General features: G+C 38.3%; 1 protein-coding gene and 1 pseudogene across 4 annotated transcripts; both read right to left on the reverse strand.

The window, feature by feature from the left end:
- Positions 1–307: 307 nt before the first annotated feature.
- Positions 308–91,162, reverse strand: LEPR (leptin receptor). Of its 4 annotated transcripts, XM_037043183.1 has the most exons (20): positions 91,003–91,161; positions 90,620–90,664; positions 63,975–64,034; positions 59,708–60,022; positions 57,176–57,299; positions 38,445–38,653; positions 34,678–34,823; positions 29,349–29,493; positions 26,015–26,305; positions 25,739–25,856; positions 24,636–24,835; positions 22,020–22,168; positions 21,019–21,178; positions 20,820–20,902; positions 16,503–16,719; positions 14,630–14,812; positions 13,144–13,239; positions 11,467–11,572; positions 10,486–10,561; positions 1,870–3,985 (listed from the first exon to the last, which is right to left on the reverse strand). In XM_037043183.1, exons 3-20 carry the CDS (start codon positions 64,012–64,014, stop codon positions 3,968–3,970), a joined length of 2,676 nt encoding a protein of 891 aa, XP_036899078.1. In that variant the 5' UTR covers positions 64,015–64,034; positions 90,620–90,664; positions 91,003–91,161; the 3' UTR covers positions 1,870–3,967. The 4 variants fall into 4 exon arrangements, with proteins under 4 accessions (XP_036899097.1, XP_036899078.1, XP_036899071.1 ...); XM_037043202.1 differs by lacking the exons at positions 1,870–3,985; positions 90,620–90,664 and adding an exon at positions 308–1,114 and having other exon boundaries at positions 91,003–91,162; XM_037043176.1 differs by lacking the exon at positions 90,620–90,664.
- Positions 72,738–74,819, reverse strand: LOC118984970 (coiled-coil domain-containing protein 62-like; annotated as a pseudogene).
- Positions 91,163–142,533: the final 51,371 nt, after the last annotated feature.

A 142,533-nucleotide genomic window follows, 5' to 3' on the forward strand; every position in this document is an offset into this window, starting at 1 on the left:
ACTCAGGTCTAATATTAGCAAAAGATATTTGCTGGGCTTATTTTTAGCTACAGACAAGCCATTGGAGACCTTTCCACTGTAGCTTGTTAAAAGAACCAATAGAAAAGTCAGTCTCCATTGCTAGGCTCATGCAAGTTTCCCACGGTTTTTGTCTATATATGACTGAGTGGGGACAAACAGGTATCATTCATCTTGGAAGGATCACTTTCAAATTTGACTGACAATTTTTTTCTTTCCCCTATCCACAACTCTAGTGGAACATATAACACTTTATATATGTATGATTCATTGTGACATAATCTGAGATGTTTCTTGATTGAAATTAAACAGTTAGGTCACACATCTTGTTTTCCATTATTTTCTGAGTGTGAGCAGAACAAGTCTGAAATTGAGGCATGTAAGATACAAAAGTCTTCTGACCAGAAGTTCCTAAGTTGAAATTATTTTCTACAAGGTGTGAGCAACTGTCCTGGAGGATTCTGATGTCAGTGAATAAACAGTGGGCTGGGAACGGACACAACACCCTTGACTCATCAGTCAAAAACGCAGTACTCTCTTTTTTAATTGAGGTGACCCCTAAATAATAGACAGATTGTTCATCATTATTTTCTTCAGAGAAATTTTCCTCAGGGTTCAAAAGTTTATCCAATCCTTCTGAGAACGTGAGGTGCGGTGAAATTATATTGGGATGCTCATCTGATAACATTAAAAATGCCTGTGTTTCTATATCCCATGAGAAAGAATCCTTTGCTAGAGAATTATCGCTAGAGAAACATTTGCTGCCTGAGCTATTTTTAAGCCCTTGCTCGTCATCAGTTGCACTTGACTTAGAGTTGCTGAGCAGGGTGGCATATTTAACGGAGGGTGGTCTCCCGCTTTCATCCTCACAGCTTATCCTGGTGCCCTCAGCCTCAGACAAGCCAGCACTGGTGCACTGGCCATTCACACAGACAGAACCCTTTCCAAGATCCGGAGTTGTTGGTGCCTTCTCATCTTTATTTTTCCATGATGTATCAACACTGATATCTTCTGAAATGGTTTCGGGCTCCAAAAGAAGAGGACCAAATGTCACTGATTCTGTATGCTTGATAAAAAGATGCTCAAATGTTTCTGGCTAAAAGAAAAGACATATTTTAATGTTCAATTGTATTACTTTTTTTTTTTTTGCTTTTTCCTCACTGACATGCTTGCAGAAATGGAAGTGTGAAAAGTTAATGCTAAAGGACATAAGTCAACCCCAAATTAACTAGTTTGGGACTGACACAGATATATCAAAAATCATAAAGGAAAAGCAGTAGATAATGCTTAAAAGTAGAATGAGACAGATTTAGGTCTGAGTCCTATTTCTGTGGCCATGGACGAGGACATTAATCTCTCTGCCTTTCATTTCAGTTTCCTCATCTGTACAAACGTGTTCAATGCTTATTTCATGATACTGTGGAGAGGACTAAGATAAATAGTGTCCAAAAGTGCTTAGCTTTCAATAAACACTGATTTTTGTAATTAGAAGGTGCTGTGTTCTGAAGAATTCCTAATATTCAATAGCAAATTTGATCTCCACAAACTAAAAATTTAAACCTCAACTAAAAGTAAATTGAAATAAAATCAAATGAGCAAAAAACTTATCTGGCATGACATAAGATATGATATGAAGGTAAAATATTTGTGACTACTAAGAACTTATCTGCCTGACGTCATAGTGAGAATTTTTTGAAGACTATCAGAAAATAAGAACTAAGAATACCTATATGTTGAAAACAAAGAAGGTGAAAAAGATGATCACAGACTTTTAAATTACTATTCCTTAAAATAACTTCATATAAAAATACATACTATGGGACATGTGAAATGAAGACAAAGACACAAAAGCAAATGCATATCAGTTTTTATCAGAATGGTGGTTATAGCACAAGAAAAAAATACTCCCAAGCATCTACATATCAAGAATATGTGTGCAAAAGCGCAACTCATACACTGTGAGCACACTGAAAAACATAAATGCAAAGTAAAGAATACTGTACACACATCACATTGAAAAATTAACACAACTAAATGAGTCCTACAGAAAATGTGTTCAATTTATATATCATACACATAATTGGAGGTTTAAATAGTACAATTTTGAAACTAATAAAGTGAATTCAGATTTATTGCCTGAATTCAAAATGGCAAATCTATGCTGTATAAATATGTAACTGATTTAGTATAGTTTTGAACTCCTAAATGGATTGGTGATTATAACCATAAAAGAATAAATATACCAAACACTAAATATAATAATAATGGAATAGATTTCTACAGACATTAAAACACTGCAGGACAAATACCATGTTAGCATAACCTTTTCTGTTATACAAACATAACGTATGAAGAGAAACTGTTTCTGATCCTATTTTCTGACAGAAATTTATAATTAGATTCATGGTTTCCTTCAAATATTTGCTTGCTTGTTTTGTTTTTTCTTACGGTTACTGCTATATATGTAGTGAATTTCTTAAAGTTTAAATTAACTTAGAAATTAAGATCATCAAATAAGAGAATTATTGTCAGTGTGTAAACAAGATATAGAGGCAGCCCACAGCATGCAGTCAAACTCAGATGACATGTTTGGCATATTTCACGCTCTCTAAAACTTCACAACTGGTAACTAATTATTGACACCAAATATTTTACATGGTATCAAATACATTCATTTCAGATGATAGATTCCACTAATAATTAATTAGAAATCACATACCCATGTATTATTGAGCAATATTTTATGAGTGGGTCATAAGCCTTTATTAAAAGTATCATCAATAAAAATAACTTAAATTACTATATTTATCTAGTTTTTTGAGTTTAGAACAGTCTGGGAACATACTAAATATGTGTACAGGTATAGGAAATAAATCTATTTAATGTCAATGAAGGGGAAAAAGAACACAGTTCTCCTGATATTTTGTTATTTTTTTACATTCAAATAAAATTATGAATAAAATCTAAGTGCAAGTGATCCATGTGTCATCTAAATTTGAATTATTTTTTTGGTTCATCAAACAAAAACCTTGGTTTATTCTGAATGTGAGCAAAATAGCAGTTAGTATGCTAAGTTCATAAAAATAGCAGGTGGTCTTTTTCAAGGAGAAAAGTCCTGTTCTCACCATGAAATATTTGTAAAAGCTCCAAAAAGTCTCCTTTTCTGCATCACTACACTGCCTGCCAGAAGCCTTGAGAGGTTCGGTATAAACAAGTTAAAGTCAGGCAAAAATTTCACAAGGAGGCTGAAGTGGGAGCTCCTGTGTTTTCTGGCCAATCTGACCTAGATACGTCGGGTCATCTTGATATGAACTGTAACTTCCATTGGCCTGTGACCAGCACCAACGGTAACTTCTGGCTTTCTTTGAAATGAGATGGAAATTAGCACTTGAACTATTTTCGAGACTATAGAAAATGGAAGTTCCCAGACTGACCACACTGAAGTGTCTAGAAAAGAATATAAATGAAAAATTGGGGCCATAAAAGTATAAACTAAACACTTTTACTGCATTCTGTAATTAGAGTCAGTGTATTTGCAAAGCTCTGTGTCAGAAGCTGCTGTTTTCCCCTACGTACAGCATTGTTTACCCCATACGCAATGATATCTAATGGATATATAGTCACAGCAACACTTAAAATTTTTCAATGTTTTATGACTAAATGATAAATCCAAAGCCATATATCATGAATACTGGTTTTTAAACTTTAGATGACCTAAAAAGTAATTATACATCCAAAGTGAATTGGACTCAGACCTTTATCTTGGCCCCAAATTTACCCAACTCTTTTTAGTTTTAAATAACATAATCCATCATATTTTAATTCTAAATCAACATAATCCATCATATTTTAGTTCTCCCCTTCTTCAAAGCGTAAGAATCTTCTAATACTCTATAGAATGTTGGGAAGTTGGTGCATTTGGTTCATCTGTAGTGATCATGATTAGACTTCAAAGAATGTCCGTACTCTGTTTAGATAAAATAAAACAAAATAAGAAAAGAAAAATAAAAAATTACTCATAAAAGAAAAGATAAAAGATTTCAAAACATTTTTCTGTCAGGCATGGGTTCTGGACTGTAACTTCTTGTATTTTCTTACAGTACTACATCTTTTTAGAAAAGGGTAAAATTTTAAACTAAGGTAGCTTCTCCCACTTTCTTAATGTGTGCCTTAATATAACTCTCTGAAGACAGTTTCCCAGCAACTGTAGAGGAATAACATAATAAATAAGAGAGAGAAAAACAAAGAGCTGGAGAAATAAGAAGAGTGTGGGAAACAATAGCAATATCAGATAGTTTGGAACAAGAAAAGTAAAAGAATAAAGCAGTGAAAAGAAAAATGAAAAATTAAGAGAAAGAAGGGCTGAAATAGTGAAAAACAGAATCACAGAGTCATTACAATTATTTCTTTAAACTACAAAAAAGATCTAAGAAATCACCTGGTATAACTATTCAACTACATATATTGCTATATGCAACTTTTCAATTAAATACATAGGTATGTACAACTATTCAACTGTATATGCAGCTATGTACATCTATCCAACTATATGTAACTACTTCAAATATACAACAACATATATACCTCTACACAACTATTCAACCATATATACAGATATATACTACTATTCCACTGAATATATGGCAGCCTTCTACAACTATTTGATTCTATATATAGGTATTCAACTATATATATACAGCTATTCAACTTAATATACAGCAGCTATATACAACTATTCAACTGCACATAAAACTATACACAACTATTCTTGTCCCCCAATGAAAAAAAGAGAGAAAAATTATCTGGTCCATGTCTTCCCTTTCTTAGACAAAATAATTGAGTCTTAAAGTTACACAGCTAATTAGAGCAGAGTGAGGACCCTAAATTACTTTTCTTTGCAGTCCAACAATCTTTTTATAGAACAGTGGAAGATGAAAAGATATCCCAAACACAAATAGTCAGAAGGCCATATTTTTTGTTTTGCTTTTTCTATTTGCTGTGATAGATATGAGCTAATTAATTCATACTCTCTTCTGGTTCCTTATAACCTAAGGGCATATGCATAAACAGTAAGAAGAACATGAAAATAAACAAAACTGAAGTCATATTTTAGGGAACAGGAATATACACTTCTAAGTAATTTGCACTTCTCAACAGAACTTCTAAATTGCACCCGCTTTCCCACACTTCTGCAAAGCCACGCTAGCAGTGTCAGGATACTCTGCCTCAGAGTGTGAGGATGGCTCTTCCACAGGCTGATGAGTTTCTTCTTTGGAGGCCTAGAGCAGGCTGAGGAATCTAAAACAGTCTTCAAATCAAAAGGAAAAGCCCATTTTGTTTTAATCTAACACTCCGAAAGGTTGTTAAGTAGAGTATACTCTTACGAAAATTGACATAAATGTAGACAAAAAATGAGCAGGGTTAGATTTAAAAATACTGATGATTTGGAATTAGAGAAAGAAAATCATAGATTAGGCAAAAATGCTAAAGAAAAGGATAAAAATTGCTTAAAGTTTTGAAACACTGAAATTTGAATTAGAAGAAAAGCAAGGTTGAGTCACTACAATACGTTTTCCTACAATACAATTCAACCTTTGTCTAACATTCTTATTTTTACTTTATTTTAAAAATTTTATTGAATTTATTGAGGTGACATTTGTTAATAAAATTATATAGGTTTTGGCTGTGCAATTTTATAATACATCTGTATTGTATTTTGTGTTTTAAGATCCTGATTTCTAAAATAGTAAGAAAAATTATGTAGAGAAGTAATCTCATTCAAGAAGGAAGATTGGGCATATGTGTTTCTCTCTCATCTCTGTAAAGACTCTGTTAGAATAAAAAATACATGAACAAATTGAATAACCACAACAAAGTAGATAATATGAGAATGCTAAGAGGGAATGAGATTCTGAATTATTTTTTTAAATGGAAAACTTCTGAATGAGTGTAGACCAAAGATGATGAGCAAAGGAAGCCCCAGACCCAGATGTCTCCAGAGTAGGCTATAGCTGAAGAGAAAGCCAATTTGCCAGGTTGAATGCAGTGGAGATGATGGGTGAGGAACGGATAGGTGAAAACACAAGAAGAGGTAAGAGCTGAGGCAGAAAGTAAACTCTGCACATGGAATGGGGCTCTTCTTCTCCTCCTCTGCTGCACATGGACGAACCTTCATATTAGAATTACCCTCCACACTCAACTTGGAGATTTTCTTTTAAAAAGTAATTAAGGGAAACCTAACCCTGCATCTAAAAGAACTGGAGGAACAAAAACAAAGCTCAGAGCAAGTAGAAGGAAGGAAATAATCAAGATCAGAGCAGAATTAAATAACTTAAGACTAAATTCAAAAAAATCAATGAGTCCAAGGAGCTGATTCTTTGAAAAGATCATCAAAATTGACAAACCTCTAACCAGAATCATCAAAAAAAAAAGAGGAACCAAAAAAATAAAATCAGAAATGAAAGAGGAAAAGTAACATCTGATACCACAGAAATACAAAGGATTGTGAGAAATTACTATGAATAACAATATACCAAGAAATTGGACAACCTGGGCAAAATGGATACATTTTTGAAACATACAATCTTCCAAAACTGAATCAAAAAGAAGCAGAAAACCTGAGTAGACCTATAACAATCAGAGAACTTGGATCAGTAATCAAAAAACTCCCGACACATAAAAGCCCTAGACCAGATAGCTTCACAGACAAATTTTGCCAAACACTCAAAGAACTAACACCAATCCTTATCAAACTATCCCAGAAAAATTCTAGAAGAAGGAAGACTTCCAAATTGCTTTTAAGAGCCTGGTATTATCCTAATTCCAAAACCAGGTAAAGACACAACAAAGAAAGAAAGTTACAGATCAATATCTCTGATGGATGTAGATGCTAAAATACTCAACAAAATACTGGCAACAGCATCCAACAACACGTTAAAAAGATCATATACCATGATCAAGTGGGATCAATTTCAGAAATACAAGGATGGTACAATATCCACAAATCAATAAACATAATATATTAGATAAACAAAATGAGGGACGAAAATCACATGATCATATCAATAGATGCTGAAAAGCATTTGCTAAAACCCAGCACACATTTATGATAAAAACACTCAGCAAAATGGAAATAGAGGGAGCATTCTTCAACATAATAAAGGCCATATGTGACAGAACTATAGCCCACGTCGTACTCAATGTGCAAAAATTTAAAGTGTTTCCCTTAAGATCAGGAATAAGACAAGGGTGATCTCTTCCACCTCTCTTATTCAACATAGTATTGGAAGTCCTAGCCATAGCAATTAGACAAGAAGAATAAATAAAAGCATCCACATTGGAAAGGAGGAAGTAAACTGCCATTGTTTGCAAAAAACATGATAGTAGTGTACACAGAAAATTTTATAGACTCCAGCAAAAAACTACTATATTTTAGCTTGGGCACCTAGTGGACAGCTACAGACCATGTTCGAGCACTATCTCCCTGGCCCTGCCCAGCTGATCCTTCATGGAGGGTAGAGGTTGGTGGTTAGTGATCACAGCCAATCCTTTCAGCTGACAGGCCTGGGTAAATCCCTCCCAGTGACCTGCCAATGGCAATTAAGGCTCAGCTACAAGAGGAGGGTATACTCAGCCCACACAAAGGGTGCACCTTGAGTACCCAGCTCAAATGATAGGGGAGGCTGTGCCAATGGACCCTACAGGACACCTACTATATTAGGCCACACTACCAAGATAGGAAGTCATAGCAGCTCTACCTAATACACAGAAAAAAAACACAGGGAAGATGCCAAAATGAGGAGACAAAGAAACATGGCCCAAATTAAAGAACAGATCACAACTCCAGAAAAAGAGCTAAACGAAATGGAGATAAGCAATCTATCAGACGCACAGTTCAAAACACTGGTTATAAGGATGCTCAAGGAACTCAGTGAAAATTTCAACAGCATAAAAAAGATCCAGTCAGAAATGAAGGATAGACTAACTGAAATGAATAACTTACAGGGAAACAACAGTAGAGTGGAGGAAGCCGAGAATCAAATCAATAATGCGAAATAAAAATAAGCAAAAATCAACCAAAAAAAAGAAAAGGAATCCAAAAAAACTGAGGATAGTATAAGCAGCCTCTGTGACTACTTCAAGAGCTCCAATACTCACATCATAGGAGTACAATAAATTTTTTTAAATACCATATATTTGAATCATAAGATGTACCTAGATTTTAGAGAAGGAAAATAAAAAAAATTTTGAAGCAAAAAATGTGGTAAAATATTTATAACATAAATAACATAATATTTCACCAATGTAAATGTAAAGCTACATTCATACTATAAGACACACCCCCACTTTCCTCCCAAATTTGGGGGAATGTGCATCTCATAGTCCAAAAAAATATGGTTCTCAACCTAATTATTGAATTTGTAAAGTAGCAGGATACAAAGACAATATTCAGAAATCAATAACACTTTTGTATATCAACAATGAACTATCAGCAAGATAAAAAATTTAAAAATCCCATTTACCATAGCAACAGCAAAAAAATTAACTACCTAGGAATAAATCTAACCAAGGAGGTAAAAGACCTATACTCAGGAAACTATAGAACTGAAGAAACTATATAGTTTCCTGAAGAACAGAAAACTATAGACACTGAAGAAAGAAATGGAGGAAGATACAAATAAATGGAAGCGCATGATGTGTTCCTGGATTGGAAGAATTAACATCATTAAAATGTCCATACTACACAAAGCAATCTACAGATTCAACAAAATTCCTATCAAGATTTCAATGACATTTCACAGAATTAGAACAAATGTTTCAAAAATTTATATGGAACCACGAAAGGCCCCGCATAGCAACAGTGATCCCAACACAGAAGAACAAAGCTGGAGGAATCATGCTGCCTAATAGCAAACTATACTATAAGACCATAGTAGCCAAATCAGTATAACAGTGGCATAAAAATAGACACATAAATAATGGAACAGAATAGAGCGCTCAGAAATAAACCCACAACTCCACAGTCAATCACTATACAACAGAGGAAGTGAGCACATACGATGGGCTAAAGAGGGTTTATTCAATAGACGGTGTTGGGAAAAATAAAAACTAGTGTAGAAAAATAAAACTAGACCACCTTCTTACACCATACACAAGAATAGATTCAAAATGTACTAAACACTAAATATTAGACCTGAAACCATAAAAACCCTCAAAGAAAACACAGGCAGTAAAATCTCAGACATTGCTTGCAGCAATATTTTTTCCTGATGTAGCTCCTAAGGCAAGGGAAACAAAAGAAAGCATAAACACATGGGACTACATCGGATTTGAAAGATTCTTCACAGCAAAGGAAATCATCAACAAAATAAAAAGACAAGGCACAGAATAGGAGAACATATTTGCCAGTAAATTTGATAAGGGGCTAATATCCAAAATTTATAAAGAACTTACAAAACTCAACACCAGAAAAACAAACAAAAAGAAAACAACACAAAACAAAACAATTTAAAAAATGGGCAAAGGACCTGAATAGACACTTCTCCAAAAAGAACATACAAATGGCTAATAGACATATGAAAAGATGCTCAGCGTCACTAATCATCAAAGAAATGCAAATTAAAACCATAATGAAATAATCATTTTCCTTGAGGAAATCACCTCACAGCTGTCAGAATGGCTACTATCAATAAAGCAACAAACACACAGGCTGGGAAGGATGTAGAGAAAAGGGAACCTTTTTGCACCGTTGGGAGTGCAGACTGGTGCAACCACTGTGGAAAGCAGTTGAGGAGACCTCAAAAAATTAAAAATGGATCTTCCTTATGACCTAGCTACCCCACTTCTGGGAATATATTTGAAGAAACCCAAAACACTAATCAAAAGAACAAAAGCACTCCTATGTGTATGGTAGCATTATATACAATCACCAAGATGTGGAAGCAGCCCAAGTGTCCATCAGTAGATGAATGAATAAAACTATGACACATTTACACAATGGAACACTGTCATGTGTAAAAATGAAAATTTTACCCTTTGAAACAGCATGGATAGACCTGGAGAACATTATGCTAAGTGAAATATGCCAGTCAGAGAAAGATAAATACCGTATGATTTCACTCGTGTGTGGAATCTAATGAACAAACTGAACTAACAAGCAAAATAGAGACAGACTCACAGATAGAGATCAGCCTGACAGCTATGGGGTTGGGGGAGGTTAGGAGGTGGAGAAATTGAGCAAAAAGGAAAAAGGACTCAGGGGCACAGACAACAGTGTGGTGATTGTGGTAGGAAGGGGGCATAAGGCAGATAAATGGCAGTGGAAAAAATACAATAAAAAATTTTAAATATATAAAGTGAATAAAATAAGAACTTTTAAACCCTAAAAATGTTTAAAACTCTAGAAAGCATATGACATCTAAAATGCAATCTTGTATATTTTGGGGTTAAGAAAATAGAAAAAGGAACCTTTTGAAAATTAAGTCCTTGTGCCCAGGAACAATTCTTGGGGTTTGGAACATCTGCCCAAAACAGTTTTTTCATTCTACAAAGGATAAAGAAAGCAGTAGAATTTTTAAAAAGACATTCATATTGAAAATGTTAACAGTTAATGAATGCATAAACTAGAAACTAATCCCCCAGAGCTATGCCTCAATAGAGTTAGATTCATTTTCACATGCTATCACATGAAGATTCCCACCAATGACCTGTCTAGACCAAAGTTAATATTCAGTATATTAATAAAAACAGCCAACACATATTAGAAATCGTGTACCATGCAATTTACATAGGTTTTTCTCAGAGAAAATAAAATATTAAAAATGGTCATCAAGTGAGTTTCAGAAACAATTCTACTTGATATGGTCCCATTAGCTCAGTTAACTGAAAGATAAATTCTGAGTTTAAAATTTACTCTCTCTCATTTTTGTTTTTGTTTTTTTCCCAGAAGACAAAGGTTTCTGTAGAGATGCCTTCTGTGAAATAAACTCATTGGCCTAGACCTCTCAGCACAGAGTAATGCAGTGCCCAGAGCCACAAGAAATTCAAGGCCATTTGCCAAACCAGACTGACTAGATCCATCAGTGCTGACTTTTAAAAAGCAGAATGTTTACTGATTATTTGAGAACTGACTGCTCCAGGTACATTTTCGCCACTAAAAGCCCTCAACCCACATTCACAACCCAGAAGCCACTTTTGCCATCTCCAAAAACATACAACCCAGGATTTCCTATTACAGGCTTATTTCCTGAGTGTATTTACACAGAAAATTAATTTCTTCCATGAGGTTTATGTTGTGCTGGCAAAACAGAATTTAGCTACTGAAAACAGGCTTTTTCTTTTTATGCCATCTTAATTGTACAAAAAGGGTATTTAGAATGTAATACTTCTGATTTGTATTTTAAATCAAGGTTTAAATATGCTGAAGATTCTTAACACCAACTACAGTACCTCTGATGTAATATTAGCAATGTTCCAAGCAACAAGGTTAAAGATGAAATAATTATTGGCACAATTACATATACACCTGTATAATTTCGGAGTTTTTCAATATCACCTGAAAGAGAAATGCAATTCACATAATTCAGAAGCTTGAGGAAAAAATATCTTCCTGTATCAAAAATTATAATATGTTCCCCGATTTCATCATAAATCTATATTACCTCTAAAATATAAAAATAAAAAGGAAGATAAAAATATAGTTATGATCATATCAATAATTATTACTGTATCCAGAATTATAATAATTTAGGAAAATACTTTTTTCAAAATGATTTGTCAATTCTCTCCATCTGACTGATCCCTTTCAGCTAATATGAGTCCGCGTGCCATTTAGTTGTTACAATTACTAGGCATCTGCTTCTAAAGAGGCCAGCCTACAATACCTGCCAATCTCTAGCTTGTTCACTCCAGACACATTGACCCCCTTGCTGTTTCTTGAATTACCAAGCATGCTCATTCATCTGTACGAAGCACTCCTTTGTACTCGCTATCCCTTTGCTGAAATGCTCTTCCCCTTTGTATCTGCAGGACTTTACTCAAATATGATTTGCACGAAGAAAAGACCCATTTGGGCCATTCTAACTACAACGCCACATTTTAAGACTACCCCTTCATGGCACATACTTCATACTTCTATCTGACCTTATACCCCACATGATTTGTTTATTGCCTGTCACTCCCATTAAACTACTGGAGGGGAGGCTCCATGGGGCAGAGAATGATGCTCACTGTTCAACCCCAGTACTTAGAAGAGTGCTCTATCTATATTTGTTAAATAATACATAAACGAATCTTCACAATTATTTGAATCCTAAAACCAGGTAAACTGTTTCTCCCTTGAAACTTCATTATTGGTGTGCTTGCATTTGAGGACAATTTGAAATACTGTGGATATGCCAAATATGGTAAGATGAACCAGAAAATATGAAAGGCCCAGTCTATGATAATCTCTCCAAAGGAAAAATATTTTCTTTAGAAGAGGAAAAATATTTTCTTTATAAGACTGATTAAAATGTAGGGACTCACAAATATAGGGTCTGGCACAAATAATTCCCCTTTTTATTACAAAATCTTGTGTTACAAAATCATAAGCATGTAATTCTGTAATATAACAACATCACCCACAAGCACACCATATGACATTTTAGGTGAAATGTTCAAATTAAAACTATAAATCATTACACCCATAATATTACCCTACCAACCATACTCGAGCAGGCGTTACTTCTGCCACACTCTGTCTATGTCCCCAAATGTATTTGGAGGGAAAGGTGCATTTATACACATTATATAAATATGCACATAAAATTAATATACTTCTAATCAGTCTTTATGAAGATATACTTTATTGTATAGCTGTGTATTCCCTTCATTTTGTTTATGTCAACTTTTTACCCTATTTGAGACTGAAAATTTTATTTACCAATGCAAGAATTCAAAGCTATGCCCGGCTACCCCCTTTCTTACTACCACACGGAGCCACATGCCCTGACCACACACACCCGTGACACATGAGACTCTGGCTCTTCCACTGTTCCACCAGAAAGGGAATAACCGGATGGCAACGTTACTGCTAAGCAGGAAACCACCCATTTGTTACAAAGAAACTAAAAGTCAAAGTTTTACCTTGGGTAAAACTATTAATTATCTTCGGTTTCCCCACTCCTTCCATAAATACTGGGTAAAGACTGAATTGATACTTCTCAATGGGGATGAAATGATCTGAGGAGAAAAGAAATTAAAGGGTCATTCTGACTGAATTCATGTAAATGAGTGAAATCTATGTAAAACAATTTTAAGTGATCCTCCTGTATGTCCAGACACAGAAATTAGCTGTTATTTATGGATTTTAGGTGGTAATTAAGGGAGTTTCAAAAACAAACTAAGCATTCCAAATTCTCCTAGTAATGGCAATAATTTTACAAATAATACTTTAAAAATGTTACGTAGAGATAGGAGACAGCGACTTTTCAAAGGCACGTTCCAGTGACAGCTCCTCTGTTCAAGTTCGGAGCATGAGTTTTTTGTTTCCCTGTCCAGGGCAGTTCGCTCTTCCTCCTCTCCTGTATCTCCAAAGTAAGCACCATTCCCTTTACATAGGAATTTCCCTTACTTAGTTTCCCCATCCAGGGCAGCTGCAAGACTAAAGTCTTATGAAATCCTAAACAGGAAAGATGGGGGTGGGAACGAGGAATCCCCTTGTAATGTCCAGGATTCTAGCATCATGGAGGGTGACCATCTATCTCCGCAGGAAAGCTCAAAAATGAATCTATCAAGTGTTACTAATATGCAAGAACATTGCTTTATAAGAGATAAATCTCTTTGAAGCCTAAATTCCCCACAGTTTATAGAAAAGCACAGAGAGTAACCACCTGGACAACAGTGCTAATTAAATAAACTTAGTTCTCTGTCAACAATCTGTCTCTTTTTACCCTAGTGCTAATTCTAGGCCTTGGAAATAAAATAAAAGTAGGAGTCTTCGGGATGATATTACATAATAAGGTCATGGCAATCCCTAGTTTCCCTTTACTGAAACCTAACTCAGAGTTAGAGATGCTGTGTTGTGCATCACCCCCTGAGGCAAGAGGTCTACTTTCGGGGGTTTGTGCTGGTCTGTGTCACCGGGGCCTAGGTTCTCAGACCTTCGGCACAGCACCCCCCTCACTGACAGTGAAATGATAAGCTGGTGCGTGATCCATGATCTGGTAGGACAGGTGAGCCGCAGGTACCAAAATCCATTACAAACTGGTTTAGAGAAAAAGGTAAAGCTGAAAGCAACAAAAATAGTTCTCAAATAAATAAACTGTTTAAGTAGATTTTGGAATAAAATGTAAGACAGTCACTGAAAATAATGGTTAAAGGCAAAACACGTTTCTGATATATCAAAGGGACGAATCAGAAGAAAGTGGTAGATGACAGGGTATTATGACAACTGTGTAAAATACACGACAAAGGATCAAATGAGATAGAATTAAATGTTTATGGTAAGGTGGCACATTACACGCATATTTTTAAAGTTTCATTTAATTAACTGGCTCTGTTAAATGAATTAGTAATGTATAGTATCATACTAATCTGTTAAGAGAAACTTATTAAAGCACAGTAAACTTACCATGGATATAATACCTCTTAACAGATGAAGGGATCCTATGCCATTTAATTTCACCATCTTCATTAAGAATCTTCCACTCAAGAATAAAATACATCAGATTGTAATCACTAACTGATAGCATCCAGGAAATAATCACACAACTGCTGTTTAAAGGATAAGCATTGAGTGACTGCACGATATTTACTGAGGGAAAAAGAAAGAAATTTATTTTTTAAATAAAAATTAATGAAAATCTCCTAATACCTTTGAAGAATATATAACCTACTAGAAAAGGGGAGGAAGTAGAGATGGCAGACATTTATACAAGTAAATATAATACATGGCAATTGTTTTCGTGTTACAAGGGTCACAGAAGCAGAGAGACGTGGGGGTCTACGCTATGCGGGAGAAACAAGATGCTACCTAAAGCCTAAAAAAGGGCTCCTTGGAGACAGTCAAAGTTGTTCTCCACTGGAATGCTGCACAGGCCTAGTAGTTATCCTTACATACTCCCTCTGAACTCTTCTCTCCCTCTGACGTAGCATGCTTTCAGAGCACACACCTGATCGTTTTAACACCCTCTCTGTGCACAGAGTCCAGTGGATTTCCACATATGAGGATAAAATTCCTGCCAGGTCTACAAGGCCCCAGGCCCCACGCCTCAGCCTGCCTCTTGCCCTTTGAGGATGTTCTGCCATGGGGCACCCTGGTCCTATCTTCAAGTCCCCTCCTCTGCCCTGAGGACTTTTGTTCAGGCTGCTCCTGTCCCAGGAGCCAATGCTCTTCCCCCTTCTCTGGGGAAGTTCAATTCCTGTGACAATACTTCCTCAAGAAAGCTCTCACCCTCCACACCAGATCAGGTTCCGTTTTCTTTCCTTTTATACAATTACATGGCTTTCCTGGGAACGCCTTCTCCGTCTGTAAATAAGCAGTCATGTGCATGATTCTTTGATTAATGTCCATTTCACCTACTGGACTCTACAAATGCTCTGAGACCATTATACTCTTTCTCACATTGGAATTCCCACCACCTAGCACAGTACAGGATTCAATAAATGTTTCTAGAACATAGTGATTGAAAATACCTTTAGTAGAATCATGTGCAAATGCAACAGAGCTTAAAAGAAGTTTATACTATATGTACAAAGGTAACCATAATATAAAGCCTGATATAAAATACCTTCAGAAAGGCAGAATGCACTCTGAGAGTTAGAACAGGATAGGACATATGTGATTAAAGTAAAAAGCAAAGGTTTCATGGAGGAGATTGGCAAAGGTGCAGAAATTTGAGTTTTCTCTTAAAAGTGTATATTTTGAATATATAATACAGATTAGAAACTCTTATTGAAAGTGGTTCTCAATTCTCTTATTAGTCAAATACATCAAAATTAACTAGAGAGGGGTCATCACTCATATTAAATGAATTCAGGTTAATTTTCAAGTCTGAGCAATTGCTTGCATCTATATAATATGTCATACTAATACCTATATATGTAATCCATATAAACATGTACATATACTTATTTTTATATATTTATACATATGTATGCATATACATGTATGTGCATATATATACTTATATATATGGAGAGAGAAATTGAGATTGATTTACCTATGACCCCCATTGATCCAAAAGTATTAGATTTATTAGAATATTCTCACTATAATATTGCTTTAACCATGTGCTACCACATGAAAATCCCAGGACCATATTATGTAATGAGAGTACAACTCAGTTTGTTGTTTTTCAGACAAAGAAGAAATAAAGGTAAAAGAGAGACTTTCAGGTTCACAGAATCACAGGCTTTTTGGAAGACCATTTAGAATAGGAGGAGCCTGCAAAGATTAAATATATAAAAGGGCACAGGTTTACTACCTCATACTTTTTTCTTACCTTTGCTGATAGGCTGTGAGAATGTTAAATTAAAATTTGCAAAAGAGGCACCAATCGAATTTAAAGCCAGAACTGTAATGGTATGTGTTTGCTCTGTCCACTGGAAAGTGAATTTGGTATGATTTCCCACATCTTCTGACCATGTTCCATTGAGGGAAGTATTATGTTTTACCACATATCTCCTCACGCTGCACAATGAGTCGTGTTTCATCAGGGGCTAGAATAAACATAAAAATGGATTAGCTTAACGAGTACAGTGCTTTTTACACCAACTGAGCTCAGGGAGCTCTAATTCTAAGTTCCCATTGCGAGGCCGGGGTCTGATCAGAGGCAGCACTGCCTATTTCCAGGCTGAAGTTCGGGGAGGTAGGGTAGGGAAGGGTCTGCCTCTGACCACAGGCTCAGTGAGTGTCACGTGGGTATGGAGCAGAGGAAAGTTATTTTCCCCCTCCTGGGTTTTTTTCTTAACACACAGAGAACAAATCATTGGAAGATAATGAAGTATGGATACAAACAGGAAGCTTTCCTACCAAAAAGTTTCACTCTGATTCTAAAGAACAGTTGACCAAAAGTTGAGAATTTCCTCATCTAAAAAGGAAAAAAAAAATAACCCTTTGGTTCTATAAAAAAAGGAAAGTTGAAAAATGTTAATCATCACCTATAATAATCCCAGTAAAATGAGTAATTTGTCACTCATTTTCCCTTCCCCTGATTTGCTGCCACTTCAAGTAACAGAGGCTGTGCATGACACCCCAGAATTTCAGTCCTACGGTTTAAAAAAAAATCATACCAGGTCACTGACAATTCCAGTGTCAAATATATATTCAGCCCAATTCTATTCTTCCATTCTACAGAATACACCAGTTCACCCATCACCTTCACCTGTGTCAGGTAAGAGTAAGAGCTGCCAATCCTTTGGAAACCTATAGAAAGCTTGACTATACAACAGACTAGACTAGTGGTGCTCAATCCCTCTTTTTTCCTCTTGTTATTGACATTCCTGTAAGTCAGAAATAGCAGAAGGAAAAAAATACAGAAGCACATACACTTCTATCCCTGCAGGACTTGAGTAATCTGGGTAAACGGGGAAGGAGGTTTTTGCTACCACTGCAAGAATAAAATGTCTAAAAAGTCATGCAAACTTCTCACTTTGTTTTTAAAAATCTATGCCAGGCTGTCAAGGATGGGGAGAGGACTGGATTAAAGAAGGTGAAAGGATGAGCCAAAGAACAAATACATATCGAATATGTATAATCCATGGACACAGACAACAGTGTGGTGACAGCCAGAGGGAAGGGCGAGCGGGAGCTGGGAGGAGCGGGCAAAGGGGTGAAAAGGGGGATATCTGCAATAGTGTCAACAATAGAAATAAAGAAAAATTCTGTGTCAGTTTTCATATACACACATTCGCTTTTGTAACCATCGATTAAAAATGAGATACACGTCCTTACTTTGTGGTACAACAAAGGGCCTCACGGCTCATCTTGTGTATTTCCTACCCTAGTCCCAAATCAGACATTTTTCAAGGAACCTTAGTTCCTTTTATTGGAGAACAAATATGGGTTTGCTCCCTGCTACTGGAGTGCTGTTACTTCAAGGCCCTCGCAGCTTACAAATCAAGGAATACATGTGTATACACTAACTCCTGTATTCTGCACATCTACAAATATTTCTAAATGAATCCATCTGTAGCCATATTAAGCTAAACAGGAATTCACACTGATGTTTCCAACTCTAATCCCTTGCCACATTGGATCATTCTGGTTTTCTGCCCCTAGCTTCTCTATAACCAGTCCAACAGACACACCTGGGTCCCACCATCCACATCCATTTCCTTAACTGTTCAATTCCAGTCTGCATGTATAGTGAGTGGTACACGAATTGTTAACCCATTGGCCCATGATAATTAATTTTATCACCTAGAACTCAGTGCATAGTACCATTTCTTTTGGTTTTACTTTTAAGACTCTATTCATTTACATTGTTAATTAGGCCTGCACCTCTTTCTCCCACCTCTTTCAGTGAGGATTTTCATAGACTTGTCACAGAGTTAGATTTATTTGTCCCAGCCTGGACTCCATCCATCCGGGAATCCTCCAACCCCCTAAGTGATTTATGTTTAATTTGCCTATGTTAAGGTTTGCTCTTTGTGCTATAAAGTTCTATGGGTTTTGACAAATGCATATGTATTCACCATGTTAGGAACCCACCATGGCACGTACAGAATAGTTTCACCACCATAAAAAATCCCTTGTGCTTAACCTCTTCAAACTTTTCCTTATCAGCCAAACCCCTAGAAATCACTGATTTTTCTATCATCTCTACAGTGAAGCCTTTTCCAGAATATCATGTCTTTGGAATCACTGTGTAGCCCTTTCAGATGGGTTTCTGCCACTAAGCTACATGCATTTAAGATCCATCCATGTCTTTTTGCAGCTTTATAGCAATGTCTCTTTGTCACTGAATAACATTCCATTGTATGGAAGTACCATAGTTTGTTTATTCACTTGTCTCTAGAAGAATATCTTGGTTGTTTCCAGATTTTGGTGATTATGATAAAACTACTGTGAACATGTATGTGAAATTTTTTATGCAAACGCAAGTTTTCAAATCAGTCGGGTAAATACTGAATAAGTGCAATGCTGGATCATATGGTATGACTATGTTTAACTTTGTAAGAAACTACCGAACTATCTTCCAAAGTAACTGTACCATTTTGCAGTCCCACCAGCATTAAAACTTCTTGTTGCTTTGCATTCTTGCCAGCAATTTATTGTCAGTTTTTTGAATTATAATCATTCTAAGAAGTGTGCAGTGGTACCTCGTTGTTCTTTTAATTTGTAATTCCCTAATGACAGACAATGTTTGCTGAGGACTACATGTTTGTCTCCCCAAAGTTTTGACACAAAAAAAAATCCATTCACTTGGAATAAATATAGGTGGGAGAGAGAATGCTTTGAAAATTGTTAGGCTAAATATCCATTGTTTATGGAAATACCCATTGCTTATATGTCACCATGCAAAAAGAATTATCTCTTATTTTGGATGTCTTTGAAGCAGATGGGGAAGGCCAAATTTATTTTGTTTAGGATTAAATATAAGTAGAATTTTTGAACTTGAAGGAACAAGAGATATCTGTTGGGAACTGCCCTGCCTGGTTTCAGAAGCTGTAACCCTGCATGGCTAAGGCTGAGTGAGCGACCATCAGACCATAAGCCACTAAGGACACAAAGCTTATCTCCCTGGCAGGGGTGCCACCTCGGCCCCTTTTACTTCATCCATAACTGGCCCCCAATGCTTGATCGGTTAGCCAATGACTGATAAGATTCCCTAAGGGGGGAACAATCTAAGACAGGCATGATCACGTGGAGGCCCCAAGGAAGGACTTGGGGGGCTACAGCAAAAGGGGGTGATGGACCCCTGTCCCTTGACTATGACATAACCTGAGTCCTCATTCTGTCTCCTAATCTCTTGGCTGCCCGACTTAAGCCTGAGACAATGCCTTAAGCCTGAAACAATGCTGGTGGTGGGTACTGCCCTGTGCTGGAAAGGGCGGGTCCCCTAAGGCAATCAGGCCTAAGAAAGAATATGTAAAATCCTGTGAAACCTGCTTTGTTTAGCATACTCTCAATTAAATAAGGGTCCAAGCAAGAAGTGAGTTTGTTCCTCAAAGTTTTATAGCTCTTTAGCTATCTGACCCTAACTCAAAATAGGCCTTCAGAGTTCTTTCTTATTTATTGTTTGATCCTTATTGCCTGACAATGATTAATGAGCTTTACCTGTATTCCTGTGCAAAACGAACCCAATAAAAGCCCATTGAGGAAGAGGCTCTTGGCCCTTCTCCTATGAGAGATTGGCCACCTGGTTCCTCCCCAAGCAGATCATGTCTTGGTAGACTTATTCTCATCCATGGTAGATTGGGGTGGGGGGCTTGAGGGTGGAGCACCCCCCCACAGATATCATCTAATGCAATCCTACGTTTATACTAATTAGGCTAAAAAGTCTAGGTGACTTTGCCAAAATAATAGTGACATAACTATAGTAAGTTGAGCCAAGAATAGAATTAAAGTCACTGAACTCTGCGCTGGTACACTCTCCACCAAGGATCTTAGCTCTCTGTGATCACCTCTCAGAATAAAAACGAAATATGGGAATGCAGAGTATAAAAATGACAGGAGTATGAACAATGAAGAACAACATAAAAAAGCAGAAGTTGAACAATGAAGAATAACATAAAAAGCAGAAATTGAACCATGAAGAATAGCATAAAAAAGCAGAAATTGAACAATGAAGAGTAACATAAAAAAGCTGCAATACTTTCCAAAGTAAAGTGACATTTCTCTCTTTTTTAGTGATGTCTTCATTAATTATTCTCCAAATTTCAGGTCCTCTGATAGGAACTGCAAAACAACAAGGAGCCCAAGTTGTACATGTGTTCTCGGAAGGAATATTTTTCAGTCGTATTTGAAACACACACTCAATGCATTTTTAAGACACCATCAAAATCTCTACAGACCTTTGATGTCCGTGACAACTGTGTAGGCTGGAGCACTCCAGTCACTCCAATATCCCAGTCCATCCAGCCTCTTACAGCGCACCTGAGCAGTGTAGACTGCACACAGGTCTGGCACTGGGAGACTGGCGGATTTTGAGTTTGCATCATACACCTCATGCATCTGCAACATAAGTCAAAGCATCAGATTGATCATTGCTAACACGTAGGTAGCTAAAGGACTCTGTAGTGCATTTTATTTTAAACCTTAACACTCTCCCAAACTTAAGAGGGAACTGACTTCATGTCTTCTGGCTTAGAAATGCTCATATGCCTTGAATCATGAGCTCCTTTGATCTAAGGATTGTCTTAGTTATCTTGTTGTTTCCTTCTAGTAACCAGATTTGGACTGGTTCACTTGCTCTTAGGAATTTTAACCTAGTACTTAATCAGGACTGCCTCACAGAGAACCTCTGATACTCAGTTTCCTCAAGAAGCAGGTAAATGGCCACAACTATGAGTATGATTCTGATTTTGATGAAAGCAGCTTCTTCCAAAATGTATTCCATTGAACACATGTGTACTAAAGAGTATTATTAGATGTTAGAGGAAAAAGGGTTTCTTGGTGAAATGAGTTTGAGAAACATAGCAGGAAATAAAGTCACGAATGTTTCTTTCATGCAGGGCCTCTTCCAACCTTGAATAAACTATGACTCTACAGTAGGGACATACAGTGATGCAGGGTTTCCGAAACTTACTTAGCCATGCAAGTTTTTCTTAAGGAATATTTTATAGAACAAATGTTCTATAAAAACTCACTTTGGGAAATAATAGATTGGAGGAAACTTTACTCCTTTAAAGGCTTAAATTTATACCACTCTAATAAAATAGCTACAGAATAGAGAGGACATACTAAATAAATAAATCTTATTCCAGCAAAATAATTTCATGCAATAAAATTCTTTAAAATGATAAGAAATAACATTTAGTAAAGTAAGCTAAAGAAATTTCTAGATAAAAGTTACCTTCCATTGTATTTCTTTTCCATTTAAACCATAACGAATCTGAAATTGAAGAGTGTTCTCTGGGAAAATTGGCTTTTTCCAAGATATTTTCAATAATCCAGTTTTTACAGTAATTTCTGCTTTCACATCAGATGGAGGCAGTGGTTTCACTGGAAATTTTTTAAAAGTATGTATAACAGTTATAATCTTTAAAAAACATTACTATGATGTTATAATCTCCATACCTTATATCAGCAATTTTCAACCTTTTTCATCTCATGGCACATATAAACTAATTGCTAAAACTTTGTAGCACACCAAAAATCACATTATTTTTTGCCAATCTGACAAAAATAGGTATAATTTGATTCATTCACACCCAACGGCTATTGTTGAGTTGGCTGTTGTCATTTTTTTTGTTGTTTGACAATCTAAGGGAAAAGAGGTCCATGCTCCTGACTAAATAGTCAGCTGTTGCCTGTTTTACAAATTCTTATGGCACACCGGTTGAAAATCGCTGCCTTATATTTATAAAGCAGTATCTCTTTTTGAAAAATTTCACATTCCTTACCTCATTTGATGGCCTACAACTTTATGTAATAAATAAGAAAAGGATTATTTTGCAAATAGAAAGGCTATCCATGTCACTCTGCAACTTTATAGTAAAACTGGGTTAGAAACTGAGCCTTTGGCTCTGCATGCAGAAGATACCAGACTGAACACATGATAACACCAGTAGCAAACTGTTCCATGTAGAGCTTTAATTCAAGCCAAACAAAAACAAAAACAAAAACATGTACTATATCCATTTCCACATGTGTGACTTTCATACTCTTCTCCTACTATCTACTATTAACTATTTATGGGTCAAGGTCAGAGGTAGTCTTGTAGAGTGAAGACTTTGTTCTCTAAAATCTAAGAGAAACAGGCTTTTAAGAGGTGGAAATGGAGAGACTAGATTATATATGACTAGAATAGGAAGAACTTTTTTTAAAAAATAGAAAACGACAACATACAAACTTAATGTATTTGAGAACCAAAAGTCCCACGCCAACACACAACAGAGTGAGTCCCTGGAGCATCGCACTTCATTGACAAAAATACTATAAATCGTCAATGGCCAAAACAACTAAACTCTGCCATCAGTACACAGCTTCTCTTGCTTGTTCAATTCTTTATATACCAAGAAGGCATTCTTCACCAACTTGTAAAATGACATATATTTCACCTCTTAAAGAGATCATTTCTCCTCAGGAAAGGAAGCACAGAATGAATGTGTGAGAGACCCAAAGACATTAAATCTGTAATTGTACTTGACTGAATCAAATGGAGATCATACAGATATATTTCATGAATACCCAGCTTACAGAAAAGATGCTTGGAAGTACAATAGTTAATGTGATCTCCACAATACTCACACTGAGAAGTATGAGGACGTGGCTACATTTACTGGGTGACAAAACAGCCACAGAGCCCTTATCTGGCTAGCCCAAGTTTATAAAGCTAGTAATAAGTAGAGCCGGCATTTGGACCCCAAAGTGTAATCTCCACATTGTCTTCTAGTACTAAGTAGGCACCATAAGCCCAGTTTAAACTCCTCATTTAAGTACTGAAAAGAGTAACATCCAAGCTACTCAAGTACAGAACTGAGTCCATGTGGCGCTTATTACATACTACATGTGACGGTGCCTCTGTGCATGTTTGTGGAATGGGGAGGTAGAGGGTTCTCTGCTATCCTAGGGTATTTAGGACTAAGTAGGTACTGCCCATGGTAAAATCACTTAACATGGAACCAAACTAAATTGAGTGTATGTGTGTTGACTAATTGGGACACCTATGTTGAAAAAGAAATCTAAACATTAGGTGTGTTTCTTATATTTAACAAAACGCAGGTTTTAATTCTGATATGTACTAATTATTTGAAAGCACAGTAAATCAAATAGTAATTTTTGGCATGATTTCCCAACAAAATAGTATATAGCACTAACATACATTGTTTCACCTCTGCTGCACAATCACCAAATGGGCTTTTTCTCAAAGATTCCATGGTAATACCAGAGGGATATATCAATTTTTCCCAGGACTCTCTTAATTCTTTGAAATCAAAATGTCTTTTTAAAAGAGTATTTAAAAGTTCATGATGGATGTCATCATTCCTTGTCTGTTTTTTTCTTTTTCACTTGCCTTTCGCTATGTTGAATCATGCTCCCTGAATGGCCTCATAAATTAAATCCTTAGGTTATTACTATTCAGATTACAAAAACCATCAGGATACCTGTTAAATTTTGAGATTTAAAAACATCAAATGTTTCCATAAGTACCTGGGCAGGGGGTGGGGTAGAAATACAAACTAGTGCCCTATTTAGGATATTGTTAAATTTCATTCCCAGTGACCAATATAGTTCCACAAATAGTACGCTGAAATTATTCCTACTGCTAAAAAACTGTGCTATATACAATTTAAAATAAAATCAAAATGGTAAAACTTTCTAAGGTTGATTGTCTTCTCATCCACTGTGAATAGAAAAAAATTTAAATCTAATATGATCAGAATATGGTAATATAACAATCACCCTCAGTCAACCTAAATCCTAATCTTCTAATGAACATAAAGACAGACAACAAAGTGTCACATACCCACGGACTCAGGAACAACACACGTTGGAGGAGAGTCAAGGGAACCCAACGAGTGATTGACCCTTATCCACATCGTGTAGCCGGACAACAAAAAGATGGGCTGAAATACGCACTCGTAAAAGCCGTCTCCCTGCATGTGGCAGTCCTTCGCTTCAGAGGTGGGATGAATAGTTGGAACATCAGGACAGTAAAGGCCTTTCCTTGAAAGATATGAAAACAGTCCATTAATATACAACACTGATGAAAGCAGCAAGACATTCGAGAATTCTGCTTCGTTGTTTAAAAGGTACAGTTTTTTCTACATCAGAAAAGAGACGTTCTTCCGAACAGGTACTTTTGAATCCCCAACTGCATCATAATGTTGTCTATCCATAAAAGCAGACAGTAACCCTTATTAAACATTTCATCATGCACTAAGTGGGAATGCAAATGAAATTCAGTGGCATTGCTCTAACCAGGAGATAATGACCTAATCAGAGACAGAACCCATAACACTTTGAAATCTTAACTAATATTATACTTATCTAATACAACTTTAAGATCAAAAGTAGTAATGAGCATCTCTAAGATGGGAAGGAAAATAAATTTCTTATGCTTTCAATACAGATTAAATTCTATGACAAACTAAAAACATAGTTGATAGTAAATTACAGCATTACAGTGTCCTAATATTTTCTAGCTCAAATCAATAAATTTTTTTAAATAACAATTCTTGATTTGTACATGAAACATGTAGTCAAATATATCATTCATCTTCTCAGAGAAGAAAATCAAGAAAATATTGTCTTATAACCCCACTGAGGTGTGGTGTAGATGAGTCCTTATCTATACAAAGCATACAAAAGCATTTCAAAGCATTTTGAATGCTCAAAACATACAAAGCATTTCTCCTCTTCCTTGAAATACCCCTTCTGCCATTTTTTTTGCTCTTAATATAACATTACAATGGCTAAAGTAGCAGTTACTGTTCCCTGATTAAGTATATTCTACCCTCCTCTTTCAAGAAGGAAATCTACACAAACACTGCAGTAGCAATATTTCTACAGGAAATTTTTATCTCACCATATCCACAGAAAAATAAAAATAGCAAAAATAATACATACCTACGATACCTCAACTGCAAAGTACTCCCCACGAGTGACTGGATTGCATTGGCTGACCATCTGCAGGTCATTTTAGTTAAGTACCCATCGGTTTCACATAATATATTGATATTGACATCTATTTAAAACAGACAAAAATATTCATGTGTAGCAAAAACACCAAAAACATTGAATGAAATTAAAATTTCCTCAGATATTTCTTCAACGGGACTGCACTACAGGGTCCAGAAGATAAATGCATCTTGCAGAACAAAGTGAAGACCTCGGGCTGCTTACCGAGCACATACAGCTCAGCGTAGCGATGGTGGCACTCCTGCTCGCTGCAGCAGTACACTGCGTCGTAGGTGAACTTGCCTCGAGGTCTGGTGGCATTCAGATTGGGAAGGGTAACTTTGCTAACATGGTCATCCACTACGTCATACTGGCTTTCAGGAATTTTCTCAGCTAGATTCATCCACCAAACAACCTCTTTTGAGGAAAGGACCTTGTTTCCATTTTTGTAGAGGCAGTGGAAGGAAACATTAGACCCAACACTTGTCAGAATTTTGGGTGGAAAGTATAAGACATCTGTAACAAGGGAAGAAAGGTAGCAAGTCAGACAACAGAAAAACATCATGCGAACAATTAACATTGTAAGAAGGATTCACAAAGCCTTCAGGATTACACTGCCAAAAATAAAATGAGTGTACCAAAGGACTGCATAAATGTAACTACCTGTTGGTGTACAGTTACCTAGCATCCTAAGCACGCCCATTCACAAATACTTGGCCTTCCACAAATATCATCAGTATTTCCTAAACAAAGAGACATTTTTATTGTAAAATGTCTTTGAGACTAATGGTCACTTACTAAGTGATAAGTAGAAAATTAATGAAAGTGAAATATAGGCTAATTCCACAATGACACATCTTCCAGATTTTGCTTTAAGAATCAATGAATCTTTGATGTTGCAACATCATGGATGGAACTGGAAAGCATTATGCTGAGTGAAATAAGCCAGGTGTTGAAGGACAAATACTATATGATCTCAGCTTTAACAGGAAGCTAAACAACAAAACAAACAAGCAAGCAAAATATAACCAAAGACACTGAAATAGAGAACAGGCTGACAGTGACCGGGGGGGGATGGGNCGAATATGCGCCCGCGGTCAGTCTGCCCCGCACCCCAACTGGTTCCCGTCTGCCTGCGCGCCTGGGTCGGGGGCCCTGTCCTGCCCGACCCTGCTCGCTGCTGGCTCTGCCCCTCTTACCGTCCCCGTTGAACGGTTAGATGTAGTCGGACTTCCGTATAATTCAATTTTCTGTCCTTTGGTTGTGTCTTTGTTTCTCCAAACCTTTGTTGTATTCAAACTTGGTTGTGGGAGAAGGCACAGTGTTTCCACCTATGCCTCCATCTTGGCGGAAGTCCCCCAAATATTATTTTTAATGCTATACACTATTCCATACTTCTTTTTCAGTTCCTTATTGTTGGAAACATAAGTTTGTCTACATTTTTTAATTAGAGATAAAATAAAATTCAACAACTGTAACACAGGGAGAAATTATTTCTGCCAGAGTGATTACAAAATCAGTATGTTTTGGTTGTACAAATTAATTTGGTTGTACCATTTTCTGCTGATCGAATATAAATATCTGTTTTCTTACATAACATCTGGATTAGCTTCAAAAACAAAACTGAAAACATTTAATTGGTTATTAACTTTTCTATAATACCGTGCTGAACTCCAATGTCTTTATATTTACAATCCGTGTAAGACATTGGCATTTTGTACATCTACAGTTAAACATAAACAAGGAAAAACTCAATAGCACGGAGTGACTGGAACGAGGACAGTCCATTAGAGTCAGCAGTGAGCGCAGGGGGGCGTTCCAGCCTCTCTGGTGCATGACTGAACGCACACAAGTACCTAGCACTGACCTGAGAGATGGTTGACCTGCCTCCTGTGTGCTGAACCTTATTGCTGAACTGCTGCACGGCTTTCCAATAATCCATTTGCAAAAGAGTATGGGTGAACTTTGAAAAATTAAGCTGAATCTTTTCATTTTAAAGGTAACAAAAACTCAAATTTTTCATTTCAGAATCAAATGCATACAATTAAGACTTAATTGAGAAATAAGATTAAAGTCAAAGTATTTTGGCATTATTAAATGCTAAAATATTAGCCTAAAATAAAAAAAACCAACTTACTAAAAACTTCCTAATTTGTAAAATTTACATTAAACAAATATACTGAAATTGATGAGGTAAATGTTGACTATTTAATTTTTAATTTAAATTTTAATTTAATTTTAATTTAAATTTTTAATTTAAATTTTTAATGTTGACTATTTAATTTATAACATATAAATATGCATTTTATTTTCCCATAAGATACTATATAATATTTAATTTGTAAAAATAGAAAACAATAATAATTTTCTTTTCATGGCCAAGTAGCAATACCTTGGCAGCATCTACACTAATGAATTTTATTAAAAGAGGAAATTCTACTGATAATTATTAGTGAATTACTCAAAAGAATATATTCCAGAACAGTTAAAAGCTATTTTATAATGTGCTTACTTAAAATAAAAATTGATTTTTTAATCCTTAGAGCAGATTACCTCATTTTTTATGGGGAAAATATATCCCCTAACCTATTATAAGATGGCCATGTGAAATGTAGAGATTATCCATTACCTATCCTCTTCCTTGGTATCAACCAGAATGCCCTTAATAAAGGCATCACAAGAGCTCAGCACGTCTAAAGTTCATCAGAATCAGCACATCAGAATCTCAGTGCAGCATAACCTCAGTGCAATATCCCTGGACTCCGTGAATTCTGGCAAGGTCCTAGATTTTCCTCTAGAAGTCCAAGACTTCTCCTCAGCTATAGCATAAGAACTTAGCCAACTCATTTTCTGAGCATCAGTAATTCCCTGATGAGGAGTAGGTAAGTCTTCATTTACTGTGGCAGCTGTAAAGGTGCTGACAGTCAGCCTTCTGTTTGCTATGGCAGCCATATAGCAGGTAACCTCTGCCTAAATAAATAAATAAATAAATCCAAAGTATTTGGGAATGATGAATCGGGTATGCTAATCCATTCTAAATAAATAAAACTACTTCTAAGGCTCCTGGGCCTCCATGTAAAAGAAGTCGTGAACAAGCTAATAGTTTCAGTTTTTATGATGTTAAATATAACTTTAAAAATATGAAAACTCTCAAAATCAAGCATCCGAAGTGAAAATATTATTTTAGTACATAATTTGTAATATTCAAATAAAATTTTAATATTTGAAGTTTTCATCAAATAAATATATCTGATTCAAAATGTAAGTTATGGAAGCATAAATATAAGTGGTATTCTGAATTTGGGAATTTGAAACTTCTATATTAACTCTATCTTTTTGAATAAGAAAGCAATTCAACAAGATATTAGTCTGGATGCACATAAACCTGGGAGCTCTTACACAAGTTCACTAGCAAATTAACTTTTTGAAATTTAAGTAAAAAATGTATATTGTGTTCCTTTCTTGTTTTAGCAACTCAAAGATAAAGAGTCTTATAATATGCCAAAAACAACTTCAAAAATCATATTTCTTTTTTAGAAGGTTACATTACAAAACCTACCTTGTGTGGTAAAAATAAGAGGGGTGCTCCAGTCACTCCAGATTCCTGGGCCATCCAGTCTCTTGCTCCTCACCTGAACCTCATATGAAGACCCAGGAAGCACACCATCCGTTAGCAGGGATGGAGCTGAGACAATCTCATAGGCCTGTTAAATATTATTTGAAAATACCAGAGCATCAATTCAATACGAACCCTTTACCAAATTGACCACAAGCAAGTCTCAACAAATTTGTAAGTATTAAAATCTTACAGAGTAGTTAATAGCCACAATGGAATTAAACATAAATCAATAACCAAATAACAAAGGTTGGCACATTAGACAATAAAATTTTACATAGCCAGTGAGTCCAAGAAGAAAATCACCTTGACAATAATAAATATTTTTAACTGGATAATAATGAATACTGACTTTTCAAATTTTGAGATATATGAGGTCTGTCCAGAGTTATCCAACCATGTAATATAAAAAACAGAGACATGTATTGAAGAAGATACTAGATATAAGAAACATTGTGCATAGGACAATGACAACTCAGTCCCCTTCAACACTGTACATAGGACAATGACAACTCAGTCCCCTTCAAAGTAGGCACCTTGCAACCTCACACAATTCTCCCAATTGCCATCAGACCACCCCATCAGAATCTCAGACACCCCATTCCTGAATCTCAATGACAGTCTGAACTCTCTTCCCTTTCAAAGGTGATTTAGTTTTGAGAAAAAAATAGAAGTCACAGGGCTCCAAATCTGGGCTGTAGGGGGTTGAGTACCTAGGTGATTTGATGTTTTGCCAAAAACTCTGCAGAAGATGAGATGTATAAGTGGGTGCATTGTCATGATGAAGCTGCCAATCACCAGTTGCCCACTGTTGCAGCCTTCTGAATCATCTGAATAGTCTCCATGGAGGAATGTTCAAGCTTAATGCAAAATCTGATGCAGATTCATTGCTCTACTCCTGCAGTCATTCTGAACGTGTTGGCCACACAGTACATGTCCTCACTCAGTGAGGTCTACCATCCCCACTGACTAGTACAGTGAAGTCCTCATTGTTCACACATGCACATTCCCGTCCACTCCTTGACTGCCAGGTTACATCAATGTGGGACACACTGTTCTCTTTAGATTAAAAATGGATGGACTTTTTCTGGATAGACCTCATATAGCTCATGTCAGTGGAAAGTGTCAAGCTGCTGCTGACAACTGCAACAAAGTACATGATAGAAAACTGTGAACAGAAAGCTACAAACTTTCCTAGTGGAAAGCAGCACAGAAGAAGGACATGAATGATTCTTAAGAGCCTGAGCCTGATGGCAAAGTACAGTGAATCAAAATATAGTTTACAAGGCCCTGGCTGGTGTAGCTCAGTGGATTGAGCTCGGGCCTGTGAATCACACACAAAATACAGTTTACAAAGTAGAGGTAGACTATTTAAGAGACCTCACTCTGCATTACAAAAACACCAGCAAAGAACTGCTTAGCAAATAATTTTTTAATTTAATATGTGTATTGATTTTAGAAAGAGAAGAAGGGAGAGAGAGAAAGAGAGAAACATCAATGTGAGGAAGAAACATCAATTGGTTTCCTCCCATATGCACCCCAACCAGGATCAAAGCCTGGGTATGTGCCCTGAGCAGGCATCGAACCCCCAATATTTTGGTGTATGAGACAATGCTCCAACCAATTCAACCACACAAGCCAGGGCTCTAATAATATTCTTCAAAACTACTGAACTCTCCTGCCACTTAGACTCTGGGGCACCGCAGAATGAAAATGGTGAAAAGCATTAGGAACCCATTCTGGGGTCTCCAATATTTTGGCATCTCTGGGTCACACTGGAAGAAGAGCTGTCTTGGGCCACACAGTAAATACATTGTGACATATAATCACAAAAAAAATCTCATAATGTTTTAAGTAAATTTACGATTTTGTGTTGGGCCACATTCATAGCCATCCTGGGATGCATGCAGCCCTGGGGCCACAGGTTGGATACTCCTGCAATAATATCAGATCACTTGCAATATTTAAAATCCTATTTTCTCCATTTTACAGACCAGAAAACTGACTCCCAGAGAATCCTTAATTCTGTTTTTTCATACAACACTAAGGATTCCCATCCTGTTCTTTATGAAAATAAAGAATTAAAAAGTTAGCCCAGGTCTACAAAATAAAAAAAAATTAAAAAACAGGTGTTTGCCTCTAAGTTACATAACAATTAGTTTCACAAAGTGCTAAAGTCCTTGCATGGCCCATGAGGTTCCTTACAACCTCCTCTTTCTCTTCCCCTACCCCTCTTTGATTTTATTGCAGAGCAATTGAGGGATTGATGGGTTTTTATTGAGGTAACATTGGTTAATAACATTGTATGGTGTTGAAGTTTCCAGGCAAGATGGAGGTGTAGATAGCTACATTTCACATCCTTGCATAATCAAATGAAGGATAAATATTGCTTGGATACATGCAGAGTTCTATTTGCTATGTATATGTATTTGTTCTGTTTGTAAAAATTCACTGATCTTATGATTTGTGTACTTTAGTTATTATTCTTCCATGAAAATTTCCAAAAAAATTTAATAACAGATTTATGGCAATTAAAAAAAGGATAACAATGAATTAAAAAAAACAGAACTGCCAAAAAACTCAACTGTATGGAAGTCCAATAACCAAAGAGTTAAAGAGGAAACATTTATCCAGACTGGCAGGAGGGGTGGAGATGGGAAGCTGGGGCAGCAAGTAAGCAGCTGGCAGATGGCAACAGGCGAGGCAACAATTGGTGAACCAGAAAATCCCACACTCGCATGCAGATAACCCAGGAGGGACAAATGGGGAGTGGGACAGACCACACAACCCAGGGTTCCAGTGCAGGAAACTAAAGCTTCAAAACCTCAGGCTGTAAAAACCTATGAAGGTTGAGGTGGTGGGAGAAACTTCCAGGCTCTTAGGAGAGTATTGGAGGGGTCCATGGGATCCTAGAACATACACAAACCTGCCCGCCCGGGAATCAGCACCTGAAAGGGCACAATCCACTTGTGGGAAGTGGATTTCTATCACTTCCCAGTGATAGAAAGTGGGGCGAGAGCCAAGCAACCAGCATTGTTCCTTTAAAAAATAATGGGGGAGGAAATAGACATTCAAGTCCAGGGAGCTCAGAGAGTCTCAAAGAAATTGGATCCAAGAAGAAACGCATCAAGACACATCATAAGTAAATTACCCATGATTAAAGATAAGGAGAGAATCTTAAAAGCAGTGAAAGAAAAGGAGAGAGTTGCCTAAAAAGGAGTGTCCAGGAGACTATCAGCTGATTCTCAAAAGAAACCTCACAGGCAAGAAGGGGCTGGGAAGATGTATGCAAAGTCATGAAAAGCAAGGTCCTACAACTTAGATTACTCTATCCTGCAAAGCTATCATTTAGAATGGAAGGGCAGATAAAGTGCTTCCCAAATAAGGTAAAGTTAAAGGAGTTCATTATCACCAAACCCTTGTTATATGACATGTTAAAGGGACTTATCTAAGAAAAAGAAGATCAAAACTATGAAGGGTAAAATGACAAACTCACAAATATCAGAAACTGAATCTAAAATAAAACCCAAGCAAACTAGATCAGGAACAGAATCACAGAAATGGAGATCACATGGAGGATTATCAGCAGGGTGATGGTGGGGGAAGCATGGGGGGAAAAAAGATACAGGGAATAAGAAGCATAAATGGTAGCCACAAAATGGACAGGGCAAGGTTAAGAATAGTATAGGAAATGGAGAAGCCTAAGAGCTTATATGTATGACTCATGGACATGAATTAATGGGGGGGAATGACTGGGGGGTGGGTTCAGGACAGAGTGGGTAAAGGGAAAAGAAAAATTAGGACTACTGTAATAGCATAATCAATAATGTATACTTTAAAAATTGTTGGTGTTGGGAAAACTGGACAGCCACATACAACAGAAGGAAGCTATATCACTATCCCCTACACCTCTTTGATTTGCACTACTTCTCTTACCCTCACTCACTGCCCTGGCCACCAGTCTGTCATCCATCTGAGAGCCTCTGGATGGCTTTTTTCTCTATTTGGAATCCAATTCCCCCAGATATACACATCACCATCTCCTTGAAATCCTTGTTCAAATGTCACCTTCTCAATGAGATTTTTTGCTATCTCTATTTAATANTAGTATAGGAAATGGAGAAGCCTAAGAGCTTATATGTATGACTCATGGACATGAATTAATGGGGGGGGAGTGACTGGGGGGTGGGTTCAGGACAGAGTGGGTAAAGGGAAAAGAAAAATTAGGACTACTGTAATAGCATAATCAATAATGTGTACTTTAAGAATTGTTGGTGTTGGGAAAACTGGACAGCCACATACAACAGAAGGAAGCTATATCACTATCCCCTACACCTCTTTGATTCGCACTACTTCTCTTACCCTCACTCACTGCCCTGGCCACCAGTCTGTCATCCATCTGAGAGCCTCTGGATGGCTTTTTTCTCTATTTGGAATCCAATTCCCCCAGATATACACATCACCATCTCCTTGAAATCCTTGTTCAAATGTCACCTTCTCAATGAGATTTTTTGCTATCTCTATTTAATATCCACCATCTTTCACCAGCACTCCCGAACTCTTATTCTGGTCTACTATCCCAATGTAACCTGAGGCAAGCAGAACCATTCTTGATATCTAGCAGGTGCTCAATAAATACTTACTGAAAGAATGAAAAAAGGATTTGATGCAATTGACAGTAAAAATGCATGCATTGCACTGCACGTAATCAAGTAATATGGAGCAATTTTTTAAAAAGGATTAAATGTAAAATTGGAAATCAAAGGTTGTAGGTGAAAAAATTATAAATGAATTCAAGTTTGTGTAATGCAACATCCTGTAGCCATTTAACTGTGTCTGTGTGTGTGTCTGTGCGTAAATGAGAGGGAGAGAGAAGAGAGGTGAGATGGGAGACAGGACAGGGAAGAGGAGAGAAATCAATCTAATATACACAAACTTTTTTTGGAGGAGGAACTTTCTCTGGCACTAAATTCTGTAAGGAATTTGTCATGTTCCTCAATATGTAACATGGATCCATATCATATATAAGCAACACTGAGTAACATCAAGTGATTTTTCTAAAGGCATTTTACAGAAGATGCAGAAATGCTGCTGATACGGTAACTTCCTATGCTGATCTTAAATGAAAGCCAGTGGTGTAAGATTAAATTACAACTGATTCTGTTCTACAAGGAGCAGGCACATTTGATATGCAGAGAGCACTTTCTATGGGGCGTGGATGGGTCTCACCTTTACTTTAGTTGTGTCTCAACTTTTCCTTGTATTTACTTACTTCTCTCACACTTGTTGTAGAATTCTCTGAATATTTCACTTGATATTGAAGTTGAAAAGGTAGCAGTGTTGAACTGGACCAAAAAATCTTTAAGTTACCACTGTCTGTGATTTCCATATGCAAACCTGATGGTGGATCTGGCTTCACTTTAAAAATGAAAAAAGAACACTTTTAAGTCAGGCAATTTATATGATAACCATTAAATGAAGTCAAACTGAATTTTTAGCACATCCCATTCTTTCAACTATTTAAAAAGTGACCTTATTCAATAGCCAATTACATAACCAAAATATTGGGTCTACTCTTTATATCTTATCATAGCAATCTCATTTCCTTCTTCCTAAGTGATAAAAACTATAAATTAGTAAATAAAATTATTTTGATAAATGTGAATTCCTGCTGTTAAAGAAGTTGTCCTCACTTTATTCAACTTGGCATTTCTCAGACTTATTTGAAGCCTCCCCTCCACTACATCCACTCACTTGTTTTGGTGGATAACAAGAAAAAAAGCATTTGCAGAGCCCTATTTGGAAAATGCCTACAGATTTTGCATGCAAATCTGCATGCAAATTAATGTGAATATGGCCCTGGCTGGTGTAGCTCAGTAGATTGAGCGCGGGCCTGCGAACCAGAGGATCGCGGTTCAATTCCCAGTCAGGGCACATGCCTGGGTTGCAGGCCAGTTCCCTGCAGGCCAACTTCCAGCAGGGGATGCATGAAAGGCAACCATACATTGATGTTTCTCTCCCTCTCTCCTTCCCCTCTAAAGATAAATAAATAAATAAAATATTTTTTAAAAATGTGAATATGCATGCAAAAGTCAGAAAATTTCCTTAACTTTAAAATACAACAACCAGATACACCTATTGAAATAACTCACAGCATGCATATTTTGCATGTAATAAACACAGCATGAGCAGGCCTTGGCTTGTCACCAGACATGGGGATGGAGTTTCTCAGCCTAATAGGCTCTCTACCCTGGTAACCGATTTCTGAGTTCATATGTATACATGTGTGTTTACGTATGATATGCATTTTCGTATATAATATGTGGAGTTATGCATCTATGCATAGTTTTAAACATAGAACCTTTAAATTATTTGCAGAAACAATGTAACCATATTGCAATAAAGAATTAATTGAATAAATTTATGGTTCATCCTTGTAAGGGTAATCTATATAGCTATTAAGAATCATATTAGAGAAGAATAGTGAAGATGTTTAATATTGTTAGTTTTAAAAGTTTATTAAACAACATCTGTAGTGAACTCCTGATTTGTTAAAATTAAGTGAAAAGCATATATATATATATGTACTAAAAACAGGAAAAATGCCAAAATGATAGAAAACAGATGATGCATTTTTCTTCTTTGTGCATCTGTTTCAATGTTTTTACAATTAACAAAAAAAATCATTATACTGAAAACTTACTAATTTGAGTTTTATTTCCAAGAAATAAAATGGCACAAATATTTTTCATATTCTATTTTTTTAGAAATTTGGATATAATTTTTCTCTTTTCCTTGAGTCAAAATTAATAGTTTTTACTTTATGAAACATATTGTCAGTTGTATTTACTTTAAAGAAGGCACAGCTAAACATTAAAGTCTAAAAAAAACAGGTAAAATACACTGGGTTCCCACAACAAAAAACAAAATGAAACAAGACACGACTCTAAATCATAAAATATAAACCATACACAATCCCATAAACACCTGTATGATAGAGACATCCAAATATTTCTCTCCTATGAACTCTCATCTCATATATCCTACTGCCTACTCAACATTTCTAGGGCTTCTAACAAGCATCTCAAACATAATGTATCAGACACCTAATCCTCCCCAAGTTGCCCCATCTCAGTATCTGGTACCACCCTTTGCCAGCATGCTCAGGTCCAAGCCTAAGTGTTATCCATGAGTCCTCTCTATTCTTCACGCTCCATACCCAATCCCCTAGAAGCTTCAGTCTGCACCATCTCCCAAATAGATCCCAAGTCCGATCACTATTTTAATTCTCCACTGGCTTAACCCTAAGCCCACTGGACAATTCCAACAGCGACTTAGCTGGGTCCTCTGCTTCCACTCCTGCAATCATTCAACACCTCTTCCCCATCTATTTATTTCTCCGCATACAGAGTAAATTTTAAATATGCAAATATGCCCCCCATACCTGCACACACCTGGTCATATGGCTCTCCTGATTCAAAAGCTTCCATTGCACTCATGTCAAACCCGAACTCTTTAACTGTGGCCTGTGATATGATCTGAACACAGACAGCTCTGACCACATATCCAAACATTCTACCTCATTCACTCCAAGCACGGGGGCTTTCTCTTTGGTTCCTCCAATGACCAAGCTCATTCTATTTCAAGGATTTAGTGAGTGCCGTCCTTCCTGTTTGGAGTACCTTTTGCTCTGGATTTTTGCATGGCTATCTCTTCCTCATCAGCTCCAATTCTACGTCCTTAAAGAGACTTTCTTTGACCTCCGCAGCCGAAATAATAATCCCCATGCCTAATAGTCTCCATCACCACCTGCCATTTCTTTCATGACATGATTTTTGGACATTATCATATACACCCAAATAGGTGCAAAAATCCCCAAAGTTATCTCTAAAGGAAGACAAAATTCTTTTAAAGTTTTTATATAGTCTGTCATAGCCCTTTCTCTTTGTTTTACAAAACAATTCAATTCAAGCTGGCTCCAAAAGTTTCTGAAAAATCACCTGATAGAACTGGTTTTAAAAAGAGACAATAATATTTAATAAACATTTTGTATCTTTTTTCCTGAGGTATAACTTCATGACTGAATTGCTTAAATATCATTTTAATTATGCTGTGACAATCATAAATACACACCTAGAGGACAAATTATTTGAAAGTCCTCATGTTACCATATAATGTCATAGGCAGATTCAAAACATGATATAGCCCCAATAACTTAGAAAGTGGAGGAAAATTGTGTCAGATACCTAGAAAAGTCACTCAAATGATGTCAAAACAATGACACAAAGATGTGTGTAAAGAGCTTGTATATAATTACCTAAGGAAATATGACTGGAAAATAGTTACACTGTTAAATTACACATATCATGCATAAGATATAATTTAACATGCACACAAAACTGAATGAATAAGTTGAATAGTTTAAGTTAACATTTACTTATATTAGTCACATTTGTACTGGTATACTCAAGTTCAGCAAAAAAAATTGGGGGGATCTTTGCACTAAAACTATGGGACATTACCTATTATTGGAGTTTTTCTTGTGACCAAATTTGTATAGCAAATTACTCCTTGTTTGTGTGTTTGTTTGCCTCTGTGCAGCATTACTTATCCCTGCTCTATGAGGCAAGAACTTTGTATCATTCACCACTGTTTTTCCCAGCTCCCAAATCATGAGCCTCTAAAGAATATTTTTTGAAAAAATAAATTCTGGCAAAGAAAAACTTCTAATTATTTTTATAAATAGTTATCTGAGATATAAAAAAGTGATACCCAAACAATCATATCCATTAGACAGATCCAGGATCTAAAGGAATCAATCTGTTTTCCATAAAGAATTTAAGTTCCAGCTGCAAAAACAATACTACTGTTAAGTCCTTCCAGAGGCTGCTCTCGGTACTCCCTGGCCCGACATTTATTGTGCCATCACTGCAGCGCTGGTCAAATCGAGACGCACTAGTGACAGACTTTGTAATCGGCCTTCAACCTGTTTGGACGACTGACGTTTCAGATCTGTGATCTTTCTTTGGCGCAACTTACCGATATTCATGGGTTGGGCTGACATGAGAGGTGACTGAAACACTATCCCAGCCGATGAGATTTTTAAGTACATAAGCAGAGTGGCGTTGAGTCTGGCTGCTGGCACGGACATGCGGCATTCCCAGCCTCCGTGAGCACTGCAGCTGCATGCAACCGGCTGAAAACCGCCCGTCTCAGGGTCCGGCGGTGACTCTTCTAACACGTGAGGCCTTTGTGAAAAACAAGAGCCACGTGTTAATACAGATGTGAAGGTACTAGATATATTTAAAATGTAGGATATGAAACCCAAATTGAGATAACCTATTCTGAACATCCAGCTTAAAGGGTGATGGCAAAAAAGATACATTATATCAGGGGGAAAAGAGATAAGGGTTAAAGCAGGTTAGCCGTCAGAAATAATACAAGCAAGAAGATAAATCAAAAACAATGGGGAAATACGAAAAGGTAAGAAAAATGGCTACCCTAAAATCATATGCCCAGCATGAATATCTTTCAAAATAAGCAAGACAAAAGCCCTTGTTTAGACATACCAAAACTGAAAGAATTCATCACCATGAGACCTGCATTATAAACCATGCTGAAGAAACTCCTTCAGGAAAAAAGAAAATGAATGATAGAAGATGAAAGTCTGGTTCTACACAAAAAATAAAATTTAACTAGAAGGGTAAGTATTTACTGACAACACAAAACAAAAAGAATTACCATGTAGTGTGGGGTTTGTAACATAAGTGGAAGTAAAATGAATGACATTAGCACCAAGCCTGGGGAAAGAGATGTGTTAGTGTGCGGTGAAGTGTGCAATACCCCTTGGAGGTATAAGAGCAGACTACAGTAACTTAAAGACCTATATTAGAAACCATAAAGTATCCACTAAAATAATAAAACAAGTTATAGCTAGTAAGCTACAACAATCAAATCAATGGAGTGTTACTGTAAAGATAGAAAAACAGAGGCCAACAGAACAGAGGCCAACACCTATGTGGACAACCAGTTTCTACAAAAGTAAAAAAAAAGCAGTTCTGTGGAGAAGGGTCATTGTTTCGATGAATTGGGCTGGAACAATGGGACACCTATATTTCAGGGGAAAAACCCCTTCGATCCATACCTGACACCAGATCCACAATTAATTCAAAATGGATCACCAATTCCAATGGAAAACCTAAAGCTATGAAACTTCCAGAATAGAACATGGGAAAAAATTTGTTACCTTGAATTGGATAAAAATGTGTCAGCCTCAACACCAAAAGCATAATTCATAAAAATCAAATTGATAAAGCAGACTTCTATCAAGACTGAAAACTTCTGTTCTTTGAAAGGCATTATGAAGATACAAAAAGACAAGCCATAGATTGAGAGACTATATTTGCCTGTCATCTACCCGATAAAGCACTTGTCCAAGAAGATATAAAGAATGTTCAAAACTCAGTAATACTAAAATTAACAATCCAATTTAAAAATAGGCACAGCCCAGGCTGGTGTGGTTCAGTGAATGGAGCACTGGACTGTGAACCAAAAGGTCCCGGGTTTGGTTCCCAGTCAGTCAAGGCACATGCCTGGTTTGCAGGCCACTCCCCAGTTGGGGGCGTGCAAGAGGCAGCACTCAGTGTATTTCTCACATATTGATGTTTCTCTCCCTTTCTTTCTCCTTCCCTTCCCCTCTCTCTAAGATGTCAACAGTTCATACACCATAGAAGATATAAGAATGAAAATAAGGCCCTGATCAGCATAGCTGTGTTAACAGGAAACAACATTCACAGACATTTTAATGTGCAAAGCAGTCTACTACCACTAGACACTGTGTAAGGAGTAATACTATGGTAAAAAGCACACTAAACCCTGAGACTTAAACTCAAGTTCATCCATTTGCTGATTGAGCCATAGACCATAGCCATGTAAGAGTATTTGGTGAGCCTCAGCTTCCATAATCAATAAAACAGAGAAAATGCTGCAACACCTATCTTTTCAAGGTTGATGTAAAAATCAAAGAAAATTCCATGAAAGTATTTCTGAAAACTTGAAGTGCTATACACACATAAAATACTGTTTTTAATCAGAGGTGGGATGACTTCTCCTTTTTGAGGTTTTGTAAATCTTTAAACAAAACCAATAATTCAATTTTTAAAAAATATCATGCCATGCATGGCTTTTATGTGTTTTTCACATATTAAAATAAAAAGCTTTTATCCAAAGTGTATGGAACAAGATGAATAAATTGTAGTATTTTATGTCAGAATCTTTGACTGAAGTACTCCCAAATTTTAAGGCCAAAAAAATAAAAAATAAAAGAACTGAACAGAAAACAAGACACACATTCTTGACTAATATTTTCAAGGACAGAAAATTCTAGTAGTACTTAAAAAAAAAAACAGTTAAAATGATACCCTCTGACTCAGACAGTCTTGCGCATGCCATCCTTTTCCAAATATGGTAGATGTTGTAAAGGGGGCTGACTGCCAATTAGAGTAACTCTGGTTTTCTAACACTTCACTGCCATGTGTTCTGTTTAATCGATCTTTATTTTCTTTATTATTTCAACATATTCAAAGAAAGTAAACTACAGGGCAAATATTCATAGTAACTGCATATCGCTTATAATGATTATATATAACTACATTATATATTACTGTTAATTTATAACTTGTCTTTTATTAAGAGCATCTCTATTCAGAAATTTCCCAAACCACCCCAACAGACAACCCTACTGTGAAACTCTAAGAATCAATCTAAAACTAATTTAAGGATGTTGTAAGCAGCAGTCACCAAACTATAGCCCATAAGACAAATATACCTGTTTTTGTACAGCCTATAAGCTAAGTTTCTTACATTTTCATGTGTGTCCTTTAAAAAAGGGTGGGGGGGAAATAAGAATGTTCTGTGATGGATGAAAATGATATGAAATTCAAATTTTAGTGTCCAAAAACAGAGTCATGCTCATTTGTTTACATATTAACTGTAGTGCAAGGTTATAACCTGCACTATCTAAATCATTTACTACCTGGTCCTTTAAGAAAAATAAGTTTTTAATACCAGCCATAGGCCAAAATACTTGGTATTCTTTCCCGGTGGTCACTGGATGGGCAAAGGACACAAAAACAGAGAAATCACATTAAATATATCGACTTTCATTATATAACATTTTTATTACTTACACAACATCTTAAGGATAGATATCTATTACAGTGTTTCCAACCACCTTATGAGGGAACTAGTATCACCTACTTAATAGGTAAGGAACTGAGGCTCAGAGGGAAGGTAGACCGGAAAATCACATGAAGTCTTATGTTTCCATCTTCAGTGCTCATTTCATTACACCCAAGATTCCTTACTATTACAAGATAAATCTTTTACTGCCACTGTCATTTTATTTATAGGGTTAATAAAGACTTTAGGGGCCACAATGAAAGAATCTTTAATCTGAGTTGTGTTAATATTTCTATAAATCAGAACATTAGAGAATAAAATAATTATTACAAAGTATTTTATCCAGAGGAAAACTTTAGATATTTTTGGTATTTAAGAGAGCAAAAGTTCCTGGCTGGTGTGGCTCGGTGGATTGAGCACCAGACTATGAGGGTTGAAGGTTCAATTTCCAGTCAGGGCCTATGCCTGGATTGTGGGCCAGGTCCCCAGCATGGGGCATGCAAAAGGCAACCACACACTGATGTTTTCCACCCTCTCTTTCTCCTTCCCTTCCCCTCTCTGTAAAAATGAATAAGTAAAAATCTAAAAAAAATAAAGAAAAAGGGAGAGAGCAGAAATTTTTCCATGTTTGTGAGCAACCTGGAAAATACCAGCTTTGTTACTTGCCAAAGTCAGCATAAAAACTCCTTTACCTTCAAAAAGACTTTTTAAAGTTTTTAAGTATTTATAAACATCAAATGATACTCTAAATACTTGGTCATTTTAAACTACAAGGATTAAAATGATAACCAGTAATTTTTTTAAAAAAGAGATAAATTGGCTTCAAACAACCAAACTTAAGAATTACTAAAATCCTTTTTTTAAAATAATTTTTTAATCTAATTCTTGTTCAAGTACAGCTTTCTGTCTTATATTCCCAGCCCTGCCCGGCCCCCGCCCTGTGCTCCCCACCTCCCTCCCATTTCCGCCCCCCACCCTTAGTTATTGTCCATGTGTCCTTTATATTTGTTCATGTGAGTCCATCCCCTTTTCCCCTGTGATTCTCTCCCCTCTCCCCTCTGGACCCTGCCAGCCTGTTCCCTATTTGAGTGTCATTGGTCATGTTTTGCTTGCTTGTTTGTTTTGTGTAGGTTCCTGTTAACGGTGATATCATATGGTATTTGTCTTTCACCGCCTGGCTTATTTCACTCAGCATAAATTCTTGAAAAATTTTTATACAGCAAAATATTTTATGCCTTGTCAGTGCACATAGGTGCGCGCACACACTCAGCACCTCTTTTTAACCTCACTTTACTTGAAAGTACAGATAGTAAAAAAAAATATATATATATATATCAAATAAATTTTAAATTTGGCTTATTTGCAAATTTCATCATTTGGCCCAATTTTCCACTCAGAATTTACATATATATATATATATATATATATATATATATATATATGTATGTATTTAGTAGTGACATTCCATTTTTGGTAGCCACAGTAATTTATAGAAAGCACATTCTGTCCTCTGAACTTTATTAAAATTATTTGTTTCCAAAACATTCTTCTATGAATATATTAATACTTCTATAAACAAAGATTTATACTAAATACTATAGGAATAACACCAAATTGGTGCCATCCAATTTCTGATTGTGACATAAACTTAGAGTAAAACATAGTGGACACACTAATTAACAGGAATTGGAAAATTCTGTATCAGTTTTGCTTATAATTTAACCAAGTCATTTATGTTAAATTTCAGACTAGCAATCTACATAAATGTTATCCAAAAAGCCTACTTTGCCAATCCCAAATAATTTCAAAGACCAGATTAGTGTCCCAGACCCGTCTTATCATAAGAATCACCCAGAGACTTGTTAAAAAATAGACTCCTAGACCCTCCTTGAAGAATTAAGTAGATCTGGAGCTAAGGCATCTGTTTTTAATTAGAGTCATTGATTACTAGTTGTCAAAGCCTTAAAGCATATGAAGTTAATAACAGAACCACAAGATGGGGAAGGAATCCTAATTAACTTTGGAATTAGCATTCCATGTAAACTTTAGCCTTAGTAAAGACAAAATAAGTCTAAACAAATATTATACTCTAATTAGTATGTTCGTTTTTCATAGTGGTACTGGTTAACAATTTCAAAATTACTTCACATGTATTCCAAGACTGAGCAAATAGGTAATATATTGTGGGAAAGGGAAGTCAAGTTGCTTACTGAAGAAAGTTATGGGAAGGAAGGAAGGAAGGAGGGAAGGAAGGAAGGAAGGAAGGAAGGAAGGAAGGAAGGAAGGAAGGGAGGAATGGAGGGAGGGAGAGGGAAAGGGAGGAAGGAAGAGAAAGAGAGAAAAGAAAGTTGAGAATAGATCCTGTGGTTTTAGACTAGAATGGGAGATATTATTATGAACATGTGCTTTTAATATATGGATATATCAAAAGATACAGATATGTAAATTTGTATATAATATATGTGCACATCATACATGTATTTTGTATGTAAACATATATGTATACTAGCTCTGTGGTGGAGAGGGCCTAGCAATGATGCAACCCAAATAACAATAAGCATCTAGCCCCCAGATACTGCTTTGTAAATGCCATTCCCCAATACAACAGAATCAGGCCTCCTTAGAAAAATAGCAGATTCCAATGTTATAACAGGAAAAGTATAAAATCAATCTGGAACATATTTTAGCACTGTAAAGTAAAGAAGCCATCAAAAAAGTTAAAAAGATAAGACACACTGAAAGACGCAGGGGCCAACTTGAATAAGCTCCCACTGGCCTCAAATATGGGTCAATCTGAGAAATAAAATAATGAGAGTAACTGATTATAGCCCATAAATTAAAATAATTAATGAGTCCATCTTGATAGGAAGGAAAGAAGGGAGGGAGGGAGGGAGGGAGAAAGGAGAAAAGAAGGAAGGAGGGAAGGAGAGTGGAAAATATACTTCTCACAGCATCCAGCACTGTGGCTTGCACACACTAAACACTAAATCAAGTGTTTATTGATTGAATAACACTATTTCTAAAATGACTCCATTAGCATTGAGCACTTTAGTTCACTTTACAAATTATGCATTTTTCTTCTCTAGAAATTTCAGTTGGTTCTTTTATCATCAATTTCTCTCATTATATTCATGCTTTCCTTTATATCCTTGAGCACGTGGAGAATATTAATAATAGCTGTCCTTTTCTGCTAACTCTATCATCTCTGTCATTTCTGGGTCTGCTTCTATTGATTAATTTTTTTTCTTCTGGTTATGGGTTTCATTTTCCTGTTCCTTCATATATCCAGTACTTTTTACTGGATGCCAGACATTGTGAATACTATGTTTTTGAGAGATGAGTCACAATGTCTTACTTTAAAAGAAGGGTAGATTTTGTTCTAGTAGTCAGTTAAGTTACTTTTGTTACAGAACCAGTCAATGGTGTTCTGAAACAGCCATGAGGTTCAATTGCCCACTGCCAAGAAGGCAAGAGTTTGGTGACAAAGGAAAGGCGCTGTTTATTAAAAGATTATACAGATTTCAAATAATGGCAAATTTCTGCTGTTAAGTCTTGCNACAATGTCTTTAAAAGAAGGGTAGATTTTGTTCTAGTAGTCAGTTAAGTTACTTTTGTTACAGAACCAGTCAATGGTGTTCTGAAACAGCCATGAGGTTCAATTGCCCACTGCCAAGAAGGCAAGAGTTTGGTGACAAAGGAAAGGCGCTGTTTATTAAAAGATTATACAGATTTCAAATAATGGCAAATTTCTGCTGTTAAGTCTTGCTTCCTTTAAAAACACCCAAAAAACAAACTGTTCTGCCTCCCTCTGCCAAATCAGTCCAGTTTCAGAATATACCACTTAGAGGTACCATCTTTCAGAAAAGCAGAAGTCTATAGCTTAGCATTCCCAGCCACAGTACAGCTCCTGGCATTTCTCAAGTCTCTGTGTGATTGGCCAGGCAGGTCCCTGCAGCACTGCCACCTCTGCCCCATCTTCTACAGGCAGACTTCCAGGCAGTCCTCCTGAGCGCGCGTGGCAGCCTTCCCCACAGACCTTTTTGAAGACATCATGTCTGACCTCTGCAGACCTTGTGGCTGACTGACCTGCAGAACTTCTGCTCCAATTTTCAGTGCTCAGCTCAGAACTTCCTGCATGATCTAACATCTGGCTCTTCCTGTGGTGAGTTAGTGTCCACCATTTTTGTCAGCTCCCCAGTGTCTTTGACCTTTTTTCAGCCACCATCTTTAGTCAGGACAAGAGACCCCAGCAATGCACAGGCATTCAGGGAGGGCATCTACCCCTCCTTCCACCACCCCAGCCATAGATCATGCAGGCACGGTGTGAGCTTCCCCCCGGCTGTGTTAAGAGTCACTACACATTCTTATAATCACATAGACAATTCTGCAGCTTTAGGACAGCACAAGCTGTTAACCTGCCTTTCTTATGCAATGTGTCTTAAATGCTATATTTTCCACTCTGTGGGCATCCCTCCGGCCCCCTTCCTACCCTCTGCAGAACTTGGGGGCAGTGGTGGGGCTCCCCTCACCCTCACATGACCCATGCTCTGTACCCTGTTACACTTTGGCACCAGTTCAAACCTTTAAAGCTTTTTGGGGATAGTTATAGGGGAGCCTTGACTCTAGGACTTATCTGGCCTCACTTAAAAGTAGGTTATTATGGGGTTTTTACCAAATGTCATTGATATTTAACCAGGTCTCTCCAATCTGCTTGATGCAAAGTTTAATTATTCTTGGCCCTGAGTGACTTCTGGGAATTGTTTAGCTTAGAGCTCCTGGCAATTGTTTTCTTCCTAGAAGGTTTCCTACCTAACCTCACGGGCATAGTGGTATTCAGCCAAAGAGTCAAGGGGATCCCCACAACAATTTCTATGTACTTCCTGCTTCAGGTACTCTGCCCCATGAATTCAAACTCTGCACTTGTTTGTATTCCCTGAACTTCCCTCTCTGTCTTCTTGAGTCATCAGTCTATCTGGGCTCTGCCTGAGTTCCCCAGCCCTGTGCCATGTTCTAGAAATTACTTCTAGTTTAGAAAGCTGAATAATATCACACTCACTTTGCTTCCTTCTCTCAGAAATCACAGTTCTGTTCTGTATTTGTCCGATATCTGAAAATAGATGCTTCATACCTTTTATCAAGCTTTCAAGTTGCTTATGACAGAAGAGCAATCCCAGACCCGATTTCTCCCTCATGATCAGAAGCTACTTTTGCTGACTATTTATATTAACTTCTGAAGATATAAGGTATTCATTCACACAGCCCAAAAGCTGGTTTTCTTTAGAGAGAGTAGTGAAATGGGGTGGTTTCTTGATGAAAATATGTGATCAAGGAAAGCCTCGTTTTAAGTGGGAGTTATTAGAGCATGTCTACGAGCTGAGAGGAAAACCTGATAATGCAGGAGAGAAAGGGGATCACTGCAAGAACAAAGTTCTTGAGTAGGCAGCAGGGAATGAACTGAAAATCCACAAGGAAGAGCTCACTTTAGACTGGAACACAGAGACATTGCCCACGACTAAAGAAACTACATCCACAATTCAAGAAGGAAACTGCATGGACATGGACGTGAGCAGGCTGACACATCTTTATGAAAGCAATCACAAGGGAACCTCCCCCTGCTCTTTTTTTCCTGGTGAAAATCAAAAGCAAAGTCAGATCCAGCTGGTCTCTCTGGCTCTCTTTAAGGGGAACCAGGCACAGTATTGTAAGGTGTCCTGTGGAGAAACCCATGTGACAAAGAACTGAAGGAAACCCGCAGCTACAGTCAGGGAGGACCTGAGGCCCTCAGTCCAATGACCTACGAGGAACTTGGAAGCTCTTGGAAACAGATCTTCCTAGGGTTGAACCTTGAAACAACTGTAGTCCTAGCTGACATCTTCATTGCAAACTTGTGAAAGACCATGAGGCAGATGCCCCTAGCTAAAGTGCACCTGGATTCCTGACTCCTAGAAACTGTAGGATGGCAAATGTTTGTTGTTTCAAGCCACTAAACTTGATGTAATTTATTGTATAGCACAGACAACTAAGGCAGATATTGGTACCTGGGAGTTGGATGCTGCATAAAAAATAACTAAAAATATGAGAGTAGCTTTGGCATGTAGAGCTAGACAGAGGCTAGAGAGAGTTGGAGAAGCATGACAGAGAAAGCCTAAATTGCCTTACACAGACTTTTAGTAGAAATCTGGACTTTGAGGACACTGTCAGGGTGGGCACAAAAAGAAGTGAGGAACATGGTACCGAGGAAAGGGGATCTTCCCTTTGCAGCAGACAGCTAAGTAATGCATCTGCCATTGTGTGGACAGCATAGAATGTGCCTGTGATAAATGAACTGGGTGATCTGGTTCAGATATCCAAGCAGGTGTTGAAGGTGCCTCTTGGTTTCTTCTTGCTGAAAAAGGAGAGATAATACATTGAGGAAAAGGCTGTGAAACAGAAGGAACCAGGACTTGAGAGCTGTGAAATGCACGGGCTCTCCAGGTGGCAAAGAATGTTAAAATTAAGAAATGGCTTCTCAGCAAGGTCCAGGAGAAGGCAGAGAAGGGCTTATCTCTAAGAGACCTGTGGACTTTGATCTACTGGAATGAACCCTCATATGATTCACAGGAGGCTGTGTGGTCTTCTGGGAGAATCAGAGTAGCAGAAACACTGCTAGCTTAGACTCAGAGAGTACAGAATGAAACAAAGCCACCTGGCTCCCTAAATTGCGCTGACCAGAAGTGTGCTGAGAAAACTACTCAGCTGCAGAGATGTGTGACCTTTCATGAAAAGGGGAGGGTGATACAGGGGGCAGAACCAGGTACCCAGAAGACAGAGCCATGAACCATGGAGAGTTACTCCTGAGGTGCAGGTAACAGAAGGAATAAGCTTAACATGAGAGGTCGGGGGANAGTAGCAGAAACGCTGCTAGCTTAGACTCAGAGAGTACAGAATGAAACAAAGCCACCTGGCTCCCTAAATTGCACTGACCAGAAGTGTGCTGAGAAAACTACTCAGCTGCAGAGATGTGTGACCTTTCATGAAAAGGGGAGGGTGATACAGGGGGCAGAACCAGGTACCCAGAAGACAGAGCCATGAACCATGGAGAGTTACTCCTGAGGTGCAGGTAACAGAAGGAATAAGCTTAACATGAGAGGTCGGGGGAGAGAGAGTCAAAGTGTGGTATCCTCAAAACTGAGATTATAGAAAGAACATGCTTATCATTAATGACAAGATCTAGATGTATGTCTATGAGCATGGGTTAATTAGGTGGGGTGAAAAAAAAGAATAGTGAAAGTAAAGCATTGCAGAAATTGAAGACCATCCCTGTAAATGTTGAAGTCCCTGAGAGAGCTGACGGGAGTAACAGTGAAGACACCAAGTAAACTAGGTGTCAGCAATTACAAACATCCAACCCCCCTGGATGACCCTTGCTGAGTCATCCACATTGGTTTGTAATCATTGCCCAGCTTCCCGACCCAACTGCACTGAACTTTCCAGGTCTCCAAATGCCTGTACATGCTACCAGCCTTTACAAATGCTCTTCGCTCGTCTGTCTTGTTCTTTGCTGCCCCCTCATAATCTTGGCAGATACTTGTAGTATGTTTTTACAAGTCCCTGTATTTATTACATGACCGTATTTTCAAACTTTATTACGTCCATTGTCTTTACTATTAGCTCCAGGAGGGCTGGGGCTGAGTTCAAGTTGTTTAACATCATTCCCCACACTCAGCTCAGTGCCTGGTGTACACAGTAGGCACCTCATGATGGAAGAAGAGGATATCCACCCCAGGTCCAAGATAAAATATCTAAAGCACTTCCAAAAGAGCACATTTCTCTGGTATCTCTCCTTTGGATTTTCTGACAAACATTAATATCTGCGCTCAAACAATGCTTTCCTTAAGGAATACATTTATAGAGCTTTAAATCTCTTATAAACATTAGGTGTTAGTTCCTTTTAAAAAACTAATTATTTATACAAGGAAGCATTTGAAAGCTATCTCTTGTGAATTCCCTCAGGTCCAGGAAATGTGACTTTGATTAAATACTTTTCTACAGTAGCCACCATTATGGATTTTCTCTTCCACGGAGGTCTCACCAGTTACACTGGCCAGCTCTTCCTCATGATCTGACGCGTCTTATTTAAATTACTTGGAGATACACTGCCAAAGGTTATGCACAAAAATAGAATTCAAAGCAGAAATAGCATGTGGCAATTGGTAAAATATACATATTACCCAAATTAACCAAATCATACAAAGGATAAAACAATTCATGTGGCAAAATAAAGAATGTTTCTCAAACTAAATGCACTTCTGAGAGGTCTTCCTGTACTGATGTCTTTAGAAACCTCAGTTCAACATAAACACAGGTGAAAAGAATCTGCTAAATTCATCATATGAGCAAGTTTTAAAAATTTAGTTAATATATCATAATTTTCTCATTTTTCTGGGTCCTACCATTTAGATGAATGGCCCAGTGACCAGATGGCTGAAAAACTCCCAGCTGTGGCTAAGTTACTGTGCCATTTTGTCATGCTCTGATGCATTCATTAAAAATATCTTTTTCAGAAAGGTCAGACCTCAAGGCATGAATACAGTCCATCCATGATGAAATTTAAATCTTTACACATGCTCACAGAGCTTTTGAATCTGAGTGCATTGCCCTAGCCTGCTGATGATATTTGAAATTCTCTCAAATAGACACCCAGTGAGTTTTTGATCATCATCCAAAGTATTTAGGTCACTTAGGAATGTAATACATTGCAAAGCAATCCTTTTCTCTGAGCAAAAATCTGTTTTACCCATTAAAGCAGGGAACTTTCTGCCCCAAGCTTCAAATATATCTTCATCCCCACGGCTTCCTTTATTCTCTCAATACTCAGAAGACAAGGTGAGCCTTCTTCACTTTCGGACTGACCCTCTATCTGTGCTCTCTTTTTGGAACTTGCTTATTCAACTATTCACTATCTATCATATACCTTCAATAGGTCCCTTTCTATTATACCTTCAAACTCTTCTCTCCCCGCTGGGTCATTTTCTATAGACTAGAAATAACCTCATTCTTTCTCATACTTAAATGTCCACCCTTTGCCATGCATTACCCATCTACCTCACTTTACAATCTCTTTACAAGTGAGGCTTCTTAGACCTCTAGAGATTTATAGTTCACCCTTTTCTGTTGTGGACACTTATCTAGGTGCCCTGGCTGCCCAGCGTCAGGGTGGAAAATTGACCATTTTGTAAGGCTGAAAGAAATACTGGCCAATCAGATACTCCCAGTCAGGACTCTGGCCCTTAGGAGAACTGCACAAAGAAGCGGGGGCTGGCAGGGACTTCTAGCTTCCTCAGTGGTAGCATATGGTGACTGGCAGTTAGATGTGGAAGTTATTAGCACAGAGACATTCAATGTCCAAATGTGACAGCAAGGGTACCCTATCTAGGTGACTCCTGGTGTGACTTTAAGAATCAGTTCAACCTAAGTTACAAGTATTAACTACAGCCTGATAATCAATACAAAAATGAGGATGATGTCAATTAAGCATAACTTCTTCTTTTTTTGTATACATGAACTGTATTTTCTATATATTATTATATATGTATTATATATTGTATATAATATTATATACACAAAATACATATATGGACAACATTTTTCTTTCTCTCTTTTTTAATCCTCACCCAAGGATATCTTTTCATTGCTTTTAGAGACAAAGGAAGGGAGAGAGGGGGAGAAATATTAACTTGAGAGAGAAGCATCAATTGGTTGCCTTCTCATACATGCCCTGACTGAGGATCGAACCCGCAACCCAGGATATGCCCTGACCAGGAATAGAACCCCTGACTTTTTGGTCTACAGGATGATGCTCTAACCAACTGAGCCACCAGCCAGGGCTTTTTTGTTCTTTTTTCATACTAAATAATTTCCTATGAATTTTCTCCTTCCCCTATCATTTTACATAAAAGGATTCTTGGTGGTATTAACTTTACAATTTAGTATTTACTTTACCAAATATTCATTTAAGTGGGATTGAGCCTAAATGGAAAGAGAAATTAATATTGTCCAGATATCAGTTCCATAAACATTGCCTAGAAATGGATACGATGACAAAGGGCACGTAGTATCCCCCTGTTTTTGGTGTCTCCTTTTGTTCAAAATGTAGCTGCGTTCTACTAAATGAAAGCATAAATCTATGGGGAAGTTGTAGTTCAAGTATGTGTAGAAAGGTGTGTGTGGATGCTATGTAGCCAACAGGGTGAGTTATGCTGGTGATGCAGCTCTTGTCTCTCAGCTTCAAACCCACCCTCTATACCCTGCTTTCCTAATCTGTGGCTGCAACTCTGCACACTCCTGAATGTTGGCTAATTTCTACCTATAGGGGGCGCCGGGACACCAGCAGGTTGATGGAGGGTCAAGGGACTTCATTCTTTTTGTGTCCTTTTCTATTCATCACCCCAGTCTCTTCAACTAGAGACCTGCAGTGGATTTCAGTAACCAGGCTTCCCCCAGCCTCACATTCTCAGAACCAACCACAGCACAACTCCTCAGAGACCCTTCAATACTGGCTATCTATCCTCCCCTCCCCATTTATATGCCTTTCAGCTCTGCAGGGACCCCTCCATCAAGTGCCTGAAGAACCAGTACCAACTCCTCAGGAGTCAGCTCTTCCACATCCTTCCTCCAAGTTTCTCTTTGCTCTAGCTACCTCCCTTTCCTCCCCCTGAAACAGCTCTGGCCAAAGTCCCCATTACTTCGACATGGCCAAATCAATAGATACTATTCAGATCTTACCACACCTTTCTGTTATATCTAGCACAACTGAGCTCTCACTAGTTCTACTTTTAGATAATATTATCTCTTCATCAATAATTTTAGCTCATTAATACATTTCTGGAGGATAAATTGACAAACATTTTTAGAAGGCATTTTAGCAACATTGAATCAACAAATAACTCTGAAGTATTGTATGACTCTTTCCAGTGAGTTAATTCTAGAGTCAGGAATACTGGTAAACATAGCAAGTGCTGCCCTGGCTGGTGTAGCTCAGTGGATTGAGTGCGGGCTTGTGAACCAGAGAATCACGGTTCGATTCCCAGTCAGGGCACATGCCTGGGTTGCAGGCTGGTTCCCTGCAGGCCAACTCCCAGCAGAGGACGCACGAAAGGCAACCATACATTGATGTTTCTCTCCTTCCCCTCTAAAGATAAATAAGTAAATAAAATCTTTAAAAAAAAAAAACATAGCAAGTGCTGTGTGTGTACATTTGGTAAGTGGTAGAGACAGATGGTCCGACTCCAAAATATATCTTTGCAACCTCTCTACCAGGGATTCTCAAACTTTGGTTCTATCAGAATCACCTAAAGGGCTTGGGAAAATATAGATTGACAACCCCCACCCTCAGAATTTTGGATTCACTAGTTCGGGGGTGGTGCTAGAGAAGTGAAATTTCTAAGAAGTTTCCAGGTGATGCTGATCAGCTTCTCAATACCACCTACTAATATGTTTTTTTCTCAATACCACCTACTAATATGTTTTTTCTAATTAGCTCTTATTCATCCTTAGACACTCAACTTGTTGGCGGGAGAGACCTGGTTCTTCTTGCTGACACATGTAAAGAATTACAGATCAGCACATCTACTAGTGTGCAATCAGTTGATTAGGGATCCATTCCCATGGAAGAGAACGGGACTAGCTAGAGTGGGGGGAAGTTTCAGGGCAAAGCAGGGTGGCAAAACGAAGAGCAGCTGAAGACCAGGAAGCCCCCGGGGGGTCTGAGGCTGGGTGGCCAGAGAGCCAAGAGTGCCAAAAGCATCCCAAGCGTCCTGAGCCCCTGAAGAGAGAGGGGGTCCTTTGTTCAGAGGATTTATGTAGTCGGTGGGATTGGGGAAAAAAGTTACATACTGATTAACATGTAAATGTGATGCCAGCTTTCCTGGGGGGAATGTGACTACCCAAACTTAGGTATGTGTGGGGGTCTGTTAGTCCAAATCCTCATCTCGCTCCAGACTCCATTTGTTCACCTTGCCATAAAACAAATACGTGGCAGGAAGCAGTTCATTCAAGTTGGGGCACTTTATCAAAGTCATTTAGGGGCTTTTTCTATAAGCACTAGAGACTCCCTAGTAAAACAGATGGTGACCAGAGGCAGATAATTAACCCAAGTTGTTTTATGGGCTTCTTCTTTTGGTACTGTGGACCCTCTCCCTCATTCTAGGCCCTGGGATGAAAGCACAGTTTCAGGGCTTTCTTTTCCAGGGAGTGGAAACATCCGTAGAATTTCAAGGACTTCCCTTCTTTCTTGCTAACATAATGTTCCTTGTGATGTCAGAAAACCTGGCAATATTATCAGACCAGGCTCAGCACTAAAGAGTTTGTGGGTGAGGACCCCTGGCCAAGATGGAAGCGTAGGTGGAAACACTGTGCCTCCTCGCACAACCAAGTTTAAAGACAACAAAGTTTTAGTAACAAAAACGCAACCAAAACACAGGAAATTGAACTGTACGGAAGTCCGACAACAAGGAACCATTCAGCCAGACCAGTAAGAGGGGTGGAGTCAGCAGCTGGTGGAGCGGGGTCCCACAGGAAAAGGTGGCCAGACGACTCAGGCATGCAGGTGGCAGTTGGCAGATCCCAGGCATGGGGTGGCAACGGGCGGACCCAGTGGGGGTGCAAGGCAATTGGCTGGCCATGGTCACACATTCACACTCAGATAAACCAGGCAAAGGAATGAGCAGTGAGACAGACCACACAAGCTAGGACCCCAGTGATGGGAATTAAAGCCTAAAAGCACCAATTGGAAAAACTTTCGGGGGAGCTTCTCCCGGTGTCAGGAGAAGACCACAGGCTCACAGAGAGTTTGTTGGAGAGACCCACAGGGTCCTGGGGGGTGCACAGGCCCACACACCTGGGAGCTGGCACCTGCGGGGCCCGGTTTGCTTGTAGGAAGCAGCAGAGGGGACTAAAATCTGAGAGAGAGCTGAACAAACGCCACTGCCCCTCTCTGACCCCACCCCCACATACAGCATCACAACCCAGCAACTGGGCCACCCTGCCCTGGTGAACACCTAAGGCTCCACCCTTCACTACATAACAGGTGCAACCAGACCAAAAATGGCTTAAACAGAAGAATAAATCAAAGCCCCAGAGCCAATATTTTTAAGCAACCAAGAGATAGTCAACCTATCAGATGCAAAGTTCAAAGCACTGGTGTGATCAGGAAGCTCACAGAACTGGCTGATTTTGGTCGCAAATTAGATAAACAAATGAAGGCTATGTTAAGTGAAATGAAGGAAAATGTACAGGGAATCAATAGTGATGGAAAGAAAACTGGGACTCAAATCAAGGGAGTGGACTAGAAGAAAGAAAGAAGCAACCAAGCAGAAAAGAAGAAAGAAACAAGAATTCAAAAAAAAATGAGGAGAGGCTTAGGAACCTCCAGGACATCTTTAAACGTTCCAACATCCGAATTATAGGGGTACCAGAAGGGGAAGAGGAACAGCCACAAGTGGAAAACTTATTTGAACAAATAATAAAGGAGAACTTCCCCAGTCTGGCAAAGGAAGTAGATTTCCAGAAAGTCCAGGAAGCTCAGAGAGTCCCAAAGAAGGTGGACCCAAGAAGGAACACACCAAAGCACATCATCATTACATTAGCCAAGATTAAAATGAAGGAGAGAATTCTAGAAGCATCAAGGGATAAGGGGACAGTCACCTACAAAGGACTTCCCATCATACTGTCAGCTGATTTCTCTAAAGAGACCTTACAGGCAAGAAGGGGCTGGAAAGAAGTATTCCAAGTCATGAAATCCAAACACCTACATCCAAGGTTGCTCTATCCAGCAAAGCTTTCATTTAGAATGGAAGGGCAGATAAAGTGCTTCTCAGATAAGGTCAAATTCAAGGAGTTCATCATCACCAAGCCCTTATTATATGAGTCCCATGTTAAAGGGACTTATCTAAGAAAAAGAAGATAAAAATATGAACAGTGAAAGGACAGCAAACTCACAGTTATCAACAACCACACCTAAAACAAAAGCAAACCAAGAGGACAGCTAGATCAGGAGCAGAACCATAGAAATGAAGAACACATGGAGGGTTAGCAACAGGGGAGTGGGAGGAGGAAAAGAAGGGGGGAGAAGGTACAGAGAATAAGTAGCATAGATGGTAGGTGGAAAATAGACAGGGGCGGGGCAAGAATAGTATGGGACATATAGAATCTAAAGAACTTGTGACACATGGACATAAACTAAAGGGGGCGTGGGGGGGTTCAGGGTGGAGGGGAATGAAGCGGGGAATGAGACAACCGTAATGGCATAATCAATAAAATATATTAAAAAGAAAAAAAAAGTTTGCGAGTGAGACATGTCTCCTTCCTCCTTCCTGCCTGAGTTTGCTATTCATTCTCCCTAAGTGCTAAAAGGCATTTCCTGGCAACCAGGACGCTAGACGCTGGCAAGTGCGCTGACAGCAGTGCAGTCTCAGAGCTCTTCCTATGCTGTCTCCTGCCTCAGACTCAGCCCTCTCCTTTCTTAGGTAACCCTCGCACCTGTCTTCCCTCACCAGCTGTACTGGATATCCTCATCTGAGGCCCCCACTCCACCCCTGTGTGCCCCTGGCTTTCTGTGCCCACCAAACACACGCCAGTAACCACCGATGCTGAAACCCTGTGCCTGTCTCCACCACCAGCCTGCAAGCGCTTCAAGGACACAAGATCATACCTATTCTTTGGGGGGGGGGGTGTTGACATATCTAAATTTCTTTCTTTACACGTTTTTCTTGTGGCAAACATGAATTTAGCATTTGAAGTGTACAATTCAGTGACATTAAGTACATGGGCACTGTTGGGTAGTCATTACCATTATCCTGACTTTGTAACAATTTACATCCTCCCAAACTGAAATTCTGTACACGCCTAAACAAGAACCCCCCACTATTTCTACTCCTAGTCTCTGGTAACCATCAGAGACTCTGGTAACCATCATCCTGTTTCCTGTCTCTGTTTATCTTTATCTGTATGGTGTTTCTAAAACCCTGCCTCCTAATGGTGTGATTTCCCTATCTGGAGAACTGAAGGTGAGTCTTTCTCAAGCATCAAACAAAAGAACAAATGAGGAAGAATCTTAAAGAGTTAAAAGTCACGTAGAAATGGTACATTTTAATACTGGAGTTCTTAGTAAACTTGAATGCTGTATTAGCTGTTCAGATCATAAGCGTATGGGTATTCGAAACCAGCATCTTGACACTGCACAAATTAAATTAATCACCTTATACTTTTAACATAATAAAGAGGAAAAAAGTCCACCTGAAAAAAATAGAAAACAAAATGTTCCCATTCTCCGCTCAAACATCAGAGACCCCTAAACTGAATTCACGTTTTTTTCAGAATATGTGCCTATTCCTATCTGCAATGTCTTGCCACCTGAATCAACAGGAGGAGAAAAAGGGAAACTTAATGGAACAGAAGGTTGTATAAAAATATATAAATTACCTCATAGAAATTTATATAACATAAAAGGAAATGCGGGGATAGGAAAGGTTTCACAATCCACTTCTGGATACAGGCACTCTTTCATTGTTTAAAATGTGTCATAAAAATGTACAAATTAATTTGGTACTTACAGAACATACAAAAGATGGGCCTTAAGGTCATAATTCTTGAAAGAATCCTTAAATAATGGCTCTATGTAACAGATGAATAACTTCAAGTCCTCTTTCATCCAGCACTGTATGTTCCAGTTTGCACCTGAATTAAAAATAAACTACTTTAAATCTGAAAAACATTTTGAACAACTCACTGAAAGAGAAGAGCTAAATTAAATTTACCAGTGTTCTGTTACAACTTCCATTGCCCGTTCTGAGAGAAAAAAAAAAAACAGTTTCTGCCGAGTGGTGTGTTTGCCCAAGTCACACAGCCCCTTTGGCCTTCCGTCTCCTTTTTGTGTAAAGTAAGAGAATTAAATTCAATGATTGCTTCTCAAACTTTTTTACCCTGAACCACGTGAGTAGGACAAATCTGAAAAACAAAATCCTCACGTAGCTCACTTCATGCTCACTTTCCAAGAGAAAAGAGAACATTAAATATCAAAGTACAAGCAAATTTGGAGCAGCATTTATGTGTGTCTGCTTTAGCAATAAAGGTATGATGATTCACGTTTGAACTGTGATGCATGTCAAATTCTTGTGATTATATTACAGGCTCCAACATAACTGGTGAAAGCTTATTCCACTGCACACTGAAAAACTCACCTGGTAACATAAGAAAATTATAGAGGTGATCTGTCATTTAGAAAGCAAGAACAGCAATGATTGAAACTAAAGACTAATGTAAGACAAGACTAAACTTCTCAAGGCAACACCAACATACTTCCCCAAACCTGAGGGATTTCTATCTAGAAGGACTTTGCAACCTTCTTGAGCCCTAAGAAGTAATCAGCCTCACAGCAGAATAATAAATGGCAGTCCTCAGTAACCACTACTTAAATTAGTAACTTTAGTTACAAAAATTTTAATTCACTTAGGAGTAACTAGTTATTAGCCTTTATTTATATGGCATATAAAATTAAAATCTATAGCAGTGAAAATATTAACATTTTTGATCATTTCAAAGCTTACCCCAAGGGTCCTGACTTCTTAAGTTCATTCTTAGTACATTTAATAATCACTTGAATGGCTACGTTTCCTTACAATAATTTTTTAAGTGTTTCATTTTAATGACAATGCAGTAGAATAAAAATTGTATAACACAATTAAATTGAATAACTATAGATTCAATGGGAGGCACTGCTAACTTGTTTTAAAACTCCAATTTTACTGCATATTTACGCTTTATGCTTATTCCTAAACAGATTTCAACAAACTGAAGTGTCCCCTCCATCTAATCAGCGGTGCCCCACCAGGGGCAATTGGGACCTCCAAGGGGTCTCTGGTGAAGTCTGAAGATACGTGTGGCTTGTCCCTACTGGGAAGGGAGTACTGCAGACATCTCGTGGGTAGAAGCCGAGGACACTGCTAAATAACCCACAATGCACAGAACAGCCCCCATCACCGAGAATCATCTGGCCCAAAATGTCAAAAGTGTTGAGGTGGAGAAATCCTGATTAGTCCTGCAAAGGTGTGCTTTACTTATGTGGGCTTTATTCTCACACTGCAGGTCTCTTATTACCAAGTCAATTGACTCTGTTCTATTAGTGCCTCCAGGAGGCTTAGAGAGAATGATTTGTTTACATCTCCAGGTGTGGCATTTTTAAAAATATTTCTTATATTTTATTTTAGAGAGAGAAAAAGGAGGGAAGAAAGATAGGAAGGGAAACAATGATATGAGAGAGAAACATTGATTGGTTGCCTTCCGCCTTCTGTAAGCAGCCAGATGGGGACAGAGCAGAGTCTGAAACCCAGGCATGTGCCCTGACCAGGAATAGAACTAGCAATCTTTTGGTTTGCAGGATGACGCCCAACCAACTGGGCCATGCTGACCACGATGCAACATTTTTAACTACACTAGCTACATTCAGTGGTCATTAACCTTAAACAACAAAAACCCATGGTTTAAAATATGTATTGGTTACAAAGCAAGTATTTGCTTGAACAAATATTCATAAATGCTTTAAAATTTAACTAATTTAAATATTTTCTCTAACAAAATAAGGTGTGCTTTCTCTATTTGAAAGCAAATTTGGAAGACTGAAATAAATAAATTTTAAGTTAAAAAAAGTTCCCCTGGCCCTGGCTGGTGTAGCTCAGTGGATTGAGCACGGGCCTGCAAACCACACGATCATGGTTCGATTCCCAGTCAGGGCACATGCCTGGGTTGCAGGCCAGTTCCCAGCAGGGGACACACGAGAGGCAACCATATATTGATATTTCTCTCCCTCTCTCCTTCCCTTCCCCTCTAAAGATAAATAAATAAAATCTTTTTTAAAAAAAGTTCCCCTGCTATATTTTTATTTTATTTTATGGGATACTAAAAATGGGGGGTTTATTAATTTGGTCGCAGGATAAATCCTAATTTTATAACTAACATAAGATGCTAACATAAGATGTGTGAAGAATCCCATCCCCAACACATCTATTTCATACATTTTTCAGAGAATGAAAACATTTTGTTCAATACAATTAAATAACAGCTAAACATTGGAGTGTTAATATACTTACCTGTTTGCTCAAAAGCTGAAGAATTTACTGTTGAAACCAATGCCTTCCCTCCGATGCCATCTGCATACACAGAGCAGTTTTTATCTTCCTCCCTCCAAAAGCAACAGTGGAAAGTTGTTTTGGGTAATAAGTTAGAATAGTTGGTACCACTTGAATTCAATCTAGCTTCAAAAAATGTCTCCTGATATCCATTCAAATTTGAGGTGTTCTTTGAGATTCCGGCAGGCATGAGGAAGTCATAGGTTGTATTTGGCGGCAGGCAAAACAACTTAATGGGATATGCCAAGTTAAACGCTGTTACCAAATAAATAAATTCTGTTTGGACATTAAAAAGATGCATAGAAAAACAATTAATCATTTTGGCTAAGACAAAAGTAGCAAGTATCTAAGAACAAACCATGCAGTGCTCAATAGTAATTATTTAACTTTCCAAGTGCTCAGTCAGTGCCTGACGGCACATAGCTCTGCTTTCCCCTGTGCAGTGAGCAGTACTTGAGTGGGTACATTTATTTCTCAAGACAACTTCACACTCTAAAACCCCTTTTCAAAAATTCACGCTTCCTTTTCCTCACTAGTCTCACATATATATTTTTTAAAGAAAGGAAATTATAATTAAATATTTCCATTTCTTTTTCTAAAAAAACAATATTCTAATGAACTCCAGCATGGATAAGAAATATCTAGATGGCCGATTACATAAACAAATACTAAAGTGCTGTTTTAATATTTCTGAAAGAGACCAACACCGAAATGTTAACAGTACTTTCACTGAACGCTTCTAGAAAGCCTTCGTCTTCGATGTCAGGATAGCTGGATGACCTGACTCTGCCATTAATCCTCCAGATGTACGACATCATGTGAGTCATGCCCTTAATGCACTCTCCAAGAACCAAGGCACAATGACAAGATTTCTTACAGGAATCTTCCATTGCTGATTAAAGACAATTATCACTTAAGATACATAAAAGTTAAAACAAGTATGTAATCCTGTAACAAACAAGTCCTCAAGTTTTAAATAATTGTTTAAGAACAAAATAACAATTTTCCATAGTTCTTTCTTCTACAAGTTATCCAAATAATCCTACAGCTGTGTTACTTCAGATATAGGCTAATGCAGAATGAGAATCCTGAGAATTCTGCATGGATTTTTATGGAATAAATATTTTGAAGGATTAGTAAAAATGTAAAAAATTAGAAATGATTGAATGAAATCAATCAGTTCAAACAAAATTGAAAAAATCAATTTTCAATCATAGTTATAAAAATACTACATGTAAAAATATTCAAACAATACATAAATTACTGTTAACAATTTGGTTTCTAAATCCTTTCTATAAATATATGTTAACATAAATGTATCAGATGCAAAAATGGATCCCTTAATAAGGCAAAAATGATTAGCATGACTAATATTTTGCCCACAGCATTCACAGTTAGCTACCACAACATTACCAAAAGTGAATCCTCATTGCAGTTGTGTTCCTTTGTACTTCGATATTACTAACACATTTCTAAAATTATAATATCTCAATGAAAAGAGAATAAGTTATTTCTTTTGTGTTACAAAACCATAAATATGTCTTGGTACTAATTAGAAGCATTGTATTTTCTAGCTGCACATGGAAAATTCAGTTGGATGAAATGAAATTAGCCTAAATTCCTCAAAGAAGAAATTTAAAATGTAATAATGAATGTCACAGACATAGGAATTATTGAATCCGTTTAATTAAAAGATGATTCTATTTTGTGTGGAATGCTTCCTTGCAAATAATATTTCTTTTCCTCCAAATGAGTTCTAAACCTGCTAAGAGTCCAGAACTTGCATCTGAAAGCATATATTTTCACGGTAACGAGATCCCAGGAACTTCCCTTATTCACAAAACTTGATCAAACTGCAAACCTTTTGGAAAGCTAATGTGAAACATTTGAGTGGAACCTAACAAAAAAAGAAGAGAGAGAATATAACAGAGAATTATATCAGAAAGAAAGAGTATGTGATTACTTTCTGATAGTCTTTTGTGGCACACTTTTTCCTGAAATCTGTAACAGTGGAGTTGTCCTGAGCATTTCCTGTGAATGTATAGATGGCGACAATGAGAAAGAACAGTTAGATGCAACAGAGAAGACTAGCAGAGAAGCTCACAAGAGCACCTTTGGATTGGAGCGGTCTACAAGATGCTCAGAACTAGTGAGCACACAGATAAAGATTGCCAGATAAGATGGGTTTTGTTCCAGATAGCTTCACTTTAATTTTGAAACCTAGGAAACCAACCTACTTAAATTAGATGAGGAGGGTTTTTTAAACATCAGAATAAAACTAGAATACAGTATGAAACAAGTGAAAATAGTATGCTCAAAAGTCATCAGCAATGTATGACTAATGTGAAACAGAAGCCTGTTGTGATTCAGAGCGGTTTAAATCACAAGATAGAAAAAAGAATTATCTGTAAGCTTTCTCTTGAGGATATTCCTGCAACGGGTGGGGGAGAGACAAGTGTACATCTTAATTTCTGAAAGCATTCTTCTAGTGGTATTCAGGATGGAAATTTTTAATGTGCACCATCCCTCAATAATATCCCTTTAGAACACTATATTTGTTATTGTTTAAAGTTACAGTGCAAAAGATTGCAATTCAAGTGACAACTCCATTCCATTTGAGAATAAACCCATCATTTTGTACCATACTCATTTATTTTAAATAATGTCATTCATATACATTTATAATTTAACAGTGCTACACTTACTGAATAAAATTCAAATAGTTAAGTATCGTATCTTGTTTCTAAGTATGTGTAAGGGTAGCACTGTGTATTAATCAACTTTGGGGGCTGTAAAAGAAAACAAAGCTAAAACGCAAATTATGGGCAGAGAAAAATTTTGCAAAACATAACAAATTGTTAGGATTATGATATTTAATGTTATGAGTTCACTTGTTGAGGCCTGCCGGTTACTCGGACATTTTTTCAAACATTTTCTGGGTGGGTCTGTGAGAATATTCCTGGATGAACTTAACATTTGAACCAGTAAAGCAGATTGCCCTCCTAATATGGGTGGGCCTCATCCAGTCAGGTGAAGATCTGACAGGAACACAATGGCTGACTTGGAAGGAACTCTCACTGCCTGCTCGACATCAGCTTTTTCCTTCCTGTGGACTCAAACTGAAACATCGGCTCTTCCTGGGTCTCATACCTGCCAGTGTTTGAGTGGAACTTACACCATCAACTCTCCTGGGACTCCCCCTCACTAACTGCAGATCTTAGGGACTTTGCCAAAGATAAAGGTGTGAGCCAATACCTTATAATAAATGTCTTCCTGAACATATATATAAATCCTACTGGTTCTGTTTCTGTGGAGAACCCTGACTACCACTATAAATCCAAAGATCTATTATATTTTTTAATTCCTAAAAATCACCTAAGGCCAAATGAAATCCAACAACAAAATGGTCAAAGTAATGAACTGAAAATCACATAAGAAATATGTCAATAAACAGTGCTCAACCTCACAAATAATCAAATAAACAAAATTAAAATGAGACGCCATCTTTTGCTTACCTGACAGGGCAAAAAAGTAAAAATAATGATAATATGCTTCTTTGGCATGAGCGCCATGGGAGAGCATTCATATACTTATGTTCAGACTGTGAATGCTACAGAGCTTTGTGGAGATTTCACAGAATTCAAAAATGTGTACACTATTCAACATAAACATCCTTCTTTAGAAATTAATCTACATAAATATTCTCCCAAATATTCAAAGATACATGAATTTCAATGCAGCATTATTTGTTGCAGAAAAAGAAATTTCTATCAATGAGAAATAGGTCAAATAAACTCATAATTTAAGGTACTTTCATACAGTTCACTGTCATGTGCCCTTAAATAAGCGCATCAGTAAATACTGAAAAAAAAACTGGCATGATAAATTGAAAAGCTGTTAAGTGGAGAAAGAAAACTGCAGGACAGTATATATTAACCAATTCTATTTTTGCAACTATAGATATGACTGTGTGTATGTGTTCTACACTTTTGGAAGGAATATGCATATATCAGGTTCTTTCCAAGACTTTGGTAGTAGTTATCATTTTCACTCTATTTTCAAAGGGTTAGAAAGGGGTTTCATTTTCCTACTTACACTTTTGTTCAGTAGGCAAGAACATGAGAATTTCTAACTGGAAATGGAAAATTCTATTAGCCAATAAAGAAGAGTATCTCAAAGGGCAAAATCTCTACCTTACACATAGATGTTTAAAAGGCAAATAACTTACCGCAATACAGCAAAGCCACACAAAGTTTTTGACAAGCCATCTTACTTCAGAGAAGAACACCTGAAAAAGAGTAAATCTAAAATTAACATATATACCTACATACACACAAAAAAACCTGACATATATACAAGTTGTCTGTGGAAAATATAAAAGGAAAAAGATTATAAATTAGTCTTTAAATTTTTATCATCTATAATACTCTGGATCAATATTAGGGAAGTGTCTCACATTACAGTACAACTGTGTTATACATTAAAATAAGCCACACACTCATACGTGATATAATCAAAAAATTATCTTTGTCTTTCCTAAGATACAACAAAGCCAAATGGTTATAGGTAGCATAGGTAATGACTGCATATTTATTCCCAATAAAGAAGAGGAAATTTTCCAATGTGTTTCTGGAAACCAGCTGTTCATTTGCAAATGAGGTGATACCCATATTGGAGAGTTATCAGAGTAATTTAAGGAAAATTTGATGGCTTAATATATCCAAATGACAAACTGACTTCAGATATAAGCCTTCCCTTGAATTCTACTCAGTATGAAACACATTATAAGTAAGATTATTTGTAGTAGTATGCCATGAAGTAGAATGCTGGTATATTATTTTAATATATTGGGGTTAGATTTGTAATGACACACTAAAAGCTTCTGATATTCCAATTTTTTTATTACCTCAAACTAGAGATTCAATTCACTATACACAAGTAAATCTGAGGTCAAAAGCTGTGAATTAGGTGTCGGTGTCTTGGATGCCAATCTAGGTTCTTCACTGATCAGCTATGGGATTGGGGACAACACCACCCTAGACCTCATGTTCTTCATCTACAAATCAGACTGATGAATAATCTCTACAGTCACTTTCAGAGCATTCCCCAATGCTGAGCAATTTTATTTGAAAATAGAACTCATATCTTTACCACAAAGAATATTATAAAATATTAAGTGAGAAACATGTCTCACACATACTCATGTTTCAGAATTGGTACCATGTGATGAGTAAACAGAAAAAATGTGTTTGTTTCATTCACAACTTAATAACTCTTGAGAAAAAACAGATGTATGTAAACATTTTGTAGTCTGGTAAATTTGTTTTTCAGATTAACTGCTTTTTACCAAAATTTGGGTTCTTTATAAACTCACATCACAATATTTTTTTTTCATAAGGCAGTTCCATTTTTAATTTCTTTAGGAAACTCCATACTGTTTTCCACAGTGGTTTCACCAATTCATATTCCCACCAGTAGTGCATGCGAGTTTCCTTTTCTCCACATCCTCATCAGCACTTGTTATTGACTTATGATGATAGCCATTCTGACAGGTATGAGATGGTATTTCATTGTGGTTTTAATTTGTATTTCTCTGATGACTATTATGTTGAGAATCTTTTCATGTCTACTAGCCATTTGTATGATTTCTTCAGAGCAGTGTCTCTTTAGGTCCATTGCTCATTTTTTAAATATATTTTATTGATCGTGCTATTACAGTTGTCCCATTTCCCCCCTTCATTCCCCTCCACCCTGCACACCCCCTCCCACCCACATTCCTCTCCTTTAGTTCATGTCCATGGGTCATAAGTTCTTTAGCTTCTATATTTCCCATACTATTCTTGCCCTCCCCCTGTCTATTTTCTACTTACCATCTATGCTACTTATTCTCTGTACCTTCTGCCCCTCTCACCGTCTCCCCCTCTCTCCTCCTCCCACTCCTCCCACTCCTCTGTTGCTAACCCTCCATGTGATTTCCATCTCTGTGGTTCTGTTCCTGTTCTAGTCGTTTGCTTAGATTGTTTTTATTTTAGGTGTGGTTGTTAGTAATTGTGAGTTTGCTGTCTTTTTACTGTTCATGTTTTTTATCTTCTTTTTCTTAGATAAGTCCCTTTAACATTTCATATAATAAGGGCTTGATGATGATGAACTCCTTGAATTTGATCTTACCTGAGAAGCACTTCATCTGCCCTTCCATTCTAAATGAAAGCTCTGCTGGATAGAGCAATCCTGGATGCAGATCCTTGCCTTTCATGACTTGGAATACTTCTTTCCAGCCCCTTCTTGCCTGTAAGGTCTCTTTTGAGAAATCAGCTGACAATCTGATGGGAACTTTTGTGTAGGTGATTGTCCCCTCATCTCGAGAATTCTGTAGAATTCTCTCCTTCATTTTAATCTTGGCTAATTATGATGTGCCTTGGTGTGTTCCTCCTTGGGTCCAACTTCTTTGGGACTCTCTGAGCTTCTTGGACTTCCTGGAAGTCTATTTCCTTTGTCACATTTGGGAAGTTCTCCTTTATGATTTGTTCAAATAAGTTTTCCATTTGTTGCTCTTCCTCTTCCCCTTCTGGTACCCCTATAATTTGGATGTTGGAACATTTAAAGATGTCCTGGAGGTTCCTAAGCCTCTCCTCATTTTGTTGAATTCTTGTTTCTTCTTTCTTTTCTGCTTGGTTGCTTCTTTCTTCCTTCTGGTCCACTCCCTTGATTTGAGTCCCAGTTTCCTTTCCATCACTATTGGTTCCCTGTGCATTTTCCTTCATTTCACGCTTCCTTAGCATAGCCTTCATTTGTTTATCTAATTTGCGACCAAAATCAACCAGTTCTGTGAGCTTCCTGATCATCAGTGCTTTGAACTGTGTATCTGATAGGTTGGCTATCTCTTGGTTGCTTAAAAGTATTGGCTCTGGGGCTTTGATTTGTTCTTCTGTTTGAGCCATTTTTGGTCTGCTTGCACCTGTTACACAGTGAGGGGCGGAGCCTTAGGTGTTCACAAGAGCAGGGCAACCCAGTTGTATGTGGGGGTGGGGTCAGAGAGAGAACAATGGCATTTGTTGCTGTATGTGGGGGTGGGGTCAGAGAGAGAACAATGGCATTTGCTCCCCTCTCTCTTAGATTTCAGTCCCTTCTGCCACTTCCCACAAGCAAATTGGGCCCTTCTAGTGCTGATTCTGGGTGGGTGGGCTTGTATACATTCTAGGACCCTGTAGGTCTCTCCAATGAACTCTCCTGTGAGGTTGGGAGTCTCTCCTAGCACCTCACCCCCCACAAGTGTTTTCAATTGGTGCTTTTAAGCTCTATTTCCCAGTGCTGTGGCCCTAGATTCCACAGTTTGTCTTGCTCCCCATTTTCGTCTGGTGTATCTGCACAAGAATGTGTGACTGTGGTCAGCCAGCCGCCTTGCGTGCCTCACTGGGTCTGCTCGTTGCCTCCCCGTGCCAGGGGTCTGCCAGCTATAGCCTGCGCATCCGGGTCCACCAGCCACTGCTTTTTCCTGCTGCGACCCCTCTCTACTGGCTGCCAACTCCGCCTCTCTTACTGGTCTGGAAGAATGGTTGTCAGACTTCCTAACAGTTCAATTTTCTGACAGTTCTGGTTGTTGTTTGTTTCTAAATTTTTGTTGTCCTTAGTTTTGGTTGTGTTTAGAGGCACAGTGTGTCTACCTATGCCTGCATCATCAGAAGTCACAATATTTCTTTAGGATTTTCTAAAAAGAATAGAGTTTGGAATCCTCATTATCTAATCATATGAAATGTGTGCAAACTCCTCTGAGTTTTTTCCATGCTACCTGTTTCTGAAACTTTCTCACAAAAGTTTCTTATAAAATAAACCCAAGGGCAAGTTTCATAATCAGGATGTGTCATAGATACAACATGTCACTAGAGTAAGTATTTCAAACAAACAGATTAGTCATTCAGTCCAACAATTAATTTGGCTCACTTGTAACTCAACTGAATATTATCTGCTGATTTAAGTAACAAAATAGATCAGTTGGTTTTCCTTACATAAGCCAACCATTCTTTTCTTTAATGTTCCATGAAAAACACAAGCTATTCTTATGGTTTGAGATCTTGCAGTTTGGTTTTGTTCTTATATAACAAGTAAACAATCACAAGTATGAAAAAGGCATAAAAGAGAGTGTGAGAGGTGGCACCTTCCACAGACTCAAAGAGAGAAATATTATGCACCCTGAATTGTACCAGAACAGAACATAAGGAGGTTTACGGAACAAAAATAACACAGAAAAACATGACAGAAAATTTTAAACAAGAGAAAAAAAAAATCTAACAAAGGGGAAACTAATAGTAAAGTGACCAAAATAAGTCTAATATACAAAATGTAATTAAGTGGAATTCACTTTGTAAGGATGAGCTATTATGCTTTAAGCTTTTGTATGGTCAAATTTTTCAATTATAAATTCAGAGTAATTAAGATAAAATAAGAGCAACAGCTTAGGGAAATGTACAAATAATCCTAACACTAAGAACAGAAAAAAGAGTATCTAACTTTAAGATAACAGGTAACATCCTCATGAATATCCTAACAGTAGCAGAGTTTCACAAGAAGTTAGACATTTGATAATTTCTCACTCCCACCATTGCTAATATTCTACTCTGAAGCCACCACTATCTCTTCCCTGGAAGAGCAGAAGAGCCTCTTAATTGGTCTCCCTGCTGCTTGCTGCCCTTGCTCCCCAGATCAATCTATTCTCGATGCAGTGGCCAGAGTGGTCTTGTTAATGCGGAGGTCAGATTATACCTCTCTTTCCCAAAACACTGCTGTACTCCCCTTTTCACGCAGGGTAAAAGTCTCAGTTCTGCACAGAACTACAAGGATCCCTGTGACCTCTCTGACCTCATGAACCACTGCTCACTGCCCTTTGTTCAAGTCACCCGCTCGCAGAGCCTTCCCTGACCAGCCTATCTAAAATGTCAACACCTTCGCCATCCCAATCTGTCATGTCTGTTACTGGGCTTAACTTTTTTCCCCTTACCACTAATGTGAGGGTGATTTTCTATTTTTCTTGTTTATTGTCTAACTCTCTCCACTAGGATGTCAACTCCACCAGACCAATGAATCATTTTTTTTAATATTTCCTTTTCATCATTATATCATTCACACACAGAAGCCTGCCTCTCACATGGTAGGTGTTCCATATATATTAACTGAATGAATGAGTGAATGGCAAGATATAACTCTTTCCTGAAATATTCTCCAAAGTAAGCTGGTGGCATCATTCCAAGACAAAACCGGATAAAAGCAGTCTTTAAAAGAAGCATTCCAATATCATCCACACATAGCTCTTTGAGAATCCAACTTAATACCACAGAGAATTTCAGAATGGTGATTCTTAATTGTTTCTCAATATGGACCTTATAGAGAATTTAGTGACAGCAATGTGCCAACTGCCCAGAAGACACTCATACACCCAAAATTAGGGCTATAATTTAAGAGGGTTGACAAACTGTCTAAAATTTATGAAAAACTCTGAAATTAAGGATTCTTTTACATTCAGTACCATTCCACATCAGTTTCAGTTGTACAGCAAAATAGCCAGAAAATCATGCTCTCTACAGAATGGTCCCCCACACCTGCCCCAAGCTGGACTCACCTGGACCCATACCCAGTTATCTCGACATTATTGACTATGTTCATCACAGTGTAAGCTACATCTCTGTGGCTGTTCTGTAACTGCAAATTTGTACTAATTAATCCCTTCATCTTTTTCTCCCAGCATCTCCCCTCTGGCAGCTGTCAGTTTGTTCCCTTGATGAGTCTGTTTCTACTTTGTCTGTTACTTTGTGCCTTAGATTCCACATATAAGTGGAATCATACGGCATTTGTCTTTCTCTCACTAGCTTATTACACTTAGCATAATACTCTTCAGGTCTGCTGAGGCAGTCACAAAAGGTAAGGTAAGGATCTTTTTTTGTGGCCGAATAGCACTCCATCATGTAAATGTGCCACCACTTCTTTTTATCCACTCATCTGCTGATGACTACTTGGACTGCTTCCAAATCTTGACTATTATCAATAACACTGCAATGAATATAGGGATGCATATATTCTTTCAAATCAGTATTTTGCGCATCTTCAGATACACTCCCAGAAATGGAATCGCTGGGTCACAACGCAATTCCATTTTTAATTTTTTGAGGAACCTCTACACTGTTTTCCATACTGGTTGAACCAATCTACACTCTCACCAACAGTGCATGAGGGTTCCCTTTTCTCTACATCTGAGCCAACATTTGTTTACTGATTTATTGATAATGGCCATTCTGACAGGTGTGAGGTGTTATCTCAATGTAGCTTTGATTTGCATTTCTCTGATGATTGGTGATGTTGAGCAATTTTTCATATGTCTATTGGTCAACTGTATGTCTTGCTTGTAGAAGTGTCTATTCAAGTCTTCTGCTCACTTTTCAATTGGTTGTTTTTCTGGTGTTAAGTTGTCTGAGTTCTTTATAAATTTTGGATATTAACCCCTATCCCATGTATAATCAGTGAATATGTTCTCCCATTCCATAGGCTGTCCTCATTGTGCTGATGGTTTCCTTTGCTGTGCAAAAACTTTAGTGGGACACAGCACCAATTGTTTCTTTTTTTCTTTTGTTTTTCCTTACTCAAGAAGATGTATCAGAAAAAAGATGTCACTAAGAAAAAAGTCCGAGATATTATTACCTTTGTTTTCTTCTAAGATTTTTATGGTTTGAGTCTTATGTTAAGTCTTTAAATCCACTGTGAATTTATTCTTGTGTATAGTGTAAGAAGGTAACCTAGTTTCTTTTTTTTTTTTTTTGCACCTATATGTCCAATTTTCCCAACACCATTTATTGAATAGACTCTCTTTACCACATTGAGTGTTCTTCCCTCTTTTGTTAAATATTAATGGACCATAAAGTCATGGGTTTTTTCTGAGCTCTCTATTCTGCTCCATTAATTTCTATGTTGTTTTTATGCCAGTGCCATGTTGTTTTGATTCTAATGGCCTTAAAGTATAGTTTGATATCAGGTAGCATGATACCCCCCCAGGTTTGTTCTTTCTCAAGAATGCTGAGGCTATTCAGGGTCTTTTGTGGTTCCATATAAATTTTTGGAATATTTCTGCTACTTCTTTGAAATATGTCATTGGAATCTTAATAGGAATTGCATTGAATCTATAGATTGCTTTGGGTAGCATGGACATTTTCATGACGTTAATTCTTCCTATCCATAGACACTGTTATGAGCTTCTACTTATTTGCATCTTCCTCAACTTCTTCCTTCATTAACTTATCATTTTCAGAGTGCAAGTCTTTTATCTTCTTGGTTAAGTTTATTCCTAGGTATCTTACTTTTTGTTGTTGCAAATGTAAATGGAATTGTTTCTTAGTTTTTCTTTCTGATAGTTCATTATTGGTATATAAAAATGCCACCAATTTCTAAATACTAATTTTGTATCCTGCTACGTTCTTGAATTCATTTACCAGTTCTTGTAGTTTTTCGGAAGAATCTTTAGGGTTTTACATACAGTATTATGTCATCTGCAAGTAATGACAGTTATACTTCTTTCGATGCCTTTTATTTCTTCTTCTCATTTGATTGCTATGGCTAGAGCTTCCAGGACTATGTTTAAAAAGAATGGTGAAAGTGGACATCTCTGTCTTCTTCCTAATCTTACAGGATTTTTTTTTTAGTTTTGTCCATTGATTATGATGTTGGCTGTGAGTTTGTCATACATGGCCTGTATGTTCCTTTTGTTCCCACTTTGCTGAGAGTTTTTATCATAAATGGGTGCTGGATTTTATCAAATGCTTTTTTTGCATTTGTTGACATGATCATGTGATTTTTATTTTTCATTTTGTTTATGAGGTATATCAGTTTTATTTATTTGTGGATATTGTGCCAACCTTGCATCCCCAGAATAAATCCACTTGATCATGATGTATGATCTTTTTAATGCATTGCTGGATTTGGTTTGCTGATATTTTCTTGAGTATTTTCCCATCTATGTTCATCAGGGATTTTGGCCTATAATTTTCTTTCTTTGTAGTGTCTTTATTTGGTTTTGGAATTAGGATAATGCTGGCCACATAAAATGAGCTTAGGAATCTTGCCTCCTCTTTAATTTTTTGGAATAGTTTGAGAAGGATAGTGTTAGATCTTCTTTGAATGTTTGGAATAATTCACCTTTAAAGCCATCAGGACCAGAACTTGTGTTTGTTTGAAGTTTTTTAAAATTACTTCTTTGAGTTAATTAGTTGTAACAGGTCTATTCAGATTTTCTGATTCTTTCAGGTTCAGTTTTCAAAAGAGTTCAGGTTTCTAGGAATCTATTCAATTTGTACAGATTGCCCAATTTGCTGGCATAGAGTTCTTCTTTTCTTTTTTAAATTACTAAACATCATTTTATTGACTGAAGCTGATCAATTCTCTTAGAAGGACAGAGAGGCACATAGTATATTCTTTAAAAATTAAATAACAAGTTAAAATGCAAGTGTGTTAGACTTTAATCATTTTTAAATGCATAAAAAGCTTGATGTTTCAGCAAGCTGTTGTTTGTATAACTAGATGGGACAACTACATACCCAGAGAAGAGGGGTTCTGCTCAGCTTTGGGAGACAAGGACCTCAACTGTCAGTAACAGAGGAGATAACTTCCAATTAAAAATATTTTATATCACTTTATGTCTACTTACAAGCAAACTTCAGAGCTAAAACCACAAGAAAAGAGAATACTATTCCTCACACATTTGGAGCTCACTCTGATAAGCTACTGGTTATAATTTAAATGTATGTAGAGGTTTTAAAAATCAGATAGTGAAAACAGCATTTCATGCACAGGGGTTCTCAATTTGATATTCGTACTTTTGAAGAACTTCTCTGGTATTTAATCATAGTCTGTATCTTTACAGGGAAGTCATTGTCTCTCATAGCATAATTCTAAGTTTATGTATATACAACTTATATACTTATGTATATAAGTTTATGCATATGACCTTATTAGACAGTAAGGTCTAATTTCTTACATGTGAAAAATATCTGACTTACGCAAATGGTTAACTTGAAAACAAACAAAATACAGATGTTTAAAAATGAGCTTTCAGTTTGTGCTCCCATTTGGTACGAAATGTTGCTTATGAAGGATTCCAATCCTCTTTCTGTTTTCAAAGTTAAGTATTAGGTATTGATATCTGCTTCCTGCTTTCCATATAGATGAGAAATCTGCTTCCACGAATACTGAATATTGAATAGTCTTTTGTTTTCTTCAATTACTGAGAGGTGTTTATTTGAGCTGACTCTTTTGCGACTTCTAAGCTATGTTTGGCTGTGCTGTTGAGCCTCTCAGAGCTGATGGGGAGCAAAGTACTCCAGATCTGTGTCCATCTGATGAGATTCTGCCTGCAAATGCTTAAGATGACTTCTGGGAGAAAAGTCATCCTTTTCCCTGAGCAATGCTGCATCTTTGTTCACCAACAAAATTGTAGGTGAATTCTTTTTATCAGAAGAAGACTCTGTCTCTACCAACTTCTCATCCTCTGTTAAGGCAGACCCCAAACAATAGAAATGCCGGGTGACAATTAGCTCACCCAAGGAGAAGTATTTTGTATTTTGTATTTTGTTCCACTGGCACTTTCTAAACAAGTGCACACACACCTGTGGTGAACAACTCCCCACAGTTTAGAAGGCTTGAAAATACTCATCCTCTAGATGTCAGACATATGGACTGGGGCCTCGATGATGAAGTTATGTGAGTGGCAGCACCTGAACTCACACGTGTCATTTTCACCCAGACAGGCTTCCTTTTTTACATCAACATGAGAATCCCAGTCTTTCCATGTGCTCATGGCATTCAGCATCCAGCTTTTCTGGTCATTTTGAACCAGAACAGTTGGCAAGGTTCAGGTAAATATTGACACCATGCCACAGCTCTTCACCAAATGAAGTTTGATGAAGTCTCTGAGAGCTGGTTCTCTTCAGTCTGAATCTCAATTACATTACCGTTAGGGGATTTTGCATTGAATTTCCACAGGGTACTTTTGTTTTAGGGTTCAATCTGGAGTTTTCTCCCAGAGACCAAGATATTTCTATCCATTAAGTCTAGACTTCAAGGCCTTCAATTCTTTCATCTTTGAGTTATATATCTGTATTAATTACTAAGAATTTTCTACATTGAAATTAAAAAGCTGCGGATAACGCTACTGTTTTAGGTAACGCTGTCTCAGACTATATACAGTTCTGAGTTTGTATGTTCTTGCTTTGACTTGCAATACAAGTAACTCATCTTTCCTTTTTTCTCTCTCTGCAGTAAAAACCAATTCATCACGTATGCAACTCATCTCTTGCTTCAGCGAATAATCTCTTCTCACTGTTCAGTATTTTCTGTTGTCTTTTCAATTAGATCCTCTTTTCATTTATTGATTTCAATCTGAAGGTTCTTCCATTTCTACTTATAGTCTTGCTTTTCTTTCACAGTACAAGTCTTCACCATCTTGGCATCATATAATGCATGTACTAACGATTTAAATTTACCTGAATGTTCTACAACATGACCGACTGCCTCAATAATATCTTTATTTTCAAGGTCTCCAGAGAGGGGAGAAGAATGGGTTGCCTTCTGAACCATTTCCTTAAGCTGTGATTGAGTCTTCTGTAAAGCTGTTTGTCACCCATTTGACTAGATTCACAGGTTTTTAACATCTCCATGAGTAACCTCACCATTTCAGGTCCTCACCATTTCAGGTCTTTCATGTCACCTAATTTGCTGCAATAGTCTTCCAAAGTCAATACTTTCTACCAATCCTCTTCCCATGAAAGAAGTTGTCTCTGATGTACTGAAACCATATCATTAAGCTCTTTATCTAATCTTTCAGTTTTCCAAAAAGCAAGTGTAGCTCTTTCATTGTTTCTAGGTAGTGGAAATCTCAACTTCTGACCGGATGTTCTGGTGCCTGCAAGGTCACAGAAACATTCATAGGTGTTTCTCTCAGCATCACCTTAGAAATGCTGTAGGCACACCAGCCCAGAGTGGCGGGGGAAAACCCTGCATCCTCAGCTGGACCAAGCAGCCCTGGCATATAGTTCTTCATAGTATTTTCTTACAATCCTTTGTATTTCTGTGTTGTCTGCTGTTAGTTCTCCACTTTCATTTCTAATTTTATTATTTGGGTCCTTTTTCTTTGAGCCTGGTTAAAGGTTGTCAATCTTGTTTAACTTTTCAAAGAACCAGCGCTTCATTTTGCTAATCTTTTGTATTGTCTTTTTTTAGTCTCTATGTCATTTATTTCTGCTCTAATTTTTATTATTTCCTTCCTTCTATTACTTAGGGCCTTGTTTGTTGTTCTGTTTCTAGTTCCTTTAGGTATAAAGTTAGACTGTTTGAGATTTTTCTTGCTTCTTGAAGTAGGCCTGTATTGCTATGAATTTCCCTGTTAGGACTGCTTTTGCTGTGACCCATAGATTTTGGGTTGTTGTGTGTTCATCTTCATTTGTCTCAAGGTAACTTTTGATTTCTTCCTTGATTTCATTGTTGACCCATTTCACTGTTTAGGAGCATGTTATTTAGCCCCCATGTGTTTGTGTGTTGTTCAGTTTTTTTCTTGTAATTGATTTCTAGTTTCATAGTATTGTGGTCAGAGAAGACACTTGATATGATTTCAATCTTCTTTAATTTATTAACATGTTCTATGCTCTAACATGTGATCTAACTAGAGAATGTTCTATGTGCACTTGAAAAGAATATATATTCTGCTGCTTTGGGGTGGAATGCTCTCAAAATATCAATTGAATCTATTTGGTCTGGTGTGTCATTTAAGGCTGCTGTTTCCTTTGTAATTTTTGTTTGGAAGATCTATCCATTGAAGTCAATAGGGTGCTAAAATCCCCTTGTACAACTATATTACTGTTTATCTGTCCCTTTACATCCATCGAGATTTGCTTTATATATTTAGGTGCTTCAGTGTTAGATACATAAGTGTTTACAAGGATTATAACCTCTTACTCGATTGATCCCTTTCACATTATGTAATCTCCTTTGTCTCTTGTTAGGGCCTTTTTTCTAAAGCCTATTTTGTCTAATATAAGTATTGCCACCCAAGCTTTTTTTCCTTTCCATTTGCATAAAATACCTTTTCCATCCCCTTACTTTCAGTCTCTGTGTATCTTTTGTTTTGAGCTGGATCTCTTGGGAACAGCATATATATGGATCTTATTTCCTTACCCCTTTAGCTACCCTATCTCTTGTGATATCAGCATTTAATCATTTACATTTAAACTAATTATTGATAGCTACTTATTTATTGCCATTTTATTCTTTATATCTATGTTCCTCTCCTTTTCTTTTTTCTTTCAGAAAGGCCCTTTGCAATTTCTTGTACTACTGGACTGGTGGTAATGAACTCCTTCAGCTTTTTCTGGTCTGGAAATCTCTGTATTTCACCTTCAATTTTAAATGATAGCCTTGCTGGGTAGAATAGTCTTGGTTTTAGGTCCAGGTTTTTCACCATTTTGAATATTTCATGCCATTTCCTCCTGGCCTGAAGTGCTTCTGTTGAGAAATCAGCAGATAGGCTTATGCAAGCTCCCTTAGAGGTAACTGTCTTTCTATTGCTGCTCTTAAGATTCTTTGTCTATCTTTAACCTTTGCCATTTTAATTATGATGTGTCTTAAAGCCTCTTTGGGTTCATCTTGATTGGGACTCTCTGTGCTTCTGGGACAGGTGTGTCTTTTTCCTTCATCAGGTTAGGGAAGTTTTCAGCCATTATTTCTTAAAACAGGCTCTTGATCCATTGCTCTCTCTTCTCCTTCCATACCCTTATGATGCAGATGTTGTTGGGCTTGATGTTGTCCCAGGAGCCATTAGACTTTCCTCATGCTTTAGCTTCTTTTTCTTTTTGTTGCTCTGCTTGGGTGTTTTCTGTTATCTTGCCCTCTCACTCACTGTTGATTCCTCTGCTGTTGATTCCTTCTAGTCCATCTTCATTTCAGATATTGCACTCTTCATTTCTGACTGGTATTTTTTATGGCTTCTATGTCATTTCTAATGCTTGATATAGGTAATCAAAGGAGTGCTCCTTCCTCAGACAACCCTCCATTAGTCTCACTCCCTAAATTGAGCCACTGATGGACACCAAGCTTTGAGGATTTTGAGATAATACTGTCTAATATTGTCCTGGTATGTAGTCATTCCATGTAGACAATTAAAAGGAGTACTGTGTTTTAATTAACATGTTTAAAGAACTATTTCTGAAGCATACAAAGACTGATTCATAGCCTGATCTAAATGATGCATCAAGTATACCTGGATGTGGAGGCAATAATTCAATTTGCATAATGCACTAAGCACAGTAAGCGTATTAAATATATCACTAACTCTTTAGTAATTACTATAAACTTTAAACAAAAGGAAAATCAAAATATACATTCTGGTAAATTATGATATTATGGGTTTTCAGAAGAAAATCAGAGACTTCCCTTCTATTGTAGGGAACTATCTTTGTATTACTTTTATGTATCAGATTCTACTTAAATATAAAATAGGATAGTCTCAATTAGTGCTTGAATGGATAACTGGGCAGGAAAGAAATTATTCCAATGACTTCATAAAGTCTCTAGATTTGTAGAAAAAAATTATGAGTAAGGAAAGCAATTCTTGGCCTTGAGGAATAAGCTTAATAAACTCCATTTGCCACTAATTTTTTCTTTTATTATTCTGCAGGCAATTCTTGGCCTTGAGGAATAAGCTTAATAAACTCCATTTGCCACTAATTTTTTCTTTTATTATTCTGCAGGAGAAGTACCCATCTATCTTTCACTTAAACAACATTTAAGCATTTCATTTAAATATAAATGAAAAGCATTATTCCTTCAAGTGTTGAATACCTAACAAAATAAATACTGTCTGGTCTATTTGTGGTAACCTTGTCATTTTAAGTATATTTACTTTTATTTCTTCACTTACAATAGAAATTGGTTGTTATTCCCATCAAGTAGCTTTAAAGACTTAAATTATCTTTGAAATTAAAAAACATATTTTCCATCATCCTGGCACATAGCATGTCACTTTGAAAACATACTTTCAATTACTTTAATTACTGAAATGACTCTAATTGTGTGATCTTGTCTGAAATTAACTCCTTGAAAATGCAGAGGAATCAGCTACAATTCAAAAATTTGAAGTCAACAATCTGGAGTCAGAATAGGCATCTTACCTACAAAATAATCTAAAAATCTGTACCTAAGTCAACTCATTTAAACATTAACTGAGTATTTTATAAAATGTTAAAAGAAAAAAGCAGACTGCGTATATTTAGAGCCCTAGAAGGGTAGCCACGAGTCTAACAACCAAACCCAGAAATGGTTCAGACTAGTTGTCACCAGGATCAGGTCTGGCATAGTGAGGGCAGTAGGCCTGGGGACTACTGTTTTTTTCCTGCATGTCTTTGTAGCCATATGCATGGATTTTTTCATGCAAAATTATTATTTAATTCTTTTAATTAAATAAAGTCCTATAAGATTTCAGAGAAAATAGCTACTATCAAAGTCCTAGGGCCAACGAAAGTTTCACATTGTGAAATTTTAGTTGAACTCTAAGAAATGCGAAGGAAAAGAATAGTATTGTATTTCTTCTATTTTAAGATTCACAATATTTTCACATCTCTTACATTAGGATCTTTGTTAAAAATCAATGTCATCTTACAATCACCGATGGCCTGGAAGCAGCTGTGATCTGCTTGTCATTGATTGCATACATAAAAACTGGGGCACTTGCCTCACGACAGACTGGATAATTTTAACTTGTCAATATTTCGACCAACAACCTATTTAAAGACCATTTAATGAAGGAATACGAGCCCTGAGTATTGTCTAGAAATCGTACATTTACATCTTATGACAGTATTAATAAAGACCCAGCATAAAATTTGTAAAATGGACAAACCTAGAAGAAAATCTCAGAAACCATAGTGAAGCATTCTTTTATGAAGTGCATATCACAAATAATCTTCATAACCCAGAGTGCCATATTATTTGGGAAAACATGGACATCAACAACACCGAATTGCAATGTGATTAAAAAGAAAACCAGATTCTGAATATAAAAAGAATCCCTTAACCCAGTTCTTTGGTTTATGCTCTCCTATGAAAGTGATAAGACTTAAACAAAAATCATCATTTAAAAATTCCTAAAAGAGCTCTCCCAATAAGTACAAAAAATTCTAAATAAAGGTTGAACAAGCATTGTGAAATAGTTAAATAACATTTTAAATAGTTAAAAATCACAGTATCTAGATTTAAAGAACCACAAGTATCTAAAAAGAGTGGTAATTAGGAGAAACCAGAGAGATTACTTTTAGTTTGGGGAAATCATAAGAACTCCCAAAGGGAAGTGGGGATTTAACTACCCCTTTGAAGAGTGGGGAGGATACGAAGCATATTGCAAGTATTACAAAAGAGATCCAAGCCAAAAATATCAATAAAACACAATAGGAACCCCTGTGTGGGCGCTGATTTGCAAATTTGGAATCAAAAGACCAAGAGGCCACTTGTGCAGATGACTGTTTCTCATAGAAAGAACATATGTACATACTGTTCTTTCTGGGCAAAAATCTTTTCTCCCCCAAATCAAACCTGTGACTGACAGCATTGTTGCAAGACACTCAGATGGTTAGAGAAATACCCAGCTACCTCCTGGGTAAGTGTAATACGGTTAAGTGTGTCAAATTCGAAGAGTAACATCTTAATAATGTTACAGCACCTACAATTATTGGGAGCTTACTATGAAGTAAGGTGTCAACATACTTTCTCTCTGTTTACTGTATGTGTGTTGATCATTTATTTTCTCTTTCTCTCCTAAACATTGACCAATTTGGTTCAGAAATGTTGTTGGTGCATACAAAAATCTAATTGTTCAAATATCTCATGTTTATAGTTTCTTAATTTTCATAGAAACTATGAAAAACCCAAATAACAGCTGCTGATTCAAGTAAAAATAAGATAATATAATTCTGAGAAAAACTAAGTTGTCCTATGCCTTCCCAAAATAGATATTTGGTAACAGCTGTTCTTAAACATGAGTTCACATTTTTAAAGCCTATTATAATACCATTATAGAAGCTCATGAGAATCTCTATTTGGCTCAGATCTTAAGTTAGCTATTACCCAGTACAAACACATAAACATTTATACATTCCCATAAACTTTTAGAAATTATTGTGCCATAGGCTCTATGCCTATCTCAATAATAATCAATAATATTATCTCAATAATAATTGAGATAGGCATAGAGCCTATCTCTCTCTCTTTCTTCTTCTCCCTCCCCACCCCCAAATCTTATCTTCCTTCCTCTTTCTCTCCCTTTTTTATGCATTATTATACACAATGTATACACACTTGTAAGGCTATATTATTTCTAGATCTTTCCCTACTAATTGGCAAAGGCTTTAAATTAATGTTAATACCACAACACCCGCTAAGCATCTCCAGTAGGTAATTTTCATTTGCTAGTCCATACTATTCTAGTTTGACTAAATGAATCCATAGGATAACACAAAATTTTTTTCAACTAGTTCTCAAATGCGTGACTCCCTCCTTCAAGATCAGCCACACCTCACCAGGCCATGGCTCCCCAGGGCTCTGTTCTCTTCTCAGCTGGCCCCCATGCTGTGCCAAGCAGAACCACCACTGAATCCCCAGGATTACCTCAACGCTTCAATGACCAAGCAAAATGCTCTTCCCAGCAAGTGAACTGTTTTCACTCTGGGGGAGACTTCACTTGTGTAACATTGTTTAAGTGAGAAGAACCTAGCCTACTAATTTTATGAGAGAGTAAATGACTCGCTGACTTTCATTCCGTGAGAATCAATATTCCCCCAAATTTCCCATAGCCTACTTTAAACACATTAAGTGTTCACAATTATAAAAAAGATTTTAAACTTCCAATTTCATGGCACTTGAATTTGACAATGATTTTTTACTACATAGTCAGCATCGCTGTCTCTGATATTTCTTACACTCCAAAACAAAATTCATTGGAAAATAATATAATGGTATTAGTCACATCTTTGGGCTTGGCATGTCAGATTTCAGGGGTTACAGAGTAGATCTACTTCATTTTTATGTTGAAGCCAAAACACAGTATGGAGATAACTCTAACTCAGAACTATTTTAAAAGGTTGTTACATATGTAAACATAAATTTTAAAATAATATCCCCCCAATACAATCCTACAGCAGCAGAAAAACAGTGAAACAAGCGTCACTCCAATTGATGAAAACTTCCATTCAGCAGAAATATACAATTTTAAATGTGTGTATAAATTACAATATAATCTCAAAATAGCATCTTATTATGTAGCTTTAAAATATATAAAGTGAAAATTCAGAGTACTACAAGGAAAAAAGCAGAAATCCATACAGATGGTGGAAGATTTCAACACTCCCTCCTAAAGAATGAATAGAATAAGCAAAACGATATATATAAACTATGTAAAGACACATGAGATGGGAAAAACACTAACAAATAACCCGGAACAAGATAAACAACTTTGACATACGTTGAACTCTGCTCCCCCAAAATGCAGATCAAACACTATTTGCAAGCAGCAATGGTGCACTTACAAAAACTGAACATACACAAAGGCAGAAAGCATGTTACAAAGAAAACCAAAGGACCAAAATCAGACAGACCACATTCTCTGACCATAGAGATTTTAAGGCAGACATAAAAAGCAAAAACATAACTGCACAGGTGCCCTATGTTAGGACAAACCACTGGACAAAACAGACAAAATAAAAATCAAAATATACTTTACACTGATGACAGTGAAAGAAGCACCTCAAAACTTATTCCGTGCAGATTAAGGAGTCCTTAAAGAGCAATTCAAAATCATAATAAAATGGTATTTCAAAAAAGGAAGAAAGGCTGAAAATTAATGGGCTATCATTCACTTTAAGATGTTAGAAAGGTATAGAAAAATTCAAAGAAAGCAAAATGGAGAAATAAAAAGTAAAATGGAGAAAATAAAAAGTCAACTAAACGTAAGAGTTGAAGTTAATAAAATAGAAAATACACAAAAGTCAAAATCAACAATCATAAAATTGGTGTTTTGAAAGACAAGTAAAATAAATAAAATTCTGATGGGATTAAAAGAGAGGCGGCACAAATAACCAATATCAGCAGCAAAAGCAGGGCACTAATACAGAATTCATCAGGACCAATTTCATGGCAATAATTTTGAAATGTTAAATGTAATAAGCAAATTCTTAGAAAATATAATTTACCAAAGCTGATGAGCAGAGGAGGGAGGGAAGAAGAGGGAAGGAAGGAAGAAAGGGAGAGAGGGAATGGTCCTATAACCATAAAAAAATCAACTTCATGTTAAAAAAATATGGTTTCACCTAAGATTTTTACAATGCAACATGTAATCTTAAACTAGCAAAAAACGTCTGGAGACTAGAAAAAGTCAAACACTTGACAATTTAAACTTATAGTTAATAACCTTAATACCAAAATGCAAGAAGTACAATTTGAAAAAGTAACGTAATAGCCCATCTTTATACAAGACTATAGGCTTTTAAAAAATCTTAACAATATATTAGCAAAAGGAATTTTGCAATGCATAAAAAATGCATATAGCATGAGTACCCCTGTTATAGTAAAGATAGTGCAGCAGGGGACTACCATGATTTCATATGTTAAAAAGGATGCCCTGGCTGGTGTGGCTCAGTGGATTGAGCACCAGCCCGCAAACCTAAAGATTCGATTCCTAACCAGGGCACAAGCCTGGGTTATGGACTGGATCCCCAGCTAGGGGCGTGCAAGAGGCAACTGATCAATGTATCTCTCTCACATGGATGTCTCTCTTTCTCCCTCCCTAACTCCTCTCTAAAATAAATAAATAAAGTATTTTTAAAAAACCAATTAATACAATTTACCTCATTAATAAATTGAAGAAAGAAAAGCATTTGATTATATCAATAACTATAAAGAAGCATTTTATAATAGTCAATATCCATTCATGACCCCCCAAAAACAAAACTATTTGCAAGTTGGGAACTAAGTAAATCTCAAAAAACATATCTAACCAAAACCAAAGCAAACATCACTCTCAATGGCAAAATGATTTCTTCTGTAAGCACTTAAAATCATTGTTATACTTGAGGTCTTAGTCAATGCAGCAAGAGAAGGGTAAAAAAGTTTAAAGATTATAAAGGAAGAAACAAAACAGTCATTATTCAAGAAAAGTAGAAAATCCAAAAATATCTCTATGTAAGCTCTTGGACCTTTAATTTAAAAATTCAGCAAGGCTGCTGGCAGAATATGTAATGATATAAAACCAAGTGTTTTAAATACTACCCCACCTATTCTCAGCATTAGCCAGCATTACTCAGGTACCAAGATGGAAAATAAAAGATATTACAATAAAAGAAAACTACAGGTTAGCATCCCATAACATCCCATAGCTTAAGTTCCCATAACTTCAGGCTGCAAAAGCTACCAGGGATTAAGTCAGTGGAAGAGGAAGAATTTCTGGAGCCCCAAGAAGTACCTCTTAAAGAACCCACAAACAAACTTACTCAGACTCACTCCCTCTGAGCTCCAGCACCAGGGTAGGGGCTTGAAAGGTACCGGTGGCATATGGGGAGGAACTGAACTGTCTGGCATCAAGACCAGGGCTGAGAAACAGCTTTCCCCCAAACAGAAAGGTGGGCAGAGCCACAGAGCCAGCAGGTGGTTGCCATACCTCAGACTCCATAACCTGGCTAACACTGTTTGCCTGCCCTAGAGATCCTCCAACCCATCCAACTTATAACTGTTAATGGTGGCTTTTCCATGGTGGGTCTTAGCTCACGCTTCACAACTTCCAAAATCCTTTCAAACAAGCGATAGCTGGCCTCAGTGAGTACAAGCACCTATGCCTCTTGCCCCAAGAACAACACTAGCAGCAGCCAGCCTAGATCACAGCTTGGCTTCCCCTGGGAAGCTCCAAGCCCAGGACAAGTAGCAGCCATCTCGGATTGTTCTATAGCACAGGCAGGGTAGCCCCAGGCAAAACACCGGGGGACAGGGGCTGACCTTGGCCTGCACCAACTGAAAAACCCCAGGGCCAGCACACCCAGTGGACAGATACAGACCACATCAGAGCCCCTGTCCCTGCACAGCTGACCCTCCACAGAGGGTGGAGGTTGGTGGTAAAGTGGTCACAGCTGGCCTAGGTAAAATCCCTCCCATTGACCTGCCAGCAGCAACCAAGGCCCAACTACAAGAGGAGGGTGTACTCAACCCACGTGAAGGGAACACCTCAAGTACCCAGCCCAGGTAACAGGAGAGGCTGTGCCACTGGACCCTATAGGACACCTACTACATTAGGCCACACAACCAAGACACAGGGTCAAAGCAGCTCTCCCTAATACATACAAACAAACACAGGGAGGCTGCCAAAGTGAGGAGACAAAGAAACATGGCTCAAATGAAAGAATAGATCAAAACTCCAGAAAAAGAGCTAAACACACTGGAGATGAGCAATCTATCAGATGCAGAGTTCCAAACACTGGTTATAAAGATGCTCAAGGAACTTCACGAGGACCTCGGCAGCATAAAGAAGACCCAGTCAGAAATAAAGGATTCACTAACTGAAATAAAGAACAATTTACAAGGAAACAAGAGTAGGATGAATGAAGCCAGGAATCAAATCAATAATTTGGAACCTAAAGAAGCAAAAAACAACCAATCAGAAAAAGAAGAAAAAAAGAACCCCCCAAAATGAGGATAGTTAGTATAAGCAGCCTCTGGGACAACTTCAAGCATTCCATCAATCATATCACAGAGGTGGCCAGAAGGAAAAGAGAACAAGCAAGGAGTTGGAAATGTATCTGAAAAAATAATGAAAGAAAACTTTCCTAATTTGGTGAAGGAACTAGATGTGCAAGTTCAGGAGGCACATAGTTCCAAATAAGGTGGATGCAAAGAGGCCCACTCCAAGACACATCATCATGAAAATGCCAAGGTTAAAGATAAAAAGAGAATCTTAAAAGCAGCAAGTGATAAGCAGTTAGTTACTTACAGAAGAATTCTCATAAGACTGTCAGCTGATTTCCCAAAAGAAACTTTGCAGACTAGAAGGGACTGACAAGAAATATTCAAAGTCTTGAAAAGCAGTGACCTACAGCCAAAATTGCCCTACCCAGCAAAGCTATCATTTAGAATCAAAGGGCAGATAAAGAGTTTCCCAGAGGAGGAAAAACTAAAGGAGTTCATCATCACTAAACTATTATTATATGAAATGTTAAAGGGACTTATTTAAGAAGACAAAGATGATTAAAACTATGAACAATAAAATATCAAAACTATATGTCTGTCAACAGCTGAATCCAAAGAACAAATTAAACAAGAACAGAGACAGAACCACAAATATGGAGAGCATTTTGATGGTTGCAAGAAGGAAGAGAAATATGAGGGAATGGGTGAAGAGGTAAGGGGATTAAGTGCAAATGGGTAGTTACAGAATAGCCACCAGCATGAAAAGCACAGTATAGGAAATGGAGTAGCCAAGGAACTCATGTGAATGACCCATGGACATGAACAATATTGGAGGGATTGCGTGAGGGAGTGGTGTGTGCTGGGTGGAGGGGGGAAAAGGAGGGGAAATTGGAACAACTATAATAGCATAACCAATAAAATATAATTTAAAAAATAAATTGTAGTTGAAAATGTTTTTAAAAATATAAAATTAAATGAATAAATATTTCAAAAAAGAAAGTTTATTTTTGCTGGTGGAAGGTCTTACCTTAATTTGTATAAAATATAGTACATCCAAGGCACTCTACAATGAAGTACAATAAAATAAGTGTGCCTACATAAATCTTCATGACCTGGAATTAGGTAATGGTTTTTTAGATATTACAGCAAAAGCAAATCCAAAAAAATAGTTAAATTGGACTTCATTAAAATTAGAAACTTTGGCTCTTCAAAGGACACCATCAAAAGTTTTAAAAAGGCAAACTACAAACTACATAACGGGTAAAAATATGTGCAAATCGTGTATCTTACAAAGGATTTTTATCTGTACATAAAGCTATTACAGCACAAAAATAGAAAAACAAATAACCCAATGAAAAAACTGGCAAGCAGTACTTCTCCAAAAAAGATATACAAATGGCCAATAAGCACATGAAAAGATGCTCAACATCATTAGTCATCAGGAAATGCAAATCAAAACCATAATGAGACACCACTTCACATCCTCGAGGACAGCTATAATCAAAAGTACAAACAATAACAAGTGTTAACAAGGATGTACAAAAATTAGAACCCTTGTACTTTGCGGGTGGAAATGTAAAAGGATGACAGCTACTTTGGAAAACAATTTGGCAAATTTTCAAATATTAATCATAGTGTTACCATAAACTCAGCAATTCTATTCTTTGGTATATGAGTATACCCAAGAGAGATATATACATTTACACAAAAACTTGTTCCCAAATGTTAGTAGCAGCATTATTCATAATAGCCAAAAAGTGAAAACTATCGAAATGTCTATCAACTAATGAATGAATAAACAAAATGTGGTGTATCCATTCAATGGAATATTATTTGGCCATAAAAAGGAATGGAGTACTGATCCATGCTACAGCAAGGAATGAGGTGGCACAGTTATCCGCAATCAGAATCAGTAAACCACAAAGACACATTCACACAATGTGAATGTGTGAATTCACACATTCACACAATATATCCAGCAACAAAAACGAACATACAAGAGCCACGGTCAACAATATCATTAAATAAACAAAAAAATTACCGAGAACCTCTTAGATGCCAGGACCTATTCCAGGTACAATGGATATGTTAGTAAAACAAAGATAAAACAAAGATAAAACAAGATAAAACAAAATCTGCCTCCATGGGGTTTACATTCTGCTAGAAATGATACAGGAAAACATGATAAAAGTCATACAGTATTTTAAAAGGTGACAAGTACTATGGAGGAAAGCAAAGGAAAGGAGAAAGTAAGAATATATCTAATTTTATTTTTTTAAGATTTTATTTATTTATCTTAGAGGGGAAGGGAAGGAGAGAGAGAGAGAGAAACATCAGTGTATGGTTGCCTCTCGTGTGTCCCCTGCCGGGAACCGGGAACTGGCCTGCAACCCACGCATGTGCCCTGACTGGGACTTGAACCACGATCGTGTGGTTCGCAGGCCCGCACTCAATCCACTGAGCTACACCAGCCAGGGCAGAATACATATAATTTTAAATACAATAATCAGGGTAGGCCTCATGGAAAAGGAGACAACTGAACGAAGACTTAAAGAAGAGGCCGTAACAGAGTAAGCCATGTGGATATCTGGGGGAAGAGCATTCCAGGCAGAGAAAGCTGAAGTGCAAACATGGTCTCCAATATAGCTGAGGAATAGCAAGGAATCCAGTGTGGCTGGAACTGAGTGAGTGGGGAAAACAGTAGGGAATGAGATCAGATAGGAAAGGGGAGGAGATGGATAAATGAGGCAGGGCCTTGTAGGCCATCTTGAGGACTTTGGTTCTTTCTCTGTATAAACTTCAAAACCACTGGGGAGTTGGGAGCAGAAAAGTGACATGATCTGACATGTGGTAAAAACAAAAGCTCTAATTGTAGTTTAAAAATGGATAATGGAAGGCGAAGGATAATGGAAAGCATGAAGACCAGTTAGGAGGCCCTTGCAATAATCCATGTGAGATATGACAGAAGCTCAGACCAGGATAACAGCCCTGAAGAGCTGAGATGTAATTATGTTCTGGATTTATTTTGAAGATAGAGCAAAAAAAGATCTCCTGACACTTTATAACTGAGGTACTAAGGTATAAGGGAATGGGAGAAATAAAAAATGACTCCAAGATTGTGGGCCTAAGCAATTTGAAGGAGATGGGAAAGCAGGCAGATAAAATAAGCTGGGCGAGATGAAGATTCCATTTGGAGTATGTTGAACTAGAGGTGTCTACTAGCATCCTAATGGAAATGCCAAGTAGGAGGATGAATAGAGAGATCTGAATCACAGGAAAGAAGTCAAGGACTGAGCTATGGTTTTGGAGTCATCAGCATAAAAACATAGAAATCAGAGGAAAAATAAAGATTGCATGAAATCATCAAAGGGTATAGAGAGAAAATCACTCTCAAGGACTAAGTCTTAAGGCATTCTAAGCTCAAAACCTCGGAGAGAAGAAGACAAACCAGCAAAAGAGACAGGAAGGAGTACCCAGTGAAGAGAGGGCATCCAGAGTGCATAGTGTCTGGAAGTCAACAAGGAAATATTTCAACTGTGACAATACTATCAAAGGGCAAAATAAGATCAACGCTGACGACTGACTATCAGATTTAGGAAAGATGGTGTTATTGGTGACTTTGGTGAGAGTAGTTTTGGCTGAGTATTGAGAACAAAAGATTGGTAAGAATGGGTTGAAGAGAAACTGAAAAGATGAATTGGAGAGAAAGAATATAAACAACTTAAAAATTTTTTTCTTTAAAGGGGAACAAAGAAATGGGTTAATCTCACAAACATAATGTTAAGCAAAAGAATCTATGAAAGAATGCCTCTCCCAGTCATATAAAATGTTTTTAAAAACCTTGTGATCAGGAAGAAACAAGCAAGAGGTTTCAGAGTATTAGCAATGCTCTCTTTCTTACATGGTGAACAGTGGGGTATTTGCCTTATAGTTATCCATAATATTACTTGTCAATGAGTACATTTATTTTATGACTTTTCCCTATAAATGTTATAGTTCAAAGTGTTAAAAAATTTAATTAATAAGACCATGTGTATGAAAAGACAACAGATAATATCACAATTGTACAAAGTTTTAAAAAGTATTTATAAAGGAATATTCCAAATTATAAGCAAACCAAATTTAAATTTAAACTTCAAAAAGTTATATATACTAGGTTTGGCTAGTAGATGAACACTTGTGCCTTTCTGATTTAAAAGTAGAATTTTGAATCACATAAAACCTTAAGAATTAAAGCAAACTATAAGCCAGTGTCTTCATTTTTTACTGTATAGTGTTTTGGCTCTGAGTATGAAAAAATGCAGTAGAGTAAGTCACTGCCAAGATAATTCATTTCTTTCTGGATATTTTAGTTTTATTTCCAAGATATTGCACTTCAGACACCAACCATGTGGTTATATAATGGTAATCTAAGGGTGAAGACATGACTTTTTTCTTGGTAAATTCATGAGAGTCAAATCCGTATATTACAAAAGTGGAATAGAGCTTCTGCCAAGCATCACGATGACTCTAAGCTATGAATGAGTCGGCTATAGACCGTGAGCAGCCGGGTTCACCCACTGTTTCCGGATGTCTTCCAACAAGCAACAAGAAAGCAAGGTTTTACTACTCTGCGTTCATTCCATAATTTGCTGAATTCCTTGAGCATCTGTTTCAAAGGAGATGATCATCTACTTCACCAGAGGATATGAGGAAAGACAAATGGCTGAATGATTGATTGCTGACACTTCCAGCCCAAAAGCAAAAAGGCACTGAAACTAAGTTCAAATGTGTTCATAAAAGAGCACTTCAAATCCATTCCACTCTCCCAAACCGCGTACAACACACATGCTGGTGGAGACACATTATTTTAGCTCAAAAACACCAAAAAGAACCAGACCACTCCTCACCCCATCCTAGCGACAGATGACTAAGTCTTAAGTAATTTTGAATTACAAGTAACAACAAAAGCCATTCCAACATTCTCTGTCTGCTTACACCAATAAGTGGTTTGTTGTTGTTTCTTTTTTTTTCACTCTTGTATAACTTTGTGTGTGTGTGGAAATTCCTAATTTCTGGTTTGTAGGTTTAGTTAACCTCTGCTGTTTTCTGGGATTAATTCCAAGGCAACTAAAATGCATTACTAAAATTGGCATCTCTGCTCCTGAGCTTAATTTCAGAGAGGCTCTGAAGTGGGCTGAAACCATTTTTTTAATATTCTGCACACAACTTTATGCTAAAAAGTAACAAACACTGTTCAAGACCAGTAATTGATAGGAGGTGAAATTTGTGTTTTCCTCCAGAACAATTTTTATGCCTTCCAAATGTAAAATACTGGAAGAGAATGAGTACTACGCTGAAGTCACACATTTTGTTGCGGCGTTGTAAAGACTGACTTACCACTGAACTCATGACTCTTTTTTGTAACATGATTCTTTAAGATAGCATGAGAGATGAACTAAGTATTTACATATAAACTATATATTTCTGAACCCTTTTATAAGTATTTTTCTTTCATTTTTGTTTGAAAAATCCTAAAGATATAAACAGAAATGCTAAGAGCAATGTCATGAAATTATGACTCTAACATGTTAAACAATTCAAGAATTATACAGTTTTAAATTGGGAAACACCGCAGATATTATTAAAAGGCCAGCGGAATCTTAATCCAACCCTCTAATTTGACAGATGAGGAAACTGAGAAGTTAACCAGTGTCCCAGATAAGTGGCAAATCATACCAAAATTGTGACTCCAACTCCAAAGCTCTGAAAGAGCATTGGTTTCGCTATACTTCAATACTTATGTAACAGAGGACACTCCGGGGAACCCTCAGAGGAACTCCCTCAGGTGGGCAAGAGCCAGTGTCAGCCTCTCTTTGCAAACACAGTCCTAGAAACAGCGCCCACAATAATCAATTTCTTAGCCAGCCTCATCACACCTGACATTTCAAAAGTGAGTCCCCCCTTGGATCTCTTTTTCACACCTCTACAAATGCCTTATAAGTAAGTGCTTCGGTTGGGGTTGCTTCCTGTTATTTTGTTTTTCATTTGCCTGAGGACAGCAAGGGAAGGTGGAAAACAGGCTCAGGTCTAAACACAGTTTTTTTCTTTTATCATCCAAACCAATAAAACCTTCCTCCAGGCCCCACGGCTTACTGGTTTATGGCGCAGTCCCTTCAGTTTCCAAAGTAAGAAGGAGACCTGGAAAAGAAGTTGGCCAGTTGGCAAGTCCTTCCTGAGGCTCCCGCAGGTGCGCCCAGGTTCCGCTGCCTGCCCTCAGCCTCCAGCCGCGATCTCCCTCCCCTCCGGGGCCTCCCGTTCCCCAGCACCGGGGAAACCAAGAGCTCTCCCGGGCCCCTCCAAGCGCCCCCGAGCGCTGGCGGCTCCGGCGGCACCGCCGGGCTGCCCCGAACTCACGGTCCCCAAATAGCCCACGGGCTGCGCGCCGGCCACGCGCGCCCCAGCGCCCGGCTCCTGGAGTTGCCCTGAGCGGGAAGAGGTGGCCGTAGGGGAACGGAATAGAGAGAAGCGAGTCCCACCTCGATGCCGGGGTCCAACCCAAACGGACAGCAGAGATGGCGACGGCGCCCGGGCTCTGGCACTTGGCGCGGCTCACGCTCAGCGGGCGAGGACTCTGCAGTGGGGCGGCTCGAAACTCCTCGCAGCGGGAGCCGGGCAACTCCCGCCGGAGGAGAGCAGAGTGTGGGAAGGAGGGACTAAGGAGCCGGGGGAGTGGACGGGGCGGGGAGAGGGGAGGGCGGGGGTGGTGACGGCCAACGCCCGCCTCCCCGCGTTCTCTCCCGGGCGGAAAAAGCGGACCCCGGGCGGCGGCAGGTAATTCCGCTGCTTGCGGCCGAGGGCCTAGTAGTGGAGAACCAGGAGCTTGGGAAGGAGGACCTCCTGCGTGCCCGGAGACGAACCCAGCAGGAAGGCGGCGCCACTACTGCATCCCGCAATCAGCCACTACGCGCCCGCCTGAAGCCAGTGGTTCCCAGACTCTGAATGAAGCCAGGAGGAGTACCCCTGTTCTTCCCACCTCCAGACTTCCAGGCCTCTGATCCATTAGGTGTAGAAAATGCTACCAAAAAGATCGCAGGGATTGGGAAGAGTAGGAAAAGAAAGCCAATGGAAAAGCCCAGAAGTTGTGAGATAGTGAGTTTTCTGTAGCCAGGGACATTTCAGCCAACCCTTTGGTCTTGCTGGTAAGGAAGGCTGAAAAGGCCACTTGTGCATCAAGTGGAGAGTTACACTAAATGACCACTTATCTCTCAATCTTGAAATCCAATGGCTTTTGACGTAGGGATAAAAAAAGAAAAAACACGTCCTTGAACAATCTGATTTCAACCCCAAAGTAGCCAATAGACATTTTCTTACTCTCCGCTCCAAACGTTCACCCACGGATTTATTTATTAATACGTTTTTACTGAGGACATACTGTGTGCCAGACAACATGCTAAGTGAGTTATTATGTTCTTTGAACTTGGAGTTGTGGCAGACAGACAAGCAAGTATATGACCACCAATTGTGATGTGTGATACACAGGAAATCTATAGGGTGAGGAAGAATGAATACAGAAAGTGGACATACTCTAGGCTGGGTGGATAGTTCATTTCAAAAGTTTCCTAGAAATGAACTTGCCTAACACCCTCATAGGAAGAGGTGTCAGAGGCACAGAAAAAAGTAGCCCAGAGATAGACCGGGCCATAAGCAAGGTATCCCAGCTCCCTGACCCAGTCACTTTGCTGACTTGTGGGACTTTGTAAGTGGAACTTTTCTCCCATAGAGATATCCTGCCAGGACAAGCACCACTTTTCTTAAAGAACGTTTGACTCTCCAGACAACTTGTTGAGGCTACTTAACTCAAATTTCATATTTGTGCACTGAATGGACTTTCTGGGGCATCTATGGGAGGCAAAAATGACCCAGAAGCACTCACCTTTTGGTTTTCATCAAACCTCACAAAACAGATAATGTCTCCATTGGGTGGAGACAAAAATTTGAGTAGAAACACTGACCTTCCAAGAACAACACAGCAGAATCCTTAATTAGATAATTGGTATAAAATAGCATATTAGTTTCCTGGGCCTGCCTTAACAAATGACCACGAACTTAATTTATTCTCACACTGATCTGGAGGCCAGAAGTCCAAAGCATGGTCAGGTCTGCATTCCCTCCCAAGACCCTAGGGAAGAATCCTCCCTTGCGTCACTCAGCTCCTGTTCTAGGAATGCAAGGACTCGAGGTTGCACCACTCCAATCTCTGATTCCATCTTCACATGGCCTTCGCCTCTGTGTCTGTCTTCTCTTCTGTAAGTACACTGGTCATTGGATTTAGGGACCATCAAGATAATCCAGGATGATCTCAACTCAAGATTCTTACTTAATTACATCTGCAAAGACCCCCGTTTTTTTTTCAAGTAAGTTTCTCATACTGAACTCAGGTTTGGCTGCCTGCCGTTTCAAAAGCCAACATTCAGGAGACAGGTGTGGTGCCAAGGAAGATGGTTTATTCAAGCACCAGCAGCCTGGGAAGATGGCAGACCCCCATCCCAAAGACCATCTTAACATCTCAGTGCAGTAAGGGGTTTTATTAGGAGGGAGATGGAAAGCAGAACAAGAAAATCAGAGGGTAGGTGGTTGAGAGTTCTCTTCATATAAGTCAACACAGTCCATTCTGCTTACCCGTAGGCTAAGTATTTTGCTGTGTATAATGCACACTCATGTTTTTTGTGTGTATTATATATGGGATTATTATACCCATGGCATGTAATCATTATACCCAAGTATAATGTGCATCCTTATTTTTCCCCTCATAAATTTGGGCAAAAAAAGTGCACATTATACATGGCAAAATCTGAGTAGTTAACAAGTCATCTTTTACAAAAACACTTTTAACAGGAATGATATTGCTACAAAGAGATCTGATCATATCACTGGGAAGGAGTAGGAAGGGGCCATAGGTGGAGTGTGCCTGAGGCAATGTCCAGTGTAGGACAGGACTGGTTGAGAGCTGATGCCTCCAAAGCACATGGAATTATGGGTGAGAAGATTTGAAATGAAGGGCTCTCAGATAGGCTGACACAGGCTTTCTCTGGCGCTCAGGCTCTCTTCTTCCTCAGGAATGTCTGGGTGGTCATGCTGCAGCTGCCTGTGCTTCCCATCAGACAGCACTTTGGATGGGAAGAAACTCTGGGCACAGCCTAGGGTCCGGCTGGCCTGGCAGAGGGTAGCAGGGTTATTTTTCTTTGGATGTTCTAGAGGGGACGACCTTGGAGGAGGAATCCTGCCACTCTTCAAAAATTGTGTACTTTTTGTACCTTATGTTGTTTTAGTTTATAAACTAACATTATAGAAATAAAATAGTTAAAACTGACGGGGGGAAAACAATAAGAAAACTCGGGTGTTGGAGTTTAGCCTTAAATGGTCCATTTAAGTGATTAAAGCTGTAACTAAAGAGTTAAAGAGTATCACCTTAATTTATGGGCTTAAGTGACTAATGCTTGTGGAAAGCTGTTATTCCAAAATTGTGAAGCTTTTGAATAAAGACTCCTTTTCTCTATCACCAAAACTTTGCCTCTGGAATTTTGCCTAGAGGGTGGTGGCAGGCTACAGGACCCCAATTATTGTTATTACAGGTAACAATGCTAAAAAAATAGAGGGGTGGATTACAGTCCAATTAACAGGTTCTCGGGTTTAGGATGTGGACATATTTTGGAGGGAAGCTACCACTCAACCCACTAAGTTAGCAAACTAATAGGAACCAGAATAATTGTCTACTGTGGAATCAGGGTGTCATTCCAGTGTCATTATTCAAAACTAAGTATAATTAATTATTTCATTATGAACTACTAAAGTAAGTGTCATTAAATCTAGGCATTATGAGAAATAACTTCCATAAAGAAAAGAATTAGAAACCCAGGCCTTCAATTCATAGGCAATACTTGAAGGCCACACATGGCTCCTCGGAAGCTACCATTGTCAGATTAACACAGAAACGCACTCCACATCTATCTGTATGTACAAATTTCTGATAATATTGAATGCCTGCTAGATACCAGGCTCTGAGTCAGGAGATTCCATGGAATTCATGTTCTAGGCTATGGGACACCTTTGAGTGTCATTCCCTCTGGCACAAGACCAAGTGTTGCTGAGTGAATAGGTAAGTAAAAATAAATCACCACCAAACAGGCAATTATCGCCACATTGAAAAAGATCTCTACAGCAAGAAGATAGGATTGACCAGAGCAAAACAGACTCACACCTTTACTCCTTCAGTATTGTCTTGAGTGAGTAAAAAAAAGTCACTAAAGGAAACCTTTGATTTAAAAGAGAAAATAATGAGATCACCTATCTTGTCTTTAAAAAAATCAATAATATGCCCATTTGCACAGATACAATTCCTGCTGAGAACAATCAATCATGACTGAAACTGCAGTTACTTAAAATATTTTGTCCAAGTATTTTAATTATTAGTTTTAAAAACACAAACATTATTCAAGTATTAATTTCATAATATTGATACAACACTGATTGAAACTCTACAGTGATTTTAAGGACTCCACTGTCTCCCAGTGCATTTCTTCCCCATTTGACTTTCCTTCTCACTCTTCCTCTCTGACGACCTTAAACAATCCACCAATGTGGTGATAACTACCGAACCAAGTCTCACTTATTGACTTACGTGGATCATGGGCCCATCCCTGAACCACTGTCGGTGGTCAATGAGTTGAAATATGATGACTATTCAGGTGTGAGTCACCTGTGCACTTGAGGAAACGAGGGAATGGTAAGAGTTGATTTCACCCTAACCAAAAAACTTTGAGCGAGGGAAAAGTGGTCTCCCCAAAAAAGTGGTAGGGTCATCATACTAAAGGGGAAGTGAGGGGAAAAAGCACAGATATCCACTACAATAGGCACCAAAAAGGTTTGTTGGAATATAATTTAAGTAAAACAGTACTTCTCCTGGTGTATGGTGTTCTAAACGTATTTTGGAAAATCTTTTAAAGTGAAATGATAATTATTACTATTGATTATTTGTGTAATTACCATGCAAATCTTAAAATGTGCATTAGTAAAAGACTTGCAATATTCTTTTATATGCATGTGTTAATTAGTTTCTACCCTTTCTGTCTTTCCTTTTTTGTGAAATGGAGATGATAATAATAATAACCTGTCTGAAATGTCATGAAAGTAATGAGATAATGCTTTTAAAATATTACTTTTTACCTAGTACTTCAATACATTTGCTTCTTATTATCTCATTTAATCTTCACAACATTCCTGAAAACCTTTTGGGTTGTCATATTCTGATCATTTACTGTTTCTTTAACAATAATCAGTAGCTATTACATGTCCAGCACAATTAACCAGGGTAAATGGCATTGGGTCCTTCATATCCATGAGGAGTCAGGTGAGGATTCCCCTACTTCGGCCAGGTCAGTGCAGGGCACACCATGCAGGGGAGCAGAGTGTGAAAAGAAGGGCCCAGAGAGGAGAAGGCACAGCACCAGAGGGAACTGCAAGTAACGTAGTGGAGGACAGGGTGCATTCAGAAAAGAATAACTAGAAAAGCACACAGAACTCCAGTAGGAGGAACTTTGAAGGTCATGTGAAATTATGAAGATCATTGAGATTTTCACCTCTATTCACAATAAAATGTTGAAAACATTTATATTCAAGAATTACATTTCCAGATTTGTAGGGAGGAAAGTATGAAGGATAACAGAAAAGGTAAGCCAGGAGCCAGGGTAACAGGAGAAATTAAGCAATCATAGTGCTTCTCAAACTTCAATGTGCAACTGAATCAAACTAGGAATAGCTAGAGCATGGATCTGATTCGGGAATCCTGGGTTAAGGCGCAGGACTCTGCATTTCTCATAAGCTCTTAGGTGACATCACTGCTGCTGGGCACCAGTCCCTACAATCACATAAGCCTTACAACAGCATCCCCTACCTCTTTGGCACCAAGGACTGGTTTCATGGAAGACAATTTTTCCACAGTCCTGGGAAAAAGCCTCTGGGGACAGGGAAACAAATCTGTTAGAGAAAATTTACTTTGGGAGGAAGGCAAGAATGACAGTTTACTTGAAACACTGTAAAGACAATCATAAAGAAGATGTGGTAAAGTTTTCTACCGTACTAAACTCAGCAAGTGGGAAACACAGGTAGCCAGGTTTAAACCAAATCAAAGGAATAACTTCCTATCTCTCACAGCCATAGAAATGGAGTGGGCTACTGGGTAAGCTCTTCATCACCAGATATTTTTCAACAGAGACTGAAGGAGTGTTCACTGGGGATGCTATAGGATGACACTGAGTGGGAAAGAGGTTAGACAGAATGGTGGTAATTAAGGGCCCAACCACATCAAAGAATCTATGACTTGGTACTGCAACTTTGGACTATTTATACGAAGATGTTTGCGGGTATCAACCATAAATTATATGTGACCTCTATTCACAGAAGAATTGATTCACCATTTATATAAGATGAACAATTTTTCCCTCCAAAAGTGATGATTGCTATAATTACTTTGCTCTCATCTGTTCTCATTGTAATAAATAAATTAGGGGTGTGTGTGCAAGCTCACATATGCATGTGTACATACATGTATATCTTATTTCCAAGACAGTTGGGGTAAATCAGTAAATCTTAAACAGGAAGATTAATTGATGTAGATTGTTATCTAAACATATAAACACAGGCTTTGACTTTAACCAGTTCAGTCAAGCAACCAAAGGGGCACTGAGTAATTTAACAGCTTGTGATTCAATGCTCTGCTGTGACTTCTGGACTGATTGTGTATGGATCGGTCTGGGTCAGGCACCACTACTCTGCAGAAACCAGCAGTGAAAAGACATTACTCTTCGTGCCTAAAAACGATGGGAGATTACTCAAGTGTTAAGATGTCCTGAGAGAATGTCAGACTTTTTGGTTTGCATGATACTAAAACGCACCATGAAGCACCTAATTTTATCTTTATTTTGTGATTTTTATGTTGCTATAATTGCTCTGATTTATTCTTGCCTTTGGAAGGGAAAAGAGTCATGGAGTAGCAAAAATGGAATCTCAAATATGTTATAAGGGTTTGTGTTTGGATCTCACACAAGGCATTTGGCTCTAACAATAAAAGAGTTGCATTTACACATTTAAAAGGTGCTATGGTATAAAATAATAATCAATATGACTAATTACAATAAATATTCAAGTATATCCTTGCATATGAGTAAATGCCTTCTTGTACTGAATTGTACTGAATTGCATTAGTTGTGTAAAGAATATACTGTTTAACTAAGTAATAGATTCTGAAATCAAAGAAAATATTAAAAGCCTTTTACATAAGGGTGTTTAAACTTTGGTGTTAATGGACTTGCTGTTTGCAGATAATTAGCAGGTCAACTTCTTTGATTGGGTAAATGAGAGCCAGTTCCGTGGAGTACACCAGAAACATGTTTAACAGTGGTCAGTTTAGAGCAGATAATGTAAAGCTAATTTAATAGAAACCTAGAATCAATTTTCTACATTAAACACAAACAGTACCCCTAAAATACACTTCATTTCTTCAAAAGACTTTAGCTGTTCACAGTTAAATGAAGTAGTTAAGAAGCAATGGGCAAAAAACACTTAAAAATTTTAGAGAGAAAATCAAAGAACAAATAAAAATCTGAGTTTCCAAATATTTAATAAGCATAATAAACAAATTTGTATCAGCTATAAAATTTGGCTTTCTTAAGTACTTACTAGCAATTTTTTCCTGAAAAGAATGATATTCCAAATTGCTTTTACTAAAATGTTATCTCCAGGCCCAGAACATAATCAAAATTGCTCAGGAGACACAGTTCCTATAGAGAACATTCTACCCGTAGAGTTACTTCATAACCCCTTCTTGAAGGAATGAGCATTTCATGAAAGAAAGACAAAGGGGACAACTATATGCACAAAAATATGAACACTTCATTGTCAAGTTATAAATAATAAAAAATAAATAAATACTAATGACAAGGAAGTTTAGACATTAAAATATTTTAGGAAATTTTTATGCTTACCAAAGAAGTTCTAAAAAAGATATTCTCGGAGTTCAGAAAGAAAAATAAAAGCATGTCTACTATTTATATAATAAAATAAAAAGATATTTAGAAAACAGTTACAGGAATACTTACCTATACACAAATGGGCATACCGTTCCTGTTAGGAATGATATCATTCCCTAATGGGCATAGGAATGATATGCCCATTAGGTCTCATATAATATTCTTAAAGCACAGTCCTGATCATTTTACTCTGGTACCCAGAAGTATCTGTGGTAAAGTTTAAACTCAGTATAGCATTCAAATTAATTCTCAGTGTATTGTTTGAGATTTAACTAACCAGCGTTTTCTTCTACTACAGAGGACAACCTATAGTTATCTAAACATACCTTTCCTTTTTTTATTTTTCACTTTTTGCTTTTGTTCAGCATGCGATTCCACCCTGAAGGTTCCTCTATTTCACAAGCTTCCCTTAACCATCACCCACCCCTGTCACCACAGTTGAAATCCAAGTCAAAGGACCAAGATCCAACTGAGTTGACCCTTATTTGTAATTTCCCAAACTGGAGCTATGCTATCTATGGGCTACAGTAATTGGGAGATTCATTTTGTATCTGTTTTATAATGAAATGCTCTCTGATTCAGCTAATGGATATGGATGCACATATCAACTTTTCATCTTAGTAACTTGGATGTAGAAATTGCTCAGTTAATATTCATTGGACCAAAGTATGGAAGGTATATCCTGTGGTTTTCCATTTGTATAATTAAGAAGAACAAAAATGTTTTATTTTAGAAGTAATTACTTTACAATTATTATTTACCTACAGTATTATTTAAAATTCCCATACCAAAGAGAGATTGTTATTTTAAATTTCCATAGAGTGTATACAAATCCTATATGCAACACAATCTCGATGGATTTTAAAAATGTACATGTACTGGAAAAAATGATGAGAAATACGTCAAAATGTTAACAGTGGCTATCTTTGGATTGGGAAATAAGAGATGAATTTGTTTAGTCATTCATTTTTACCATTCCAAGTTATCTACAGTGATCATATGCTACTTTTATAATCAGAAAAATTTTAAAAGTTATTTGAAAATAGCTATGTAAGATCACGTGTTTTTTGAAACTAATTCTGGGACCTAGGACCATTCTGACCCTCCCTAAGGCAGCCCAGTTACTGCTGTGTACTATCCATTGGCAAGCTAACCCAACTTGCAACTCATTTAGGCTCCTAATTCACTGGAACATCTTTTCTCACCCCTTACCATGGTACTGGTATGGATGTAGGGGATGCGTATTATTCTGACTGCCTAAAAGCTACATAACAGCAATGAAACTCACAGCAGCTATTTAAACTGTGATCATTAGAGTTGAAAGACAAGTGAATTGAAGTGTTTGTTTACCAAAAAATACTGCTATAAATAAACAGTTGGCTAGAATCATTTCAGAATTACACAGCTAAATGAAGTTTTCAGAGAAATGCATTTTAGATTTAAGTCCCTATGAACCTTAAAGGATAGTGGCCGATATTTCTGGTAATCCTGGTGATTGGTGCACAGATACTATCAATCAGTTTTTGCACAGCACAAAGCACTTTGTTCTCTGCAGGAATATAATGGGATTTCAGAGCAAAGAGTATCAAATCTATTCACTGGCCTGTAAGCCAAGTCTCATAGTTCAGCTGCTGTGCAGTTTACAAATTTACAATGAAATTTGTTTATTTGACTGTTTGTTTTCCCAGGGCCCAGGTTCTGGTTCTGACCTTATGGGTCATAAAAGACATAGTCAGTATCTCTTAATTATTTCAGTTACTTGGCTTAACCACTATCAATGTGACATTAAGGAAACCTTTCTTAATAATTGTTCTACCAGATAGATACCTGATTCAAACAGGTTGTAGGGGACACTTACTGTTTTATCATCTAGCTTCCCTTCTCCTCTTCCTCTGATCAAGGTTTTGGGTATTTTGTTTTGTTTGTTTGCTAGCCTTTGTTTGTTTGTTTTGGGTAGAGAAACTACTCCTTCTGCAACTTCAAGCACATGAATGTGGGCAGGGGGAAGGGCTGCAAATCACAGCATCCTGGCTTCAGAGGCCACAAGCACGTGGTCCAAGCCGGATCTATTATAGTATCTCACACTGCCCACTCTGTGATTGGCCACGGGAGTGGGAACATGCATAGAAGAAGGCCAGTCAAGATTGTTCTGTGAAGAAACAGAGTCAATAATTCCAATGTAAATGAGTGTGGGGCCAGGTTGGGCACTTGAAGCAGCGGGAGACCCACTCTGGAAAGTATAGATGCATTTTGCTGTCCATCTGAAACTCATGCAGACTAATATTTCATGTGCACTGTAACTGGAAAAATGAATAGATACTAAAGATAAAAAGATTGTTCTATGAACCTTTTCAAACAGGATCTGGGGTGGAGGACCAAGGGGCAGAAGGCAAGGGGCGAACAGCCCTTTCCCCTCAGGTGGTGACTCTATGTGGTTGTGAGCTGTGGCAGCCAGCAGCCAGGTTCTCTGCCACACAGGAGAGCGCAGTCTGCAGCAAAAGACAGAACTGGGATTTTAGGCCATACAAGCAGGTGTTCGGACAGTGTCACCATTTATTATGCAGCTGAACTTAATTTCTTCACGGGGATCCTGTTTTATCAACAGATAGGAAATACACTTCCATGGATTGAGGTTCCTGTTTCTTTTCCTTAAGTTCACTAACTTCTCAGCAGTGGGCAGTGCGGCAGGAAGGCGGGCAGGGCCCAGGATAAGCAAAGGTTTTCACCTTTGGTTGTCTGTTGAATTTGTCATCTGACTCCTCATCCTGTCTGTTTTTCAGGCGTTGATCTACATGGGTCCATGCTGAAGGTTACTTAGGGATGAATGACTCCCCTTGCTTGCCCCTGATTCTTTTCTGAAATGCACCGAGTAATGTTCTGCCCACACTTCTCTGGTCTATAAGCAGCTTGGTGAGACTCAGCACCCTACCTCTTCCACACTCAGGAATTAGTCTGTTGCTTCTACATCTTGCTGAGTCAAGGTGGAATTCTACGAGGCGGCTTCAGAATTGACTGCCTCTATCATGTGCCATCTCTACTACGTGCTGCCCCATGCCACTGAAAATGCCAAGAACACCAGGGGCTTCTCTCCTCCCCTGTCTCTTATTAGGATAAGGGGCAATAGCTCTTTCTACTCTGTGATTCTCCCAGCTCTTGTGGATCCCCACCCCCAACTTTTCAGGAGCATCTGTTGCTGTTCCTCTATAGGGTTCAGTCCTTGGATATAAACTTCATAGGTTACTTAAAAATTTTTGTTGCAGTTGTAGATTGGCTGTACCCCCTTATCTATAGGGATACATTCCATGACCCCCCAGCGGATGCCTGAGACTGCAGATAGTACCAAGGCTTACATATACTATGTTTTTTCCACACATACATACCTATGATAAAGTCTAATTTATCACTTAGGCACAGTGAAAGATTAACAACAACTAATAAAAGGAAACAATTATAATGGTTTCTGTAATAAAACTTATATGAATGTGGTCTCTCTCTCTCTCTCTCAAAATATCCTACTGTGCTGTACTCACCCTTCTTCTTGTGATGATACAATGCCCACATGATGAGATGAAGTGAGACGAATGATGTAGATACTGTGACATCAAGCATTAGACTCCTATAAAGGTTACTTGAACATAAGTACTGTGATACTGTAACAGTCCATTTAACCAAGACTGCTACTATGTACTAATGGACAGGTAGAGGATGCAGCCCAGATATGCTGGACAAAGGAATGACTCATGTCCAGGCAGGGAAGAACAAAATGGTGCAAGATTTTATTTCATTACTCAGAACTGCAGGCAATTAGAAAGTTATGCATTGTTTATTTCCGGAATTTTCCATTTAATATTTTTGGACTGCCAATGACCTTGGGAAACCAAAACAGCTGAAAGCAAACAGTGGATACAGGGGACTACTGACTACTGTACTTGATGTTATGAAATACATTCAATTTAAAACTGCAATAAACACAAACACCCACTGTTTTTTGCTTGGTGATGGAGTCATCTTCATGCACAGCCTCTTTTTCTAATGGTACATGAACTTAGCTCTCTTTACTCCCTCCTTGACTTTCTTCTTTTTCCCCTAGCTTGGGATGGCTCCGTTAGTCTTCGGAACCTGAACTCACTTCTGGTCTGTGCTTTCAAGACTCAAAACACAGCCTGCTATAACACCTTCGTCTGTGGCAATGGATACAAAAATGCCCATGAGCGAAATAGGACTATGGGCTAAATAAATGAAAGTACTGGGGGGAAAACATAGCATGTAATAATCAGAATATTTTTCCATGAAAGAAGCGTTAGGGATGAGTGAATCCTGACGGCACCTAACTCCTGGCCCCAGGCTGAGTGGTTCCTAGACTGCCTGCTCCTGCCTCCTCGCAGCTTGGTTGATCAACAACTCTTCCTTTAATTTTGGAAGCTACCTCACAATCTCTCCTCAATGTCCTCTTTTCACTTAAATTAATTCAAGCCACACATAGCTAACCTAACCTAAAAGCTTAGCCAAAAAAAGAAGAATTTTTATTTCTTGGAATCGGGGAAATGTAAACAGCCAAATAAAAGGAGTAGCAGACATGCAGCTGGCCTTCAGGAACCCCCAAAACACCGGTGACCTTCTCCATCTTTTGTCTCTGCTTCCTAACATAAGTGGGTTTCATTCCCTCTTACTAACACTCTGCATGTGGTGGGAAATACGGCTATTAACCATTCCCAGGTTTTCCATCAATTGGCTTCCACCACTAGATAAGGGAGGAAATAAATCAGTGTTTAAAGTTTCAGTACAAATGTAAAGAGAAAAAAGATTCTTGAGTTTACCAATTCTTCTTCCATGCTATGTTGACAATGGCTTGTGTTTGTATTACAACTGTAAAAAAAATGTCCTCTCTACTCAGGGACTAAGTTATTTGGCCCTTCCAAAGTTCCCTTTAAAAGAGTCTAAAAGAAGAAATAAATTTTAAAAGATTGTTTAAAACGTTGTAACACGTCCTTTAACAAAAGAACGTTACTTTTCCAACAAAGAAGAATTTTAAAAACAAGGAGACTGAACCATGATAAATTTAAGTTCTCTACCCTGTCCAAGTATAGGACACTCTAAAATTTTTATTTCAAGTACAGATTCACTATACTTGACATTATGAAACACATTCAATTTTAATGTGTGATGCTTAATAATAAATTCACCCATAAATGAGCTTTTGTAATAATTTGTAATAAAAAATACTTGGAATAGTGCAAATACAAACATTTCTGGAGCAGAGAAGTTCTAAGTCACTATCACCAAACAGCCACCCTTTGTAGACAAGTCCCTCCAATTTCTTGCTAAGACTTCCAGATGCACTTATATCCTCTTTTTCTAGCCCTTCCCCCTCCAATCTCCAGTGAATTGTGATGCTGAAAGATACAGAAAAGAACCACTTTAATTTTTATAGTTCCCTCTATTTTCCCCTGATACTATTTTCCTCTTTACCAGGAGTGGGACAGTAAATTATGCAAACGACTGAACCCTAGTGACTTGAGTACCTACTATGACAAATTGCACATTGGCAACTTTCACCAAATTTGTAAGATTCTTGTGGTAAAATGAATTACAGCTGAATTCCCTTAATGGTTCAAATTCAAATACTTATTTATATCAATGGTTCCCGGATTCTGGATTTCAAAAGTGAAATTTGAAAAATGTGTGGTGAGCAGCATAGGTTTGCCAAGTTTTGCTTTTGCCAAGTCCGGATTTAGAGAAAATAGTGTTCTCTACTTTCAGCATCATTTCACAAAATTGAGGACGTTTTTAAAGCCAACGAGGTAGGCAGGACATTTGCTCAAGTTAAAAACAAAACAAAACAGAACAGGATCTGGGACGAACACGCAACAGCCAGAACCATGATGGGGAAGGGAGAGAGAAGAGCTGAAAACAGCATGTCTATCTCTTCCATCCTGCCTGGGCCCACCTGGAAACCAGAGGGCAGAGAGGCTCAGGTGTCGGAGTCCATAGAGCCAGCCTCCTAGAGTGCAAGTCCAAAAAGGGTGAAAAGTAGATCCAGGGTGGGGGGACACTGGAACACACTGATATACTCTGGCGAGGGGGTCTGGGACCTGACGAAAGAAAGGGTATGTTTATCAAAGTCTTTCACATTTCAATTGCAGAAGAATTAGAAGAGAACTTGTATATTAAAATATAATGGTGTGCCTTGACAGGCATGGCTCAGTGTGTTGGGCATTGTCCCACAAAGCAAAAGGTCACCAGTTTGATTCCCCATCAGGACACATGGTTGTGGCCCAATTCCTGTTTGGGGTGCATATGAGAGGCAGCCAATCGGTGTTTCTCTCCCTCTCTTTCTCCCTCCCTTCCCTTCTCTCTAAAAATAAATAAGTAAAATCTTTTTAAAAGGTATAATAGTGGTTGTAATTATATGCTTGAAATATTTTTCTGTTAGTACCTCAATACCTAATAGTGTTACATCAAGTGGTACTCAAATGGGCAACTTGTTCCAGTTCTTTCATTTTGTCATGCTCGTTAGTAATTCGACCTCACATAGGTGTAAAACAGAAGCAACACTCAACCATGTCATCAGTTTGGAACACTTCAAGTGAAGTAACGAATGCCAAAATACAACAGCCTCCATGCCTCAGACATTTACACCTGAGGTTCCGAAATTCTGCTGTACATTGATATCATCTGGGTTCTTAAAAAAAATAATAATGACTAGTTCACACTCCACACTTTTGATTTAATTGGTATGGATTGAAACATAGAATACAATTTTTTGAGACACTTTTTATTCTAGAAGTTTTAGATTTAAAGAAATGTCGTAGATGTGATTTCACTCATATGTGGGTTATAAAACTGAAAACAACAAATGAATGAGCAAGGAAAACAAACAAACAGAAACTCGTAGACACAGACAACAGTATGGTGGTTACCAGAGGTAAGAGGAATGGGACATAGTAAAGGGGGACCTGTATTTCATGACAGAAGATGACTTGACTTTGGGTGCCGGGCCCACAATGCAACAGGAAGATCATGGATCTTAGTGGTGTATGTTTCAAACCTATATAATCTCATTAACCAATGTTACCCCAACAAAATTTTTAATATATTTTATTGATTATGCTATTACAGTTGTCCCATTTTCCCCCTTTCATTCCCCTCTACCCGACACACCCCCTCCCACCCACATTCCTCCCCTTTAGTTCATGTCCATGGGTCATAAGTTCTTTAGCTTTTACATTTCCCACACTACTCTTGCCCTCCCCCTGACTATTTTCTCCCCACCGTTTATGCTACTTATTCTCTGTACCTTCTGCCCACCCCACTCCTCCCACTCCCCTGTTGCTAACCTTCCATGTGATCTCCATTTCTGTGGTTCTGTTCCCGTTCTAGTTGTTTGTTTAGTTTGCTTTTGTTTTAGGTGTGGTTGTTAATAACTGAGTTTGCTGTCTTTTTACTGTTCATGTTTTTTATCTTCTTTTTCTTTGATAAGTCCCTTTGACTTTTCATATAATAAGGGCTTGATGATGATAAAATCCTTTAACTTGACCTTATCTGAGAAGCACTTTATCTGCCCTTCCATTCTAAATGAAAACTTTGCTGGATAGAGCAATCTTGCATGGAGGTCCATGCCTTTCATGACTTGGAATACTTCTTTCCAGCCCCTTCTTGCCTGCAAGGTCTCCTTTGAGAAATCAGCTGACAGTCTGATGGGAACTCCTTTGTAGGTGACTGTCCCCTTATCTCTTGCTGCTTCTAGAATTCTCCCCTTCATTTTAATCTGGGGTAATTATGATGTGCCTTGGTGTGTTCCTCCTTGGATCCAACTTCTTTGAGACTCTCTGAGCTTCCTGGACTTCCTGGAAGTCTATTGACTTTGCCAGACTGGGGAAGTTCTCCTTTATTATTTGTTCAAGTAAGTTTTCCACTCATGGCTGTTTCTTTTCCCCTTCTCGTACCCCTATAATTCGGATGTTGAAATGTTTAAAGATGCCCTGGAGGTTCCGAAGCCTCTCCTCATTTTTTTGAATTCTTGTTTCTTCCTTCTTTTCTGCTTGGTTGCTTCTTTCTTCCTTCTGGCCCACTTCCTTGATTTGAGTCCCAGTTTTCTTTCCATCACTATTGGTTTCCTGTGCATTTTCCTTCATTTCACTTAGCGTGGCCTGCATTTGTTTATCTAATTTGTGACCAAAATCAGCCAATTCTGGGAGCATCCTGATCACCACTACTTTGAACTGTGCATCTGATAGGTTGACTATCTTTTGGTCACTGAAAAGTATTGGCTCTGGGACTTTGAGTTCTTCTTGCACCATCTTTTGGGCTGTTTGTGCCTGTTCCATAGCAGGATCGGAGCCCTAGGTGTTCACCAGAGCAGGGCAACTCAGTCGCTGGGTTATGACGCTGTATGTGGGGGCGGAGTCAAAGAGGAACAATGGCGTCCCGTCTGCCACCTCCCGCCGTGGCCCCCACAGGTGGCCAGTGCCGCAGCTGCCACCGTCACCTGGGCCCAAGTGTTTTGTCCCACTGCACGCGAGTGCGCCACCACCGTTAGCCCTCCACTGGGTTAGCCCCCTGGGGCCTGCGTGGTCCATCTCCCTGTGTGCAAATGTGCGACCGCGGTCAGTCTGCCCCACACCCTGACTGGGTCCGGGCTACTTGCACACCTAGGTGGGGGGATCTGTCCTGCCCGACCCTGCTCTGCTGTTGGCTCCGCCCCTCTTACCATCCCGGTCCAATGGTTCAATGTTGTCGGACTTCCGTATAATTCAATTTTCTGTTCTTTGGCTGTGTCTTTGTTCTCCAAACCTTTGTTGTATTCAAACTTGGTTGTGGGAGAAGGCACAGTGTTTCCACCTATGCCTCCATCTTGGTGGAAGTCTCCATTCAACTTGATTTCTGACAGCTCTAAGTGATGGTTGTTCTATATTTTAGTTGTAATTTTGATGTGGTTGTGTGAAGAGGTGAGTCGTGTCTCCCTCACTGCCATTTTGACCAGAAGTCCCAAAACTACTTCTTTTGGCTCTTGTCTCCTTTTGGCATTCCCCATCATTGTGGGTAAATTGATATGTATTTTTTGCACTTTCATAATTGCTGGCATTATAAGGTGCTCCAGGCCCATCTTGTATGCTCCTATATAATCAGCTGTTTCTCCAAGGATTCCTGCCTCCTTTTAGTAGAGAACAGTATTAGAAACAAATGAACGGGTGCTAGAAGTGTCCTTGCTTCTAATCCTTTTCAGCCCACAGATATATATATATATAGCAAAGGATGATGGAAAGGAGGTGAGGAGAAACGACCTCAGCAGTTACTCAGCCAGGAGGACCTTTCTAGTCTTAGAAAGCCCCTCAGATCCAAAAGGAAAACACTCTCAAAGTNCACATATCTATAAATATTTCTACATGTAAAGATCTCTATCTAAAGTAAGGTAAGCATGAGTTTATACTGATGTCTCCAACTTTAATCCATAACAACAGGGATCATACCTGCCTCCTCCCCTTACTTACATATAAGCTTCCACTTCAACAGTGAGAAACCTGGCTCTTACTATCTGACACTCATCTACTGAATCCTTTAGTTCCAGTATACATATATAGTGGTTTCAGAATTGTTAGTCCATGGTCCTATGGAAGACTTAATCAACAAGAATATAACGTTTATGTACAATTCCTTTTTCCTTTAGTCTTACGGTCTTCACTCACTGCCAGCTCTGTTGGTCAGCCAACTTTCCCCTTAATCCTTGCAGTGAGGTTTCTATTCATACATTTGTAGCAGAGTTAGATTGTTCTGTCACATACTGCATTCCACTCTTTGTGTGGTAGAGTTTGATGGTTTTTGACAAATGCACACTGTCAGGTACCTACCATTACTGTATCATACAGAATGATTTCACCACCATTATCCTCTGCGTTTCACCTATTCAACCTTTCCTTCCTCCTAACTCCAGAAATGAGTGATCTATTTATTGGGCCTATAGCTTTGCCTTTCTAAAATCCCCTATTAATGTAGTCAGACAGTAGGCAGCCTTCTCAGACTGGCTTTTTTCACCTGGAAATATTCATTTATCATTCAGCCATATATTTTGTGTCTGGATAGCTCTTTTTTATTGCTAAATAATACTTTATTATATGTATGTGCCACAGTTTGGCTATACATTCACCTATTGGAAGACACTCTACTTGTTTGCAGAGATTGATTATGAGTCAAGCTGTTACAAACTTTCATGAGCAGGTTTTTGAAGCAATACATTTAGGTTGCTTTAAGCCATCCCGTTTGTCATACATTTTTAAGGCAACCCTGCAAAACTAATATACACATTGAGAAGCCAGACAGATGGAAAGAAATCTAGCATTTCTAAGTCAGAGGCAGAAAACAGATTGAGAGTTATTTGTAATACTCTTGAGTAATACTCAATTACTCTTAACACTTTAGATAAAATCTAAATTGTAAGTATCCTGAGTTTAGCATTATGTAAGTGTATGGCATTTATTATTAATATTATAAGGAATTGTTAGGCATTTTTAGAAGTAGAGAGATCACTTCTATCTAAAGAGTAAGGAAGATTTCCTAGAGAACATGATATTAAAGCTGGAATTTAAAGCACAAGTAGGATTTCAGTATGCAGAAATGGAAAATATTGCAGTGGAGGTGTCACTGAATGAAATTATAGAGAGAGAAAAATCAGGACATGTTGAGGAAATGGCCAACAGAAAACAAGGTCTTTATAAAGAAAATGTTATTTGGGGTCAGACTGTGGGTATCCTTAAATACTGTCATAAGAAGTTTCAACTCCTCTAGAAAATGGGATGTAGAACAATATTATCTTAGGAAGACTGTGTGAAAGATGTATAAATCCTGGTAGGTAAGAAAAATGGAAAAACACTGGGAGACTGAGGACAAGGAAAACCAGAAACTATTAGAACGCCCCAAGGAGAGATTCTGAAGATGTGAACTAAAGTGGCAATGAGAATGTATTCCTAGTTTTGAAGCTCTGCCATATGCCAGGTCCCCTACTGCCTGCATTCTACACGTTACTGCACTAAACCTGACCACAACTCTCTGTGGCAGAATTTGTTATCCTAACTGTACACAGGCAGAGGCTGTGATTCAGAGGTACTAGGTATCTTGCCCAAAGTCACATAAAGAGTGGGGCTGATATTTGTACCCAGAAATTTGGTATATTTTTAGGTTCTTTATTCATTAATTTACCCCAACCCACCCTACAGGACATGTTGCAATTTTGGATTATTCGGAAAACTTATTAAATGAGACTACAGACTTTTTGTTTTTGTAGCACTCCCTCCAAAGTGGGAAGCACGTTACAAAAACCCAGCAATTCTTTTTGGAAAACCTACTGCATTCTTGGCTTGCACTCGGTTTGCCATATATTGCCCCCAATCTTTCCTATCTCCTCAAACATGATGTTTCACTATCATAAGCATTTAATAGCTTTCCTTTTCCCCCTGGAACCAGAGGACATCAGGTGCATTTTGACATAATAAATAAAAGTAGTCTTTTGAACTATCTATGAAGTGCCACTACTCAGTGCACATTGGCTTTCCTTTTAAAATAGAATCACTTAGTGTTTCTCCGTCAGACCCTCTCGGATGACCGTTTACCCTTGAGACATACATGAATGAATCAGACAATTTTTAAATGACACTGAATTGGAGGAAAACAGTACCTTGATTCCTCTTTGTAAGTTTATTGTATCAAAATAAAGATACAAAATTTTAAAGAGGGCACTCTTCTGTGCTTGATGAGATAGGACACAAGCTCGTCTGTGATAATCTTTCAAAGAAATTCTTGATTTATTTATTTTTAATTCATGAAATATTGTGACGTCAAATGTATGCCTCCACACTGAGCATTTGAGGAAATATCATTGCTAGGTAAGTGGCTGCCATCTTTTGAGACTTTAAACCTAACTAAAAGCAGGAAAACCGGAAGATTAGGAAAGAAAAGCTCAGGGACCAAACAATTGCTTCTGTTTATGTAATAAATTCACCTACTGTTGCCATGGCAAAGGAGCCAGTCTGCTTTTCTCATTCCTCTGTTTCTACCCATTTTACTACATCCAACACCATAAAATGCCATATTCTACCATCATCTTCCTTGGATAGTTACATTTATTCATCTACTCTGCGTTTACTACTCTCTGCCACAGCCTTTTTCACGGTAATACTTACTTCAAGAAGTAATTTCAGGTGAGGGAAATGGCTTCAGATACTGTCGGTGGGACCAGGAAGCAAAGGATGATGGAAAGGAGGTGAGGAGAAACAACCTCAGCAGTTACTCAGCCAGGAGGACCTTTCTAGTCTTAGAAAGCCCCTCAGATCCAAAAGGAAAACACTCTCAAAGTGCCATTTAAAGTAAATGCATTATGCTGAGTGAAATAAGCCAGGCAGTGAAAGACAAGTACCATATGATATCACCGTTAACAGAGATCTAAACAAAACAAGCAAGCAAGCAAAATATGACCAAAGACACTGAAATAGGGAACAGGCTGACAGGGTCCAGAGGGGAGAGGGGAGAGAATCATAGGGGAAAAGGGGATGGACTCACATGAACAAGTATAAAGGCCACATGGACAATAACTAAGGGTGGGGGGCGGAAATGGGAGGGAGGTGGGGAGCATGGGGCGGGGCCCGGGCAGGGTTGGGAATATAAGACAGAAAGCTGTACTTGAACAAGAATTAAATTAAAAAATTATTTTAAAAAATAAAGTAAATGCAACCTTGTCAGTAAGTTAAATCAGCTTTGTAGAGATCTGTTTTAGGTTTCCAAACACAGATAATCATGCTGATGGAGATCATGTTCTCTTTGTCATCATTAGGCTGAGCTTATCAAAGCATAAAGTCTAAATTAGGGCAACTAATAATCTGAGTATCTATACTACTCATAGGGCACACAACGTATTCCGCTCAGTGCAGGGAGCCGATCGTGCTGGTACAGCAACACACATTAGTGTGTGTTGCTGTACTAATTTTCCAAAGACAGCAACCAAGAGCTGGCAACCATGTCTCCCCACTCATTAGTTCCTTCGTGTATTCAAAATAGATTTATTAAGAGCATGCAAAGTGCTAAGCAATGATCTAACTTGAAATTAAAAACAAACAAAAACAAAAAAGTAAACATGTCTAAGAAAGTTCACATTCTGATCCTGCCATGCAGGAGACAATGGAATGCACCAGATGTTTCAGTTTAGAGAAAAGAACACTGAGTTTAGAGAACTGTTTCTGAGAAGACAGCAAACAATCGGTAAGGGTGAGATAAGTGGTTTCATCCTGTGTATGTCACCAAGGGCTTGAGTCTCCAATCAGTTCAAATGTTCTTTCTTTTATTCCCATTCTGCCATTCACAAGGGCAAAGGGATGAGGTAACCTTTCCTTTCATAACTACTTCAGTTACAGAATCTTGTGTTCTTTTTTTCAATTACAGTTGTCACTCAATATTATTTAGTATTAGTTTCAGGTGGACAGCGTAGTGGTTAGACAGTTACAGACTTTACATAGTGTCCTGCTATTTCCAGTACCCACCTGGCACTGTACATCATCATTGCAATGTCATTGACTATACTCCCTACACTGTACTTTACATTCCCATGACTGTTTTGTAACTACCAATCTACATTTCTTAACCCCTTCACCTTTTTCACGCAGTCCCCTAAGCCCCCTCCTGTCTTGTGAAAACAACCCTACGGAACAAAGGTACTATGGGAAAGCTCAGGACAGCCAGGGTTTCAGCCTGGTACAATCTAAAAAGAAAGCTTCTGCATGGCTAAGGAAAACAGTATCAAGATAAAAAGAGAAGCAACAGCTTGGAAAAACATATTTGCCAATAATACCTCAGACAAAGATTTAATCTCCAAAATATACAAAGAACTCACTCAACTCCACTCAAAGAAGATGAGCAATCCAATTAAAAAATGGGCAAAAGACCTGAACAGACATTTCTCCAAGGAGGACATACAGAGGACCCAGAGACACATGAAAAGATGCTCGATGTTCCTAGCTATCAGAGAGATGCAAATTAAAACCACAATGAGATACCACTTAACACCAGTCAGAATGGCTATCATAAACAAAGAAACAAACAACAAGTGCTGGAGAGGTTGTGAGGAAAAGGGGACCCTAGTTCACTGTTGGTGGAATTGCAGACTGGTACAACCATTATGGAAAACAGTATGGAACTTTCTAAGAAAACTAAAAATGAACGTGCCTTTTGACCCAGCAATTCCACTATTAGGAGTATATCCTAAGAACCCTGAAACACCAATCCAAAAGAACCTATGCACCCCAATGTTCATAGCAGCACAATTTACGATAGCCAAGAGTTGGAAGCAACCTAGATGCCCATCGGTAAATGACTGGATCAAAAAGCTATGGTACATTTACACAATGGAATTCTATGCTGCAGAAAGGAAGAAGGAGCTCCTGCCTTTTGCAACATCATGGATGGAACTGGAGAGCATTATGCTGAGCGAAATAAGCCAGGCGTTGAAAGACAAATACCATATGATCTCACCTTTAACAGGAATCTAAACAACACAAACATGCAAGCAAAATATGACCAATGACACTCAAATACAGAACAGGCTGACAGGGTCCAGAGGGGAGAGGGGAGATAATCATAGGGGAAAAGGGGATGGACTCACATGAACAAGTATAAAGGCCACATGGACAATAACTAAGGGTGGGGGGCGGAAATGGGAGGGAGGTGGGGAGCATGGTGGGGGGCAGGGCAGGGAATATAAAACAGAAAACTGTACTTGAATAAGAATTAAATTTTTAAAAATCTTTAAAAAATAAACAAATAAATAAATAAATAAAAATAAAAAGAGTCCAGCAAATGAACAACCTGGATTCTACCTTCAAATATTTGAACAGTTTCCATGTGGAACAAGGAATAGACTACTTATTTAAGGTTGCAAGAAACTAAATTAAGACTAATGAATGGATACTATAAAGAACAAGCTTTCAAATCAATGACAATAAACTTGCAAATTTTAATGTGCTTATGAAGCACTGGGGGATCCTGTAAAAAGTACATTATTGAGGTCCTCTATGGGGCCTAGGATTCTTCATTTCAGATAATGTCACAGGCTGTATGTACTGATGCTATTGGTCCTAGGACTACAGCCCATATGTCACTACTCTCTCCAATTGCCTGACAGTGAGCTCACTAGGATGTACTGGGTTGCCAGTCGCTGGAACTCTTTAAGCAAAGGCTGAATAACTATTTGTCAGGAATACAACAGAAAGGATTTCTGTACTACATGTGACAGTGGGCTAGATGTTGCCTCTCAAATCAAGCTGATTTGATACAGGGCTCTGTATAAGAAAATTAATTTTACATATGCTTGCTTCTTTGAAATATTAAAATATTTGCACATAGAAAATGAAGCAAGTAAAGTGAGATTTTTCTTCCTACTTCCATAGATGTTGAAACAGAAGATCTTATACTCTAGTGACTTGCCCCAAATTCACTATGTCATACAATGAGTTTATTGAGCAACTACTCTTTGCCTAGATCTGGCCCAGGCAGACCTGGACATTCAGCAGGGAACAAAACAGAAAAGGTCCCCTGTTCTCCAAAAATCACACTCTACCCAAACAGCCTACAACACACCTTTGTGATAAGTCTCCTTTGCTATTATTAGCGCATTAAATTGTCAAAGACTCTAGGATTAGAAAAACCTGATTACAATAACAGTGAGATTTGAGGAAGAGAATTTATCATTTGAAGTGTCATGTTCCAAGGAAAAGCACTGCTGTGGGATGGACAACATGACTCTGGCACTTTAACAATACAGCTTTTCACTCCACTCCAAGACAGTGTGACGTTGACAAGAATTAAAGCATCTCAATGCCTACAAACAAAACAAACACTCTGAAAATCCCATCTACTCACATTGCCGCCAGATGGCCTGCCCTTCACAAACCCAATTTTGTAGAATAGGACAGAGACCTTTTATTAGACCTTCTAGAATCCTTCATACGACGGCGGGAAGGGAGGGAGGGGCGGAGAGGGAGGAGGGGCGGTGCAGTGGGCGGGAGGCAGGGGGTGTACGGCAGACTGAAACCTTGGCAGAAATTAAAACCCACAAAGATACCGCAGGCTGATTAGCACTTCTATGTTCAGTTTTGGTGTAAAGTTAACCCAGATTTTTCTTTCTTCAGCAATCTGGTCCATGCAATATGCCACTATTAATCTTTTTCAAGCCCCTCACTAATTCCCCGGCTGATCTCCATCATATTTCATGTGTCTTTCAAAGACTCAGAGCACCATTAGGCCCATTATGGATTAATGTCCTTTGACTTCTGCCTCAGACTTACTATAAGGTTCCAATCTCTATATCTTTTTCCCATGCCATCTTTATTTTCCTTCCTTCAACCTGCCATTTTTCTTATTTAAGAGGTAAGCTCATGCCTCACAGAAAAAAATTGAAATAAGTTGAAGTATCTTTATATGTTTTCAGGCCCCTCATTGTGTGTCAAGGGTTGGGTTCTCTGAGAAACAGACACCAAGATGGAGGTTTGCATGCATATTACTTATTGGGGAGTGATCCAAAGAATACCACCTGCAAGCGAGGGAAGCAAGGTTAGATAGCTGATAAAGAAAAAAGGCAAATCAGCTATCACAGATGCCTAATACAATTTCACGAGGAACCCTGAAGACGGGATGACCCATACGAATTGTCCCTATTCGCGGCAAGGGGAGAGGGCTTTGCTCTGCCTACATGGATCAGGGAGATGTGGGTTGAGCTGAGATGGAGGCATAATCTTGGTAAGTTGGCTCTCTTTCTCCACCGGTTAGTTCTAGAGTTGCACTTAGCTGTAAGATGTCAGCACTCCTGGCAGCTGGAGAAACAGGGTCTTGGTTCCTCAGGTACAGTCTGAACAACCACACCACAGCAAATACTACAGTCCGCCTCGTCTGCTGCTTGACTCCATTTGCATCATATAATAAATTCACCTCATCTGGGAGGAGCCCTTCCATAATTGTGATTGGTCTTTTCTCTTGGGAGAACTTTTAAGTTGAAGATTAGTGAGACAAACTGCAGCTTCTACCACTGCAGCTGGTCTCTGGACCATCGCCAATTCTATTGCCACAGTTCTCTATTTCCTATTCTAAATTCCCTTTACTCGGCTTGCATCTCTGCTACTCTAGGTGGCTTAACTTGTGGGTGACCTAGACTCACATTCTTGAGATGTATGATCCTCTGGTTACCATGACCTTCTCGGGCCAGGGCTATGTCACCTATACATTTATTGTCAATTCAGCCAGGTAAGTATCAAGGGACAACCCAGTGGATTATCTACATGCTAAATGTATTTTGGCCTGATGTCACCATGTAAGAGCAGCCCTATCACTTCCAAGAGTCAACACCATGCCAGATTAGTGTCTCTTTCTTGCTGCTTGTCTCTTAAAATGTGGAGCCTAAAGTGACTGATGTTAACTGAAGCATAATGTTTAAGGGAACTCTTGCTATGAAATTGTTCCCCTTTTGTATTTGTTTCATTTTGTTTCATTCCTCTTCTGAAATTCACGAACTCTAGCTCTGTAAAAGCACAGAAAAGGGATCACGGGAAGTGATGGTGAATGGGGACATGGCCTGTATATAACAGCCACAGGCTCAGGATGTGTACTTCGTCCTGGAGGAGGACACTCCATCCTTTCAGGGTATCATGTCTAAGCCGTCAGCACAGAGGCCTCTTCAAAGGCCATTTCATCATTTTGTCAGCTTCTGGGTAACAGATTAGGGGAAAGAACCAATGATCTCATAGTCATTGTGGGTGGCTGGGTACCCACAGCCACCTCTTCTTTGCTATAAAGTGGGTGCCTTAATCCAATGCAGTGCTTCCTTAGGTACTGTGTCAGTAGGTAAAGCACCAGACAAGCTCTCATTCAGTGACATTGACTGACCCTCTATAGGTTAGAAAGGCAAAGTAATATTTGGATTGTGTGTCAATTGTAGCAAATATGTAATTGTTCTCCATCCAGGGAAAAACAAGTCCTATATAACCAACTTGCCTTCAAGTAATTGGCAGGTCTCCCAGAAATATGGCTACAAAATACTCTTTATAAGATGAAGGAGTTAAGGAATCCTAAAGTAAAGATAGTAAACAAAAATGAGAAGGTTAGAGGAATTGGAAGTCTCTGGTACCTATTGCTACAGCAGAGATTAAACACACCCCAACTCTTAGCTAAATTAATATAAATGTTCACACTTAAAAGCCTATTTACTTCTTATTGCTCAATATGTCCAGCTTTCAATAAAAAAGTACAAGGCATGACAAATAGCAAGAAAAAAAACACAATCTGAAGAGGGACAGCAATAATCAGAACTAGATTCAAATATGACACAAATGTTCAAATTATCAGACCAGCAATTTAAAACAACTATAAATACTATATGAAGGGCAATAATGGCAAAAGTCCACAACATGTAAAATCAGTAATAGAAATGGAAGGATGAAAAATCTAAAAAAGAATCAAAATGAAAGACTGGAAAAAAAAACGCTGTAGCAGAAATGAAAAAGAAAATGCCTTCAAAGGACATACCAGCAGACAGTCGACAAATCCAGGGGAAAAATGAGCTGAAATATAGGTTAAGAGAAACTACCTAAACTGAAATTCAAAGAAGTGGAAAAATGAAAAACAGAACATCTGAGATCTGTGAGGCAATTTTTAATAGGTAACATGAAGGAGGACCCCCAAAATGGGAATTATCTTTAGGAGGTTGGGTCCCTTGTATTGTATTACAGGCTTCTCTGGCTAGGTGAGTATTCCAGAAACCCACCCAAATCCGTGTACCAGCTGGTGTTGTGAAAGGCCGCCTTTGGCTTCCGTGAACTTTTTTCCGAAGACCCTTTCAACGCATTTGCCCATTTAGTTCATGATGGGTGATTTATGAGCACCCCTGCCCACATGGCACTGAGTGTTCAGCAGCTTTTGACCAAAAATGGCATGACCTCAATGCCCACCCTTCCCTATCCACCTGATCTTGCCCCAAGTGACATTGTTTTTTTGTTTGCCCAATGAAAAACGTCTTCAAAGGGAAACGTTTTGCTGTTGTGGAAGAGGTGAAACGAAAAACAGCAAAAGCACTAAAAGTCATCAAAATTAGTAAGTTCAAAAATTGTTTTGAGCAGTGGAAAAAACATCTCAATGGGTACATTGCATCAAATGGAGAGCGCTTGGAAGGTGTGCATAAATACACAACTTTTTATAAATAAATTCTGGTTCTTTGGTCCCTGCTCATATGTGTATAATTATAATGATGAATAAGAGAGACATAATAGAGCAGAAAAATATCTGAAGTATTATAATAAAGAATGAAAATTTTCCAAATTAATGGAAGCTATCAAACCACAAATTCAGAAAGTTCAGAAAACACCAAGCAAAATGTATATTTTTTAAGATTTTATTTATTTATTTTTAGAGAGAGGGAAAGGAAGGGAGAAAGAGAGGGAGAAAAACATCAGTCAGTTGCCTCTCTCGATCCCCTAACCTGGGCCCTGGTCTGCAACCCAGGCGTGTGCCCTGACTGGAAATCCAACCGGTGACCTTTCAGTCTGCGGGATGACGCCAAGCCTGCTGAGCTATACCCGTCACAGCAAGCGGAATGAATTTTTTAAAAAAAGTTTAGGCATGTCATATTGAAACTTCAGACCATCAAAAACAAAGATAAAATCTTGAAAAAAGCCAAGGAGGAAAAAACTGATTTACCTATGACGGAACAAGGATAAGAATCACAAAGAACTTCTCATCAGAAATCATGCAAGTAAAAAAAGAGTAAAATAAAATATTTTAGTGTTGAAAGAGAAAAATAATCAAGAACCTAAAATTCTACATTCTGTGGATTAGTCTTCAAAAGTGAAAGAGGAATGAAAACCTTCTCAAACAAAAAATGGAATAAATTCATCTCAGTGGAACTGGATATGCAAGCAATGTTAAAATAAGTTCTCAGAAAAAAAGGAAAATAGTATCATGCTACATTCATGCATTTCTTAATGATGAGATAGGTTCTGAGAAATGCATCATTCAACATTTTTATTATTGTATAAACTTTGTAAGCTCTATGAGAACCTTCAGAAATGTGGGGGAGGGTGAGATCATGGTTTTCCCTTAAGTCTGGAGAACATGAGGAACATGTCCTGTATAATTCTGTGAGATCTTTATGCAAAGAAACATATTCCCAGTACAGTGTAAATTTATGGGCTTCTATTAAAACAGGAATCATGTAAGTATTTGGCACTGGGCAATTTCATGAATGTAAAATGTTAAACTGCAGTTCACATGGACCACTTTAAACAAAAGGAAGTCACAATTTATTTGTTACCATCCTAGTGAGAATATAATATGCCAGCACAGCAACTTCCTTTCAATTATGTTTTCCTGGCTTTCTGCCTTCTCAAAATAGATAAAACAGTACAGTCCCACTTTCCAGAATAAAAACAACAGCACCATGTAACAAGACAAAAAGCAAACCTCTAAAGCAGAAGCAATCAACCCCATAGACCAGCTACTAACTCTGTTGATGTTCATCTCCCTTGCTTACTTAAGTGGCAATGTTTTCAAGACGCACACTATTTTGCCTTGGCTGGTGTGGCTAAGTGATTGATTGCTAACCTCCAAACCAAAAGGGTCACTGGTTCGATTCCCAGTCAGGGTACATGCCTGGGATGCAGGCCAGGTCCCCAGTAGGAGGTGCTTGTGAGGCAACCACATATTGATGTTTCTCTCCCTCTCTTTCTCCTTCCCTTCTTCTCTCTCTAAAAATAAATAAATAAAATCTTTTAAAAATTGTTTTAAAAGATGCACACTATTTCATTGATAGTAGAATCCAGGTATGTTAGTAAAGTAGGGGGTTGTGAATGGCACATTAGATAAGAACATACAGAAAACTAGGATTAATTCAACTTCATGAAGCAATTTAATTGATTATACCAGTTTGATAAAGAATACAAAAGTCAGTAACACAAAAGTTTCTTATCCTCAAGAAACTTTGAATCTAATAGGCAAGCTAAATCAAGCAAATAAATGGCCATTTGAAAACATAAGACTGCAAGCTAAAAAATGTCCTAGAGATTGGCTGCACAACAGTGGGAATATACCTAACACCGCTGAGCTATACACTTAAAATGGTGAAGATGGTATATTTATGTTATGTGTATTTCACCACAATTAGTTTTTTAAGTTTAAAAAGGAGAAAAGTGTAAATAAAGATAACTGACTGACCACTCCCCTTCCACTCCCCAGCCAATCCTCCACCTCCCCACCAAGCACCCCCTAACCCCACTCTCCCCCACCATGGGAGAATAGAGAGGGGAAGGCTAGCATTGATTTGGGCTTATCAAACACTAAGAGAACAAGTAGCAATATTTTGAAAAAAAAAACAGAATTGGTGTGTATGTCCAAGAGAAAAGGACAGAGATAGGCAAAGAAGAGACAGAATCCAAAAAGAACCAGCAGAGTATAAGAGTGTACCAGAAATTGAAAAAAATACTGGAGCAATTGCCAACAACTGCTTTGAGCATCTGTAGCTCCCCTTTCCAGGTTGTAGGCAAGCAATTCAGAATGTGTAGTGGAAGAGTCTAGAGAGCCAAATAGTAAGGGCTAGTGCTGAGGAACAAACGCCAAGGATCTGCCAAAGAGGAAGGAGGAGGGAGACCAGGAAATACTCTGGAGAAAGTGACCATTAGAGTGGGCTTTCTAAGACGGGTGGATTTCGTCCCATGGGATGGTGGAAGCAAAATATATGTCCACATGAAAAGAACAACATGACCACTGAAGCTAGGAGGGGCCAGGCATCCTGGTAACACACCCAGCAGATGAATTATCTAAAATGTAAAAAATAATGTGAGGTAACCCTAGTGAGAAGGGTAGGGCCATACTATTAAGCCATAATCAAGCATTAAACATCATTAAATTGGCAATAGCATTTTTAATGTGATGTAGGGAGAGAGCATAGATAAAAAACCTATTTAAAGGCTTTTGCAGTGACTCAGGTAAGACTAATGAAACATAAGGTTTCATCTTGATTATTATTACTTATTAATTATTATTACTGGTACAGTGTAAATTCCTAGCTGCTAATACCCAGTATATAGCAGGTGAATAATAAATGTTTGTTGAAGAATACATTTTGCATAATAAAGAACATTTAATAAATGAAATAAGAGAGCCTGGGCTAAGATAATGATGATGATAAAATGGGGAACAAATAGAAAAAAATTAAGATACAATCAATACAATTTAATATTAAATTTAAAAGGGAGAATAATTTTGAAGCTTGGAACCTGGGTGCTTGGGAAATGGAGGGAGAAAATGATGAGTCTCCCACTCCCACTGGTGTACAGAAAAGATTTTTTACTGTGAATCTTTTTCATTAGCAGCATAAACTATGGTTGAGTTTGGTAAATACCCACAGTACAGAAAGGAGCACTATAACTGACAGGAAATTGAATTTACATATTATCTAGACATACTTTCGGGGAATGGCCATAAGATGCTCTTAGCTACCTAAAAGAATTCTAAGCAACCTGTATGCTTCATGACTAAAGAACTTAGGTTCCACTCTGTTTTTCTCAGCACAAAATACAAAAAAGAATAAAAGCTAATTAAATAGAAATGCTGCCTTACGGCTTATCTCACAATTTCAGAAGCAATCCATTTAACTTTAAGTGCTCCTAAAAGACACCTTCTAAAAGGTATACTTGTGAAATGAAACTTAATGTTCCCAGCTCACAGTGGTTTCATCTTCGCCCTGATGGGTAGTAGAATAAGCAAGATGATCTACATACTTCCCACTGTAAGGTCAGGCTATTTGCTAAAAAGGATGTTTGTTCTTTGCACCAGAGATATCCGGAGGTTCCCCTCAGCAGTCAATTGCAGGAGAAAGGGCTCTTTCTTAACAGAGGAAATAGTAGAGAGTGGATCTCATTAATAATTCTGACCATACCTCTCTTTGAAATCTTAAACAAAAAGCACAGGTAATGGATGATATGTAGTTAGCTTAAGAGTCTGTTACTTAGCATTAGTGAGTTGCTTTGTGAGATATTCACTAAAAAAATTTCATTTCTTTCTTCAGAGTAAAATGAATATTAGAGATTTTTCTAAGTGTTATAATCTAAACACAGATAGCCTGTTAGCTGGAAATGGAACTTTTTCTTAGTGATCTTTGGCTCCCTTGATACATCCTGTGTATGTAAGAAAATAATCACCTTAGCTATTTACCATAAAGAGATGTGAAGTATATGACAAACAGTAATCACTTCCCATCTGAACTAGCAGCAGCAAAATTATAAGACCAAGACGACCTCGCTGCCACCAACAAGGACTTATTTGAGGTAAGGAAATGGAAGTACATTATACAACAATATGTACCATTGTATATTGCTCAGCCAACAGATTTTTATCTTGGAGGCATAACTTAATGATCATTTGGTGTAGGAGACTGTTCTGCGTGGTGTGGGCCCAGCTCCCACTTGGAAATGCACAGGACCCACGCCTACGAATAGGTTCTCCCGTGGGGAGTCAGGCCTGCAATATGCCTAGGCTGCTTTGAGTCTTGCTTTTTGCTAAAAACTCCCTCACCCGGATTTGTGGCAAACATTTACTGCAAAATAACTTTCTAAAATCCATGCTAAACCCTCCCAAGACAAGGGCAAGGTCCAACCACTTGAGCCCATTTCATTTGCAAATATCCCTCTCCTGTGATGTAAATAGTGGCATTGGCTCCTTTGTTTTCTGTAAAAGGTAACTACCTAAAGCAACCTGTGCACAGTAAGTGAGACCTTCATGTTATGTGTGGAGAAACCCAATAAAGGCCTGCCATGGTGGAGGCCTTGGCTTTTGCTCCCCTTGAGAGAAAAGCCACGCTGTCCCTTTTCCTCCACCAGACTCAGTAGTCCATGTGAATGTCTCATTTCATCCATAACGATGTGGACACTGCGGGCCGGCGTCTGCAGCGATTTGGTATATCCAGTCCCTTGCTTTCCACAGAGTGTTCTCTCCAATGACTTAAAATCAATGGGCATCTGGATGCCTCGGCCTCCCTGTAAGTTTTTCCCAGTGTTTCGTGAACTTGACCAATTACTTACATTTCTGGAATATGGTCACAGTGCTTTCTAACTCTTAGTTTAAGTCTGAGGAAACTCATTCAGGAAAGAGTCTGGAAGATACTTCCACAAGTCGCCCGAGAGGATGAAGAACAAAACACAAGCACTTCAGCCTGCAAGGGCATGGAGTTGGCTAGTAAGAACTCTTCCTTAGACTCAAAGAATTTTTTTCAAAAACAGGGTAGGCCATTTCACATAAAATGTCTGAGCAGGGCAAACAGTTATTGTAGAATTATCCGGGATTCTTAAAACACAGTGTTGATTGTGGAGAATGGCCATGTCCCATGTCTCTTTGCCCTAAATAATCATTCTTTCCCCAGCCCAGATGGAAACTAATAGAACTGAGAGGGGGAAAGTTGAGAAAACCCACTGTGCATTAGGGAAAACAAACTCTACTATGAAAACAGAAATTTAAGAAGCATAAGGGAATTTGTCATGACAGAAAAAAGAAGCCAAGTCTTCAGAAGAAAATTCATATTATCCCCAGGAAACGCCTCAAAATAAATTGTGTTACCACTGACAAACTTTTAAGATTTTTTAAACTAACATCAGGACTACCAGAAAATGTGCTGTGCTCTTATAAAGTGTTTCTCTCAGTCTTCTGTGTCGTTTTCCATATTTCTCTTTGGGGGTATGGACAGCAGAACCTCGCAAAAAAATAAAAGCTATTATTCGTTGAACAGTACCAGGTGCCATGTGGTATGATAAGCATTCTATAGACATTAAGTATTTTAACCCTCACAGCAATTCCTATAAGTTGGTAATATTAACCTCATTTTAGGTACAAAGAAATTTAGAGAATTGCAGAAAGCTTGTATTGGCTGACAAGTAGAAGAGCCAGGATTCAAACCCCTTTTCTTAGTATTATACAGTTTTCATTGCTGATGAAAATGAAGGCTAGACTGAGTATAAACTTGACTATTGCATCAGCATTTGGACTACTGAAAAAAGTGTCTTCTTTCTCACAGTCTCTCTCACCCATAAAACTGAACCCACAAGTAATGAGGGCCAAAGGGTTCCACTGAAATTTGGATGGCAGAAAAACAGCTTGAGAATGGGTGCTTAAATGTTGGTTAATTTGGTTGAAGTAAAGAGCGAGATGGAAGACCTGAATTAAAAAGCCCAATGAACGGCCCAAGTTAACATTTGTTTTCATTCAAGGCGTATAATCGGAGATAAAAAGTCTCAAGTACATCTGCTGGTCTGTAAATGTAACCAATTTTATTTAAGTGTAATAAAATCCTCTGTAATCAAATATTACTGTTGCATTCTGGTAGAAATCTTACTCTCTATATTGTTATAGATAGATATGTATAGTTAGGAAGGAATTTATATAAAATATGTATATTGTGTGTGTATAAACTACCAGTTATCCAATATTTATTTACTATACCTTCAACAATCCACAACCTAAGAGGAAAACAAAGAGATGGCAGGATGTTCTCTTTGCGCCCATAACAGATACTGTAAACAAGATGTACTTGGACAACCGCATCATCCCTGCATAGGCGCACTCTCAGACAGAGCTTAGGAACTTTTATCTTATTATTGTTCATGAGCTCTGTATTTGGTAACCCATTTGCTTTGCATTCCACTGCCAATAAGAAATAAATAAAAAGGGAAGATTATGAGAGGCAAAAAGTGACAACTGACAGGCAAATAGTGAAACTATGAAAGTACAGTCACATATAGTAGTTGCTTAACATACTGTTGCTAAAATCACTTTTTTTACTCTAAATTTCAAAACAGAGCTTCGGAGAATGGAGTTTAGAAACATAACATCCACCTCCCATTTACCTCAGAGAGACAGCTTTGTAGCAAGCTTAATTACGTTATTCCCCGTCTTCATTCTTCCCAAATGTACTCTCTGTACCTTTGATGATGTTGCAGAAATGTTCAAAGAGACCCACAGTGGCTCCAAAATAACATTTTTATAAGTGATGTTGTAGGCTGACTGTACAAACTGGTAATAGCAGCACTACAGAGTCTATTGTTACTAATCTTGTTTTCAGAACAATACTGAAAAATGACACAATTTCTAACTGAAAAGGGAAATAGGATGGTTTGAGTGTATGTGTATGTGTGTGTGTGTATACATGTGATGGTGACAAAGGAGTTATGTAAGTGACCTTCAAGATCATCTGTATCCATCTAAGATGCAATGCTCTCCATGGTAATAATGAAGGCAATAAAGCCAAGAGAATTAAATGCAGACTTTGGAACCCGCCAGACCTAGGTTTGGGTCCTGACTCCCTCACCTCTGTTTCTTCATTTGTACAATGGATATAACCACAGCACATATTAAAAGAGATAATAATACACATAAGGCAGTTAGCCCACCCAGTAAAATGCCTGGCTTCTAAGTGATCATGCAACATACAATACTTACAAAATTTACATAACAATGAGCATAAGGTGAGGGTAACTTTTAAAAGCCAGACAACATGCTGACTGCTTTCTTCCTCTCTCTTTCTTTTTTTCTTCCTTCCTTCTTTCTTCTCTCTCTCTCTCTTTCTTTCTTCTTTATTGATTCCTGAGAGAGGAGGAAGGAAGGAGAAAGACAGGGAGAGAAATATCAATGTGAGAGAGAAACATCGATCCATTGCCTCTTGCGTGTGCCCCAGCTGGGGACCAAACCCACAACCCAGGCATGTGCCCTGACTGGAAATTGAACCTATGAACCTTTGGTTTGCAGGACAATACCGAGGCAGGCTGTGCTGACTGCTTTCTATGTATTTTCTCATTATTTGACCCTATTCTATAGCTAAGAAAATTGTTAAGTAAGTTGTTCCAGATCGAACAGCACATGGCAGAGCTGAAATTTCAATCCAAGCAGTTTTAAAGCAAGAGTTTCAACCTAGTAGTTTCTAACTACGCAATATAGATAGCTCTGTTTCAAGTGTTTCCTCTCTGCCTGGCATCTTTAATATCAAGCTTCTGCCTGAAATGGTATCTCATTGTGGTTTTAATTTGCAATTCCAAGATGACTAATGAGTCTGAGTACCTTTTCATGGTTTTGTTTGTCTTTCTCTTATCGATTTGTAGAAATGCTATTTATTCTAAACACGGATTATATCATTATTGACCACGTCTATGTATAAACATGCTCTACAGTCCTTCAAAAATCCCTGTTTCCACCAATCTACCACCATTCTTCAATGTTGGTGAAGAATGCTTTATAGATTTTCTTTCCAGTTTTCATGATGATTCACATACTTACATTTCCTCACAACAAAGCCTGGGGGCCAGGATGAGCAGCCTCTTTGCCGGGGACAGCGATGGCCAGAGACGTATGTGGACCCAGGTGCCCTGAGCCCCAGCCCCAGTGCGTTTCCGCTCGACGTCACTGCCCTCACAAGTTTTATAAAAAGCCCTGTGTGCTCCTCTATGTATTTACTTCTGAATTTCTATTTTCAGACATACTTTCTGATTTGGCAACTCTGTAATTAAAGGATGACTTCCAAGCAATCTCCAGTTGAATAACATAAGTGTGGGTTACATGTTTTGAACATTAATAATACAAAGAAAATTTCCATTTATTTAGTTGCACAAAAATACTCATCCAGTGTCCTTTACCCCAGATGGCTCGAGCAACTTTAAAAGCTGCTCTAAAGGTATACAGAGCTGTGGTAAATGATCAAATAGCATTGAAAGCAGCACTCAGCTATTAAAATGTTCAACAAGTAGGCAATTGGGGTGGTAGAAAGATGTGAACTAGAAAAACCAGGACATAGCTCTGAACACATCCCAGAATTTATAATGTGGATGAGTTATGTGCTTAAGTTCTGAAACCAGGAGTTGGGCATGGTTTTTAAAACATTCCTATTGAACCTGCTTGGGGGCAGGTGGGGTCTTCAGTTCGGCCCTGCTCTCCTGTGCGGCACCTGGTGTTAGCCCCAGGCACTCCCAGTGCTGCAAGGCCCCCGACTCCCACTGCCCTTCCCGGGGAACCTAGGAAGCATTCCGGCGATGTTTCCAAGTCCTACTTATCAAAAAGATTTCTCTGACATGAACACTGACTTACCCTTCTTGTATGAGTGAAGAAAGTACAGTATTTCTGAAGGGCCCTTGGCCAGTTTCCTGCATTTATTCATCATTTAGCAAAGAGGTATTAAGCCACCTCTCTGGGTCACACAATCTTCTAGGAGCTACAGACACTGCAGCACATAAAACAGACCCTTCTGGAGCCGATAGTCTAGTGAGTGTGTGTGGCAGGGCGTGGGGGGACGCAGGTGAAGCAGGAGGAATATAAGTTTATCTGAGAGAAAAAAATTAATTAAAGTGTAAATAATTAATTAAAATATAATTTCTTTGAAAGAGTCTATTTATTTGTTTTTAGACAGAGGGGGAAGTAGGGAGAAAGAGAGGGAGAGAAACATCAGTGTGTGGTTGCCTCTCACATGCCCCATAGTGGGGACCTGGCCTGCAACCCAGTCATGAGCCCTGATGGGGAATCGAACCAGAGACCCTTTGGTTCACAGGCTGACACTCAATGCACTTAACCACACCAACCCAGGCTAAAATGTAATTATTAATAAGTAAAAGGTAGAAACTTCTGTGCAGAAAATTTAAATAACAGGGACCAGGAATGGAAGTCAGTTATAGTTTTAAATGAGGTGGTCAGGGAAGATTTCAATGAAAAGGCAGCATTTATCCCAATAATATGGTTAAAAGTTTATAGCTATAAAAAAGAAAGACTGAATGGAAACTCACAAAGTGCTATTTGTTATTAGCTTTAGAAGATATGACCGGGGGTCATTTTTTTGTGCTATGAAATATATGTGCGTGTTTGTGCTTTCAATTAATTAGAATCTTTGAGAATGTACACAGGAATCACTAGTTTTTAAGAGGTCCCCCACTCAGTGATGATGAACAGTCAAATATTAAATTGTTTCCTTCACACCTCAGAGTTTACATTCTGTGGTCAAAAAATCCCAATAGTGCTGGTCACATTGAATTCAACATTTTGAGTTATATATATTTTAAATCTTTCTGCAAGTCCCATTAATGAGATTAAAGAGTCTAAATACTTCATAGTGCACTGTGAGAAATAAATGATGTAATCCAAAAGAAGAGGTTAGCATCCTGTTCAATAACGTTTAGCTACCATCACTATTGCTATTATTGTGAAAGGCTTAATGGCGGAAAACTATTTGATCTGGACATGGAAAAAGAAAAGGGATATGGGTAAAGGAGGTAAAATAAAGGTCAGACGTTGGATTTTAGGCAAAGAATTTGCCTGATTGAAGTCATGGGGAATGAGCTCATCATGAGCAAAGGCAACTCTTCCTTCCTTTTCCTGGGTTGTTAAACCGGAAGCTCCCTGAGTGCTGGGACTGCATGCATCTCATTCACTGCTTCATCCTAGAACTTAGCACACAGCACTTTATACAAAAGAGATGTGTATTTGATACATGTTCAAACTATTTTGACTACAGGTAAAAGTTGTCCATTTGAGATGTGTCCTCAAGCAATTTCTACAACATGACTGACTCATCATTTTAATAAGATGCTAACCAGAGCCATGCTTAGAAAATGAGTTAACCAAGACACACTCAAGCTTTAAAAATAAAATGTAGCCATCTCTTGCATTTGTATGCAATAACAATCCATTTATCTGGTGTGGTTAGGAAATTAGTCAATTCTTTAGAATGGAAATATTGCTTTAATGCTAACATTTTTGTTTTATTTTAACAAAGGTAGGTGGAATTATTTTTAGTTTTTACTAAAAATCCGTGGCTTTAAAACACTGCACACAGGAAAAACAAAAACCAAAACATGAGCCAGTCCTTTACTGAATCTGTGCCAGTTATGGATCACAAGCTGTGACCAAAATATCTTTGGTTAACTTATGCAAACAAAGTATTTTATTGGAGTATTTGAGAGAAGTCCCCAAGTGAAAGGAAAAGGACAACCATTCCTGAAAGGGCAGGAGCCATGCAGTACCAAGGATCTAGGTGGAAGAAAAACACTGCATACCTACCTGTTCAAGTGCCACCTGGATGAAGCAGTCCCCAACAGCTTTGCGTTACTCTGTTCCAACACCCAAATCTCTATAAGACTGGCTCAGACCATATGCCCAACTTTGTCCAAGATAGAAAAGGACACTTCAAGTGATGGTTCCACTGGAACTGAGTACAACTTGCCGAGGGTAGTTTTCCAAAGAAAAATCACGGAGCTGCTTTCCAAAAGAGAGAAGAACGAAAGCTGGTCCATCATAGTGCAAATTTACAACCCAGTGCTATTCCACTCAGCTACTCAAGGCTACTTTCCCCCTTTACTCGACAGTCTCATACTTCTGTACTTCTTCAGTTTCTAATTTTTTTTAGTAGCTGTTTTCTTTTAAAATGATTATTCGTTCCTTGCTACTTTCAATTTGCCTACTTTGGTTTTCAATTTACCTGCCTTTCTACTTTCAATTTACCTACATCCTCTACATGACTATGGGCAAGGAAATGAAAGACTCAAGCATGTTAAAAATATGTTTATAACGAGACTTTAAATGAGTATGGGTCTAAGAGTAAAATGCAGGTGACAGACAGGTAAATTTCCTGTCATGTACATTGCTGCTCAGACTTCTCTTGCTCACATTTGTTTAGCTAGTTAGATAGTGACTAGATGAGGAACTTGTCTGGTATGCTGTCATTCTTTTAAATAACACTATATTCTCTTATAATTCTTTTTCTAGTTTTATTGACATATATCACTGTATAAATGTAAGGTATATAGCATGATAGTTTGATTTACATATATTGTGAAATGATTACCACAATAGGTTCAGCTAACATCCACCTTCTCATATAGGTATACTAAAAAATATCAAAATAAAAAAGAAAGAGAAAAACATTTTTCTCCTTGTGATGAAAACTCTTAGAATTTACTCTCTAGACAGCTTCCCTACATATCCTACAGCAGTTACCTATAGCCATCACATTGTACCCTATATCCCTAGTCCCTACCTTATAACTGAAGTTTGCACCTTTGACAACCTTCATTCAATTTCCCCTTCTCACCCACCTCTGGCAACCACAAATCTGATCTTTTTTTCCATCAGTTTGAGGGGGTTTTTTGAGATGCCACATATAAGATAGATAATACAGTATTTGTCTTTCTCTGTCTTCTTTCATTTAATATAATGCCATTGAGGTTCATTCATGTTGTTATCAACAGTAGAATTTCCTTGTTTTTTACGGCTGAGTAACATTTCACAACTTCTTCATTTGTGTATCCACCCATGGACTCTCGGGTCATTTCTGCATCTTGGCTGTTCTAAATAACACCGCTATGACATGGGCTGCAGATACCTGTCTCGGTTAGTGGCTTCATTTCCTTTGGATATACTCCCAGAAGGGAAGTTGCTGGATCATGTGGCAATTCTATTTTCCACTTTTTGAGAATTCTCCACCCTGTCTTCCATAGTGGCTCTATCAATTTATGATCCCACCAACGGTACGTGAAGGTTCTGGTTTCTTCACACCTACACCAGCATGTCTTATTCTCGTCCCTCGGGTGTTGGCCATTCTAATGGGTGTGAGGTGGGCCTCTTTGTGGCTTTAATTTGTATTTCCTTAATGACTAGCAATGATGAACATCTTTCCATGTACCTGTTTGCTTTTTGTACACTATTTTCTTTGGAGAAATGTCTATTTAGGGGTTTTCCCCATTTTTTAAATAAGGTTATTTGGTTTTTTGCTATTGAGTTATATGAGTTCTTTATGTATTTTGGGTATTAACCCCTTATGAGATATATGGTTTGCAAAGATTTTTTCCCCCCTCCATAGTCTTTTTCACTTTGTTGATGGTTTCTTCTGCTTTGCAGAAGCTTTCTAGTTTGATATAGTCCCACTGTTCATTTCTGATTGTGTGGCTTGTGCATTAAGTGTCATATTCCAAAAATCATTGCCAACAGCCAGGTCAGGGGGCTTTATTCTTGTGTTTTCTTCTAGGAGTTTCATGGTTTCAGGTCTCATGTTTAAGTCTTTAATTCACTTTGAATTAAAGTTAATTTTTATGAGTAGAATCATAGTTATTTTTTAATTCACCTTCGACACAGCACTGAAAAGAAGGGCAAACATTTGTTCAGTTTTGCAAGTATAAAAATGGAGCTGTGGAGAATTTGAAGTATGTGAAAGGAAAGGTTAATGCTAATCACCAGGCGTCCAGTTTCATTCTCAAAGTTGGGTAAGAGATTCCACTACATCAATACCATGAGATCTACAGAATCATAGGTCAGAGGCAGCTTAAAATTCAAGGAATCACTAAGGGATATAATAAATGTCTCATATAAACAGAGAAGCGTGGAGAACATTCATAGTTGTTGAACATGCACAAAATCCTGAGAACGGTATAAGTAAATACATGGGGACAAATGAAACAATGTAAGCTACTAAATGGGAACAAACCTAAATTTCGTCATGGAATCGCTTTTAGCAACAACTTGGATAAAATACTGAAAATGTGTTTACCAATTTTCAGCTGACACAAAATTGAGAAAGATTACAAATATACCAAATGACAGAAGCAAGATTTAAGCCGAGACTCTTGGTTGGACTTAACCATGGTGATAGTTAACATAGAGTTTTTCTCTCATATTTATATCTAAAATTCAAATTTATACACACGGTAAAGGAGAAGCCCGGCTTAACAACAGTCACAGGGATTTTGGCTTACTGCAAATACAGAAATAACAAGAACACTACTAGTAATAATACCATTCACTGAGCATAATGCTCAGCACCATACTAAGTTCTTTATATGTAGTATGTTCATTCTCACAACATTTCTCAAAAGTGAACATGATTATCATCATCATCCACATATTATAGGTGAGAAAACTAATAATTTTGGAAGGAAAATGCCCAGAGGTCAACAACTATTCAGTATTGAACCCAGGGGTGAAATCTACCTCAATCCATGTCTTAACTGATTACGCTACCATTGGCGCTTAAAACAAAATGCCATAAGTAAGAACTCCAGGAAGTCTCTTTGCAACACCCTCTTCTCATTTGGAGTGTTGCATGCAGTTTTCTGGGCATTGATAACTTTTATAGCTACTTATATATGCCTTTTAGAGACAGATGGTCACCATTTATCCTGAAAGCATTGGAAAGCATACCATAGATATCTACCCTCGTAGATATGAATGAGGAAACTGAGAGGAAGAGTTTAAGAAATGCCTTCAAATATACAAATTTGAAAGAAGGATTATGCATGGTGTTGAGGAAGTGACCTAGGCATTGGATTTAGCCAGACGGGATCCAACCCCTGAGCTGTGTGACCTCGCCTCAGTTTCCTCGCCCCTGCAATGCTTACCAACAAGGACCCTTTCCTGTGGTTGGGAGCACTCGAAACAGTGCGTGTGAAGCCCCGTGACACAGCTCAGGAGCATAGAGGTGCTCTCAAGAGGTAGTTGCATTACTGCTTTTTGTGGAAGTTAAGAAGAATGGGCCTTACCTCGATCGAACAAGAATCTTTAAAAATGACAGCTGTCAGAGAGAGAATTAGCAGCCTTTTGAGATAATGAACTTCCATCCCTGCAGGCACTTACTCAATTTATATATCTGCTTCAGGGAAATATTATGTTGCATTAGATGAGTTTGGGAATAAATACCTTTCAAATTTGAGATTCTGAATAAGAACAAATACACTTTCTTCCATCTATAAAAGATGCAGACCGAACAGCAGGGGGGACCATGCTTCAAGCCACAGCAGTCAGATGAGTGGGCAGAGATGCCTTCATCAACTTATCCAGAAGTTTGATAAGAGACTATTTGTAATCCCAGACTGGTGGGTACTCTTAATATGGTTAAGTGTGACCTTGACATCAATCATGCCACAGGTAAATGGCCCAGAGGAAGAGAGTTGACTAGAAGGGAAATGGAAAGACTGCGTGACCACACGTTACCTTTGTTTGCTGCTGCACCCCTTTGCCCTTTCTCTCAAATAACAGCCCTGTTTACGGATTGCGGCATCTGGTCTGACTTGCGTCACCTTACTACCTCAACGAGCACACCATTGGTGTATTGATTTTATTTCTTTTTTAAAAATGAATGTTTGGTAATACCTCATATTACACGCTCTTTTGAAGACCTGAGTTTCTCTTGATTTATCGGATTTCATAGTAATGTACTTATTTCCAAAGGCAGAAGAAAAGTTTTACTATGTTACTAACGTCTGGAAGGTCATCTGGGATAATGAAAAAGAGCAATTACAAACTGACCGCAAGCACTAGGGAAGAATTTGGGGCATTTTGTTTACAAGCCAAAGAGATAAAATCCACCTTTTTCAAGTTTTCTTCCCTACACATTTCTTCACAGCATAAAATGAAGTGATGAGGTTTTCTAACATCTTGAGATGTTAAATTCCTAATTTGGGCTTTGGGAAATTTTCACAATGTGAAATGTATTGAATATATTTGGGACAGAATATATTTTGTCACAAATGTTGCTCCTCCTGCCTTGAAATCTCTTCCCCTCACTCTTCACCAAACCATTTTCTACTCAACCTTTAGGTTTCTTCAGAGTCTTTCCTGTCTGTTTTGCATTAGGTTCCTATGTCCCATACTTTCATAGCACTTCCCCATTTTTCTTCTGTACTTCTTTACAATTTGTAGTTATAAATTAAATTATAACATATCATTCCATCTTGTCTTCTACCTCAACACTTAGCACAGTGTTTGGTGTATGGGAGGTGCTCGATAAATATTGAATGAATGAACACATGCATTCTAACTTTTTATGACATTAAATCAAACAAATAGTGCAATGTTAAATTCCTAATATGGAAAGTTTTCTCTAAAAGTTAAAAGTTCAACACATTCCCTCACTTTTTTTTGCAACTTAGTTCCATATTTCTTGCTTAAAGAGTATAACATGATAGAATTTTGTTTGTAGACCCATCTGCAGGCATGATTCTCTGTTCTTCCATCAAAGATTCTTTCAAAGCTCTTTCAGGAAAACAGGTCAACCAGTACACTCTGACTGGCCAAGTGGGCAAGAGCCCTCATGCACAAAGGCCATGAGCAGTGTAAACTTATAAAGGCACAAGTCCTGCCACAGTTTCTAGTACTGTATTTCCTAATACTTCTGGGACTATGATGTTGTCAAGATAATGTTTTGGAAAAAGTAAAAATTTAACTAAAAATGAGGGCATATTTAACCAATAGCAGTGTTTTTCAATCAGCTTGCCTCAAAGATTTACTTTTTGTTTTTTCCATACTCTGAACTCATAACCTCCCTGTTAACTACCCAGAGATCCATTAGGGCTGGGCCCAGGTCCACGTGTTCCACAACCTACCCTTAGTGCCTGGCACAGGCAAGGTGCTCAACAAACAATCATTAAGCAAATCAATGGGTCCTGCCTAAAGTGTGGTTCTGTTTACATAGAGGTAAGTTAAGGGTGATCAACACAATAAATAAATAGAAACCTTTTTTGACAGAAATGTATTTCTCACATTTCCAGAGACTGGGGCAGTCCAAGATCAAGTCGCCAGCATGGTTGCATCCCGGCAAAGGCCCTCTCTGTGGTTTGTAAGCCAGCACCTTCTTGCTGTGCCCTCACATGGTGGAGGAGCACTCAATAGGGACTTTTTCTGTCACTTTAATTTTTTATTTATTGATTTCAGAGAGAGAGACTTGTTGTTCCACTTATTTATCCATTCATTGGTTGACTCCTGCCTGTGCCCTGGCTGGGATTCAAACCCACAACCTAGGCATAATAGGATAATGCTCTAACCAACTGAGCTACCCGTCCAGGGCTAAAAACTGTTATATCAGCAGGCAAAGTTTGATTATAAAGTAGGTAGCTCTTTAATCCAGCACTCCCTGCTTACCAGTCAACATGAATAGCATCTTCATTACTGCCACTTACAAGAATACCATCGGAGCTCCTCTGTGTTAATTGCTCTCTGAATCTGTTTTTTGAGCCATATTTATGAAGATGGTCTCAATTCTTACTCATACCAAATTTATTGTCCCCAAACAAATCAGATGTCCTAATCATACACTTTACTTACCAGACTTGACTTCAAATAGTCCTTGATAAGTGTTTTAAATAATTTACTTATTACAAAAAATTTTGAACATTTTTGAAAAAAAGGCAAGACCCTTCTCTCATGCTATTGCTTGAACAGAGAAAATGCTCATTCAGATATCAAGAATGTTGCCCTGGCTGGTGTGGCTCAGTGGATTGTGTGCCGGCCTGAGAGCCGAAGGGTTGCTGGTTCGGTTCCCAGTCAGGACACATGCTTCGGTTGCAGGCCAGGTCCCCAGTAGGGGGCATGAAAGAGGCAACCACACATTGATGTGTCCCTCTCTCCCTCCCTTCCCCAATCTCTAAAAAAAATAAAGAAAATCTTTAAACATCAAGAACGCTCATTGTTTCCATTTTCACAGGAATTTTAGTTCCTATCACGTGTACACAAAAGAATTTTCATTATAAATCTTAATGGCAAAGTCATAAGTGACTTGGGTTATCATTGGTACATCATCACAACTAAAATCAGAAATTTTCCTCAATTGGCTTATTTGGGAAGTAAGCACGTGATGGGAAAGGACCTCGCATGGGATTTACACTACTTGTGTACAACTTTATCAAGTTTGCTAATAGTTGCTATTATTCATAAATGCTCTTTCATATAATAAAAATAAGATTAGAGCTGCTCTGAGTGCCTCTCTGGGCAGAATTAGAAACAACAGATATAAGCAACAAAACCCAGCCTGCCCTGGCTGGTGTGGTTCAGAGGACTGAGTGCTGGCCTGTCAACTGAAAGGTCACTGGTTCAGTTCCCAGGTAGGGCACATGCCTGGGTCGTGGGCCAGGTCCCCTGCTTGACAGCATGCGAGTGGCAGCTCATCAATGATTCTCTCACACATCAGTGTTTCTTCCCCTCTTTCTAAAAAAATTAAAAATATGTTAAAAAAATAAAAAGGACCGGCCAATCATGAGCAATGTCCTACTTAAAATATGTAGCTGCCAGTTTTTTGACCTCTGATTTTTGTGCTTTCACCATGAGGGCCTATCATAAATCCTAGAAGTGATATGTGATTTACTTGGTGAGGGTGGTGAGGTGGGGGGTAGTTTTTGCAGTCTCTCTTGGCCTATTATATAAAATGCCCACATTAGAAATATAAGAGTTTGAAAAATAATGCTATTGTTCAGAGAGGTATATGCCATATTTAGTGGCTCAGTGAAATTTGAAGAGTTTCAGATAAAAAGTATGGTCTAGAATTTAGGGGAAAGGATGTCTGGGAGGGTAAAAAGGGACAGCCAGACAGAAAGGGCAAAATTCCACCCCCACCAGCACCAAATAAACTTTTTCATTTTATTGGCTGTCTGCCACACTCACAAAGGCTTCCTGGCTGGCTCTGACCTAATCTCATATCAAATATCACTGCTGTGTGTTGAGCACATAGGTCAGGCATGGGTCTCTCCATTTCAGCAGCTCTGGATCAGTGCAAATAACCCCTGGGGGTCTCAGAGAGGAATGAGAATGAGAATGAATACAGTGCTTGCTTACTGGTGTAAAGTTGGGGTGCCCCTGGGAGCTGTTGACTGGGCCCAGAGAGGTCAGCCTATAGCCCAGTTAGAAAGCTTGTCACAGATCAAAACTATACAGGGTATGTGCATATGATGGTTACTCTCACTCGAACCCAATTATTCTGAGTAGGCACAGTACATTAATATCCTCTCTCTCACTCTTTCTTGCTGCTAAGTCCAGGAATTAATGCCACTTTTCTCAGTATATCTCCTGATTTCTTTCTTATGTTCCTTCAAGAGAACTGGGGGACTAGTCATCTGTTGCAAACAGCATGAAGTTCAAGTGCCCAGGTACAGCATAATCTAGCTGCAACCTAACTTTCTAGCTCAGTAAATCATCCTCCTCAATAATCCTTACTTATTTAGTCCCCTAAATACACCTTGTGATGTTCTACTCTCAACACTTGCTCACCAATGATATTCTTCAGCTCTTCTCTATACTTTTAGTAAGTGGCTGAGACATTCACTTGCACAGGTTGCCGTGGTCGTGGACCAGGGCACACTGAGTGACTTCCTGCTTTCACTATACACACAAAGCTCTGGCTCCCCAAACCTGCCCCAGCCCCCAGCCCCCTGGGCTCCTCAGGCCCAGGGTCACAGAGAGCAGTTGCACATGGGCAGCGTGAAGACCACGTCACAGAAGTATTTTCTCTGACTTGATTTAGGTATGCTTGATGTTTAACAAACTTTCTGAAATAGTTGCCCATGTTTTAAAAGCAGACTATCCCACGTTATTTTTTTAAATCTGGGTTTCCAGGTTCTTTTGAAATATCAGAAAGTATGGCATCTTTGCCTAGCAAATATCAGCCAGCACTGAGTAGCCGCTGTTCTTTCATCTGAGGCTGTCCTCTCCTATCGGCCACAGCGCCCAGCAATCCCGTGTTTCTTACACCTAACTCGTGTCACTCATTTAGACTGCATAACTGGAGGCGATGCACATGGGAATTTGCGTACCACTGCCCCGCCAGGCACACACACCGAGGGCTTGTGAAAACCCATCCTGCACTACGCAAGGCTCTATAGAGCTACAGCTCTTCCCAGGCAGAACCATGAGACAGGAGAGCAAAAACAGCTGGACACCCTAATGTGGCTCAGCCCTTCTCCTAACTAAATGTCATGTCCTTCTTCTTACACCAGAAAGGCATAGAGGTCCTAGGACTTTGTGAATTGTGCTCTCTCCTTTTTCCAAGGTTGTGACAAATTATTTACTTCAATTTCGCTATCCATTATTTTAGTAAGTATTTTTTATTGTAAAATAGTTCCAGATTCACAGAAAATTTGCTAAAGTTGATCCTATATACCCCATAATTAATTTTCTATTAACATCTTACTTTACTATGGTTTAGTTGTTACAAACTGATATTAATACATGATTATTAACTAAAGTCTATAATTTATTCAGATATTTTCAGTTTTTACCTAATGCTCTTTTTCTATTCCCAAGCTCTCACCAGGCAGAGCTGAGATGAATCCTGACTCTGCCACCTGTTGGATGTGTCCTTGGGGAAGTCGCTTTCTCTCCCCAAGCCTCCATGTCTTCAGCTATAAAATGAAGGCCATTCATTCATTCAGCACTTGTTACATATCTACTACATACTAGGCGTTCCTGTTGCTGGTGTGTAACATGGATCAGGGGCCTATTCTCATTTGGTTTATACTATGTGTTCAGGGATGAAGGAACATAATGGAAAAAGAAAAAGACAACTGTGATAAGTACTGTGAAGAAACCAAACAGAAAGACAGTAGAAGGCATTGGATATATTTGAGCTCTGTCTTAGATAATATGGTCAAGGAAAACCAAATGAGGAGGTAGCATTTAACAAAAGCCCAAATATTAAGAGTGAGCTAGTTTTATACAACGATATAAGGGGAGATTGTTCCAAGCAAGGGGGGTAGCAAAGGCAAGGGCTCTAAGGTAAGAAGAGCTTGACACATTCAAGTAACAGAACAGCTGGAGCTGTGTAGAGCAGACAGAGTAGCACGCCACCAATGAGGGTGAAGAAATAGGCAGAGGGCAGATCGTGGGAGGGGCTTGTAGACCTTGGTAAAGAACTGGAATATATTCAATGTGTAATAGGAAGTTGTGGCAGTTTTCACTTATTGCCTTTCACCTCCAAGTACACCTTTTCGCCCTGAGTTGTAGTACCAGGGCCGGGTCCTGTGAACCTTTTCCTTTGCTAGTTGCACAAGGTTAAGCTTTGTCAACAATGGGCAGTGGAAGGACCCTGTAGGAAGGAGGGCCGAAAAGCACTTCCAGGGCTTTTTGTTTTGTTTCGTTACTGCTTCACACAACCGTCAGTAGCAAGCTAGACAGGCACAGGATACTTCTCAGTGAGTCTTGCTGCCATTCCAAAGGGTTATTTCCTAGTCAGTTTGGCCAGCTACCCACAAGGCAACCTTCAGGTGAGTTTCAGTGACAGCCCTGCAGATGACTTCCCAGCAGGTCCTGCCAGTACTCTAGAGAGTGACTCTCAGCGGTCAGCTTCCCAGGAAATACCCCTGCAACCCCAGTGGGCTTTCCCAGCAAAGATCACCAGCAGTGCAGCTGGTAACTCTCTACTTGCAGACGTCTCAGCAAAATTCAGCATCCAACAGGCCTGAGGAAGGGGCAGGTATACATCCTGACCTCCTAACCAGATAAGCATAAAACTTCACACTAAAGTTATCTTTATGCCAGTTCCTTTTTCCTGATTAATTGTCGGGCCAGCAGAAATGAAGAAGGCCTTGATGAACTTGGCAGACTGAACACAGCTCGGGAAAGAATACGTGACCTTGAAGACGTGTTAATAGAAACATCCCTAATTGAAAAGCAAAGAGGAAAAAACTGAAGAAAAAAGGAGAACCGATATCCAAGAACTCTGGGACAATTACAGAAGGTATAACATAGGTTTAATGAAAATAACAAAAGGAGAAGAGAGAAAGGAACAGAAGAAATATTTAAAGTAACACTGGCTGAGAGTTTTCCAAAATTAATGTCATATACCAATTCAAAGATCCAAGAAAGCAGGTAAATACTAAAAAACTCTACATGTAGGAATAACGTATACAAACTGTAGAGAATCCAAGACAAAGAGAAAATGTTGGAAGAAGCTAGAATGGGGAAAAACACCTAGCTATCGGTGGTGGGAAGGGGGTTCTACAGAAAGTAAACCTCACAGGGCGATCTAATCATACATTCCCAGTGGGCAGGTCAGCGGGGGCAGCCATGTCCCAGGCACAGAGCTTCTTGAGTGAAAGGTTTCTCTCTGCCTTAAGCCAGCCCCGCCGATTGTCTCTGTGCATCTAGGTTAACACACCTTCGAAACGACATCCTTTTTTTTCAGAGCTCTCTGAGGTACAACCAGGCTTATAAATTCTTTAGTAAAAAGCTTATTTTCACTCTGGTTGTCTCGCTGGTTCCTGTGTCATTCAGCTGGCAATACATTTATTTGAGATGGAGGTCTTTCAAGATAGATGCCTCAGCAATCAGAAGCTTCGTATCAGGCACTTACACTACACCCAGGCATATCCAAGGCACACGAGAGAAAAAGGAAACTGCTGGCCTGTGAGAACCCAAAACCCATTTCGCTGAGAGCCACTCAAATTAGGTACCAATGTACCATCAACCTCGGTTTCGTAACTATATGAGTCGTAGTTTCTTTACCTATGGATTTGGATTCTGTTCTATTAGTCAATGCTGAAAAAAAAACCTGTGATATCTAAAATAGACAAATTTATATGGGAGCAAAAGGAGTCACCTGGGAAATAAGTTTGAGGCAGAAAAATTAATAAACCTGTACATGAACTGGCCTAGAAAAAAAGGAATAAAATAAAGGATATCATTATATATCCTACAGGCATTAAATAATAATATGGAAATCCTACAAACAAGTTCGATCCTCTCCAGTTTACAATTTAGATAAAATTTTTAAAGACACTAAATGACAAACTCACTCAAAATGAGATTACTCAAACAGACCTCAACCTATTAAAGAAATTAAATTTATAATTTAAAATACGAAAGAAATAAAAGAAAATAGATCAACTGGACTGCAACATTTAAAACTTTTCATTTTTCAGGACATCATATGGAAAGTGAAAAGACAACACACAGAATTCGAGAAAATATTTGCAAAGCAATCATCTGACAATAGACTTGTGTCTAGACTATAATAAAAACCAAAAAAAAACCTCATAACTCAACAATAAAAAGACAAACCAATTTTAAAGTGAGCATGAATCTAAATAGACATTTTCCCAAAGAAAACACACAAATGCCTAATAAGCACATGAAAAGATGTTTGATTTGATTAGCTAGTCAGGATTAACTAAAGTTCTGTCTCTTTGCCTCCGACCCCTGGGTAGCCTTGGAATGCTGGGCCTGATACAAGTGTCTTCGTGTGCTTAGAGCCTTGGCCAGGCCAGATAGCCTAGGGTAGGGCCTTCAGCTGTGCCAGGTGGTCCGTGCTGACAATGTGCTATAAGATGGGAGCCTTGGGCCACACAGTGTCAGCTCGACCTCTGGAGGGATTGGAGATGAAAGTCAGCCACACAGGCTGTCTGTCAGCTGTGGCTATGTGGCCAATTCCCAATAAAACTCCAAAGACCACAGCTTGGTTAATTAACTTCCCTGGTCGGCAGTGCTCGGCACACTGTACACACTGTGACTGGGAAAAACAAATGTCCACACGGCTCGGCCAGGAGAGGAAATTTGAAGCTCTGTATGTGATCGCTCCTGAATTTAATCCATATCCTTGTGCTGTAATAAATCACAACCGTGATGCTGCTGAGGCCTGCAAATCCTTATTAAACCTCAGAAACCAACTTTATCCTCAGAAAGATTTAAACCCTGTAATATTAATGCTTTTGTATTAAGTTTTCATAGTTGATACTTTATGTACATATAGTCCTGAGAGTTTCTTTCACAAGTAGAGTTAGCAGTTAATTTAAAATATGTAACTGAGCAATTGATCTAGTCTCCTATATTCAGTTGAAATGTTCTTATTTGCAGAAATGGAACACTTAAAAAAACACTAAGTTCAAATCTTTACAGGTTAGAAATCTCTAACCTTAAATTTGCTAATATATTGAAAGATTTGCAGCGAAAGAAAATTCTCTGTTCAGTTAATGTAATCACTGGAGGCCCCACAGGAAAACAAATATTGACCGTTCCTGGTAATGAGTTTAACCACAGATCTATTCATTGTCTTCACATTTTGAGAGACTGCAAGAAGGAAGATAAAATTACAGCCAGCTCCCAACGTTACCGCCTCACACTGTATTGGACATGAACAAGAAACGCCATTTGGGATTAGGACAAAGGGAAGAACGTTATTCAGCAACAACTCTGCTCTGCACCTGCAGCATATTAACCTCTGTCTAAACCAGTGACATCCTTTCTACACAGAGCAAACTTCAATTGAGTTCATCTTTATTAAGTTATTTACTATTGGCTTCGATTTAACAACACACAAAAATAATACAGGCTATACAGCCAGAGGCAACATTTACGCTCTCTGCAGCTTGGCCAAGGGCTTTTAACCTGGGCTGCTCATAAGGTGGGTTAATTTTGTGGGTGAAAAATGTGTGCTATAATACATCACAAATTCCTGGGCAGGTCATGCTGGGTAGTCACACCCCAAGCTTATAACTTCTTGAGTAAAAGGCTTATCTTTACCCTAAATACTGTCCATTATTTCTGGGCATCTAGGTAAACACACCTTTGAAACGCTTGCTTTCAGACCCCTCAGGAGAGCATATAAACTTAACTATTCTGTAATCCAGTCTCCGCCTTGCCTAGTCCCTACCTTCATGTACTCCTCCTGACATTCCCTCCTTGAGTTCAAATGCACAAAAGAAACTACAAACCCAAGCATTTGAAATCTTGCTTCCTGGCAATTGTTGTTGGTTTTGGCTCAAATAGTCTTATAAAAAATTCTTGACAGGTTTGGATGTTCTCACGTTGACAGAAGAAACACAGACATGAGGTTTCCTTTACACATGTGCATTGAAAATTGTAAGTGTGTATATTGTAAGTATACAACTTGGTAAACTTCCACGAACTTCAAACTGCTCTGTAACTATCACTAGATCAAGAAATCGAACATTCGAGGATTCCAAGAGGCCCCTTCATACTCTCCTGCTGTAACCACAGCCCCCAGAATAAACAGCATGAGTTTTGACTGTTTTTGTGCCATCTGTGAGTGAAATATACATCAGATGAATTTGTGAATGAAATCACTTCATATGCACCCATGTGGATCTGGTTTCATAGTCACTCTAAGTAACGTTTGTGAGATTCATTCAGATCTTTGCATGTGGTTACAAATCATTTAGGCTTCTTGCTGTCACATGA

This window comes from Sturnira hondurensis, unplaced genomic scaffold, assembly GCF_014824575.4.
Source record: "Sturnira hondurensis isolate 20B ecotype Veracruz unplaced genomic scaffold, ASM1482457v3 Scaffold0000648, whole genome shotgun sequence".
In the NCBI taxonomy this organism is placed as follows: Eukaryota; Metazoa; Chordata; class Mammalia; order Chiroptera; family Phyllostomidae; genus Sturnira; species Sturnira hondurensis.

Bases quoted from the DNA above. Each gene is read 5' to 3' on its own strand.
- LEPR (XM_037043202.1), bottom strand. From the start codon at position 64,014: ATGGCTTGTCAAAAACTTTGTGTGGCTTTGCTGTATTGCG. The intron at 34,824-38,444 runs GTAAGTTGCGCC...TCATTTTTAAAG, and splicing joins AGCCCAACCCATGAATATCG to TGAAGCCAGATCCACCATCA. The intron at 16,720-20,819 runs GTATTGCAGCTT...TGTTTATTCTAG, and splicing joins ATGTCACTTTACTTTGGAAA to CCCCTGATGAAACACGACTC.